Here is a 144,179-nt window from a genome sequence, read left to right on the forward strand (position 1 = left end):
TTGGTACCCCAATGCTGTGAAGGCGCTGGAAGAGTCTCGCATGGGACTGTGTCAAAGGCCTTGCGGAAGTCCACAAAGCAGCAGTAAAGCCTCTTCTTCCGCGCCTTTGCCCCATCAATGAGGCAGCGCAGAACGAAGATGTGGTCAATGGTGGAGAAAGCTCGTCTGAAACCTGCTTGGCCTGGAGCTCGTAAACCCTCGATCTCTGCGTAGCAGCTGAGCTGTGCCTCAAGTACTGCTCCATATAGCTTGGCCATCGTGTGGCCAATCATGATAGTCCTGTAGTTCCCTGGGTCCAGGGTGTCGCCAGATTTGTGGATAGGCACTATGGTGTGCTGTGTCCACTCCTCTGGGAAGCCCTCCCCTATAGCCCGGTTGAAGACATGTGCAATCAATGGGGCTATAGTGGAGGCCGCATAAATGATGTGCTCACTCTGTAATCCAGTATGGTCAGCTGATCGTCTGTGCTGCATGCGGCGTATGGCCCTCTCTACCATCTCTGCTGTAAAGAAGGAGGAGCACGTGGGGCGAGGCTCGTGTGGTTGTGGAATAGGAGGCTGCCCTGGCACTTCATAAAGTCGCTCTGCATAATCATGCCATATCTGTGGATCCTCAATAGCTGTAGTCGGACGTGGCTCGCGCAGGGTGCGCCATGCCGTCGCGCTATCCATGCTCATGAATAGGCGGTATAGCTCAAGCTCCTGTGCCTCTTCGAATGCTCGCCGCTTTTGGCGTGTCAGCGTCTTCATATGCCGTCTGGCCTCTCTCTCTGTGATCTCTCCTAAGGCTCGCCGTGCATGGAGGCGTCGGTATAGCTCTCTGCATTCATCATCATACCAGCGGTTCTGAGGCATAGCCCCGGGGGGGGGAGTGCGTCCTGTGTGAGTGGTGTGTGGAAAAGAGCTAATAGCTGAAGTGTGGAGAACGGAAGAGATATGTGATGTGAGAACTGAGAGTGGTGTGGATGGGTGGAGGAGACATAGGCCATGTTCGACCTTGGCCGAGTAAATAGAGGCTAACTCATGTGTGAAATGGATGGTGGTGTGTGGAGTGCGTGTTGTGGAGCTGTGTGTGATGGTATCTCCGGTGATGGAGAAAGAGAGGTATGTGTGGTCGGCTCCGATGGGTATGGGTGGAATGGTGAAGGATGTGATAAGGTGTGTAGCCTCCCTGGGTCCCAGAATATAGTCGACTGTACTCCCCCCTCCTTCTGCAACTCCATGTGGCATACAAGTCAGGCCCCCTGAGGTGGGCCACTGGACCATCCCGTTATAAATAACGAGACGGTGCTGGGCGCCAAGTCGAAGTAGATGTCGTCCGTAAGCTGTGACTGGAGCTCTGTCTGCTGTGTCTCTCATAGTAGCCTCCTCATCTAGAGTGTGTAGTGTCTCTGGGTCCTCATGGTCATATGTCTCACACTGCTCACTGCGTGTACGAGCATTGAAGTCTCCCATAAGGAAGACTTCACCCAGTGTGGAGTACTCCATAATCTCCTCCGTGAGGCATGCGTACGGTGACTCCTGCTCAATAGGGGCGAATCTGGAGCCTGTGGGAGCAAAATAGCAAAGGGCAATGTAGACGATCCTGTCTCGTGAGAGCTCGAGGCGAATCCACATGTAGCGGGCCTGTGGGTCCCGGGCAACAATCTGTAGTCTGCTGTGAAGCCCCTGTCTAAAGAGTATGGCCACTCCTCCTGAGCCGCGAGTGGTGTGCTGGCGCATACATCCTCGATGTAGAGACTCCCACTGGAATCCATGTATCCGTGGTAACCCTCTCTCCGGGCTCTCGTGTGTCTCTGTAAGTAGAATGATGTCTTGACCTCTCATCACCTCCTCAAGTCTCTCTGGGTGTGTCCATAGGTCTCCATTGCAATTCCAAACCGTGACATGAATCTCCTCGTGTGTCCCACAGGCCGCGAGTCCCTATGCGATGGTCTTGCCATCAATGATAACCCTACCATCCCGATATACTGCCTTCTTCCCTTCTTTGCGGGCTTGGTGGACTCGAGGCATGCACGCGCGACGGTGATCTTGTTGCATCTTTGTGAGGTCATCATCAAGATAAATCGGGGGGCCGTCTATCCCTCTCAAGATGACCCTCTTTCGGAGGAAGGAAGTTCGAGACTCCTCGGAGGCGAATTGGAGGATGAGAGCTCTTTTCTTTGGGTCTTTGCCGGCTCTCCAAACTTTGGAGAAAGGGATCTCTTCTTCCTTGTATCCCACTTTCTTGCATAAAGCTTTCCCATCGCTTTCGGGTGTAGACCCTTCTTCTTCTTTGATGCCGGTCACTCGCACATTGAGACGGCGAGCTTGTCGCATCTTCTCCTCTTCGATGGTTGTGTGTACGATGAGTACCTCATCTTTTTGGGCTTCCTCTCTTGCTACCTTCTTGATGTTCTTTTTGACCACTTCGACCCATCCTTCTTTGGTGGCCTCTAATTTGTCCTCAATGCTTGCGGTGAGGGCTTTGGTGATCTCCTCCTTGAGGGCTTCCTTAGCCTCCCCTTTAATCTCTCCTTCCTCGGGGGTGAGGGATGTGAGGGAAGCATGAAGGAGATCGATTTGTGCCTTCATCTCTTCTTGCTCTTTCCTCCATCTCTCCCTCTCCTTCTCGTTCTCCCGTTCCCTTCTCTCCTTCTCCTCTTTGAGATTTTGGATTTCCGCTCTCATGTCCTCCTTCTCTTCGTTCCATAGCTTGATGAAGTTGGCTTTCTCCTCCTTCCATATTTCTCTCTCCATCCGCCATTCCTTCATGTCCTTCTCCAATTGTGCAAGCCTCTTATTCGTGAGCATGAAGGACGTTGTCTTCTTTGTCGGTGTCGGCGTCTTGATGATGGGGGAAGACATGGTTGGCTTCGTAGCTACCCTCTCTTCATACTGTGAAGAAGAGGGGAGAAGGGGAAGAGAACACTCAGCTTGTGTGTATGCAGGGGGCAGCGGGCAGGGGATGGGGATGGGGTGTGTGTTTTCAGTGGATGGGCTGGTCGTCTTGACGTGCAGGGAGCAGCGCAGCGCGCAGGAGGGAGCAGCACACAGGGGTGGGGCAGCGCGCAGTGGGGCAGCGCGCAGGGAGCAGCGCGCAGGGGAGGCAGCGCGCAGGAGGGAGCCACGCAGGGGAGGCAGCGCGCAGGGGGAGAGAGAGAGAGAGAGAGAGTAGACACAAATCGCACCAATAGGGGACGAGGGGGCGATCAGTCCCCCCTGACTACAAGAGCATGAAAGACCAATACAATGTCAATCTGTATGTAGTGGGTACCCCCATGGCCTCATATATATGAATGTCCAAGGGAGGTCGAGCATGCATGGATGATGCCCCACAACCCAACAAAATGAGTGAGTAGTACCTATGTAGGGCGCCCGGACAAAAGAGAAGACGGTCGGCCCAGAAGTTGGCGGCCGGACAATGCAGCCTATATGCATATGCTATGGGTGGCCAGCCCAGAGGCACACTAGCCGTACATGCATGTCCTACACTTGAGTGAAGCAACAGAGTAGTGTACGTGATTTCTAGCACCCCCTCTCAGCACCGGATGCTGAACGAACCGCATGAAGCCGAAGATGTGAGGCAAATGATGAGGATGTTTGTTGCAATGTCCACTGAAGGATACTTCATGAGTGTAGCAATAGTCTGGGGTGTCCCGATTGCCAAGATATCTCCATGGTAAAGTGCCGTCACGAGCAGTGTAGCAAACTACTGTACTTCGCCGATACAGGGGTGAAGATAATGCGTGAAGGTCCCGAACTGAGTGTAAAAACAACTCCTTGTCATAAAAGAAGTGCCAATAGATTCTCAAGGAGATGAAACCCCTTATCCTTTACCCAAAGATAATCCTCAATATCCCTGCTTTTGCATTCGTTCTACAAAAAAACTGCTTGAAAACTACAATTGCACACGTGGATGTGCAACAATCCACAGCAAGCTAATTAATCTTCAAAGGCTGAATCTCTAAACCATGTACTCGCAACGTACCATTTAGGCATCATACCTAGCATAAAGGGAGAATGTATAGACTTGAAACATTTGACTGGGTGTTTAGCCCTTTGTATCGAACTTTTCACTCATATAATTTCTGTTTTCTTGTTCGTTTGGTTTGTGCTATATGTGCAAGCATATTTCCTTTACAGCATCAATCAAAGCCACTCAGCAAACTCCAGTGGCTTCACCAAGTAAATGGGTGAAGAAAACTTGCAAAAGGCAGAGAAATGATTATCACGTTCCCAAGACATGACTAATGAAATTACAAGAATAGAAGAATCAAGAGTCAAAAGAGCAAGTCAAGCATACCATAACCTCATCAATTATAGTGTACTTAAACATATATACCTGAGCTAAAACCAGGTCCACTTGTTATATCAAGCAAGAAAAACTTACTTGAAGGGGTGTAAGATCCAAAGTTAGCATTTTCTCCGCATGTGCTTTCTCATGAGCACACCCACAAAGTAGCATGTTGCACAACCAGAAAGCAGATCGTCTGACAAAGTTACCTGCAAACAAAGTGGCTGCACATTGGCATCTCACTTCACATAGCAGACTTAGAAAAAGACAGACAGTTGGCTTACCAAACCATTTCACCCATTTGACGAGAAAATGGCAGAAAAGTGATGGCCACCCAGGTTTTCGCACGATGAGATCCTCACACTCAGTAGCAGCATTCTGGACCAAGGAATAGCAAATTTTACATGTATGAACAAACTAGAAACAGGACAAGATTAATAGATACACCTTAAGGAAAACCCTTTGCACCTTAGTGTGGCATTCACTAATTATATCAAATGGAATTGCACTTAGGCATCAAGCGAACAGGCAAGCAATGCAAAATATAGTTCCTGCAATTAGCCAACTGCCATAAAGGAACAGATGGTTGCCATAACTATTGATCCGTGTGAAGCACATTTGTCACAATGGTGCATACACCATGTTTGGCAGGATCTAGCTTGCAGCTAAAGTATAACAGTAAAGACCCAAAGGCACTTACTGTAAATCTGAGAAGGGGCTCGATCAGTGAATCATCCATGCAAGGTTCTCCATTCTGCCTCTTTCTGAGGCCGTCTGGGGACATGGCTCATGTCGGAAACCTGTTGAAAACCAGTATGTACGAGGAGATCTGCAAAATATTGTCTTCCATCTTACTACAACAACCAGAAAATTGGAAGAAATTCTGCGAGTTAGAAGAAGTACCTTGAGAACACGGGAACTCAACTGAAGGTGCTGAAGGAGGAAGGTGTTAGAGGAGATGGCGGCTGTGGAAAAGACGAAGACGAGCCATTTTCCTGTGACGGAAGCGTAGAGCGCTTTTTTTTGTCTTTTAAAAACGTCCATACTTTACTTTCGAAAGGGGCGCCGAATGGTCTCTCCAGAGAAGGGAGAGGGATAAGGGGGGGGTCATTTTGGCCTTCGAGGCTAGGCCTGCCCTGGGGACTATCTAACACGGGAATTGAGGGGGTGGGATCTACGGTGGGATGAAGGAGAGCTGTAGATCGTGGCAAAGTAATTTTCGACGCGGCAAAGTAATCTTGGGTATCCGAGATTACTTCGCGACCGACCCTCGAATCCGAGACCTCACCTTTACGACTCCCATGTCTTATCCACGAGCACCCGCGTGTTTATTGTGATGGTATGGGCCCGAGATTATTCTTATACCAAATGTGACCAAAAGTAATCTCGAGTACAAAAAGTAATCCGAGATTACTTTTTGCGATGCCGACAAGATCTACGACACTCGATGCTCTCACCATAGATCCCATGCCCCCATGCCCATGTCATATAGTCCTGAGGCTTGCCTTGCCCAAAGGTCCAAGACTATAGTAACGAGTCGCACATAGGCATTGCCCTCTAGAAAAAGAGGATATTCTCCAAAGAAAGAGAAGAATGTGCAAGCAATCAAACCACGCATGCTATAGAAGCTTTTGTTTTCTCCATCTCCAATCAGCACTCAAGTGTCCAAAACGAGGAACAAAACAATGCACTTGCCTGTTGGTTGGCCTTGTTGTAATAGTTATCTGCTTGGCAACTAGCTCTAGAAAATTAAAGAGAATATTTAACGAGATCCAATTGATAAGCAATGGCATCATATTTGCTCATCTTAATCTTCCAATAATTTCTTGGTCTTATGATGAATCGTATGGGTGTCAAAGTGTTTCACATTATTGGTTACTTTTTCTTTTGCCACATTTTTTTTCTTTTCTTTTTCTTTTTTTCTTATCCAATTTTATATGCTAGATGTCCTTATTCTAGGAACCTTCAAAGTTTAACAATAACATATATTTGTCATAAATTTTTGGCCTGCTAAAGGCCTTATAGTATCCATATGGATAAAGGTTGTCCAAATTTGTTTGCTTGACATCTGTCTCTTCAATTTAAAGAAACATTTACTTTCAAATGCTATTTTTCAAAGATGCTTTCATTTTCTTTTGGCATGTTGAAAGAGACTTTAGAGAGCAAAGGAGTAAAGAGTATTCATGAGAGTTTGCTCCACATAGGTCTTGCCAATTTTCGGTTTGGGGCTTATTAAGAGGAATCTTAAGAGATCCTCCCATTGTTTGAGAGCAAAAAGGGACAACAGGGCACGCGGGGGACGAGAGAGAGAGGCCATGTGTTTAAGCGAAGGAGAGAGAAGGAAATAGATGATCGTTTTTACGCAACTAAGTAGGGCTTTGTTTGTGCGCGAACTTTGAGCATTGGCAGAGCAAGGGTGAACGAGTTTCTCTTCATCTCGAACAGTGCACCCTGGGTTACAGAGCAAGGCAATCATTTGAGCTCGTAGGTGTGTGCATCTTGCGCATTGTAGCCGGCAAGGTGAGCTTGCAAAGGTAGGGGCCTTGGAGCTGTGGGTTGGTCCCCTTTGCTCTCTCTCTCTCTCTCTCTCTCTCTCTCTCTCTCTCTCTCTCTTTGCACACTCGCGGTGCTGCAGATGGAAATAGCGTACAGAGTGCCCTGGGGGGATGCTTGGAGACAGTAGGTCTGATCAATTTTGGACTCATTAGTTTCAATATGAATCCATAAAGATGTTGTGAGGGCTTTGAGGAAAAAATGGGAGCAAATTGCACGAGAGGGGCTTGCATTGCCGTATGTTAATACGAAGGCGACCAGAGACAGAGGATTTTTTTCATGTAGTGGTGGTCTCAATGCTGTCATCATTGAAGGGGGTTGTGACGATGCTACTTTGTGGATGGGGACACAAAGAGCCATGGTCGCTCTGAGAGCGTGATGAAAGAGAGGGATTAATAGCAAACGTCCTTCTGTGGAGAGAGAGCAAGAGAGAGATGGTTTGGCCCCACGGGTCCTTTGGAAGATGAAGTTCGAAAGGTGATAAGGGAGGAGAGAGAGAGAGAGAGAGAGAGAGAGAGAGAGAGAGAGAGAGAGAGAGAAGCCAGTTGTGGGTGAAGGCATAGAAATGGATAGACATGGCTACATAGGGGTGGAAAAAACATCCGAGCTTAGAGAGAGAGAGAGAGAGGGGGGGGGGGGGACTCCATGTATGTTATATTCTGGGAGCAACACATCTGGACGAGGTAGGAGAGCTACATAGACGATCTAGGCTGCAAGGTACAAGTGAACGCAGAGGGAGTGATGCATAGAGAGACAGGGAGACACCATGACAGGTGTGAAGGGAACTCTCCGCATAGGCAGCATGGCAAGGGCTGTGAGGGATGATGGCAACAATTTTTCTTTTTCTTTGGCGTTGGAAGATTCCCAAGAATCCCATACGCAAGCCCAAAAATGTGCATGCACCTACAAGCACATCCCTCCCCCCCCCCCCCCCCCCCCCCCCCCCCCCCCCCCCCGCGGGTGCGTCCTACTAACCTCCTTCCCTCCTCACCATCACGTGCAAAATCCCCTTCTCACCATCACTTGTGCCGAAGTGCACTCTCGGATCATAAGCATGCTGCACTATAGAGACAAACAAGAGTTGCACCCTCATGACCACATTCACACACACACAGAACCAATAAAGTGGAAAGAGAACGAATGACCTCCACCTGGCCTCATATTCTTAGCCTTCCACTAACGCTCTTCCCTTTTTCTTCTAAAATTAATGAGCCTATTTTTTTTTATTTAAACCAGCTAGTACCCCCTACTTGGATGACTTAATGAAACGCACTTGTGACAAGTGTGACATTAAATTTATGTTCCTAAGTGTTTTGTAATATTTATTGGTGACCAAGCTACATAAGTGCCATACAGAAGTTTGGTTGAGAGTTGACACAATTTCTATCCACGAAGATTGTAAGAAATGAAAGCCATGCGCACTCCCGTAGTTAATTGCACAATTCATCCTACTATCAATACACAAAAATTAAGACCAGAAGTGATGAGCTTAAAGTCCGTCTTGTGAGTTAAAGATTTGCATACTTTGTTTCCTTCGAGTGTAATACATCACTAATTCCTCCACCAAAGTTTTCCTCATTGCTAGTGGAGCCAAGACCTGCTTGGGTGTTGGGGGGGGGGGGGGGGGGGGGGGGATGCATGCCCTAGGAATGAAATGTAAGCAGTGAGCACAATATAGAACGCACCACATACCACAAAGGGATGCATGCCATTTAGATCTTCGCTCAGGCCATGGTAAGACTCTCTCTCTCTCTCTCTCTCTCTCTCTCTCTCTCTCTCTCTCTCTCTCTCTCTCACACACACACACACACACACACACACACAGCGAGAGAGAGCGAGCATGCCTAGCTGCTTGCAACTTAGGATGATCATGCTTCGCCATTGCTACTCTCTTGTGCTTGTATGCTATTGTCATGTGCCTCTTCTCTCTCTAGAGAGGAGGTCGTCGCCATAGATACATCGCGCAGCTTCAGGTTCCACGTGACTGTCTCTCTGGAGATCATGGCGGGAGATCATGCACGGGGAGTAGGTTGCGCAGGCTCTCTCTCCACCTTGAAACCCTAGGGTTCGCAGGTGCCTCCATAGCTTTGAACCGCTCTACAAGCTCCTCTACACGTAGAAAGTCCTGTCCTACGCACGCCCCGGCACCCCCTTGCATTTATCTACGCGTAGAAAGTCCTCATACCTCCTACGTTAAAGTTTAAAGACTTTTAAGTTTTAAGTTCAACTTTTAAGTTTTGCCTTATTCTCAGTCCCTCACCCTAGTACCCTACCCTCTTTCTCTCTCTCCATAGGTAGCAGGGGTCGCCACATTTGTGGCTCGGGTTCGATGGATCCGCCTACCGAAGGGGAAGGGCCGGGTGTAGATTGCTACACCACCCCAAAAAAAAAACAGCTACATTTAAATGGAGAAACAGAGATACTGTACTATCACCAGGATCCTTACGAGTTGGGCAAACCTCCAGGATACATGATGAGCTAATGATGGAGAAGGTCCAGGTGATGCTCAAATCAGAGCTAAACTATATGAGGGATGACATCATGAAGGAAATGCATGCGAGCGCTGAGAGCTACACGAACTCCATGTATGGAGACATGATGAGAGAACTAAGGAGAGAGATCCGGGGAATACAGAATGAGGAAATTCAGATCTTGAAAACAGAATTACGAAACCTAATCAAGGCCGAAGTAAATGTAACAGAATGCGTTATGCAAAAGAAACTCGATGAGGCAGTAGCAAGTTTTGAAGCATGGAGAACAAATATGGAAAAGCACATGGGGGAAAAAGATGCAATAATCGAGGAGCTAAAAGGAGAACTTGCGGCTTGCAAATCTGCAACTAAGGAGAGGGAGACGACCAACCTTTGGTGCTGAAGGAGCTCGAGGACATGAAGGATCAGATGAAAGCTCTACGGGAAGGAGATGAACAAAAATTGAAAACAGCATCTTCATGGGCGGAACGTCTTTCTAAGACACAAGAAAAGGTTGATGAAGCAGAGAAATGGATTGAGGATGTGAAGAAAGGGAAGGCCCAGATGCCCGAGACCACACCTACCTCCACCATTATTAATATGACCATTGAGGAAGAGCAGAAAAGGAAGAATCGGGCTCTGCATGTGCGGGTCATAGGAGTCAAAGACAAAGAGAATGTAGATGAAGAAGTGAAGGAACTGCTACAACGCATGGGCATCACAGAGCCTTCTCACACAAGTGCGTGGAGAGTGGGCAAGAAAGGAATCGATGAGAAGGGAAACGTAAAGGATAGGGCACTTATTCTCCGCTTCCCGAATATAGAAATAAGGAAAGAATTTCTAAAGAAGAGGCCAACTCTTAAGAAAACCGGTATTTTCCTGGGAGATGACCTTACATTGGCACAAGTGGCACACATGCAAGAGTTGATGCCAGAGGTCAGGGCAGCAAGAGAAAAGGGGAAAATCACCTTTTATAGAGGAGGGAAAGTAGTGGTTCTGGAAAAGCGAACATCATGACGGTGCAAGACCTATGGGGCGACGCTCCGGATAGCGGCGTGGAATTGTAATGGATCATATAGGCTAGATGTAGGTGCCTTTGAAGACAGCTTTAGGGACAGAGACATAGTTTTCTACTCAGAGACACACAAGATACCGGGACAGCTTATGCCACATGCGAAGGGTTATTTATGGGAAACAGTTGGTCGACTAGACAAGAGATCTCTACGGGGTAGCCGGGGTTCAGGAGGAGTAGCAGTCTTATTTAAAGAGGAGCTGAAACCACTACTATAGATTATCAGGAAAGATGAGCAAGCAAGGTATATGTGGGTGAGAATGAGAGCCAAGACAGATATATTTCTATATATCGCTATATGCTACTTCCCTCCACGTACATCGGTCTACTCCTCACCTAAAGGATAGTCCCCTTTCTCCATATTGAATAATGACATATGGGAGTTCTCTAGAGATGGAGACATCATTCTTAACTTTAATGCCAGAACGGCCAACTCTCAAGCAGTATTCTATGATACTTCTGAGGAAATGCTCAGAGAAGTGGATTTATCACGAAGGGTGCTTACTAGAACCTCAAAGGATAAAGAACACACTGAATATGGGAGACATCTCATGGAGATGGCAACTATACATGGTTTGGCCATACTTAATGGTCTAGAGAATTTCCCTTTATATGGGGAATTCACATGCTTCCCGCACAGGCATGGGGCTAGTACTGTGGATTATGTCATGACTTCACCAAGATTTATTTCTAGTATCGAGGACTTTAAGCTGGGACCCAGACCGGTTGGGATTGCAGTGGATCATGCTCTCTTGACCTTATCAATCTCCTTCCAATACAATGCCTCTCAAGTACAAAGGAAGAAGACACACACAAGATATACTTTCACGCTAGAGACTGATTCAGTCTATGTGGAAAAGATCTATGATAGGATGTGGGCAGCCGAGCCAGTATATATTGTAGAGGAGATTCCTTCTCAGTTAACAGAGATACTACATGGAGCAACACAAGAGGCATACCCACATACTCAACCTGATCAGAAGAGAGGATCTGGGAACATGCCTCAAAACAGTTGGTATGACAAGGAATGTAGAGAGACGAGAACCCAGGTCTAGAAAGAGCTTGCACTTGGGATCATCACATATAAGCAGTCTCGGCATGCTCTTCCGCGTATAGTACGTTGCAAGAAAAGGGCATTTTTAGCCAAACTGGAGAAAGATTTATATTAGCTCTTCTTGAGTCAGGACTCACATGAGGCCTGGCGTTTATTTCACGAGCACTCACCGCCTTCGACGATTACTTCTCCTGAGATTTGGGGTCAATATGTAACATCATTATATATGGTATCTGGACAGCCTCCATTACCAGATCCGCTAGAGCCATGCCCTGCTACTAGTACTTTCTTTACTACGGAAATGGTGAAAAAAGCCACTGATAAGATGAAGACAAGAAGAGCATATGATCATGATGGTTTAGTAGTAGAACATCTGATCCATGCCAGGGATCTACTTTCAGAAGTCCTTGCTCGTCTGTTTAATCGGGTAATGTGTGAAGGATTACCTGAATCTTGGAAATGATCTACTATCGTACCTATTTTCAAGTCAGGGGATCCTATGATACCCGGGAACTACCGTACCATTATGGTAGGTCACACATTGACCTGACTGTACGCATCCATTCTTGAACAAAAATTGAGCAGATGGGCAGAGAATGAGGGCATAAGGGCAACAGGACAAGCTGGATTCAAGAGGGGTTATTCCACTTTAGATCATATTCTTACGCTCAGAGCCATATTGAGGAAGGAAGAGCAAGCGGGAGAAGGATGTATTGTTGCTTTGTGGATTTTCGAAAAGCTTTTGATACAGTACCAAGGGCCAGATTGATGCGCATGATGCAAGAGCTAGGGGTCCCCAAAGAGATTATTTGGGGGATCATGGCCTTATACGGGTCAGTAACTGGTTATGTACGTACTCCAGAAGGGGATTCCGACATTGTTCATTCCACCGCTGGAGTAAAGCAGGGATGCCCACTGTCCCCTACTTTATTTGGTATGTACATAGATGAGGTATCAGATTACATTGATAGAGAGGGTGACAGAGGTTCTCAACTTGCAGGGCCATGGATCCCTTTGTTGTTGTATGCAGATGATATTGTATTGATAGCAGAATCACCAGATGGAATGCAGAGGCAGCTAGATGCATTACATAAATTCACGGAGGACAGTGGACTGTCGGTAAACTTGGGTAAAACCAAAGTTATGGTGTTTAACACCACACCGCAGTGGGTTAGGAGATCGGCACCTACATTTGTATATGGCCAGGATACAGTAGAGTACACAGATGCATACACATACCTTGGTGTGGTATTTGCAGGACCGAAGTTTACTCTTAAGAAAGTAGCAGATGCTAGATTGTCCAAAGCCTCTGCGGCCTTGGGAGGGTTGGAGAGGATGTGTTCACAAGTGTAGTTTCAAGAACCACGAACAAAACTTTGGCTCTTTGATAGTGTGGTGGCTTCGGCTATGCTTTCTGGGATCCAGATTTGGGGACCATCTGTGTATCAAGATAATTGGAAGTCAATGGAGGTATCTATGATTTCCCGAATGATTAGATCCAAGGCCTCCGTACCACACCCGATTACCCGAGCGGAATATACTAGACTAGCCTCGAATCCTCTTGACAATTAGCAATGAAAGGGGATACATCATGCTGGTATGCGCAATTGTCCTCGTGGTTTCAGAGACACGGGTTCAGTATGGAAAAATTACCCCCCTTCCAATACTCTCTTGTGGCTCCATCACTGGCAATTACACGAACGGAGATTAATAAAATCATCCGTCAGGATCTTATATAGTCGGATACTAAGAGGACATGGGTAGACCCTACACAAGAATTGGGCACGAAGATGGCCGACTACAAAGAAAACTTCCTACAGCTATCTGAAGATGGATTTGTGATTCGCCCGAGCTACATGGATACCCACCTGTCTCATGGTTTGAAATGTGCTATTGGTCAGATTCGTACATCCTCACATCAACTGGAAATTGAATTTGGCAGATTTAGGGGAATCCTATGCGGAATGGAGCCGGAGACAGAATTACACTACATATGCCATTGCACCGTATACTATGAGATACGTGGGCGTTTCCATTGCCTATTTAAAGAAGGCTTTGGACCTCTAGATAGAGTCATGCAATACCAAGATCAAACATGCGTAGGCTTGTACCTACTGGAACTACATCGGCACAGGGATAATCTAATGAGAAGACAAAGAGCACTACAGCCTCAGAGGCAGATCACAAATTTCTTCGGATCGAGAGAAGCAAGAGTGGAAGGAGAAGCAAGAGGCTAGTAGCCATCACAAAGGAGTACCCACATTCATACCAAAGGCACCCTCATGGCAATTGAGCTTAGGAAATCAAGACGACCACGACCGAGATGCAGAAGCACACTTCACCGGAGGAGACTACAACAAAGGATTAGAAGCATTCTAGCCAGACACCCAAAATGCTCCTAAGAAATTTATTTAATACTTTGTATTTAGTTTTTCACATTTATTTTCACACTTTTCACACTTAGTACTTTAGTACTAAGGTACCCAGACATTGTAACAGATTCACCACTTTTGTATCAGTTTGGTCTCATAGGTCATTCTGGCCTTTTGAAGACGTTAATATAACATTCATTTCATTTCATTTCTCTCTCTCTCTCTCTCTCTCTCTCTCACACACACACACACACACACACACACAAGCACATAGGCAAGAGAGCACATCATTCTTTTTCACTACTCAAAACAATAAGATGGTGTACAGAATACAAAATGATAGAATGAGCATGTCCAATGGTGAATGTGAAATCGCTAGTGAGTGAGGTTGCTAGATAAGGGGCCATTACCCTCAATAGATACACCATGTTGGTGATGCCCAAATGTAGCAATAATCCTCATGTCCCCTACATCATGCCAATGATTAATGTAGGCAAGAAATCATCTAGACAAACTGTGTGTCAAGATTGATATCCAAGCACTCTTTCTCAAGCTCAATGCCATGTTTCGTAGTCCAAGCATTGCTTGAAATTACCTCGTCTAGAAGGCGTTCGTAAAAATGTTTTCAATATGTTCATATGTCCTCATGTACCTAAGATCGATGGCGCCACTCAAGACTTTGCCTCTAACAAAGTGAAAATGCAACTCATTGTGCTTTTATCCTCTCATGGAGCACTCAGTTCCTACCAATTGCATGTTGTAAGGTTGTCACGGTAAATGAAAATTGGCCCTTGTACTAGTATATTCAACTTTCCAAGTAGCATCTACAACCAAGCCACCCCATAAGCTTCTACTATATCACCCCTTATAATCTACTTCTATATTCAACCAAGCAATTATGGGTTGCTTCTTGTTGCTACAGGTGATAGCAACACTCCCAAGTGAACATATTTACGTGCTCGTAGATTGCCGATTAAACAGACTACACTAGCCTAATCTTCATCTATCTCCTAGAAGAGTGCATGATCCAATGTTGCATTCTCACAGTGTAATGTGTGTTCTTTGCATTCAAATGTGGCTTCATACAAAGCTACATAAACTGGATTTCCAAACCAATCGTGTGTAACTCAATACCGCTCATTTTCAAAGTGAGCAGTGAAGAAGCAACACACACGAGAAGGGGGGGGGGGGGGGGGGGGAGAGAGAGAGAGAGAGAGAGAGAGAGAGAGAGAGAGAGAGAGAGAGAGAGAGAGAGAGAGAGAGAGAGAGAGAGATTTGGAAACTCAATAACTCCAAATGCAAAATGATACAAGATGAGTAGAGTGGACGAGGGTTGCACTCATAGATGAGCCAACTTTGAGTCATGCAAACCCTATAAAAATACCAACACTAAAAATCCACAAAATTGGAAAGAAATATAAAATTGGCATACTCCTCATGCAACCCTTGTATGTACTTAGGATCCCTACCAAGAGGGTGACAAGGTGGCCAACCCACAACCAAGTCAATATGGCATGTGTCCATAGTGGAGGTTGCACTAATCAAGTCAATATGGAAGCTGAATATATTGGTAAAAAAAGGGATGAAACGTAAGTGCCAAAGATGAGCATATCATAGCCCATCAACTAATGGTGAATCAAGTGGAGAGAGGTAGAGAAGTCGTACCCCCCTAAAGCAAAAGACTCTGACCAACGGAGAAAGGGTGTCGAGGTCGAGAAGAAACTAACAACACTCCAAGTCCAAAGGAGATGACGAAGTAGACAAAAGGGGAAAAATGAAGTGGCTAAAGGGCAATGACGACAACCAGTACCTTGGTCGAGACATTAGGAGCAACAAGGGTAAAAGCTATCCTAGTCTCATTATCATCTGCACCTCTAGGATGATCACCTCATCTCCAATAACATCTAGTTGGTGTATGTCCATGTCTCCCAACAATAGGTATAGGTAACATTAGGTCGATTTTGCTGGGTCTAGCAACACTAAGTTGTCCATATGAGTACTAGCTACACCTTTGGTGTTAAGAAATTTTTGATCCAAAATATGCAAATAAATCTATTGCAAAGCAAGTATAAGATTATTCCAAGTGACAGCATGAGCACAAGAAACAAGGGACGGGTAAGAGAGTCATACTCTAAAGAAAGCTTGGCCAAGCGTTGAGGTTTGGAGTGAGCTTTTTGAGCGAGATTTGGAGTTATCTTTTTCCATATATTGCTCAATTGACCATATTAAGAAATTAAAGTTTTCTCTGAAAGCTTGTTCCAAAAAGAATTTTTAGAGGGACCTTCTGGAGCGAGCTTTTTTTTTCTCTCCCTCTCTCTCTCTCTCCATGTCCCCTCCCTCTATCTCCTCTCTCTCTCTCCCTCCCCTTCTGTCTTCCTCTACCTCTCCTTATCTCTATTTCTCTCTATCTCTCACTCCTTCAATCTCTCTCTCTCTCTCTCTCTCTCTCTCTCTCTCTCTACCACACACTACTTGAGTGCTCAGCTTTTGACCACATTAGGTCTCTTTCCCCATATATTTTGCCATGAGCTCTCCTACATACCTTCCTCTCCCAACCACAATGTGGACTGTCTTTTGTGACGCTCATTTCAGCGATTTTTGAGCATCAAGAGTCACTTATGACCTCCACTCACACCGCCTGACATGTTCATTTGGTCCCATAGGTCATATTTGACCTCCGAGGAACTCTCACTCTCTCTCTCTCTCTCTCTCTCTCTCTCTCTCTCTCTCTCTCTCTCCCCCCCCCCCCCCCCCCCCCCATAGAGTGGAGGAGGCTACTGCTAAGAGCTCGAGCACCAATAGCCAGGGCAACCATTACTGCTCTCACGACTATGGCCCATTTGGTCCCAACCAAAACACCTACCACTACAACGCCAACGGATGCTACTACTACTCCAACCAATGGATCCACCTACTACAATTGTGGCACTGGCAAAGCCTCCTACACTCCACCCTCCAACAATGACAACAAATGACGGGTGGGAGTCCCCAGGTAACTTTCTCATCATCACCTTATGTTTCTCATCATTGCCGCCTCCCTCCACACATACATACACATATATGTATATATACACTTATTTGTTGCATATGTTCTTATTGGGTGATGTCTCCTTGTGCTCTATCATGCCTATTGGTTTCCCCTAAAACCGTAGATTCTAACCCTAACCCCTAAACCTCATTTGCAAACTCTTGTTTCCATCCTTTGATGTGGTGTTGATGGTGGTAGGTTTGCTTATTTCTTTTGTCAAAATGGTTTTGGAAATATTCTAAGCAGTGGCTATTTGCTGCAAGTGTGGAGACACTTTAGGGCCACCAAAACTTTTCGATTGGATGTAGTAGCTTTTGGCGATGTTGTAGCTTTTGGACATTTAAATGTCCGGTTCGGGAGCAACACCTTGTTTTTGCAATATTGGATGTTGTCCATCATCACATTGGGCTTTGCTCTCTATACTTTGTCCTTCACTGGTTTTGATTTTATGGACTTAAGGTTTTGATTATCGTCACCAACCTATGAAACTTTTGGTGCTACTTCTATTCAAATCTTTGCCTTGATGTGTTTTGTGATCTTTGTATGGTGGCACAATTGGTCTTGATGAACGTGTTGTTGAGGCCTAAAATGTTGAAAAGTGTTCATGACTATATTAGTTCATGTAACATTTGCACAAGCAAAGCACCTATAGAACATGTGACATTATTCAAAGTCATTGTAGCACCCCAAATGGAGCTTATACATTGTGGATTACCTAACGACGCGAACCTTGCCAAAAGGGTTGAGCATTCAAAGTGAAGCAGAGAATTATGTATTTATTGACGATCACCTCTACGAGAGAAAAGGATGATCAACTTCGTATGTGTGCCACAGAGAGTGAATACACTCCTATTCTAAAGCTAGCTCATGCTGAACAAGGAAGTGGACATTTTTTGCCGACAAATGCAAAAGCAATTCTTGTTGTAGGAATTTGGTGGCCTACCTTGTTCATGGATGTTGAAGCTTACGTGAAAAGATGTGACGAATGCCAGAGAACAAAGGTACCTATGCAAAGAGATGAGCTCAAGATGAGCGCCCACCTCACCTTGAGAGAGAGAGAGAGAGAGAGAGAGAGAGAGAGCAGAGAGAGAGAGAGAGAGAGAGAGAGAGAGAGATAGATTTTATTATCGTCCTCGGAGGTCAAATATGACCTATGGGACCAAAGTTACATGTGATGTAGTATGTGTATGGCTGATAAGTGACTCTCGATGCTCCAAAATTGTGGTGATGAGAGTCGCAATGGAAAGCCCACATTGTGGCTGGGAGAGGAAAGTGTGTAGGTCTAAAACATGACTGAAAATGTGAGAGAAACAAGTTCGGATGTGACCAAAAGCTGAGCACTCTAGTAATGTGTGGTACTCAGACTCTCGAACTTGCAGTAAGCATAATATGCATAGTCAATTTGACTCTTCTCCATTGGCCCAATGCCCTCTCTGGCATCCAAGAGAATGAGAGCTAACCCAAATGGTTGCGATAGTGCGTATCACCGACAAGGGGATAGGCTCAATCATGTAAGTATGAGTACGGTTTCCTCTTTCAGTGAAGAACATGCTTTTGTAGTTGGGGGCAATATAGGTGGTGTAATGTGAGAAGCGTGACCCACCATATTTTTCCCAATCCGCAATACATTGGCGTTATAGAAAAGCTTTATTCACTTGAGAGTCAATTGAAGCATCATGTAGCAAGTGTAATGCATCCCATTTTTCAAACAACTTCTTTATGTCTTGCATCCATCCTGTGCTCAAGATCTTGCTTTTATGCGTATTTTGAACATTTTTTCTTGCTTCCCATGCAATTGTAGGAAGTCGATGTGAGGGGTTTTGACGCATCTTTATCATGTACTCCACAACCCTTTCCATGCCCATAACCTCAATTGGAAGAGATCCCGACTCAAGACGTAGGAGCATATATGGTGTGTGTATGTCTTAACTTGGAGAAAGTTTGTAAGAAAACGCTTTTAGACATTCTCAAACTCTTTCCAAGTAGACTTTGAGATGCTCCCGCCCCACACTTCAACTCCATAAGAAGATTCGATGTCACCACTGCATCAAAAAGGTACTTCTTGAGAACTCAATACTTGATGTTTCGCGCATTACACATCTTCTCAAATGCATAATATGCTCTCTTTCCCGCTGCCAAACGACGCATAGCACATTTATGCCACTTGTGATTGGACGAAACCTCAAGGCCAAGGTACTTAAAGCTCTCAACAACTTCAAGTGTCTCATTGTTGTACACAATGCATGGCTTCTCCTTATGGTTGGTTTTCACAAGCATAACCTTTATTTTGGATTCATTCACAATCAGCCCACTATGCAAGCAAAACTTCTCAAGGACAACCATAAGCTTTTGTGCATCTTCTAAAGTGTGTGCTAGAAGCACTACATTATCCACATACAACAAAATCATGATTATCGCGTTGCAAACAGTGACCTCTTCATTGCCTACTTCTTGCATAAAGTCAAGTACCATTTGTTCCAATTGATCGATGCATAGACCAAAAAGAGTTGGTGACAACGGACATCCTTGTTTAACCCTAATAGTGCATACAAAAATTTCTAAAATTCTTCTTCACATGCGCAATTGACACATCATCTTCTCATAGATTCGAGAAACCACAAGCATAAACCCACTTGGCACTTGGAGTTCTTCCATCCTTTTCCACAAATTGTTACGTGGAATCATATCAAAGGATTTTTTACAGTCCACAAAACAACAATACAATCGCTTGCCTTTCGACCGACTTTCCTCCATGAAAACAGGAAGAGTGGCAATATAATCAATGGTGCTATGGAATCAACAAAAACCCACTTGTTCTTTTGCACGCTTGTCTTTAACTTTAGCCCAATCACTGAATTTCATCTCCATTATGCACCCAAACAACTTTTTCATAAGAGACCCAATCATTCTTTACATCCCTTCCTTTATGCAAAGGCTTAACCCAATTAGTACTCCAATCATAAGGCATACCATGTCGAAGTGCAAGGTTGCACATATCACACATCCACTCATGCGTAAAATCTCCCATCCATTTGATCATCTCCGGCTTGATATCTTGAAGATCTCTCGCTTTCTGAGTGGCCAACTTTTCAAGCCCACCTTATACATCCTCAATAGTAAAAAAAAAGGGCATACATGGGAGTGAAACATAAAATGACATTTTTTCAGCATTTGTTGCTCATATAATTGCCTACAATGTGTGTACATATCCACAAGACTCAAGTTATCAAAATTCTCAACCCGCTTGCCCCTCAAGTTTCTTCAAAATCTTCCACATGCACGTGCCTTTTCTTGGGCTTCAAAAGGTTGCTGCTTTACTTCCCATCTTCTTCTCTTCTTTTGAATCAATGCCTTGTATGTATACAAATGACTTTGATAGTTTTCTTTGTCCATAGTTGCATCAAGCTTTATCAAGGACTTTCGAGCATCTTGACATTCTTTATCAAACCACCTTTTACGTTATTTATCTTTGTTGATACCATGGAGATGATTTATGGAAAAGCATTCTTCGGCACAAGAACAAACAACTTTCTTGAAAGATTCTCATTTAGTTTCCAAAGGTGCGTCATATTGAAGCTCTGTGATCTATAACTTTTGCTCAACCATTTCAATGTTCATTAGCGTCCGTTTGAAATCCATACATAGTGAGAACTTCTTTTCCCTTTGGCTGAGATCATGCTTAGCTGCTTCTCCACATGGAAGGTCATATACATAAGGTCCAATGGTTTGATTCCGGGGTCCATTGGCCAAACATAAAACTCTTTATGCGATACATGATGGCTTCGGAGAGTAGCATATAGTCAATCACACTATCCCCATTATGTTTTCTACATGTAAATCCATTGGTTCAACTCCACATAATCACCATTGGCAATGAGCATACCCTTGCTATTACACATGTGTAAAAGTAACTTTGCATAGTGATCCGACTCTTTCTCATCCATTGAAGTACGATCATATAAGTGTACTTCCTTCAACTCCTTTGAAATGTATGGCATATCAAATTGTTGAGTGTCATGTTGCAATGTTTTTGTTTGAGCATTCATATCCCCAAATTCAATAACATCACCTTTGCCTTTGAAATAAGCAATGTCCTCTTCTAAATCAAAAAATGGATGATCTCTATCCATACAAGCATAAAAGGGAGAATCATGATGAGAAATGTAGCAACCGGCTACAAAAATAGGTGCTCTTCAGCCATACATAACGTTTGTACTTGTCATCTTTCACAATTGATACAAAATATTTCAATCCTTTATTAACCACACATGCTACCCCTCCTTGCCCTCTTCGCTGCTTAAGATTCTTTGACCACATCAATGAATGTACATTGTAATCCTCCAAGCCGTTAATCCCAAGTTTCAACAAGAAGTACAACATCGAGTTTGCTTGTTAGTTCATCAATGCCAACCCCCGCATTCCATGGGTATCCATTGCAATTCCAAAAGTATATTTTCAATTGTAACTTGGCCTCATAGGTTGCACATCCCTATTTGCTCAAGGCACTTGCCTCCTCCTTGGGCACTTTTTCTTAATCTCCTTGTTTTTCTTATTCTTTTCCTCATATGCCTTGCAATGCATATTTTGTTGCTTGATTGTGCGATATTCTCATTCAAAAAAATTTGTATCCCTTAAATAGATTCAACTATTATCGAGGATAATCTTTCGCTTGGTCTCATCCGGTATGGTGCATACAATTGACCGTTCTCTCCAGCGAGGAGCTCCTTGCTTACCCACTCTATGTGCTCCATAGACCATAACTTTGGACATACCAAAGTGGATTTTGAAGAAATCTTCGATAGCAATGGCAAGAGAAGGAGGTGTCTCTAACTTCTTTTCAAGAATTCCACGAATAACAATATTCTTGGAACGTCGCTCCCATTCCTTCACCTCCTCCACATCCACATTCTCAACATTCTTTGTTTGAGCCATAGCTTGAATAAGTGAGGAATTAGGAACCACATTGTTACCACATACATCAGTCCAATACTTGTTTGTGCATACATTTTTCATGTCACATACATCTTGGCTCATAGTGTCAAATTTCTCCTCTTTCAATACATGGTCATGCTCTACTTTGCTCATGCGCTCCTTCAAAGTATTCAAGTCCACAAGAGAGCGTTTACATTCCTTGACTTCCTCTTCAAGTTGCATCAAACGTGTTGTTTGCATCTCAAGTGTCCTCTTGAGATTCTCATTCTCAACCACAAGTACCCTTAGTGTGCCATTCTCCATTGCAAGTGCCCGTAAGTCTTCACCTTGTTTGTTTACGGTCTCTTGCAACGATATCAAGTATGGCATGATCATGCTTTTTGATGTTGTTGGTTGAGTGGTTGTGTTGCTATCTCCACACTTAGGAGATTTTGGATCATTTTCCACAATGATTGTGGACCTTGTTGAAGCAGAAGAACCCTTGCGAGTGCTTGCTGGAAGACATTGTATGTAAAATAAGAGATGAGAGAAACTTTCCTGAACCTGTTCAATTAAAAAATGTTGCTACATAAATACCTTTCATAACTTTGAAAATTTATGTCTTTACATCGATGCGTAGAGGGCATCGTGCTCTTTGATTGAGGGTATAGATCATCCAAATCGGAGTTCGAATGAAGAAGTTATGATCAAAAGAGTGAAATGTTGTCTTTAGAGAGAGAGAGAGAGAGAGAGAGAGAGAGAGAGAGAGAGAGAGAGAGAGAGAGAGAATGTCAACCTTTGCATAATTTGGATGCTTTTGAACGATTCCTTGCAAAATCTTTCTTGCCTCTTGAGAACTTTGAAGCTGGAAAATAATCAATGCCTCCTTGAACGGATAGCGAGCAACAAGGACACCCTCCCATTTGTAGTCAACGCTTCTATATGTTTGAAGAGAGAGAGAGAGAGAGAGAGAGAGAGAGAGAGAGAGAGAAGAAGAGATATTGAGCTCTACCTCCCCTGTCTCAACTCGAGGCAGGGTTTGCGACTGAATCAACAACCTACCTGCTGCCTGCTTGCTCAACCGTCTTTAACTAACGTACACATCCATACCTCGTTTTTAAAGCTCCTTGAAACATAGTCTTCTGAAAAGCCTTTGACGTAGTGCAATGGGACTTTATCTCTGCAATCTTGGGGGAAAAGCCCATCAGCCCTCTATAGTAGCCTCTCATCCCTTCCTCTCTTATCAGACAAACTGGTTGAATCAAGTAGTATGCAGGGATAAATTCTGATAGAGACTGGGCCTCCTTTGTTTGGGTTTGAATAGACACTTCTATTGTGTACTTTCATGGTACTTGACAAATGAACCCTTGGGATAAATTGTTTTTAGTTGTAAAACACAACTTCCACATGCTTGATAAAAGCTTGAAAATAGGTCTGCTCTAAACTAATCTATATGGGAGGATTAGGTACACATGGAATTCCCTTGGGTTGGAACATGTATTCTGGAGTCATGTTTTTAAAAAACCACTAGCTTTGTCGCTTCACAACATTGTCCCTTCTATGCATAAGAAAGACAATTGCTACATTAATCAATTATTATGCATACCAAATGTACCAAAGTATGGTCTATGAGGAAATCACAAGCGTGGTGGTCCAAAGTATGTTTTGGGAGTGCTTCTTCCAAAAAGTCTTCAACTCTAGGATGCTTTTGAGAGGGTAACCTATTGCTCAGATCATCCAGAAGAAAGAAAAGGGGATGGCAAATGTTCTAGATGTGTCATGTTGAATCAGTCAAGCATGCTCTTTGGAGCTGTAAAATAGTCCAAGAATGGTGGAGATTGAGCACAATATGGTGGAATGATGCATGGAGTATTAAGAGCACCAAATACAATGTATGCTTTGGATTTTTGTCTTCTAAGGATGATGCTCTTCAGTTTTGCTTATCCTTTTTAGCTTGGTTTAAATGGTTCTTGCGGTCGGCTAGAAACATTGGTATGTATGAAAGGCGTAGCATTTTTTCAATATCATTTCCTCTTCAAAAATTGAAGGATTGGATGCTGGAAGATGGTATTACCATCTCTTGTAAACTCTTCAAGAGCAGAGTGCTCAATGTACTTTCTAAGCTATAAATAGAGATCACAATTTTGAGAGAGAGAGAGAGAGAGAGAGAGAGAGAGAGAGAGAGATTTTCTTATCGTCCTTGGAGAGGTCATATATGACATATGAGACCAAAGTTACATGTGATGTAGTATGTGTGTGGCTGATAAGTAATCCTTGATGCTCCAAAGTTGTGGTGATGAGAATCGCAATGGAGAGTCCACATTGTGTCTGGGAGAGGAGTGTAGGTCTAAGTCATGACAAAAAATGTGAGGAAAGCAAGTTTAGATGTGACCAAAAGCTGAGCACTCTAGTAGTGTGTGATGCTCACACTTTTGAACTTGCACTGAACATAATGTGCACCATATCGATTTGACTCTTCTCCATTGCCCCAACGCCATGTCTCGCATCGAAGGGAGGGGAAGCTAAGCCGAATGGCTACGATAGTGCGTATCATTGACAAGTGGATATGCTCGAGCATGTAAGGGTGAGTAAAGTTTCCTCTTTCAACAAAGAACATGGTTTTGTAGTTGAGGGCAATATGGGTGGTGTAATATATGAAGCGTGACCCACCAGATTTCTCCCAAGCCGTAATACATTGGCGTTGTAGAAAAGCTTCGTTTACTTGGGAGTGAGGCATCATGTAGCAAGTGTAATGCATCCCATCTCCCAAACTACTTCTTTATGTCGTGCATCCATCCCGTGCTCTAGATCTTGCTTTTCTGTGACTTTTGAACTTTTTTGTTTTCTTCCCATGCAATTGTGGAAAGTCAATGTAAGGGGTTTCAAGGCATCTTTATCATGTACTCTAAATCCCTTTCCATGCCCATAACCTCAGTTGGAAGAGATCACGACTCAAGAAGTAGGATCATATATGGTGTTTGCGTCTTAACTTGGAGAAACTTTGTAAGAAAACGATTTTGGACATTCTTAAACTCTTTCCAAGTAGACTTTGAGATGCTCACACCCCCAACTTGAACTCCATAAAGAAGAATCTGTGTCACCAATGTGACAAAAGGTACTTCTTGAGAACTCAACATTTGATATTTCCTACATTACACATGTTCTCAAATGCATAGTACGCTCTCTTCTTGGCTTCCAAACGATGCATGGCACATTATGCCACTGGTGATTGGTGAGAACCTCAAGGCCAAGGTACTTAAAAGCTCTCAACAATTTCAAGTGTCTCATTGTTGTACACAATGCATGGCTTCTCCTTATGGTTGGTTTTCACAAGCATAACCTTTCTTTTGGATTCATTCACAATCAGCCCACTATGCAAGCAAAAGTTCTCAGGGACAACCATAATCTTTTGTGCATCTTCTAAAGTGTGTGCTAGAAGCACTACATCATCCGCATACAACAAAAGCATGATTACCGCATTGCAAATAGTGACCTCTTCAATGCCTACTTCTTGCATAAAATCAAGTACCATTTGTTCCAATTGATTGATGCATAGACCAAAGAGAGTTGATGACGATAAACATCCTTCTTTAACCCCAACAGTGCTTGCAAAAATCTGTGAAATTCCTCTTTCCATGTACAATTGACACATCACCTTCTCATAGATTCGAGAAACCACAAGCATAAACTCATTTAACACTTGTTGTTTCATCCTTGTCCACAAATTGATAGATGCTCCTAAGAACATGCAATGTAGAGATCAGATAGATCATGTGAGAAGTATACAATGGTATGTGGGGTATATATGGGTATGGTGAGGGTGCATTGTCACATGAAAGTAAGAGTTAAGGGTGATCAACACCATTGGGTATAAAGGATTAGTGAGTGATGTGATCAAAGGTGCCACCTCCCTAGATCTCCCAAATCTACCCATTAGAATATCCTGTTATAGATAACGAGACGATGATGTGATTCCAACCTAAGTATGTGCAATCTGTAGGCCTATCCCCTCTACTACTTCTCCCATTGTCGCAAACTTTGACCGAGAGGGGGCAAAGTAGCATAGAGCAACTTAGATAAATTGTCCCACATTTAGTTGTACTCAAACCCATATAAAGACGGTCTTTGGGTCTTGCGCCGTAGTCTATATCCTGCTTTGGAACTCTCATATGTAGAGGATAGCACCCCTGATTCTCTAATACAAGAGTATTGTATACACTTCTTATGTAAAGACTCCCACATACCCATGCTCTGATTAGTCCACACTCCGAGCTCTTAGGTCTCTCGATGAGTAGTACAACATCCCCACCCTATATCACCTCCTCAAGTCCCCCTAGGTGTGTCAATTAGTGAATCATTGCTGGTGCATACCGTCGTGCGTGTCTTATGTGCAAGGTGCGTCTCATAGGCCACAAGTCCCTATTCAACGGGGACACACACACACACACACACACACACACACACAGAGAGAGAGAGAGAGAGAGAGAGAGAGAGCATTCACAATTCTACCATGCATGTCAACATGTTTCTATTGTTTGAAATTAGACAATGTGCCTGTAGTCCCTCGCCTTTACCTTCCAACGTACATGCTTTTCTTAAAGTTTTGTCTCAAACGTGAAACGTCCAATCATTGACCAAAACTCTCTCAATGTGATCGACATTCATATATTTTCATGCATCAATATGCACTGTAATAATCACTAAGGCACAAAATAACTTACAATCACTATTACAACCTAAGTATTGCTCAAGACAAAGTTACATAACATCCTAATGAATATCTATATTTTCATGCATCAATATGCACCATAAGTAAAGCTCGCTCAGGCACAAAATAAATTACAATCACCATTACATTATAAGTATTGCTCTCACAAAATTTAGAAAAATGTTACATAACATTCTATTGGATATCACCACCTTGAAAATCCCAAAACTTGATTTGTAGATTGCCTGGTATATGGCATTACAAAATATATTTTGATGCTTCAATGTGAACTTTTCCATCCTCAAATCTTGACTAGCAACACTCTTGTAACATCTTCTCTAGGTAGACCATCAGAATTTTAAAATTTTCATAAACTCTGAAAACGTTCGCATTTATTGCCACTATTTTTCTTTCCCTTCTTTCTTTTTGCTTATCTCATCCCTCTCAAAAATTTTCGGACATTTGTGCCCCATTTTATAACTTCATTTCAACATGTTCAAATTTCAATGAAAGAAACATGTCAGTGCTGTGGAAAGGGGTCAACATAGCACAACGCCCGATCAAATTGCTGACAATGGAGGAGATTGATGAGATCCACCAATGACCGATCTTGTGACTTGTGATTTAGCTATCCCAGCTAGCTGCTTAGTTTACACCTACCACTTTAAGATTCCATAGTATTTTTATTGTCATTTTGTTACTCTGACTTTGAATCAGATCCACCACATTGTAACGCTCTAGTCTCATAGGTCATTACGGCCTTTTGAAGACGTTAATATAACATTTCATTTCATTTCATCTCTCTCTCTCTCTCTCTCTCTCTCTCCCATGGTTGTACTACCTGAGCATATAGACATGCACATATCCCTAGTACTAGAGCTCCATTCCTCCCCATAGATCCCATCACAAACCAAGGTTTTTTATCCTTATCCTTATTATGTGCCAGTTTAGATTGTTTCACACGTGTATACTTGATTTGTCTCATAGGCCGACTTTGGCCTCACATAGACATTAAGGATCTTTCCTATCTTTCTTTTTTCTCTCTCTCTCTCTCCTATTGGACATTATGGAAAAAGAGAATGCCAAAAAATGAGAGAGAAAGAACAAGACAAAGGCTTCCCCATGGACATGACCAAGGTCTGGATGTTGAAAAGTGCATGTCGGGCCCAAGCTGGTGATAACATCAGCAAACTCGAGCACGCTTGTGATGTAGTCATGCATATAGACCAAACTATAGAATTTACTTCCTAAAACAGCCAGTACCCAGGTTTGGTATTAAACCTGGGTAAAAAATTTGTAAGTCAAAGTGTTGGACTTCTCTACCTGTGAGTTTGCAAACCATTAGAGCACGCACAAACAGCTCCAGGAAAACCTTCACTCTTGCAAACAGGCTACTGGCAAATAATAAAGCTCAGCAATACGCAGGAAAGATCAGAACAAACTCCTAGATATAATGCTCCATTTCTTTTTTTACAAAAAAAAATAAGTTCACTCAATTTGAGATTTATTTTCGGTATGTAAGAATCAAATTGCAGACCCTTTGGGTCCCAGCTTCTAATTATCCTTTTAATCCTGCACAAACGGAGAAGCTATATACAGAGGTAATTATCATCATCCTTTTGAAGTAAAGTCCTTGTTGCATTGATTAGTGAAGCGTCTTAAGCTTTTTTGGTAAACCACCGGGGTAGAGTTTACTGTTGATTCAAATGCAAACTAATTTGCAACCATAACATCTTTTACTGCAGATATACAAATAAAAGAAATAATAGTCATAATTCGAAATCAACAAAAACGAGTACTAGATTTCAATAGAATCTTCACCTGTAGGAATCATATCCTGCATTCCTATGAGAGTACGGGCGAACAGGCAAAATCAGGTATAACGCCCATCAGCAGTCTGTTAAAAGAAAGAACGTCCATGTCAATATACCGGTTTTTCAGCAATTTGTGTGAACCTCTCAAATGATATGACTCTTACCTTCAACAAATGGGAACATAGCACCTTCCCAACCATCCTCAGTATGGTCTTCTTCAAACCCATCTTCTCCTTGCTCTCCTGCAAAGTCTTCACTCTTGCTGTTCCCATCAGTGCTTTCAACATCTTCTGCAGCTGCATCATAACCCTGTAAGTCAATGTTCTGTAAATGACTCTGTATGGCAGTCGTAAGATTCTCCGAGTTCTCATCGATAGCAGCCATCTGCGATGGGCATGCCTCTTCAGCTATACATGCAACCCATCTACTTTCAGCTCTAGTGACTGCAGGGTCTGTACACTCCAAACTTTCATGGTTACCAAGGCCACCATTGAAAAGACAGCCTACATCAGCATGTCGTGCTTCACACGTAAAAGGCATGTCATTGATTGCTGCTACATTTTTTGCATGTGAAGACACTAAGTCTCTTTCCCTCTTCTGTGGAACATTTGCAAAATCAATACCATTTTGGGAGCCCATCACAAAAGAAGGTTGATGGCCTAGATGGGGGATATCCATGGGTGGAGATCCAGCCATCAATAACACGTCGTCTTTCTTCGCATTTGATGACCTAACAGTAGGATATCGAGTGCCTTGTACTCCTCTCTCCTCAGCACAGAATACAGTGCCAGGATCACGAAGAGACGAGGTACTCGTACGCTGAGATTGCAGGCACAGAGCACGATCTGCAAAATAAAACATAAATATGAACAGAAGATGTACCATTTTGGGATGGGCAGACCTAAGCTGTCCAAAAAACATATCTTGCATCATGCTAACAAACACAGCAGCTTTCATGTTACAAACTTCCAGACCTTCAATTGAATCATTACCATTATTCGATCCTGCATCAAACAAACTTCCTCCTGAACCATTACTGCTACCACTGCCAAAATGTTGCGCTTGAAAACCCTTGACATCTGCCTTAGCCCCAAAGAGAATGGCTGACTGAAGGCCCGACAAATTCAACCCATCTTTTAATGGAAAATGGGATTTCCTGAAATCGAGGAAAATGTGAGAAACAAATAAAATGTCTTCCTCGAATGGTCTACAGTAATTCCTCATTTTATACCTCACATCCTCTCCAAACTGGTAGTCCTTGAACATGTCAAAGACGGGCACTAAATCCCTCTTTCTTACTTCCACAGCAAGGCTGACAACTTTCTCGATTTCAATCTCACCGCCCGAATCCTCTTTTTGGATGCCTTCATTATATACACCAGAAAGAACATGAAAGGAAAACTGGCAAAAAAAAAGAGAAATCATAAGGCCATTTCTATACCCGCACCTTTATCTTCAAGTGTCTACTTGTGCCAAGCCCTACCTGAGAATTGGCCCATATTGGTGGCCTCAAATGATGCATCTGTACTTCAGCGTTGGATAAAAACCATTGACGCATCTCTTTTGAGGTCATATCTTTTGTGAATGTTTCTCCTCCTTCAAATACTCCTTCATTCTGAGAAGACCCCATCAAAATCCTTGGATTTCTTGCCTCCTCATGTGTAAGCTCAACATGTGACAAACCTTTAATAGATTCTTCACGTTCCATCCAATTTGGTCTACGGCATAAATCCCACTTCTGTAAAGGTTCCAGTGTCACCTTCAAGTCCAGAGCTTCCTTTTGGCTATCAGATGCCATTTTATTATCTGAGTAACCCTCTGTTCCAGCTGACAAATGAAGTGCATGTCTGATGAGGTGGCCAGAAGGAGAAAGGACCCACAGCTGTTCCTTCAAACGACCTTGTCCTACTTCATTGTCAAGATCATGACCAGCCCCGTTATGGAAAACTACTGCAACTGCTCCAAACGAGCTGCAATTCCAACCAGCAGCAGCAGCACCACCACCACCACTCACTGTTCCACGCCAGCCACCACTTCCATTTTTTATTCTACTTACCACTGATAAACCCATCATGGGAGGAGGTGGCCCCAAAGCATGCTGATTGGACCTTAATGGTCCCAGGTTTGACCACCACGGTTTTGATTGTACTGGTCCAACATGGGGGTCAACAAGACTTGCTCCATGAGTAGATTTTCCAACAGCGCCACCAAATGGTGAAATGGCAAACAAATGATTTGTTCCCCTTGATGAGCTAACAACAATCCAATGACTATCTTCACTAAAAGCAATATCTTGTATGACCTGCCATATACTCTCTCTCTCTCTCTCTCTCTCTCTCTCTCTCTCTCTCTCTCTCTCTCTCTCTCTATTGACAGTGCTGGATGGAGTAATATGGAGAGACCCCTGATATCTATGATTTCTAGGCTGATTAGAGCCAAGGCCTCAGTCCCACATGACATCATACGAGCGGAGCTGGCTGCCCCACCTATGGAGGTTGAGGCACTCACCAGATCAGTATCATTTGTACACAGCTTATGGGACACCACCAGGGACAGATATGCCAGGCTTGCTCTTGAGTCATCCAGACAGCTGGCATTACAGGGAGATACATCATGTTGGTATGCACAGATGAGCTCATGGTTTCAGAGGCATGGTTTCAGCATGGACAGGCTGCCCCCTTTCCAGTATTCTCTTGATGCACCATCCTTGGCTCTTACATGGATGGAGACTACTAGACTCATTCGGCAGGATCTTATCCAGCTTGATAGCAAGAGGACATGGATAGAGCCATCACGGGAGTTGGGTACGAAGAGGGTTTTCTATAGAGAGCATCTTCTTCAACTCACGACAGACGGATTTGTCACACGGCCCAGTTACATGGACACACATCTATCTCATGGGTTACGATGTGCTATAGGCCAGATTCGCACATCTTCACACCAGCTTGGGATTGAGACAGTAGATTCAGAGGCATACCAGCAGACAGTAGGATATGTCAGTTATGCCATGCACAGCCAGAGACAGAGTTTCACTACATATGTTGCTGCACAGTCTACTATGAGATACGGGGACGCTTTCATTGTCTATTCAGAGATGGTTTTGACTCGTTAGATAGAGTCATGAGTTATCAGGATCAAAGATGTCTCGGATTATTCCTACTTGAGATTCACAGACATAGAGACGCTCTATTGAATGGGCAAAGACAAAGACAGTCCCAGAGACGCATCTCAGATTTCTTCAGTCTGAGTACCACAGAGGCAGAGGGGACACCACCACCACAGAGCTCGGTTCCCACCCATACACACACCAGCGGTACTCTCATTGATCGAGCTATAGAGTTAGGGAGATCGAGACGACCGCGACTGAGGAGGGGAGCCACGCAGCACAGGCGGAGATTGCGGTAGAGGATCCACAGGATTCTAGCACGACACCCAGAGTGTCGATCAAGATAGGCTTCATGCTACTACTATATTGTATCATGGTGACACTTATCCCCACTTTGTACCTTTATGGCATGATACCATTGCTCAGCCTACCAGCCACCCATAGGAGTCGGTAGCACTCCTATCAGTTCTTTGTTTGTAGTTTTCTTTGTTTGTACCCAGACTTGGTACTAGACTCATCATTGTACTCAGTTGGTCTCATAGGTCATTTTGGCCTTTTGTAGACGTTAATATATCATTTCATTTCATCTCTCTCTCTCTCTCTCTCTCTCTCTCTCTCTCTCTCTCTCTCTCTCTCTCTCTCTCTAGCGCGTAACCTGCTGCTGCTGCTGCCGCGTAACCTGCTGTCTGTTCTGTCCTCTCTCTCTAGCGCGAGGATGAGCACGTGAAGGTAGAAGGCTTGCGCAGGTGCAGAAACGCGCAGGCAGGCAGGCAGAGGGCTCACGCCACTGGGCCGAGGTTTTCTTTGGGGAGAGCAGCAAAGACTAGACTGACCAGAGCTTATGCGGCCTTGGGAGGCTTGGAGAGGATGTGTTCGCAGGTTCAGTTCCAGGAACCTCGGACAAAGTTATGGCTCTTTGATACTTTAGTAGCCTCAGCTATGATGTATGGGGTACAGGTATGGGGACCTTCTGTAGGCCAGGATGGTTGGAGAGGTATGGAGAGGCCCTTGGTATCTATGATCTCCCGATTGATTAGAGCCAAGGCCTCCGTACCTCACGCGATCATTCGAGCAGAGCTAGCTGCCCCCCCCATGGAGATTGAGGCGCTTACCAGATCAGTGTCCTTTGTGCACAGCCTATGGGATACTACTAGAGACAGATATGCTAGATTGGCCCTTGAGTCTTCCAGACAGTTAGCTCTACAGGGGGACACTTCATGCTGGTATGCACAGATGACTTCATGGTTTCAGACGCATGGCTTCACCATGGACAGGTTGCCCCCTTTCCAGTATTCTCTTCAGGCACCCTCGCTGTCTCTTACACGGGTGGAGATCACTAGACTCATTCGTCAGGACCTGATCCAGCTCGACACTAGGAGGACATGGATAGAGCCGCCTCAGGAGTTGAGCACAAAGATGGCTTTCTATAGAGAGCATCTTCTCCACCTCACAGGAGATGGGTTTGTGATTCGACCCAGCTACATGGACACACATATGTCTCATGGTTTGCGTTGTGCCATTGGTCAGATACGCACATCCTCACATCAGCTCGAGATTGAGACCGGTAGATTCAGAGGGATACCAGCAGACAGCAGGATATGCCGATTATGCCAGAGAGAGCCAGAGACAGAGTTGCACTACATATGTCATTGCACAGTGTTCTATGAGATACGGGGGCGTTTCCACTGCTTATTCAGAGAGGGTTTTGGTCCTCTATCTAGGGTCATGAGTTATGAGGATCAGAGATGTCTTGGACTATATCTACTTGAGTTACACAGGTATAGAGACACTTTACTGGGGAGAGCTAGAGAGAGGCAGTCCCAGAGACACATTACAGATTTCTTTTCACTAGATATGGGACAGCCAGAGGAGCAGCCACCACTGCAGAGCTCGTCCCACACTCATTCGACCACTACTGGCACTCTCATCGACCGAGCATTGGAGCTACAGAGATACAAACGACCGCGACTGAGGAGAGGAGCTACACAGCATCGACGGAGACTACAACAGAAGATTCGAGCCATACTCTCTCGACATCCAGAGTGCAGATGAGGATGGATCCTCACCATTTCTTCCATCTTTGTTTCTCACACTGTTACATCCAGTTTACCGGGTACCTATTGTATCAGCTGCTACACCCACGTAGTTTTAGATTGTAGTAGTAGTAGTAGTATTTTGTTCCACTTCTAGTTCTTTTGTACCCAGACATGGTATTAGATTCACTATTTTGTAACTGATTGGTCTCATAGGTCATTTTGGCCTTTTGAAGACGTTAATATAACATTTCATTTCATTTTCTCTCTCTGTAGATGACGCAACAGGTGAGTGGAATTTTCTTTATCTCTCTCGCTTAAGGTTCTGTCTCGCAGCAGGTGCAAGGTGCAGGGCAGCAAGAGGTAGCACGCAGGGCAATTCATTTCTGCCTGTGTGTTAGTGTTTCGGGCATCAAGAGGCACCGCGCAGGGAGATTCTCTCTCTCTGCAGATGAGGCAACAGATGCAAGGCAGCAAGAGGTGACGCACGCAGGGCAGCAAGAGGTGACGCAGCAAGTACAAGGCGCGGAGAGACTGCAGCAGGTTCAACGCGCAGGCTGAAGAGGGCGCAGGTGCAGGACACGTAGAGGCTGCAGCAGGCGAGCTTCTCCCACAGAGGGGGTTGCGCGTGGATTGAGCCAGCGCCCAACAGGGGCCTGTCTGAGCCATGAGTTGACTTTGCTTTGGGGGGGGGGGGGGGGCACGTGCATTTTTCTTTTGTCTGCCACTGCGCAGGACAGCGAGTGCAAGGTCTTCATTTGAGTTGCCTCGGTGGCTTACGCCCGTAGTGGGCTGAATTGATGTAAACACCCGCATCGGAGGGTTTGCCGAGCTGAGGAGGATACACCCTCGCTCGCCTATCCTTGTTTTTGGATAGGTTTCTAGTGTGCCCTGCCAGCATGGACTCAACCGAGCCAGAGCATCGAGCTATATCCGCATCGCCAATGGAGGCCATGAGCGCTTCGCCAGTGGAGGCCATGAGCACTTCGCCAATGGAGGCCATGATCATTTCGCCGATATGTAAGCCCCATACGAAGGCAACCTTTGCGCTTACAAACAAGCGGATAACACAAATGGAAAGGCAGATGAAAGAATGGAAAGCAGAGACGGAGGGATGGTGGAAAGAGAAGGCCAACCTTCTTCAAATGTTTCTTAATGAAAGCGCGCAGTGGAAGGAGGAGAAAGAGGACTTGCACGTAGAGCTACAAGCATTTAAGGCGGATTCACAGGCACTTAGAGAAGAGGTCACAGCCCTCAAGCGAGAACTTGCGGATAGAGTAAGCAGTGGACTGGAAGAAGGGGAATTTCAGCCCTCGGTGATAGACGAGATCAAGGTCATCAAGGAGCAGGTATGGATGATCACAGAGGAGGAGAAACAGAAGGTGGTATAGACATCTTCGTGGATGGATGTGATCACGAAGACACAGAAGAAGGCGGATGAGGCTGAGAAATGGATAGAAGTCGCTAAGAAAGGGAAAGGGAAAGAAACCACATCCGTCCCCACTCCTACAATCATCAACATGACTCTAGAAGAAGAATAGCAAAGGAAAACTAGAGCATTGCATATAAGAGTAACCGGTCTAAAAGACCGAGATGATGTGGAAGGGGAAGTTGAAGAACTTCTCCGCATGATGGGTAGTGAGGCTACTCATACAAAGGCGTGGAGGGTAGGGAAGAAGACACAAGGCAATGGGGAGACGTCAAAGGGGAGAGCTTTAATCATCCGTTTTCCATCCATGGAGGCAAAGAAGGACTTCTTGAAGAAGCGCCCTACACTAAAGAAAACGGGCATATTCCTTGGAGATGACCTCACTCTCACATAGCTAGCGCATATGAGAGAGGTAATGCCAGAGATTCAAGCGGCAAGGGAGAAGGGAAAGATGGCCTTCTACAGAGATGGCAAAGGGTGATTATAGAGCGGCGCTCCACATGACGGTGCGAGACCTATGGGACCACACTCAAAGTTGCCACCTGGAATTGCAATGGATCTATGCGCCTTGATGTGGGTGCCTTTGAGGATAGTTTTACGGGAGGAGACATCGTCTTCTACTCTGAGACACATCAGGCACCTGGGCAATCTATGCCTCATATTAGTGGATATAGATGGGAGACAGCCTGTAGTAGACAGGAGACACGATCAGAGCACAGAGGGCGGGGCTTAGAAGGAGTGGCAGTGTTATTCAGGGAGGAGTTGCAGCCATTGATACATATAGCCCGCAGGGATGAGCAAGCTAGGTACATGTGGGTGAGATTGAGAGCGGAGACGGGCATATATCTTTACATTGCTATTTGCTACTTTCCCCCGAGTACGTCAATGTATGCACCACCCAGAGGACAGTCCCCCTTCTCTATTCTGGATGATGACATATGGGAGTTCTCTAGAGATGGTGACATCATCATTCTAGGGGATTTCAATGCTAGGACTGCCCATCATCAAACATTATTTTATGATACTTCAGAGGAGATGCTGAGAGAGTTGGATGTTGCAGAGACGTTGCAGAGACGGGCCTATCCAGACTATCACAGGATGGAGAACACACTGAGTATGGACGACACTTGATAGACATGGGAACTGCACATGGATTGGTCATCTTGAATGGCCTACAGAGATTTCCCGCTACGGGGGGTTTTACGTGCTTTCCACACAGACATGGAGCCAGCACAGTGGATTATGTCATGGCACAGCCGAGCCTCATCTCTAGTATCCAGGACCTTACGGTTGGACCCAGACCTGTTGGTGTGGCAGTGGATCATGCTCTTGTGTCGCTGACCATTTCTTTTCAGTTTAGTGTAGCACACAAGCGACGGGCAGCAGCCCCTACTCGCTACACCTTTACAGGGGAGACGGACTCTGTATAAATAGATGGGATCTACAAACGCCTTTGCACAGAGGATCCAAGCGACCTCTGGAGGAGCTTACTACTATACTGACACAGACACTACATGATGCAGCAACAGAGGCATACCCACATACCCAGCCTGAGCAGAGAAGCCGTTCGGGAAGCATGCCCCAGAACAGCTGGTATGATGAGGAATGCCGGGACACTAGAGCTAGACTTCAGAAGGAGGTGCTTTTGGGGGACATCACTCACAGGCAGTCACAGATTGACTTACGACGCCTAGTGCGGCGGAAGAAGAGGGCTTTTTTGGCTCGCCTAGAGCAAGATCTATACCAGCTATTCTTGAGTCAGGACTCACGTGAGGCATGGAGGCTCTTTCATGAGCACTCCCCCCCCCCTGCCATCACTTCTACAGAGGCGTGGGGCTAGTATGCATCATCTTTGTACACAGTTCCTGAGCAGCCCCCCCTTCCTGACCCCCCCGATCCATGCCCACACACATGTGCTTTTTTCACCGCTGAGATGGCGAGGAAGGCCATTGACAGGATGAGGACTGGGAGAGCATATGATCATGATGGCCTAGTGGCTGAGCATTTCACGCATGCCAGAGATTTACTAGCAGAGCTTCTAGCGGTTATGTTTAACCGTGCCATGTGTGAGGGCTTGCCTGATACTTGGAGCCTATCTACTATTGTACCCATCTTCAAGTCGGGAGATCCCATGGAGCCTGGGAACTATCGCACTATCATGATTGGACACACATTGGCACCGTTGTACGCATCTATTCTTGAGCAGCAGCTGAGTAGATGGGCAGAGAGGGAGGGGATACGCGCAGCCGGGCAGGCAGGTTTCAGGAGGGGTTTTTCTACTCTGGACCATATCTTGACGCTCAGAGCCATCATTGAGGAGGGCAGAGCGCATGGGAGATGGATCTATTGTAGCTTTGTGGATTTCCGCAAAGCATTTGACACAGTGCCCAGAGCTAGATTGATGCGCAAATTACAGCAGATCGGAGTACCCAAAGAGCTCATTTGGGGGGTCATGGCATTATACAGGTCAGTAGTGGGGCATGTACACACCCCAGAGGGTCTATCCACACCGGTTTACTCCACTATTGGGGTGAAGCAGGGCTGCCCGCTCTCTCCTACTCTATTTGGTATGTATGTAGATGAGGCTTCTGACTACATTGAGAGAGATGGTGATAGAGGTGCACAGCTGGCAGGGACATGGATTCCACTATTGTTATCGGCTGATGATATTGTGTTGATCTCCGACTCTCCGGAGGGGATGCAACGTCACTTGGATGCTTTGCATAGGTTTGCCCAAGAAAGTGGTCTGTCCGTAAACCTTGGTAAAACCAAGGTCATGGTATTTAATACCACCCCACAGTGGATTAGGAGATCAGCACCTGCCTTCACATACGGCCAGGAGAAGGTGGAGCATACAGATGCTTACACTTACCTTGGAGTGGTTTTTAGTGGACCAGCATTTTCATTAAGGAGGGCAGCAGAGACTAGATTGACCAGAGCCCATGCAACATTGGGTAGATTGGAAAGGATGTGTTCACAGGTTCAGTTTCAGGAGCCTCGGACAAAGCTCTGGCTCTTTGACACTCTGGTGGCTTCTGCATTGCTTTATGGAGCTGAGATTTGGGGACCTTCACTGGATCATCATGGGAGGACGGGCCGCAGGGATGGATGGGGGGACATGGAGAAGCCTCTGGTCTCTATGATCTCGCGGCTCATTAGAGCCAAGGCTTCAGTACCACGTGCTATTGTACGAGCAGAGCTAGTTGCCCCCCCACTGGTGGTTGAGGCGCTCACCAGATCTGTCTCCTTCATGCACCGCATATGGGAACTTCCCGAAGACAGATATGCACGCCTTGCACTTGAGTCCTCTCGACAGTTAGATGCAAGGAGATACAGCATGCTGGTACGGGGAGATGACATCATGGTTTCAGATGCATGGGTTCAGCATAGACAGATTGCCCCCCTTCCAGTACTCACTGGATGCGCCCTCTCTGACTCTTACACAGTCCGAGGTAACCAGGCTCATTCGCCAAGATTTGACTCAGCTAGACACCAAGAGGACATGGATACAACCAGCACAAGAGCTAGGCACGAAGATGGCTTTCTACAGAGAGCATCTCCTCCAGCTTACGTAGGATGGTTTTGTGACGAGGCCCAGCTACATGGACACCCACTTGTCTCATGGAATATGATGTGTTATTGGCCAGATTCGCACATCTTCACACCAGCTGCGGATCGAGACCGAGAGATACAACGGAATACCAGCAGAGGCCAGGACATGCCCCCTGTGTGACATCGAGCCTGAGACAGAGTTGCACTACACATGCCACTGCCCCGTCTACTACAAGATACGAGACCGCTTCCATTGCTTGTTCGGAGAGGGCTTTGGACCTTTCGCTAGAGTCATGCGGTACGAGGATCCGAGATGCCTGGGTTTGTTTTTGCTCGAGCTGCGCAGACACAGAGAGAGCCTGATGAGAGGAGAGGCTAGCCAGTCTCAGAGACAAATCACAGACTTCTTTAGAGCTGCCACTAGACACCCAGAGGAGTTACTACCACAGCAGAGCCCGTCGCTTTACACCAGAGGCATACTAATCGACCGAGCGACTGAGCTAGGGAGATCCAGACGCCCACGACTGCGGAGGACTACACAGCATCGACGGAGGCTGCATCAGAGGATTCGGATCACTTTGGCTCGACATGCACAACGCCCGGTCAGACTACTGACCATGGAGGAGATTGATGAGATCCGCTAGGGACCGATGCTGGATCTCTGTGATTTACCCATCCCAGCTAGTTGTTTAGCTGCTTAGTCTACACCTAGCAGTTTAGGATTCCATAGTATTTTATTTTGTCATTTTGTCATTCTGTCATTTTGTCATCTTGTTACTCTGACTTTGTATCAGATCCACCACATTATAACTTTCTGGTCTCATAGGTCACTTTGGCCTTTTGAAGACGTTAATATAACATTTCATTTCTCTCTCTCTCTCTCTCTCTTGATGAGCTAACAACAATCCAATGACTATCTTCACTAAAAGCAATATCTTGTATGACCTGCCATATACTTTCTCTCTCTCTCTCTCTCTCTCTCTCTCTCTCTCTCTCTCTCTCTCTCTCTCTCTCTCTCTCTCTCTCTCTCTCTACTAGAGATAGAGCTCCATCCCCTTAGTATATTGGCACATGTATTACCCCACCTCTTATCTGATTACTGCAGCACTGTACCACCTCACCTCTAGTCTTATATCACTTGAGTTCAGTTTTTTTTCAGCACTTTTTTGGATACCTAGAGGATACACACATGTACATGGTTTTGTCTCATAGGCCGAGTTTGGCCTCTAGAAGACGTTAATAAAGCTCTCTCTCTCTCTCTCTCTCTCTCTCTCTCTCTCTCTCTCTCTCTCTCTCTCTCTCTCTCTCTCTCCGCATCGGCGGTTTGCCCTCTACTTGGTGGGGAGAAAGCGACAAGTACACCTCGACACTAGTCAAGCTCAACCAAGCCATTCAACCGACGGAGTTCGACCCCGACACAATTCAGAAGGTTCACCATGACAACCGCACCAACCAAGGCACCTTGGTCTTCAAGACTAAAGAGGCTTGCATAGCACTTCTACTACAAGCACGACTTCTCAAGGGCACCAAAGTATGGATCAGCGAGGCTTTGGCCCCGCCCAACTCAAAGTCAAGAAACAAGAACTCCAAAAGGTTTGAGAAGCATGAGCAGCCGGCAAATGGGCAGTCTACCGAGGCGACAAGGCCATCATCGAGGAATTCCGAGCTCCAAAAACTCCCAAGCCACCTTCCCCTTCCCCTTCTTCCCAAGTGACATAGGTCACAATTTTGTTGTATCCACATTAATCATGATTCCCCATGTACTCCTCTAGCAAGAGGTCCCAATATGTATGTTTTGTTGGTCCCATAGGTCATATTTCACCTTCGAGGACGATAATGAAATCTCTCTCTCTCTCTCTCTCTCTCTCTCTCTCTCTCGGAAAAAGTCAGGGCTGTATATTACTGAGTACAATATAATCCCCAGCGGATGCCAAAATAGCCTATCACGTGGGGTGTACAAGCTGAATGTAAGGATGAGAGCCACTATAGTGACAACTCGACTAGAACAATCTCATGGTGGTCGGTGTGATGAGTGGAGGAGAAACCACCGAGGAGGGGCATAATGCCACGTAATCTGGCCACCTGTAAGTGAGAAGAAGAGTGGGGATCGGACCCAACGCCGAAGGAAGGCAAATCGGCGAGCCTCGGCTGCTCGAGATGTACCTAAGGAAGAATCCCACTGCCAAATCAGGGTCTGAATGATGTCCAGCCAAATGGCAGTGAGGGTATCCTGAAGGAGTTGTGGAGCCGCACTTAGAATGTGAAGACAATGAGCTCTCCAAACATTCCATAGTGTAATGCTAGTGATGACTGAAAAAACTTCATCACGTGTCCGAGGATCCCCTTGCCAAGCAATTTGTGGTAACATAGCTAAAGTCCCTCGCCAGTAACCAGTCATGGTAAGCATAAGAGCTGGATCTGTGTCTGAGCCCTCGTAGAAAAGATGCGGTCCGGGCATCGGCATCAACCAGGAGACAGATCCCCAAGTGAGAAATCCATGTTGAACACCAGCTCTGCTAAGTAAAAAGCAAACTGCTAGCCATACTGCATGAGAAGACGAGCATGACCAAAGGCAGTGTGCAGGTGACTCTGGTAGGCGCAAAGAACAGCGAGTACATAACGGATCATGACCCATAGAAGCTAACCAAGTCTCAACTGGAAGTCCGGCATGTGCCGTCATCCACAGGAAAAAGGAAATACGACGAGCCGCATGTAAATCCCAGATGGTTGACCAAAACTGCTGTAGATAGGCATGGGAGAGACCTGAATGTAACCAGAAACGCATACGAGTGGGCTGCTCTGGGTGCTGTCTCATCAATGCGAATCTTCCAATTTTGACTGTGTACTCAAAGAATGATACATGTGCACCGGTGGGGTTAGAGTGAGGCCAATGCCACTTTCCTGGGTCCCAATAAAGCTGAGATAGGGCACGACCCTCCCACACCCAGAGCCTCCAAAGTGCGGCATCAGCGGAAGCGAAACGGGGGTCAACACAACGACGCTTCCCGCGGGAGCCAACTACTCGTATGGCCTCCGATCGAGCGCCGGGGTAGACAAGGTGCGGAGAGGTGGTATCATATGTCAATCTAGCATGAATCCCCTGAGAGTAGTCAGCATCAACTGTGAACAGCATGGTGTCTAAACGAACTAATAAGAGAGTGCTCTGAGCAAAGAGACCTTCCCAGCCACTATGTGGAGGCATCTGAACCGTGCCGCGCATGACTACGTCCCACTGTGAAGGAACGGCGGAGTCAATCTCAAGCATCTGTCTGTCACCCCGCGACCAATGTCATAATGTTCTGCCACAAAATCTGCATCCAGCATACGTGTCTCATGAAACAACCGCATAGAGGCAGTAGGGCCAGTGTCCCAAGCAGCCCAATCAATGTGAGTCCTCTCTCCAAGCTGACGGGGTGGATTAACCGAAGAATCAAGAACTGCATCATTCCAAATGAGAGGCTAGCGCTCAATCTCCTCACCACATGAGGGAGGTGAGCGTATGATAGCCCGTCGCATGGAAACCCAAATCTGAAGGAGCGATTCGATGAAGGGTGAGAGAGTGCTGGTGAACAAGGGGGCATCCGTAAAGAGAAAACGATACCCTGTATGCCAAGTATGACCATCTCTAGTGCCGAGGCGTGGAGTCGTTGTGCAAAGAGCGGCCTGAAGAAGCATCTTCCAAGGTTCTTGGCCAGGAAAAAGACCCCGAACAATAAGCTTGGTAAGAAGGGCGCGGCTCTGTAATTCTGGATCAATAATGCCAAGGCCTCCTTCTAACCTAGGACAAATAATCGTGGACCAGCGAACTCGAGCACGAGTATCAGTAGTCCCATCTGTGCCACTCCATAAAAAGTTCTGCACGAGTCTGCGGAGCTGAGCTATCACTCCAGAATGTAGCATCCAACAGGAGGCCGTATACCATACTGTAGCCAGAATGACCTGGTTGGCGACCAATGCACGGCCAGCCAACGACAAATGACGTGAAGACCAATGACAAAGCTTCCTGCGAATAGACTGCAGTACGGGTGCAAACTGCTACTGTGAGGAAACGTCAAATCCAACCTGAAAGCCCAAATATCTGCATGTCTGACCTGGTTGTAGCCATGTGAAACCATCAGTTACCCCCCAAGTAGGTATGTCATCACTGCCAACCAATAACCCATAGGATTTATGCCAGTTAATGCGTGCACCACTGGCAATGCAAAAAACCTCCAGGGCTCCCCGCATGGCATCAAGAGCTGCTAGCAAATAGCGCAACATCAGCATAGTGTCATCAGCAAACTCCTGATCGATAAGGTCCGGAGCTGAAGGTATTGGCATGGTCAAGCCACGAAATGTATGACTCTGAGCACGAACAAAGTCGGACATAGTCTCTCCCATAAACAGATACAGATATGCTGCTAAAGGGCATCCCTGACGGACAGATCGAGAGAGCTCAAAACTGCGACTGACACGACCACCAATAGTAATAGCACTGCTGGCAGTCCTGAAGAGAGCGGAAATGCCTGAGATCCATCTCGAAGGGAAACCCATCCTGGCTAATGATCCTTCTAGAAACTCCCACTCAACACGATCGTATGCTTTCTCGAAGTCAAGGATGAAGAAAGCGAGAGGATCAGAAGATGATCTGGCCCACTCTACTGCCTCATAAAAAGTGAAGATATTATCCAGTATGCATCGATCCATGACAAAGCCCGTTTGAGAAGTGTGAATAATATCTAGTAAGGACGGTCGCAAGCGATGGCTGATCAATAACGCTAATATCTTATAGACCGAAGGGAGTAGGGTAATAGGTCTCCACTGGCGAAGCTGAGTGGTGTCACCCCCTTTCGGAATAAGAGATATGAGACCTGAACAAAGATCCGGATGCATATAGCCTGATGCAAAGATATCCTGACAACCACGAAGCAGTGGTATATGCAATACATCCCAATAGGTCAAAAAGAAAGCTCTAGTGAGGCCATCCTCGCCTGGACAGGAAGATGGATCTAGACTCTCGATAGCAGCATGAAGCTTTGCAAGTGTGAATGGGGCCAACAAGATCTCTGCCATAGTGTCTGTACAACGACGTCGGGTGTGATGCCAGATCTGCTCACGGCCAAGTAAAACCTCAGTAGTGCATACATCAGCAGTGAACAATGCCTCAAAATAATCTGCAGACATATCAAGAATAACATCAGGATGCATATGAAGTGTTCCTTGAACATCGCACAAAGTCCTGAGGGTGGTGCCAGGAGGGCGCTCTTTATGCGCAGTGAAGAAGTCCTTACTCATTCGATCAGCTTTAGCTGTCCAATGAGATACTGAAGCATGATGAGTGAACTCAGATCTAGCCTCCTGTACGCAACGAATTTCCTGTGTGAGCTCTGTTTGTCTAGCAGCGAGATAAGCATCTTGAGGCCACTCCTCAAGCAAGAGCTGTGTGGAACCAAGAGGAATGTGAAGGTCAGACTCGCGTACTCTCAACTGACGATGAATACTAGCAGTCTGATCGCGGCAGTAAATACTAGACTGAGTAATGCAATGGGCAAGGAACTCTCCAGGGGGACCACAATAAGAATCACCCGTGGACCACAAGTCACGAATCTGCTGCTGCAAAACTTCAGTGGTGAGAACACTGTCAGGGATGCGGCAGCCTCGTCTCTGTGCAACGGATCTAGTGAAAGAGATAAACAATGAGATGGGAAAATGATCTGAGAGGCTGGTCCCTCGCCAAATAGTAGTAAATCCACCTAGAGCTGTTGCCCAAGGGCCAATGTAAAAACGATCAAGTCGCTCTAATAGTCTTCCCTGCTGTCTCTGAAACCCCCACGAGTAATGAAGTGTAGCAGGGTGGTGACCAAAAGCGGGTATGTGCCAGGCGTCAACACCTTGAATAGCTAGAAGAAATCGATCCCAAGCTGGCTCTCTCTCTCTCTCTCTCTCTCTCTCACACACACACACACACACACAATGGGGCTTTGATCCTTTGCATTACATAAAATCAACCATAGAACAATATACAAGAAATATAAGAAAAACCTTGAAAGATATACAATGAGATCATGGGAAAATTCCCAAAACAAACCACATGATACATCTAGGGATAAAGATAACCTAATTGGATTGTGATCAAGTCTACACAAATCTGCCCAAAGATCTGTCCACCTGAAGCGATGTGGCGAAAACCACAAAGTCTAGTGTTGTGTATCTCTGGCAAAACGGAAAATTGCAGCATGCTGAAATTGATCTGCAGCTCACTGGAAAGCTTCCATACCGCAAGGGAAAGGGTCCTTGACGTGTACTTTTGACCTAAAGGGATATTTGCGCCGTTATGTTGGCGAAATTGGGTCAAAAACCTGTAATTACAGCCATGGACAGGTTTGGACAGCTTGGTGAGGGTTAGGTGGAAGCGTTCGGATCGTTTATTTGTCAAGGAGCCTCAGGAAAGCATTGGGTGCTTGTACAGGACAATTTAGAGAGATTTCCCACGAGGAATCTCGTCTAAATTAAGGGGCAAGAGACCCTACAGGTGCGAGAGCTTGAGGGCTACCCAGAAAAGTGATCGACACGCGGATCGGAGCGCAAAACAGAGAATTCAGCGAGCTGCAATTTCTCGCCAGGTTTTGCAAAGAGCTATAAAGTGCGTGGATGTCCATGGAGACTTCTACTGTGGTTCTGTTGCCGAAATCGGGTTGGAGTATAGGAATTTCAGCCCGATAAACGTGGGACAGCTTGCAGAAGTTTACAGGTTTTTCTCAAGTATAATAAGAATAAAGAAATACCGAAAGGGGCGCCAGTCTTTGGGGCCAACAAGGTGTCGTTGTCTGCTTGGTAGCGCTCTAGCTGCCACACCGTGGTTTGTCTTGAAGTGTTGAATTCCAATCACAGGCTTATTCGTGAAGTTCCTTTGTGTCCTAAAGTCTAAAGTAAAGAATTTCGGGTGAAAGCCAAAGTCCACCGCCCTACGGACCGATTTCACTCTACGCGAGCAGCAGAAGCAGCTCTCTCTCTCTCTCTCTCTCTCTCTCTCTCTCTCTCTCTCTCTCTCTCTCTCTCTCCATTACATATGTCATTGCACAGTGTACTATGAGATACGGGGCCGTTTCCACTGCTTATTCAGAGAAGGTTTCGGTCCTTTCTCTAGGGTCATGAGTTATGAGGATCAGAGATGTCTTGGGCTATATCTACTTGTGTTACACAGATATAGATAGATAGAAGGTTTCGGTCCTTTCTCTAGGGTCATGAGTTATGAGGATCAGAGATGTCTTGGGCTATATCTACTTGTGTTACACTTTATTTTGGAAGAGATAGAGAGAGACACTCCCAGAGACAGATTACAAATCTCTTTTCACTAGATATGGGACAGCCAGAGGAGCAGTCATCACTGTAGAGCTCGGCCCACACTCATTCACCCACTACCGGCACTTGTATCGACCGAGCACTAGAGATCCAGACGGCCATGATTGAGGAGAGGGGCTACACAGTATCGATGGAGACTACAGAAGAGGATTCGAGCCATACTCTCTCGACATCCTGAGTGCAGATGAGGATGGATTCTAGTAGTAGTATCTTTGTTCTAGTTCTTTCTTTTGTACCTAGACATGGTATTAGATTCACTATTTTGTAACAGATTGGTCTCATAGGTCATTTTGGCCTTTTGAAGACGTTAATAACATTTCATTTCATTTGTACACACAGGTGACTTGCTTCCTCGCGCATTGACTGCAGAGCTTCTCGCGCAGGGCCTCTCTCTCTCTCACGTTGTAGCCTTCCAAGGGACAGGTAGCAGGAGCTTCACGCTCTCTCTCTCTCTCTCTCTCTCTCTCTCTCTCTCTCTCTCTCTCTCTCTCTCTCTCTCGGAAAAAGTCAGGGCTGTATATTACTGAGTACAATATAATCCCCAGCGGATGCCAAAATAGCCTATCACGTGGGGTGTACAAGCTGAATGTAAGGATGAGAGCCACTATAGTGACAACTCGACTAGAACAATCTCATGGTGGTCGGTGTGATGAGTGGAGGAGAAACCACCGAGGAGGGGCATAATGCCACGTAATCTGGCCACCTGTAAGTGAGAAGAAGAGTGGGGATCGGACCCAACGCCGAAGGAAGGCAAATCGGCGAGCCTCGGCTGCTCGAGATGTACCTAAGGAAGAATCCCATTGCCAAATCAGGGTCTGAATGATGTCCAGCCAAATGGCAGTGAGGGTATCCTGAAGGAGTTGTGGAGCCGCACTTAGAATGTGAAGACAATGAGCTCTCCAAACATTCCATAGTGTAATGCTAGTGATGAATGAAAAAACTTCATCACGTGTCTGAGAATCCCCCTGCCAAGCAATCTGTGGTAGCATAGCCAAAGTCCCTCGCCGATAACCAGTCGAGGTAAGCATAAAGGCTGGATCTGTGTCTGAGCCCTCGTAGAAAAGATGCGGGCCGGGCATTGGCATCAACCATGAGACAGATCCCAAAGTGAGAAATCCATGCTGAACACCCGCTCTACTAAGTAAAAAGCAAACTGCAAGCCACACTACATGAGAAGTTGAGCATGACCAAAGACAATGTGGAGGTGACTTAAGTAGTCACAAAGGACAGCAAGTACATAACGGATCATGACCCATAGTAGCTAGCCAAGTCCCAACTAGAAGTCCTGCATGTGCAATCATCCACATGAAAAAAGAAATACGACGAGCCGCATGTAAATCCCAGATGGTTGACCAAAACTGCTGTAGATAGGCATGGGAGAGACCTGAATGTAACCAGAAACGCATACGAGTGGGCTGCTCTGGTTGCTGTCTCATCAATGCTAACCTTCCAATCCTGACAGTGTACTCAAAGAATGATATAGGTGCACCGGTGGGGTCAGAGTGAGGCCAATGCCACTCTCCTGGGTCCCAATAAAGCTGAGATAGGGCACGACCCTCCCACACCCAAAGCCTCCAAAGTGCGGCATCAGCGGAAGCGAAACGGGGGTCAACACAACGACGCTTCCCGCGGGAGCCAACTACTCGTATGGCCTCCCATCGAGCGCCGGGGTAGACAAGGTGCGGAGAGGTGGTATCATATGTCAATCTAGCATGAATCCCCTGAGAGTAGTCATCAACTGTGAACAGCATGGTGTCTAAACGAACTAATAAGAGAGTGCTCTGAGCAAAGAGACCTTCCCAGCCACTATGTGGAGGCATCTGAACCGTGCCGCGCATGACTGCGTCCCATTGTGAAGGAACGGCGGAGTCAATCTCAAGCAGTCTGTCTGTCACCCCGCGACCAATGTCATAATGTTCTGCCACAAAGTCTGCATCCAGCATACGTGTCTCATGAAACAACCGCATAGAGGCAGTAGGGCCAGTGTCCCAAGCAGCCCAATCAATGTGAGTCCTCTCTCCAAGCTGACGGGGTGGATTAACCGAAGAATCAAGAACTGCATCATTCCAAATGAGAGGCTGGCGCTCAATCTCCTCACCACATGAGGGAGGTGAGCGTATGATAGCCCGTCGCATGGAAACCCAAATCTGAAGGAGCGATCGGATGAAGGGTGAGAGAGTGCTGGTGAACAAGGGGGCATCCGTAAACGATACCCTGTATGCCAAGTATGACCATCTCTAGTGCCGAGGCGTGGAGTCGCTGTGCAAAGAGCGGCCTGAAGAAGCATCTTCCAAGGTTCTTGGCCGGGAAAAAGACCCCGAACAATAAGCTTGGTAAGAACGGCGCGGCTCTGTAATTCTGGATCAATAATGCCAAGGCCTCCCTCTAACCTCGGACGAATAATCATGGACCAGCGAACTCGAGCACGAGTATCAGTAGTCCCATCTGTGCCACTCCATAAAAAGTTCCGCACTAGTCGGCGGAGCTCTCTCTCTCTCTCTCTCTCTCTCTCTCTCTCTCTCTCTCTCTCTCTCTCTCCGCGCAAGAGATTGCAGGTCGAGCTGCTAGGGTTCCAATCAACAACAACGAGCAGGGCGCGCAGGAGGCTGTTGTGCTAAGTGTGCAACAGGCAGTAGATTGCAAAAATTGCAAGCATACACACACAAAGGTCCAAGTTGCTGCCCAAACAGCGTTGCAGCAGATTGTAGAAATTCTAGAAATCGACCTGCAAGAAATTCAAGAAATTGCAGAGGGGGGGGGGGGGGGGGGGGGAGAGATTTTCAAAATTTTTTAGAAGGACAGGCAGACTGTACGCAGAATGTATGTTTGACATGTATGCTTGATGTGGGAACATGTATACATAATGTGGAAACACGTCTACGTATAGTGTGGTCTTCTTTCTGCCGGAAGAACTTGTGTCCTCTCGTTTTCGGTGGCTATCAAGAATGAGGAAGCATAATGACAAGACTGACCCTTTAGAGGATGCCATTCAAAAGTGCAAAGAAGAAATGACTGAAACCATTAACAAGATCAACCGCAACCTCTTGGGCACAAAAAAGATGCTCGAAGAATGTGTATCGGTCCAGGAAAGCAAGATAACTACACTCGAAGATCGTGTGACGGCCCAAGATGAAGAGATTGCGTCACTCAAGAAGGATCTCGCCGAGGTACAATCAAAAAACACACTTGAAGAGGGAGAATTGCAACCCTTAGTAATAGAAGAGCTCAACACGATTAAGGAGCAAGTGCGGGCCATCAAAGAGGGGGAAGAGCAACACAAAGAAATGACGACTTCTTGGGTAGATGTTATTACAAAGACTCAACAGAAGGCGGATGAGGCCGAGAAATGGATCAAGGTTGCCAAGAAAGGAAAAGGCAACGAAACAACGTCCACACTCGCCATTATTAACCTATCAGTAGAAGAGGAGCAAAGAAGGCGTGTGCGCGCTTTACATGTGAGAATTTGCGGCCTTAAAGACAAAGACAATGTGGACGAAGAGGTAAAAGAACTCATGGCTTTGATGAGGGTCAATGAGCCGATGCACACAAAATCTTGGAGAGTGGGCAATAAAAAGAAAAATAGAAGCAATGGGGAAACCTCGAAAGACACACATCCTTCGTTTTCCCTCCATGGAAGTGAAGGATTTTTCGAAGAAGAGACCAACTCCTAGGAAGACACGCATCTTTCTCGGGGATGACCTTACCCTCTCGCAGATCGCTCATATACAGGAGGTAATGCCGGAGATTAGAGCGGCAAGGAAAAAAGGTAAGATTGCCTTTTATCGAGATGGAAGAGTGGTGATATTGGAGTGATGCTCCACATGACGGTGCGAGACCTATTGGACCACACTCAAAGTTGCTACCTGGAATTGTAATGGATCAATGCGCCCTTGATGTGGGTTCTTTTGAGGATAGTTTTACTGGGAGAGACATCGTCTTCTACTCTGAGACACATCAGTCTATGCCTCACATCAGTGGATACAGATAGGAGACAACCTGTAGTCAGGAGACACGATCATAGCCCAGAGGACGGGGCTCAGGGGGAGTGGCAATGTTATTTAGGGAGCAGTTGCAGTTTAGACTGCCTCACATCAGTGGATACAGATGGGAGACAACCTGCAGTCAGGAGACACGATCAGACCACAGAGGACGAGGCTCATGGGTGATGAGCGCGCGGCGGTGTGCGCAAGTGATAGAGCACGCGAAGATGTGCAGGCCTTGAGGCTTGAAGCGGAGGCACTGTGCTGCAGAAGGGAAGCGCTAGCAGAACGAAGAGGGAGAGAGAGAGAGCTCACGTTTTTGGGGAAAACTCAATAATTTAGTTTTGGGTTTTCCCACTTTTATTATAAGTGACCTTTAAAAAATGTGTCCAGGTTCATATTGAACCTGGACAAAGTATAAAAATGTACAAAAAGGGGTTATTTAGGCCTTTAACCCAACAACCTCCCACTTAAAGGCATAAATGACGCCTTTAAGTTAACCAACTCTCACCAGCTGTATGCAATGCAGCTGTATGCAATGCTCATGTTGAGCCTTAGCAAGACTCTTGGTGAGAACATCTGCAGGGTTATCGTGTGTATGGATCTTAATCAAGCTGACTAGACCATCCTCCAATACCTGTCGTATGAAGTGGTACCGCACATCTATGTGTTTGGTACGCGCATGAAACATGGCATTTTTGGCTAAATAGACAGGAATCTGGCTATCACAACCCAACAATGGGGAGTGTCAGTGTTATTCAGGGAACAGTTGCAGTCGTTGATACATATAGGCTGCAGGGATGAGCAGGCTAGGTACATGTGGGTGAGATTGAGAACAGAGACAGGAAGGTATCTTTACATTGCTATTTGCGACTTCCCCCCGAGTACGTCAGTATATGCACCACCCAAAGGACAGTCCCCCTTTTCTATTTTGGATGATGACATATGGGAGTTCTCTAGAGATGGTGACATTATCATCCTAGGGGACTTCAACGCTAGGACTGCACATCACCAGATAGTATTTTATGATACTTCAGAGGAGATGCTGAGCAAGGTGGTACAGAACGTACTATACGTGGCGTATATGTACAAACTATATGTTGTCCCGTACAAGAAAAAAATTTATGTACGTAAAAATACGTACTCTTGTAAAAGAGCCGCAATTTACCTGCGCACTTGCCTCTGCAACCTGCAATATCTCTTCAGTGAAGAGTTTTTGCACCTGGTGTTCAAACATCTACAAATTGAGGCCTAAAAACTGCTCGCCCAGCTGCCACGCCAGAAATCGGACATTTTTTAAATAAAAAAACAGCATCGTACGAATCGTTTCATACGAAACGGATACACACAGAACGTCCGTACGGTACGAATACATTTCGTACGTACGTTTTGATCCTACCTTGATGCTGAGAGAGCTGGATGTTGCAGAGACGGGCCTGTCTAGACTATCACAAGATGTGCAACATACTGAGTATGAACGACACTCGATAGACATGGAGACTGCACATGGATTGGCCATCTTGAAAGGCCTACAGAGATTTCCGGAAGTTTGACATGCTTTCCACACAGACATTGTAACAGACTTGGACACTCCAAGTCAAGATTCTACCGCGACACGAAAAGAATTCACTTCAAAACAGTTCACAATTCACAATTGATTTGACACGGCCCGGCGGAGTTCCGTGCCTAGAGATATTTGGCCCCAAAGACTGGCGTCCCTTTCGGTATTTCCTTTTGTATTAATCTGCAACTCAAAGTACAAGGGAGTGGGAGGCTCTCACTATCAGACTCTGCATCTAGATGCTCTAAGAAGTGGGAGGCTCTCACTATCAGACTCTGCATCTAGATGCTCTAAGAAGTGGGAGGCCTGCCCACACTTATAAAGGTTTTAGAAGGGATGCCAAAAGCAGAGCCCTAAAAGCTAGCCATTACAAGCCTTCTCAAAATAAAGCTCTCTCTCCCTCTCTTGTAATTTGCATGGAGAAAAGCAAGTCAAAAAGCTACGCCAGCTGCCGCAAAACGCGGACTTCCGTACACTGCTGCCACATCATTAGCCCGCAAAGTGCGCCGCATTTTTCGGGAGATGCCTGCAAAGGGAGGGTGTGTGTGTGTGTATTGGGCAGCCACGTCACCAGTTTGTGACATACCCCCCTCTTGAAAGCATTGTAATCGCCCTCGATTACGCCTCCACAACAGACAGAGGCCATAAATTGTCTTAGCAGACACTGACTGTTAGTACCGACACACTAGGAACACACATCTAGCACATGTACCAATCGACAGTCACATCACAGGACATCACTTGACATCACAAAACATCACATGACAAATCACATTCAACATTCATTCGGATCTCAGACCATGATTTATTAGCGACGTATTTAGCAATCGCATCTAGATCCATTCGGGACCTCATCGATGCCCGATTGACTAATCCTTATTGCAACCATGTCTATCGAGATCTTTCAGACCAAAAATGCTGCAGTCATTTCGTCTATGAGTTCCTGCACTTAAACAAGTCAAGAACAAATCAGTATCATATTATCGGGAATTCCAGTTCATAAATTCATACAGCGGAATACTGTCAGCTCACAATATCCTTGAAACTCAAAGAGACATCAGTGACTTTAATATCAAAAATCGAGGCAATCTGTTGACAAAGGAGCGGAGCAACTCTCCTCTTGTGCATACCCACTGCACCAGATTCCGCCCAAGCTAAGTTCGCGGTTCCATTTAGAATAGACTATGCTAATCCAAATGCTTCAAGGTAAAGATTCACAATCTGAAGAGTATCTGCTACGTCCTCCTCCTCCATCCACTTCGCATCCAATGCAGGATAATTCATGAATTTAACCAAGAACCGCCTTATCACTTTACTCTTAATCTTTCCGTCTTTATGTGCCAATATCTATTCTAGAACAAAGATCTCCTCGTTTTCTTCCACTTCGGGTTGCTCATCAGGCTCCCCATCTTCGGGCACATCGCCTTTAAAAGGCTTCAAGAGACTCACATAAGAGCATTGTGAATTCTCCAAATTTCGGGCAGCTTCAGTCTAAAGGAGACATCATTTATCTTTTCGGAGATCTGGAAAGGTCCGTAGTATCGCATACTAAGCATCATCTGCAGGTGGAAAGATGACGAGAACTACAACCGCGTACCAATGTTCTCCCAAATAGCCTTCCAAAACAAACTCGTGAATCTGGGGTCCTTGTCGGAGACAATCGTCTTGGGCATGCCATGTAATCTAAAAATCTAGGCCACAAACAGTCTCGCTAAGTGATCCGGCTTGACTATTTTCTTCACTAGAATGAAATGAGCTTGCTTGCTAAATCTGTCAATATAACAATCCAGATACCATTGTGACCACTCTGAGTTCTCGGGAGATCAAAAATGAAATACATTGCAATACTTTCCCAGGGGCAGGTGGGTATGGGTAACGGCTGTAACAATCCCTGTGCTTTATACCTGTCAAAACTTGACCTTCTGGCATACTAAGCAACTGTGCACAAAATCGTCCACATCCTTCTTGAGTCTCGACCAGAAGAAGTATCTCTCTACCCCTTTCAAGGTGGTAGCAATGCCGCAGTGACCCGTAAAAGATGGACAGTGGCATTCGGTCATAACCTTTTTCCTCATCAAGTAGCCATCCCAAATGGAATATCCCGCTACTATCTCCCCATTCCGTATCCGAGTGAAAATATCTGCAAAATCTGTATCTGTGGCATACTGATCGACCATATCCTCGAAGCTCCTATGATGTGTCGCGGAAAACCAACAGCTTCCGGGACAAAGCATCTGCACATGTACAATCTGGAAGTGAAACTGTGACAAGATGTTTGCCCACCGCATCTGCTTTTCCGATAGCTGCTTCTGTGACGAGAAGTAGCGTAAACTCTGAGTCTGTGAAGACAATAAATCCGCTCCGAGTAGGTAATGTCGCCACTGAGTAAGAGCATGGATAACTGCCAAAAGCTCTTTCTCATAAATCTGTGCTGTCAATTCCAGCCTTGAGAACAATCGGCTCTTTTAGGCAATGACATGAACTTCTTGCATTAAGACAGCACCCAGACTACGACCACAAGCATCACAATATACTTCAAAGGGCTTCTGCAAGTCCGCGGCAAAGTCAAAACTAGTCTTGTAGTCAATTTCTCTTTCAATGTCTGAAAGGCAGTCACCTTCATGGGTCTTCACGAGAAAGGGACTCCTTTTTGTGTCAAGATATGCATAGGGGAAGCAACCTCTGCAAACTTTCTAATGAATCGCCTGTAGCAAGAACACAATCCCAAGAAGCTTCTAACTTCATGGACATTCTTCAAATGGGGCCAATCACGAATAGTCTCTATCTTGGCCGGGTCCATCTGCACTCCTGCTGATGAGACAATGTGTCCCAAAAAGTGTATCTCGGGTAGGAAAAATTCACTTTTCTTCGCTTTGATCACCAACTTGTGATCTCAAAATGCCTAAAAGACCTATAGTAGATGTTCTCTATGTTCCGCCTCATCCTTGGAGAAAACAATGATGTCGTCAAAGAAAGTGTCAACAAATAGTCTGTACTCTCGAAAAATCATGTCCATCATCTGGGTAAATGTCGCAGGAGCATTGGTTAGGCCAAAAGGCATCACCAAAAACTCAAATAATCCAAAAGTCGTCCGAAAAGCTGTCTTGTAGACATCTCCCGGTGCAATTCGGATCTGATGATATCCGCTCTTTAAGTCGATCCTACTAAAACACGAGGATCCCTGTAGTCGGTCAAGAATATCATCGATCCTAGGGTCTTGATGGTGATTTTGTTGAGAGCTCTATAATCGATGCACATTCTCCAAGATCCGTCTTTCTTCAAAACCAACAACACTGGAAAGCAATACGGTGAAGTACTAGGCTGGACAAGACCCTTTTCCAAGAGGTCTTTCACTTCGTTCATAATTTCTTCGTTCTGGGCTCGGCTCACACGGTAAGGTTGCCGGTTCGGTGGTGTGCTTCCAGGTATTAGATCAATGGTATGGACCCAAAAAGAGATTTCAGCTTTTAGTCTCTTATAGGAAAAGTTGACTTCGGATCCAATAATTGTTTTGCCAGATCTCAGAAAGTCATTTGTGGTCTAGTGTGACGCGTGTGGGAGTAACATCGGAGCAATGCTAATGCAAGATGGACGGGTAGTAGCTTATGAAAGCCGAATTTTGCAAGGGAGAGAAGGCCGTGCAAGTCTATGAGAAAGAGCTCTTGGCCGTGATTCATGCGCTTTCTAGATGGAAGCACTACCTCTTAGGTGCTAATTTTGTTGTCCAAACGGACCATCAGACCTTGCTATACTTCTTGACACAGTCAAAGCTATCCGAAAAGCATATGCGATAAGCAAACATTCTTTCTATGTTCCACTTCCAGATTATGCATGTGGAAGGCAAGAAGAATGTTGTGGCTGATGCGTTATCAAGGAAGCCACAATTAAGCTGTGTCAATTCCTTATCAGGAGCTAGATGACATGAAGGAACAGTATGCTATTGATGAAGATTTTGCAAGGATCTTTGAAAAGTTACATGATGGGCAACATCATCATCAGCATTACCTCCTCAAAGATGATTTTATGATGATGCATGGCAGACTTTGTGTCACTAGGCCATTGCGACATAAGGCCATGGAAGAGAGTCATGTCCCACCGTATGCAGGGCATCGTGGTATTGATGCGACAGTTAAAGCAGTAGAGACATTCTTCTATTGGCCTACCTTGAGGAGAGATGTGGATGCCTTTGTGCGAGCATGCCTGATTTGCCAAAAGGTCAAGTTTGACAGGCAAAAGGCACCAGGGTTGTTACAACCACTGCCAATTCCGGATAAGCCATGGGAAAGCATTGCTATGGACTTTATCTTTGATCTTGCAAGAACGCCAACATGGAATGATGGTATATGGACCATTATCTGTAGGTTCAGCAAGCAGGCCCATTTTATCCCTGTCAGGAAGAAGATAAAATCTAATCAGATGGCACGCTTGTTCATGTACAATGTGTTTAAGTATCATGGTATGCCACAATTAATTATCAGTGATCATGATCCTCGCATGACAAGTTTGTTTTGGAGAGGATTGTTTGAGAACATGGGCACTACGCTCAAATTCTCTTCTTCGTTTCATCCCCAAACTGATGGACAGTCAGAAGAGGCTAATTCTACTGTCTTGGATCTGCTAAAATGCTATGTGTCAGACAATAAGGGCAAGTGGGAACAGTATTTGCCTATGCTTGAGTATGCGTACAACAATACGGTGCATTCGTCGACTGGCAAGGCACCTTTTGAGATTGTTGAAGACGGCAAAAAAGTTCCTCCCATTTTGCATACAAAGGACAAGATTTTTGAGGCAGATCGATATGTTGAGAACATGGATGAAATGTATAAGAAAATTGAAATTGCCTTGGAGAAGACTCGGGCAAAGCAAAAAAAGGCTGTTGATCGTCACCGTCGTGAATTGTTGTTATCACCTGGTGATTGGGTTCTTTTAAGGTTCGAAAAGGCAAGGTTAAAGAATATGAAGGGCAAGAAACAGATGTTTCCTAAGCTCAGCATACGTTACTATAGGCAACGATGTGGCTTACAGGCTGAAATTGCATGATGCGTGGAACATTCATAATGCGTTTGACGTGAGTCTTCTAAGACCCTTCGTGGGTGATGTGCCAGAAGATATGCCAGAAGTTGAGGAACTTGATGAGATCCTGGCACCTAAGCAAGTTTTGGCACATAAGGACAGAAAAGTTGAAGGACAAGTTGCAAGATGTTACTTGGTGAAGTTCAAGAACTATCCGCCTATGGATGCACGTGGATGGAAGAGCATGAATTGTCAGAGTCACCAAATGTATTGCAGCTTTACCTTGAAGCCTTTGGGTTACAACCTACTTATGCCCCAACCCAATGTGTGCAAAGGAGGGGTAATGATAGGGCTAGCACATCAAATGTACATATGAATTCAGTTTAATAGATGGAAATGACAAAAGTATGAAGGTCTCATTAAGTCATTTGTATCTATGTGTTACGACCTTTCTTGCGGATACATGTGATGATAAAAGAGTGCTAACAACACAAGTTCATCAGTGGCGTCTATTTATGGTATGCAATCGAGGACGTTTGCGATTTCAAGAGGGGGGTATGTCACGAGGACGTGGCAACTGCTAACCTTAGTTGTTGGTTTCTTTCCAATGATTTTTGTTTTGTTTTTGAGACCCTCTTTTTGAAGTTGCAAATGGTCGAACATTGTATGGCCAATGTGAACGGTAGTTTCACCCGCAGACGGGAAGTTCGTCTGCACTGGAATTCGTATAGTAAGAGGATGTCTAGGCTCAATTCAAGATCATGTAGGTCCCCCCGTCGAACTTCGCAAGTTGGTGGATACTAGGAAGTGAACTCAATAAAGGCATAAAGTCAAGGTGGGATCACCAAAAGAAAATACCCGACAGTTGGGCCACATTGCATTTTTGGATGCGGTCCCAATGGGGATAGATGGTCAGAAGGCCAGTGGGAGCCCAACGGAAGCATCTCCTAAAAAATAGGGAACTGCTATTTTGGGCCATGAAATGTGTTCGCGTCATTCCGAAGTTACCTTCGGAATGACAAGGGGAACATTTTAGAACTCTGCCGCAAAGTCAACTGGACAAACAGTCGGGAGATTTTTAGGTAGCAACCCCGAAACGGAAAATGGCCTGTAAACGTGCCAAGTGGCACATTTCTGTGCACTTTCCTCATGCAAGAAGAAGTGGCACTGAATTTATAGATGGGAGGCTCATTTGCAAGTTCCCTGTCACAGGTTAAGAGCTACGGAGTGCATGCTTTCCACTCTATGTACAATGTGGTGCTAGGAGTGATGACCTGCACACTACACACTGCTCTCTCTCTCTCCCCTACGTGCAGTTATGTGATGCCCCACAAGAGGGCTCTTCATTTGACTGATGTACAGTTGTGTGGTTTCATGCTTTTGTGCTGAGGCAAGAGCCTCCTTGAGCAGGAACAGAAGTAGCTAACTGCTACTCCAAAAGCAGGCACCGGTGAGGGTGATAACCTCACCGTACAGGTGCGATTTCAACGCTGATTATGCGCTGTATTTTGACTGTTTTTCAGCCATACGGACGCTAGAACCCTTGGAAATGGTGCCCCACTGCTAGAGGGCAGTTCGGGGACTGTTTAGAGCTGAAAACAGGGCAAAAACCAGTAAATACAGCGAGCTCAATTTACTGTTTTTGGGCAGGAATCAGAGGGCTTATGCCAGTGGAGGTGAGTTCCAGCAGGGGAATTGGTTTCGGGCAAGTTTTGGGGTTGTTATGCTGCCAAAATTTTGCCAAAACAGGCGGTATCTAGCTGGATACAGGTAAAGAATTCCCAGAACTACTTTGTAATCTACCCTCTTAAGCATAGTTGACACGTACGGTCACGTACGACGGGTACACGTACGAAGACGTGCGGTACTAATCGAACTAAAAAAAATTAGACGTACGGTGACGTAACGTACGATGCAAAAAAAAATCATGCGTCTTACACATGATAGATCATATGAGTCATGACATCGACCTTAGTACTTAGTACCAGAGCTAGAAACAAACATTTTTCCTAACCGATCAAAATAAGGGAAAACTTGAGTTTTCAGGTCAAAATTTGAAGCTTTTGCCGGTAATTACACTAAAACTTGTGTAAATTTGCCGGTTTTCTTAGAGGCAAGCTCAAAATCTAACCGGGATTTTATAATTTCAACCGGTTAAAATACACTAGACCCCGGCTTTTTTCTAACACTACTTAGTACTAAATACTTGTAACTTAAGTCTTACAAGTTAGAACATGAAAGATCTGTCCATGGACATTGGAAACGGCAATGTCCAAAGAAAGAAGAATCATGATCTCCAAAGTGGTGGCGGCCATAGTAGATCCGCTACCCAAGCCTCGTCGCACATAGGTCATGGTGGTTTGAGCCAATGCAGCCATTGGGCTCTTGTTCAAATGTAGTCGAGATGCAAAACATTCCCACACCAAAAATCGCCCCGCCGAAAAAAAAAAAAAAAAAAAGAAGAAGAAGAAGAGCGGACGACTCATGTACGGAACGTACGAGTCGTACGGAACGTACGGAACGTCCGTACGTCGAACGTGGACAACCCTGCTCTTAAGGAATAAAGAAATACCAAAAGGGGCGCCAATTTTGGATCCTACAAGTTGCCGGCGTGTGCTCCGAGCATTCTAGCTTCCGAGCCGTGTGTGTACTTAAGTGTTAATTGCCGTCACAGGTTCCTTTTGCAAAGTACTCTCTCTCTCTCTCTCTCTTTGTGTCAGAAGTAAAGAATTTCGGGTGAAAGCCAAAGCCTACCACCCCACGGGCCGGTTCACCCGATCAGACTACTGACCATGGAGGAGATTGATGAGATCCGCTGGCGACTGATGATGGATCTCCTATGATTTAGCTCTTTTGAGGATTGTACACCCTACTCATCGTGTACCAACCTTTGTATCAGCCTTTGTATCAACTCTCACACTGTGTTGTATTAGCCCTCATTCACTACTTTCACCCCCCTACTCATATCCTACATAGTTCCAGCTAGATGCTTAGTTCACATCTAGCAGTTTAGGATTCTATAGTACCCCTTACCTTTTTTAATTCTGGTACTCAAGACTATCAGATTCACCACGTTGTAACTTTTTGGTCCCATAGGTCATTTTGGCCTTTTGAAGACGTTAATATAACATTTCATTTCATCTCTCTCATTTGTGTGTGTGTGTGTGTGTGTGTGTGTTCCTATACTCACGCCTCTGCATGCAAACAGCTTTGGGGGCTATCACACACACACACACACACACACACACACACACACACACAGAGCTTTGCAAGTGCTCTAGCTAACTCTAGGGAAAGAACAGACAAATGAGTCTGGCCATATGCATGCTAGTCAGGCTTGTCCAACAAAAATTAAAAGCCTACAATGTATAATCATGCACAACAACTACAAAAAAATTAATCCTACACAATTGTCAGGCTGGTTGGACAAAAAATAAGAGCCCACTATATATAAAAATGCACAACAAAGAAACGTGACCCAGAGCTGTAATATCAGGGGCCCGCTCTAAGTCCGCGATTCCCTGGCTGATAATGATGGGTAGCTAACCTACGACCACAGGCCTGTGCAACAATGAGTGCAAACGCATAAAATTAATGGTGGAAAGGCATCTAGAAGCTAACCCCTGGTAAACTACAAGATTCAAGGAAAATGAACCCTCTTGCTGGAGGTCTAGCAAGCGATTTCTATGGCAGGCCATAAACATAGCACAAGTATGATTCATAATACAATTAATTTAAATGCCTAAACATCAACAATCTTGTAAGTAGCAATGGACATGCTGGGGCCTTCCTGAAAATCGAACGAGTTTGGGCTTTAAATAATAAACATTCAAGTAACTGTCACCATAAATTATTATCTGTTTTGCACAGAAATTTCTTTTTGTTTGCTTAAATTACACCTACATGTTTTCGACTCGGTTTCTAGATTTACTGTTTGATAAGTTTCAACTTTTAGTTATACTATGAACTCCTTCAAAATGTTACTACAGCTCCATCTACGATATACCCGACACAGAGCTGTCTGTGTAGAAGCATGTCTATGTAACAGGAATTCGTCTAAATAAGTCTGAGGAACTCCACACTTCATACATAGCACTTCCAGACAGAGTCATTACCGCATTGGTCATTCCTCGAGATAGTTTGTAAAGATGTACATGCGAGGAATTTGTGTCAAATGAGCAACTGTTGAGGTTTGAAACCGGCATTATTCGAAAGACATTGATACTATGTCCATGAATGGAGGCAGTGACTAAGAGCGTTCCTGTTGGATCAAAGCTTAATGCAGAAAGAGGACTCTCATGCGCTCGAAACTGTGACACCACCGCCTTGGTGACAAAATCACGCACAATTACCTGATCAGCAAAAAACCGTCATAAGTAGAAACAATTTTTGTTTTTGTTTTTAAAGCAAAATAACCCTTTAAACGCTCACTCACAGTTCCTGAGAACTCAGGATGCCCATTGGAGCTGCTCTTGAGGAAAGGGCTCCCAGATATTGGTGAGCCAGCGCCCTCTGAGTAATACCTTGACAAAGCTTTATACCCAAGATCTCCTAAAGTGACAATTCCAGCAGCAAGTTGCTTGCTTGACTCTTTTGCATAATGTGCCACCAGACTACCATTTGCAGGAGAAGTTGATGGGCTAACACCAGGAGAAGGACTAAGATGCTGGGGAGAAACCCTTCCAGTAATGGAAAGAAGAGGCTGATTTGCTGCATAAGCCAACCATCTTGGACCAACGGCAACTGCACCATAGCCATAATAAAAACCGCTTGGTCCTGGTTGAGGCGAAGGATATGTAAGCACACTAAATGTGCTTTGAAGCGTTGCTGCATCAAAGCAGTAAACCTGCAAAACAAGATAACAACGTATCAGCTGTTCCAGGAACTCCTCCGCATATCAAGCATTCAAAGTACAAATTTAAAAAAAAACTTACTTGGGTGGCAAGAGAAACTGCAACCACTCTTGAGCTACAGCGAATTGCAAAAATTGCGGTCCGAAATCTCAATGTATGTACATAAGAATGAGTTTGTAAAGAGTAAAACTTAACAAGAGTGGGAACAATGATATTCTCCCCTGAAGGAGGGGGGCTACCAATAACCGCATTATAGCCATTTGGAAAACCACCATTGCGGAAATTTTGGAAATCCGAAGTGACAACTAGCAGTAAGGGTCGAGCTGACTTGAAGTCATCGTCTGATGCTTCTACTGGATGAGGTTGTATGCGTAAAAAAGCGGCTGGACCATCGCGTTTGGACACAACCTCTGAAATGTCATCTGCATTGTCCACGTCCCAAACTTGAAATCCATTCGCATAAGTCAACAGCAGCACTCGTCGGTTACCAGCTGGTGGTAGCTCTATCTTGTCGAAGCATGCCCATTGCAACTGCAGTTAGAAACAAAAAGGCAATGAGCTTTGTCAACTCACACAAGGTCATTGAACTTGATAAAATCAGGTTTAGGTAAATTCTGATGCTTTTCCAAAAGACCTGATACACATCAGTAAGCCCATGACTTCCAAAATTTTACAAAAACATTATTTGCAAGCAGCCAATAAGTTTGTGAACAAGCTGTGTGAGATTTAAGTCTTTTTTCTTGTGCCCCTGTGAGTTGGATTCTTTTTCTTTCTTTGGCCTTGTGATTCAAGAGTATCAGAGTAGTGTGATACAATTAAAGCCGTATACCATGTTCAAGGGAAGTACTCGTCTATCACTGGCCAGAAAATGCCCACTTGTAGTTAACATCCTTATAAGGTAGAGGAGCCAGTTCAGAGGGGCCAATGTCATAAGGACGTGGCAATTGCTAACTTGGGTTGTTGGTTTCTTTCCGATAATTTTTGTTTAATTTTTGGGACCCTCTTTTTGAAGTTGCAAATGGCCGGACATTGTATGGCCAGTGTGAAATAGTAGTTTCACCCGAAGACGGGAAGTTGGTCAACACTGGAATTTGCGCAGTAAAAGGGTGTCGAGGCTCAGTTCAAAGTCATTTAGGCCCCTCGCGACACTTATAAGTTGGTGGGTAGTAGGAAATTAACTCAAAAGAGGCATAAGGGACACATGGCGGCTCCAAATGCATCTGCCACAAGCATCAGCAAGAGGGGGCGCCCATTTCAAGAGAGGGGGCTGATTTGACTTGAAAAATTGTGCTACAGTGTGTGTGAATAGTGGGTGCAAGTGGTCACAGCTTTAATGGAAAGCTTGGCTTCTCCCTTGCTCTATGTAGCGCGACGATTTGCTCTCGCACATCTCTCTCCCCCCTTTGCACATATGGTAATGCCCCACTAGTTGGGCTTCTCAGATGACCATGTGGCATGTACAATTCTAGGAGTTTTATGCGCGTTTGCCAAGGCAAGAGCCTTCTGTTCAGGAACTGGATTAGCTAATTGCTAATCATCTTCAGGTACGCACAGTTCCATCACGAAGGAATGCGAAAACAGAGAGTTTTCTCGCATGAAAACTCGTCCAATGTGCAGGGGAACTGTCCCATTGTGTACGGGGCATCTAAGACGCGCGTAGGCGTGCTCGCTCCACTCGAAACGGTCCAAAACAGAGAATTACAGCCTGCTGTGTTTTTTCTGCAGGTTTAGGCTTTCACACCTAAACTGCAGGGAATCGCCAAGGGAGCCTCGAAAAGACCCTGGGATACATGTACAGGGCAGTAGGCACCAAATAGTGGCAAAACAGAAAATTACAGCATGCTGAAATTGACCTACAGCTCACTAGAAAGCTTCCATATCGCAAGGGAAAGTGTCCTTGACATGTACTTTGACCTACAGGGAAATTTGCGCCGTTATGCTGGCAAAATTGGGTCAAAAACCTGCAATTACAGCCATGAACAGGTTTGGACAGGGTTAGGTGGAAGCGTTCGGATCATTTATTTTCCAGGGGAGCCTCGAGAAAGCATTGGGTGGTACAAGACAATTTAGAGAGATTTCCCACGAGGAATCTCGTCTAATTCAAGGGGCAAGTGACCCTACAGGTGCGAGAGCTCGAGGGCTATCCACAAAAGTGATCGGCACGAGAATCGGAGCGCAAAACAGAGAATTCAACGTGTTGCAATTTCTCACATGGTTTCGCAAAGTGCTCTAAAGTGCGTGGAAAGTCAATGTTTACTTGGGATTTTGTCCGTGGAGACTTCTAATGTGGTTATGCTGCCAAAATCGGGTTAGAGTAGAGGAATTTCAGCCCGATAAGAGTGGGACAGCTTGTAGAAGTTAACAGGTTTTTCTCAAGTATAATAAGAATAACAAAATACCGTAAGGGGCGCCAATCTTTGGGGCCAACAGGGTGTCGTTGTCTGCTTGGTAGCGCTCTAGCTGCTAGGCTGTGATTTGTCTTGAAGTGTTGAATTCCAGTTCACAGGCTTATTCGTGAAGTTCCTTTGTGTCGTAGAGTTAAAGTAAAGTTTCGGGTGAAAGCCTCTACCACCCTACGGGCCGGTTTTGGCCAAAACTGGGCAGGGAATTGCGAGCCCTCTACTGCACCATTTCAAGCGTGGAGGTGCAAATGGAAGAGCTGCGTAGCAGGAGTCTACGACAAAGACAACAACACGAACAGAGCTCTGCAGGTGAAGATCGATGTAGACTCTTTATTCGTGTGTAACAAAAAAGGGTTCCGCGATTTACGCTGATTGCTGATGTGGCAATACGGACCAGCCCGAGGGGTTGTCGATGGCCAACAAGGGGTAGATCTGGAGCTGATTTGTGCTCCCGATGTGAGAGGAAACAAGGGCTGAAAGCTGGCTGCAAAAACACAACCAATCCGTTGCATAAAGCAAGGCTGAAGACGCAAATGAAGATGGAGCCGATAATGGACAGCAATGGGAGCACTCGATGCGGCAGAGGAATGGCCGAGAAGAGGCTCAATGGGCTGCCGAAGTAGCGGCCTGCAACGGAGAGGCTAGCGTTAGTAGATCCGGGTCGTTTCCGGCGAGAGGAAGGGCTGAACACTGAAAAACGTTGGGCTGATTTTGCTATTGTAGGAAAAACGTTGGGCTGATTTTGCTATTGTAGGAAAAACGCTGAGCCGATCTACGATGTGAAGCACAAAACGCCAGGGCTTGCTGTTGCGGAACGCTGAGCTAAATTCTAGCGCTCCCAAAACTTATAAGGAAAAGCTAGGCAATGGGCTCTCTTTTTAGGACTTTTTAAGCCAAGTCAATAATTTTAGGGCAGGTCGGGAAGAATGTGCAAATGCGCACATGGGAGTTTTTTGACGAAAACTCACTAGTCTGTGACCCGTTTGACGAAACGACTCGACCGACACATTCCTCTAACGTAGACCTACATACTCGTCATGTTAGATGCCCACCAAAGTGTAATAACATCTATCAAAATGCTTGTACAAACCATTTATGCAAGAGGGTTCCACAACTGAAAAACCTAATCTAATGGACTCGTCCAGACATGCAGGTACTACGAACAGGCTCACAAAATTGCTGACAATAATCCTCCTAGGACTCTAGACACCCCTATCTAGGGATAGATGCAAAATTGGCTCTAGAAGTCGATGAAGCATGTCCACGTGGCACACAAAGCCATGTGCACGTGACATCCCTCCTGCTTAAGGTGAAGTAAGGGTACCGAACTCCATGTAGGCCCCGGGTGATGTGGGAATGTCCAAAAGACAAGGATGGTGATGATACATCTACTCGCAACCAATGGACTCCCTCCTGGATCAATGATTCCCTTGTTGGTCACTGGCCAGCCCAAGGTTGCATCCGTACGTACGTACGGAACCTTTCCATACGGTGGGTCCAGTTAATTTTGCCGAATTCATAGCAATAGGGTGCGGAGCTGGAACGCAAGCCAATTTGGGGCTTTTGGGTGATCTCGAAGGCTAATAGCCAAAGGTTGCATGCTTTATACTCACTGCACGTAATGATTTCAATTTCCAAAGAGCAACAGAGTCATAGACTTCAAAGAAGTTCATAGACAGGAGTACATAGACTTGTACCTGAGCGTTTCTCGCATAGAAAGGTAATCTCCGCTCTCTTTCTTGCCCCTTCCACTCTTCCTTCTTATGTTGCGCGTACTCTTCGCGACACCCCTCCCTCTATTCCTCATGTGTTTGCACTCTTCGCAGAAATTCATCATGCCACGCAAGACCAACCCCAACTAGCAGCTCCGCACTAATGTGTGGAGCGTAGTCACGACCGCTTCCCAGCAAGGTTCCGGCACGTGCTTATGGCAATGCAAGTATTACGGGATCCAACACACCAGTACCATAACGCGAGTCAAGAGGCACTTGACCAGCATTGGGTGCACTGATCAGATTGGTGCATGTGAAAAAAATACCAAAGCCCTTGAGGGAGCAACTCATTGAGGAGTATTTTCCGGGAGATGCACCTACAGTGCAAGGTACTCCCAGCATGCAGGATGCTTTACACGATGCTTTTGTTGGAGACTTGGAGAGTCTGGGTACGCAGACACAGGTCGGGGAAGGTTCGGCTTCCATGCAACCCCTTGCTAGCAGGAAGAGGGCACGTGTTGGCAACGATGATGACGATCTCTTGCCACGTGATACAGGTACATTTGACAAACCAAAGCAGACCACTTGGCCTACATCTCTTCGCAGGCTTGGACTAAAGAGAGTCAGAGGGTGGCAGAGATGGAGATATGTCGCACTCTTATTGAGTGCAACATATCTTTCAATGTTTTGCGCACAAATCAATGGAAACGAATGTTAAAAGCAATTGCACAGGTCGGGCCTACTGACACATGGACCGGTCTTGATTACACACACCAAGATGCGGACCACCATGTTAGATGAGCAAAAGACCTTAATTGAAAAGGCACTTACTCCAGTGAAAGCAGGATGGAAGGAGTTTGGATGCACCATTATCTAAGATGGTTGGGCAGACATCCGCAGACGCCACATAATAAATATTCTTGTGTCCTCTTGTTTGGGCACCTATTTCTTGCGTGCCGTGGATGTAGGAAAAGCAAGGGAGAAGATCACAGCTGAGTTTTTATATGATCACATCAAAGCAGCAATAGAGGAGGTTGGCAAGGAGAATGTTGTGCAGGTGGTGACAGATAATGCGGCAAATTGCAAGGCAATGGGAATGATGGTCGAGGAAAAGTTTCCCGGCATAGTGCGGACTCCATGTGCTACACATTGTTTAGATTTGCTTATGGAGGATATTGGGAAACTTTCATGGGTGCAGCCCATTGTTGCAGATGCTACAAAGGTCACCACGTTCTTCTGCAAAAAGCATCAGGCTGGCTCTTGCTATTGTTCGCAGCCATAGCAGTTTGGATATGGTGCGCCCTTCCAAAACCAGGTTTGCGTACATTTACTTGGTTTTGCAGAGGCTCGAGCGGTACCACTTTCTAAGTTTGCCTCGTGGCTAGCTCAGCTTCAATTTCTCCACCCTCTGCATCATAATCAAAGTGCGTCTGCTTCAAGAATTCTAGATGGATGAAGTTCTCCATAGCTCCGGGGTCAAAGAAAATAAGGGCTTTCAAGCCATTGACTTTTCCATAAGCTCTACATAATTCATTAAAACTCTCGAGGTGTATACCATAAATATCGGGTACTAGTCCAATAGCAGGTCTAGCCTTCTTGGCCGGAGGTGGCCCCAGGGATCTGTCTGTCGAGGGAGCAGAAGGTTGCACTGAGGACGTCGAGGCTCGCTCAGGACATGTATTGAACGTATGCCCTATTTGGAAACATTCGAAGCATCCGCCTTCTTGCAACAAGGCGTCTCGTTGACGTTGTGTCAGACAAGGCCGTTGAGGTTGGTTTTCACGGGATTCCCGAGAATTTGTTCGTTGTTGCCAGGAGTTTTGGTTAGTGGCCGGAGGTTCTTCTGTGGTAAACTCCAACTTTCCTTTCATGAGCTTGTAGCCGACCGTGGCATGGTCCATAAGCTCTTGCATGGTAGAGACTTGCTTGGAGAGAGAATATTCCTGCAATGGTGATGGTAGTCCAATGGTGTAGCGCTTGCACTCGTCCTCCAAGGGAATGAACTTAAAGAAGGACACCGGAAGGTACACGTCGAGAAACCTTTGGTTATAGTCGTCCATGGTTTCGGTGGCAAGCATTTTCAAGTTGCCCCACTCTGCCAAAATCCGGACTTCAAACATCGAAGTCATGTAACTACGTGCAAAAACTGTCTTGAAAGCTTGCCAGGTCCTTGGAGCATGCGGTTGTGTCGCGATTGAACTCCACCATTGCATAGCATTATCTTTAAGAAATCCCGCTGCTCCAAAAATCTTGGATTCTTTTGTATAGTTCACCAAAGTATAGATGTTGTCGAATTGCTGTAGGAACTGCAATGCTGCCTTGCGATCTTTCACCCCAGAAAAAGTGAAAAATTTGACTGTCGTGCCACCATCTTTGAAATCTTTGGGTTGGTTAGGCGCATGTCCTGGGTATGGATAATAAGGGTATCCATATAGGCTCCAAACATTGTAGCCTGGTGGCAGTGGTGGTGGAGGTGGGGGCAATGGCGGTGGCAAAGGCGATTGCACTGGATCAGAGTCAGATGGCTGCACCATATTCGTGAAGACTCCCCCAATCGGAACAGATGGCTGAGAAGGTTGCCGGTTGGAAGCTCTCATACTTTCTGGTGCCGGAGGAGGAGGTACCACCTGGGGCATCAGAGGGGGTAACATGTAGCTCAAAAATTGTTGAAAATTTTGTAGCATTGGAAGATTCTGTTGAGTATGTCGCAAAAGAATGTCGTGAAGCTAGTTGAGCAGAAACTGCAAATATTCTGTTGAATCCATGAATTCCAAGTCTTGGGTTCTTTATGGCTTATGCCCTGTAAGACACAGCGATGAAGACGGGAGCGCGCCCGATGCGCGATGAAGTAAGGGTGGGAGTGGCTAATAAGTCTGGGTAGGAGGGCGAAGATACCTCGAATAAAATCTGTCTGCTCTTTTGTAGGACCGGTATGCTTTCAGAAAAGCACACACCTGATGCTTTGATACCACTGTCACAAGACGGCCACAACGTGCCAATAGAAAAGAACAGACTGAATAGACTTTTAGCACTTCAATAACAACTGAACTGAGAGAGAGTGAGAGAGAGAGACGACACGGAGTGGCGGAATTCCACCCCCGAGAGTATTGGCCCCAAACCTTGGCGCCCCTTTCGGTATTTCTTTATATTGCATCAACACAGTACAAGCCGATACTCTAGACTCTGCACCTTCTCCAGAAAGCATGCCAGAGAATGAGCCCTAGCCTCATATTTAAAGGCCCTTGGCCTGAAAAGCAGTTACAGTAAAAAGCCTTTAAAACTCAAAAGCTTCTAGTCCAAAAGGAAAGCCAAAAAGCTGCCAGCGCAATTTACGGAAATCCGTACAGCCTGCCATGTCATCATGTCAACGCAATTTTCAGAAATCTGCCACGTCATCAATTTTTGCCTGTGCGGGTCCTACTTTATTTTAATCCTTTATGTCACTTGGGGCCCCATCGGACGGGGTCCCCATAAGATTGGGAGGACTTCTTCTGTTACTTGTACTTCTTAGGGTTTAGGCCCCTCGGCCACACCTGTAAGTTGGCTCCATTCTTTAGGCTTTGACACGTCAGCAGTTTGTTACACTCGCACACGAGCAAATGAAGCTATCCAGCTCACTCACACCGAGATTGCTGATTTCTCTGAGGAGGCTAGCGGTGCAAAGGTGCTTGTTCCAGATGCCACTATTGCTGAGTAAGAGTTTGATGAAGAGGGCAATGTCCTTGATAATGGGGACATGCTCTCTACCGACGATTCATCTTCGGTATCTGACACAAACTTTTGAGGCTACAGGCATGCCACCTAATAGCCTATGTGCATGCTTTGGAGAGCAGCAGACTTTTATTGTGTTTCATAATTTTGTTTCAGTTTGTATGGCATATACAGTGCCGGCTTGTGGTTGATGCCATAGACATTATGCTTGTAGTTGAGTTGGGACGTTTGTACCTATGTTTCATTGTTTTGTTTTAGTTTGTATGGGATTTACAGTGCCGACTTTTGGCTGATGCCAGAGACAATATGCTTGTAGTTGAACTTGGTTTTATGATTTGTCATTGAGGCTTGAGGCATTTGAGTTTTATGTCCAATTGTCAATATGTTCATTTTCAGCATTGTAATTTGTAATGTAGAGTCTATGGGATTTCCACTAAAACATGAGTTTTTTACAAATGGCACGTACCTATTACGTACCTGAAAGGTAGTTCAGTAAGGTAGTACGTTCCATACGTACCTAAAAAATGTCGTACACTACATACCTTTCCACCTTGGGCCAGCCTTTGCTGCCCCAACTCGGATGGTGTGAACCAAATTGCAAACCAGATGGATGCTCGTAGAGTGAATGGCTGGATACGAAGGTTACCGGCCAACCTATGCTGCCCCTACAGGGGAAGATTGGCGTAAGGTGCAGCGGAAGTGAATGTTGAACTTTGCTCAAGATGAGTGCTCCGAACTGTGCTCAAGGGTTCCTTTTACGTACGAAAGGGAGAGCCTTCCGTTCCTTTAATGAGAGAGTGCAAGTAATCACAAACAGAGTGGTGAACACTGTAAATGAGGTGCATGAGACTGAGAGATAGAGAGAGAAGAATACGACACCAGAATGTTGTCAAACCCTCCTCCGAAGGCCCCACTCTCTATGGCGAGAGCGGTCTACTATTGATTGCACAAATCTCTACAATGCTTTGGACTTGCCGACGATGTCGACGACGATGAGGACGACGACAAGACGGGCTGAAATCTGAAAACGCTAAGGGCTGAAATCTGCAAATCTTTATCTGCTAAATTCTGACTCTATGTTGGTGACGATGTCAATGACGACGATGTGACGACGACGCGCTGAAAACGCAGATGCTGCTGGGTAGAAAACGCTAGGCCTTGCAAAGCAAAAACGCTAGGTCTTCTGTTTGGGGGGGGGGGGGGTGTTCTTGTTGAGAAGTTGTAAGGTGCAGCGGAATGAATGATGAACTTTGCTCAAAATGAGTGCTCCGAACTGTGCTCAAGGTTCCTTTTATTTAGGGAAGGGAGAGCCTTCTGTTCTTTAATGAGAGAGTGTAATGGGCACAAACAAAGTGAATGGACACTGTGCGTGAAGGTGTATGAGACTGAGTGTTATGTCCCGTTCACAGGAGAGGGGATCTAGCCCAGATGCCGTCGGGATGGGCGTCCAGTGTCCGGGCGGACGTAGTGTGAACACGGCCAGTGTGGCCGGCCATTATTATAAAAGGGAGGCCAAGGCCTCATTTACAATTATCGACCACCACTAGCAGAGTGCCAGTGGTTAGCCCTCGAGGCTAGGAGTGCGCGAGGTCACCTCGAGGAGGTGAGGCCGGGTGGTATGGGACGCTCGGTCTTACAGGTGCACGCCTACGTCCTCGGACGCTGGCCCAGCACGGGGGAGCTGCCGGATGGTGGTTATGATCGGGTGGTTCGTCCGAAGCGTATCTATAGGCGGTCTGTGTAGCTGGGAGATCCTATCTCCTCGTTCGTTTCATGGTATCAGAGCCGGCTTGGCTGCACGAGGAACTGTGCACACCTACGGATCGGTTCGAGTCGGGGAACCTCGAGTTCGCGTAATTTTTTAGTGATTAAATTGCTGAAATTACTTACTTTTCTTCTCAAAAGCATGTTTGCAGGTAAACAATAAAGTTCGACTGCTGATTTCTGTTAAAAATCAGCAAATTACCAGATGGGGGTGCTGGAAATTGAAAGATTTCCGATGAATTTACTGGTTTTCGATGAAAATCAATGTATTTACCCTTAATTTGCTGGTTTTGTATTAAAATTCAGCATCTGGTGACTCTTTCAATCTCTCTGTAACCTCATTCTCTGTGTGAAACGCAGAGAGAGAGAGAGAGAGAGACCTCTCTCTTGTAGTGTGGGTTTCTCTGCAGGCTGCTGATGATTCTTGCAGCGTTGCCTCTATTGCTCTCCAGCGTGGACTTTTTTCTTTCAACGCTGGCTCCTAGCTGGAGGCTTCTTCGCATGTTGTTGGAGGCCTTGTGCGTGCTGGCCACGGGCAACCACGCGCCTCTCTTTTCCTTCGCTCTCTCCACGCGGCACTATCAGCGACGCTACAGAGTTGCGTTGAATTTTTTTTAAAGAGGGGGTGCCCATTAGGTAATGTGGCCAAGGACATTTGAGTTTTCGTTTTTAGTATGGGCAGGACACTTTACTTTCTTAAAAGATGAGTGTGAAACCTGCACATTAATAAAAAAACTCACAGAGTTGAAAAGTTTACAAAACCTCACTTTTTGAGCTCCCTGCTCCTCTCCTGCCACTCATCCCTCTCACCTGCTCACGCTCCCGCGCTCCCGCCATCACCTGCTCGCCTTCCGACACTCACGCCGACGCGTGGAGCTCCTCGAACTTCACTTTTTTGCGATCGAAAAGTGCAGAAAAGGCTCGGTTCCGCGTGAATTTTCCAGTTTTTCACGCACTTCGCCATGGATTACTCCAGCTCAGATGTGCAACGTGACGATGCACCAGGTAACATCCAAATTCCATTCACGCATGCTCTCTACACATGAATTACAAGCACTTTCCAGAGTTTCGACCAGCGTGTTACCGCTCTGGAAAACGCGAATGTTCAGACGAACCTTCGCTTGGCCTCTCTCGAAGGGTCGTACAGGGGCTCAGTTCCCGACTTTCTACTCTCGAAAATATGGCTCAGTCGACGACTGCACGTATTTCCGAGGGGGAAACCCGTCTCCAGCAATTGCGAATGCAGATTGCTGCTTTTGGACGCTCACAGGGTGGTCCGACTGCCACAATTCCGTACAAAACTACAAATTTCTTAGGTGAAGAGAAGGAGTGTACGGAACTGGCTGCACCAGTGGACCACATACTTTGATCTCCATGGGGAGCATGATGAACGGAGAATTAAGACGATTCCTCTCTATCTGCACAGTAAGGTGCTTACCTGGTGGCGTGACATGACAGAGAAGCCTATGATGTGGGCTGATTTTTGTGTGAAATTCAAGAGGGATTTCGCCAAAATGGACCCTTTGAAAGCCTATGCCAAATTGCAGAGTCTTTCGATAAAAACTCTGTCTTTTGATAAATATACGACAGCTTTCAAAGAGGCGCTCACCTTCTGCAAGGTGGATTCTACGCACGCCGTGCACATGTACTTGCTGGGGTTACATGAAGATTACCGTTGAGCCTTGATCAAGGACAAAGCCCCGACTGATGTCGAGGATGCAATGGCAAAGGCCAGAACGTTCCATTTGATAAATGGAGCGAATTATGAGAAGAAAAGAACTGTAGATCATCAATCCGATGAGGGTGCTTCGAGGAAGCGACCCCGATTCGAGCACAAGTCCAAATCACCGCCGAGATCTTCTCAGGAAAACAAGAAAGCCAGAAATGCTTCAGTTGCTGATGCAGTGAAGAAAGGGGCTTGCTTCGGATGTGACCAGACGGGTCACCAAATCAAGAATTGCCCCAAGAAGAAAAAGACACACAAACCGCAAGGCCGTCCTTCGGTTCAAATTCACGAGATCTCAGGTAACTCTGATGTTGTTCAAGTTGAAATTCATCACTTAGCGCACAATTCATGCACTAACTGTACTTTTAGCACCAAAGTGTTTGATAAGCACGATCTTCTCCGTTTCCCCGGGAAGATCAATGGTCACGACGTGACCGTCCTTGATAATGGAAGCTCACACAATTTTGTGGATGCAAAATTGGTGCATGCAAAATTGGTGCAGAAACTGGAATCGGATGGTTCCAGACTTGTCGCTCGAGTTGGCTGATTACAAAGAGAACCTAGATTTCCACGTCATGCGCCTGGACAGAGCAATGTTATTTTAGGAATTCCATGGTTTTATGATAAACAAGACTCATTGTATATAGACTGTGTACATCACTCTCTTGTTTTTGTTAAGCAAAAACATGCCTCATGTATCTGTGTCGCTTTGTAATCAGAAGTCTGTAAATAATGGTTTTGCAAGACCAGTTGTTACTGCTTTGGAAATGTATAAAGAAATAAAGTCTTTTGATGTTGACTTTTATCAATGTGTACCATCTGCTTGGTTTGATTCATTAGTGCTTGGTACTCCTGTCACTGAATTTCGTAAAAATGTTTCATGTTCTTCTTTTGAACTTGGGGATTCCGAAGAATCCAACCTTATCCGAGAAATCATGACTGATTTCAAGGATGTTTTTCCTGATGATCTACCTCCTGGCTTGCCGCCTTCGAGAGGAATAGATCATGGCATTGAGTTGGTGGCTGGTAGTCAGCCCTTCTCAAAGCAACCCTATCGGTTTAATAAAACCGAGGAGGACGAGATTCAACAATAGCTGAAAAGATTATCTCGACAGGGGTTTTGTTAGGCCTAACAATTCCCCGTGGGGAGCGCCAATGCTACTTTCTCGAAAGAAGGATAACACTATGCGCTTCTACGTGGATTACAAGGGGTTGAATAAACTCACTGTCAAGAACAAGTATCCGCTCCCGCGCATGGACGATTTGATAGATCGGCTCCATGGAGCGTTGTATTTTACGAAGATAGACCTGCGATCAGGCTATCATCAAATACGGATCAAACTGGAAGATATTCCTAAGACAGGCTTCCATACGCGTTATGGTCACTACGAGTTTTTGGTCTTGCCTTTTGGTTTGAACAATGCTCCAGCTACGTTTCAGCAGATGATGGATGATCTGCTGAGACCATTTTTAGGCAGCTTCGTTGTTGTATTTCTCGATGATATCTTGATCTACAGCCGAAGTTCGTCTGAGCACCTAGTGCATATACGCACTATTCTCGAAGTACTGCGAACTGAGAAGCTTTATGCTAAGGCTTCTAAGTGTGAATTCTTTAAGAAAGAGCTTCTGTACTTGGGTCACATCATTACTCGCAATGGAATTCGCGTCGACCCTGAAAAATTGGATAAAGTGCGAAATTGGCCCATTCTGAAGAATGTACGCCAAGTAAAGTCCTTTTTAGGCTTTACTGGATTCTTTCGCAAGTTTATCAAGGATTACTCTAAAGTTGTTGCTCCGCTTACGCAACTTTTAAAAGGAGGGGTGAAAGGGCCGAAGACTTCGAGTCCTCATTGTAAAAGTAATCCCCCTGTTGTCTGGAATGAGCACTTGGTGACTACTGCGCAAATATTGCACATTGTGGATCCTAGCAAACCGTTTGTGGTTGAAACGGATGCTAGCGATTATGCTATTGGTGCGGCGTTATACCAGGACAGACGTCCTGTTGCGTTTGAAAGTAAGAAGCTTTCTGACACTGAGATGCGTTATCCAACGTACGAGAAGGAGCTTTACGCCGTAGTGCACGCCCTGAGGAAATGGCGGCACTACTTGTATGACTCTACGTTTGTTGCATGGACAGATCATCATTCCTTGCGTTATATCTGTGATCAGGGTGATCTTAGAGGCCGAAAGGCTAGATGGGTTGAGCTTATGCAAGAGTTTGACTTTGAGATCCGTTATAGAAAAGGATCCAACAATCGAGTTGCCGATGCGCTCAGCAGGATTCCTGAGGTCAATGCCTTGTCTATGGGTGAAATCTCGACGGATTTCTCTCTCTCTCCGAGGGCTATGTCGTTCCGATGGCCATTTTGGCAAGATATGGAACGAGGTCGAAGCGGGGCATGACTCGCATACAGGCTTGGGTGGTCCGGAGACCCAAGTGAGTCGTGTTGGAGAGACGAGACAGCGACAATATTCCATTAGAGGGGGACTATTGTTCAGAAATGGTAAAGTCTACGTGCCGGAAATCGATGAGATTCGACAAAGGATTTTGTGCGAATGCCACGATGTTCCTAGCGTTGGGCACCCAGGCATCCAGAGAACTTTGGCTTTGGTCAAACGATATTTCTATAGGCCAAGAATGTGCTCTTACATAGAGAGCTATGTGAAGAGATGTGCTCAGTGTCAGGTCAATAAGGCAGAGCGCCTTAGGAAAGCTGGCCTGCTACATCCATTGGAAATCCCAGATGCCAAGTGGCAGAGTATTTCCATGGACTTCATCGTTGGTTTGCCAAATACTAGTTGGGACAATGACGCTATTTGGGTTGTAGTCGATAGACTCACAAAAATGGCGAAGTTTATACCAACGAAGTCGACAGTAAAAAGCCATGAGTTGGCGGTTCTATTTGTCGATCAGCTTTATAAGCTATATGGTCTCCCAGAAGATATCGCCAGTAATCGTGATACTATGTTCACTCGCCGATTTTGGCGAGATGTCTTTGCTCACCTTCAGACGAAGTTGAGTATGTCGTCTTCTGACCATCCTGAGTCCAACGCACAAATTGAGAGGATGAATCAGACGTTAGAGGACATCTTGAGAGACTATGTCTCTCATAGACAGTCTGACTATAAAAGGTATCTTCCACAGTTAGAGTTTGCCTATAATAGTAGCAAGCATTCTGCTACTGGATTTAGCCCGTTCATGCTGATGTATGGATTTGAGCATAAATCCCCAATTGCTATTGGCTTAGAGAAAGTCAAGGAACGCCAAGCTCGTGATTTCCTGTATGACATGCAGGAAATGCTCGAATTGGCTAAGGATAGTATAAGAACGGCTCGCGACCGAGTCACTACTTATGCTAATCAAAAGAGGTCTCCAAGGACTCTAGATGTGGGACAATGGGTCTATCTGAAGATACCCAAGGATTCCAAGACTATGAGAACAAGAACAAATTACAAGCTTTCAGCTAGATATTGTGGTCCGTTCTTGATCACAAAGAAAATTGGCCAAGTTACCTACAAATTGGCTCTTCCTTCGGATGTTAGTGTACATCCGGTGTTTCATGTCAGCCGCCTTAAAGTGAAATTGGGCGAAGCCGACGTTGTTGTATCTATCGAGGAAAATGTATGGCAAGATATGCAAACTGAGTATATTCCTTGAGAACCATAAGCAGTTTTGGATCATCGTACCCGTCATTCGTGCCAAAAGGCTTATGACGAGTACTTAATTAAATGGAAGGGTCAATCTGAAAGGTTTGCTACTTGGGAACCTGTTAGAGCTTTGAAGGCTCAGTATCCCCACTTCATTGATGAGGACATCAATGGTTCTTAAGGGGGGAAGTATGTTATGTCCCGCTCACAGGAGAGGGGATCTAGCCCAGATGCCGTCGGGATGGGCGTCCAGTGTTCGGGCGGACGTAGTGTGAACACGGCCAGTGTGGCCGGCCATTATTATAAAAGGGAGGCCAAGGCCTCATTTACAGTTATCGACCACCACTGGCAGAGTGCCAGTGGTTAGCCCTCGAGGCTAGGAGTGCACGAGGTCACCTCGAGGAGGTGAGGTCGGGTGGTATGGGACGCTCGGTCTTACAGGTGCACGCCTACGTCCTCGGACGCTAGCCCCAGCACGGGGGAGCTGCCGGATGGTGGTTATGGTCGGGTGGTTCGTCCAACGCGTATCTGTAGGCGGTCTGTGTAGCTGGGAGCTCCTAACTCCTCGTTCGTTTCACTGAGAGATAGAGAGAGAAGAGAATACGACACCACGAAGTTGTAAAACCCTCCGCCGAAGGCCCCACTCGATGGCGAGAGTGGTCTACTATTGATTGCACAAACTCGTACAAACTTTGATGCCGCTTGATGACTATGATGCAATGGCAACTAGGACGATGTCGACGGCTACGACTTGACTCTGTCTTCGGCTGAAAATGGTGATGGAGTAGACGCTGATTTGGCTGAATGCTATTGCTACAAAAAACGCTATCTGCTGGTCCCTTAAGGCTGCTGAAAATCTGATGTGTTGCTACTGTCCAAAAACGCTATAAGGGCTGCAATCTACTGGTTCTAAAAGGCTGAAAACTGCAGCTCAAAAACGCTGGTTTTGGTGACTCAAACACACTGAATAGCTGGTTGGAAAACGCTAGGCAGCAGGGGGGTCCAAGTGCTAACTGCTAAAGTCTTTTGTTGCTGCAATCCCTGGCTGAAAACGCTGATGGGGAAATCGCCAAGGCAAGCTGAAAAACACTGATGGAGTGTTGGCGTTTTTGGTTGAAGAAAACATTAAGGGTTCTTGTTGAGGAGCCACCTTGAGGGCCTGCTGCAAGATTGCCTTGTGCTCTCTTGGTTTCTTCTGCCAAATAGTGTTAGCTTAGGTTTGCTTATATATTATCTTACCCAAATTGCCCTACTCAGTTCCCAACAAAAGTCACTTCAAATAATAAGTGAAAAATGTCAAAACTAGAGAAAATAGGTTTAATGCACTAGAAAATGCTCCTGATGGATTCTGTTGGTAATGCTGATGATCATGCTGTGTGCAACCAGAGGATATGCATCTACTCTAAGTGCCTGGGCATGCACGGTCTGCGAACAGACTCACAAAAGCGCCAGAACACTTCCTAAGCTAGACTGACTGGACTGACTAAACCCTTGTCATGCTGTAGCTTGTCCACGGACACATAGGGTTGGATGTGTCACGTGACATCCCCTCCTTTCTAAAGTGATGTACTGGTACCGAGCTGCATGGCTTCCTTGTAGTCTGCCAACAACTCTGGATAATCCTTGAAAAACTCTTCATCGACCCACACCGCTTCGTGGGTCCCGCGATCCTTGAACTTCAAAAAGTATTGTCTCACTTGCTTCTTCGAACCATGTCGAAACTGATGCAACAACACTTGCTTCAGCTCCATGACTTCAGCTTCATCCATGATCACTGGTTCTTCTTCTTCCGAAATGTCCTTTGGAGGTGTTCCTGAAACACTTTCAACCAAGAAACATGGAAAACGTTGTGCATCGACCATGAGTTAGGCAACTGCAATTTCATTGAAACCTCATTTATCTTTTTAATGACTGGAAATGGACCATACATTCGAAAAGACAACTTGGGACACTTCTTTCCAACTTGCTTAAGACGTTGCTTCATGATTCTTAATTACACCCAATCCCCTTCCTTGATCGAAACATCCTGACGATGCTTATTAGCCTACCGTGAAAAAGATTCCTGAACCTTGCTTAGCCGAAGCTTCACACTCTCAGAAATCTCATCCAATGACTAGTCGACTTTCAACATTGGCATCAGGCATTTGACTGACCGAGCGAGTCAAAAGTGACTGGAACGGACGGCCAAAAGCTGCCTCATACGGATTTATTTATTTTTTCCGAGAAAAAGATCCTTCTATTAGTTACTGAAACTGCCCGTAGGGCTACAACCACCTCTTCAAGAGAGGGCTACAACAACCATGATGGGAGACTCTCCCAATGAAAAAACAAGCATATGTACAATGGGGCTAAATCAAGAAATGGGGGGAGGGAAAGCCACACAGGTGGTCGGTAGTGCCATCGGAGTACACCCTGGACCATGGTGTAAAAAGGCCCAGGACGCCAGAGTCGAAGGAAAGCCTCTCTACGCTCCCGCATGCGGTCGGAGCTGCCCTGTAGTCCCTCAAGCTGTCCTTTGAAAGTATGGATCAGCTCTAGCCAAAAATCGCGAGCACTCTTTGCTGGTGGCACAGGGCGAGCCTCAAAGATGCGGAAGCAACGAGCCCGCCAGATGAACCAGAGTGTCAGGCCACTGATGAGCTCCCAACACTCCTCTCTCTCACTGCACCACTCCTATGGAGTAAGCCTGGAGTGTAGGTCGCCCCTCCTGCATCACTATCATCCTGCTGGTGGAAGATAGCTCAAACTGAAGTGCCGGGCCCGTGAGGGTGGACCAAGCCGCTGCTCCCCAAGTGTATTGTTGAGTCGTGGAGAGAGCAGGCATCAGCCGAAGAACTCGAAGCCACACCTGCTGGGCCAAGGGACAATCCCAAAGACAGTGATGCTGACTCTCCACAAGATGGTCACAAGCTGTACTTGCGGCCGAGAGACCACTATGCATTAGCCAACTCCCAACTGTTGTAGCTCTGTGTGCGGCCAGCCATTGAAACAAGGTGACTCGCCTCGGCTGTCTAGAGTCCCACAACCTCTCCCAGAAGGCTGCCAGGAACTCAGCTGTGAGACCCTCCTCCTGCCAATGAGGTGCTGCAGCGGGGGGGCCTCTCTCTGTGCTGCTAGTATATGACGTCCCAGTCGAACGGTGTACTGAAAGAACGGGACACCTAGGTGGTCTGCAGAAGAGAAAGGGTCCCTCCAGAGCCACTCACCAGGATCCCACTGTACTCGTGCCAGTGGACAGCACTCCCAAGCCCACAGCCTCCAGTGTCCAGTCTCAAGAGCTGCTGGGTCAGGATCTATGACACAAGTCCTCCCACAGATGCCCACTACTCGGATCCTCTAAAAACAGCACTCTGCCACCTGTGGGGCCTCTACTGCAACTCGTTGTAAGCGTCCCCCACCCTGAAGCTCGAAGAAAAGGGATGGAACAGTCTCTGAGCACGCCCTGACTGAGATGAGAACCTCCAGTCGTGTGAAGGCTCCCATCAACCTGGGTGCTACTGGCTCGAGAGGCGTGAGCCACTCAGCTGGAGCTGCCTCTGAGATGTCCTAGCACATGCTCTGCACCCCTCTCATGCCCTGTAGCTGGAAACCCTGCACCTCCTCTAACAAGCCTGTGAACTCTAACCAGTCACCTAAAGAGCGCGCTGAACCCGCTGCCATGGGACCCCAGGAAACATGAGGCCGACTACCAACCAAGTGGCCTCTCTGAGTGCTAACCATGGGGTCCAGACAAGGGGCTGCCGTAGGCGCTCCTCCGTGCAAGTAGGTTGTCTCTGCTCCAGGCCTCGCCGCAAGAGCTCCCAAGATCGAAGCAAACTCACAGCGAAGCGGTCCTCCAGTCTCCTGCTCAAACCAACTCTGCGCATCTCTGTGAAGATCCATCTGGTCGAAGGTTGCCATGGGACCCCAGGAAACATGAGGCCGACTACCAACCAAGTGGCCTCTCTGAGTGCTAACCATGGGGTCCAGACAAGGGGCTGCCGTAGGCGCTCCTCCGTGCAAGTAGGCTGTCTCTGCTCCAGGCCTCGCCGCAAGAGCTCCCAAGATCGAAGCAAACTCACAGCGAAGAGGTCCTCCAGTCTCCTGCTCAAACCAACTCTGCGCATCTCTGTGAAGATCCATCTGGTTGAAGGTTGCCATGGGACCCCAGGAAACATGAGGCCGACTACCAACCAAGTGGCCTCTCTGAGTGCTAACCATGGGGTCCAGACAAGGGGCTGCCGTAGGCGCTCCTCCGTGCAAGTAGGCTGTCTCTGCTCCAGGCCTCGCCGCAAGAGCTCCCAAGATCGAAGCAAACTCACAGCGAAGCGGTCCTCCAGTCTCCTGCTCAAACCAACTCTGCGCATCTCTGTGAAGATCCATTTGGTCGAAGGTTGCCAGGGGCCTTTTGCCTGAGGCACCCTAGCACGAAGCCGTTGTAGCAAGAATTCCTTCCAGGGCTCCTCACCTATAAGAAGTCCTCAGACGATGAACTTCCCAAGAAGGACTCTGCTCTGCTGTGCTCGGTCAATGATCCCAAGCCCTCCCTGTGAACAAGGAAGAGTGATAACCTGCCAAGCCACTTTGGCTCGGGCTATCTGAGTGTCACTTCCTGACCAAAGGAAGTTCCTAATCAGCCCCTCTACCTGGCTGATACAAGAACTCGAGAAGATCCAGCAAGAAGTGATGTACCACATAGTCGCCGACAACACCTGGTTGGCCACTACTACTCTGCCAGCCAAAAAAAGTCGTGTTGAGCTCCAATGTAACAACTTCCTCCTGATAGACAGGAGAAGGGGAGCAATCTGCTACCAGGAGACAAGTCCAAACCAACCTGACAGCCCAAGTACCGAACTGCAGTCCCTGGGGGAATCCACCTAAAACCCTCTCCTAGCATCCAATCGGGCCCAGGAGCACTACCAACCGAGAAAGCCACTGTCTTTCTCCAATTGATCAATGCGCCCGATACACAACAGAAGGTCTCCAGAGCCTGCTCACACCTGTGAAGGTTGGCCTCCTGGCCATCTAAGTACAAGGTTGAGTCGTCGGCAAACTCAACGCCCAGTAGCTCATCTCCCCGAATAGGGAGTGCTAAGCCCCACAAACCAACCTGCTGCGACACCAAAAACCTGCTCATCGCCTCCGCATAGAACAGAAAGAGGAAGGGGGCAAGAGGACAGCCCTGTCTAACCGAACGTATGAGCATGAAGCGATCACCTCTACCAAAAGTACCTGACTGTGAGCCTGTCTGTACAAAGCTGACACCCCTCTGATCCAAGCATCTGAGAAGCCCATCCTGCGTAGAGTGCCCTCTAGAAAGTCCCAGTCAAGTTTGTCGTATGCCTTCTCAAAATCGAGAAGAAGAATCACTAGGTCCTCACCACGGAGCCATGCTAGGACAGAAGCCTCTCATAAAGTAAAGATGTTGTCAAGGATACTGCATTCCTTGACAAAACCTGTCCGAGTCCCATGTATAAGGCTCTCTAGAAGTGGTTGAATCCTCAAACTCAGAGCCTTGGCAAGAATTTTGTAGGCTGAGTTGAGGATGGTGATAGGGCACCACTGTCGAATCTCATCCAAGGAGCCACCCTCCTTGGGAATGAGGTAGATCAGGCCCTCACTCATGCTGTCAGGTATCACTCCTGTGTGCAAAATGTACTGAAAAGCACTACAGAGATCTGGGCTAAGCAGGTCCCAGTACTCCAAGAAAAAACTTGGAGTCAGCCCATCCTCACCTGGACAGCTACCACGGGGGAGGGCCCTAAGAGAGTGTGCATCAAGCTGAAGTGGCAGCTCAAGCCTCTGACGCATCTCCTCAGTCACAAGACAAGGCATCTGTGTCCAAACCTGCTCCCTGCATGCATCCCGACGCTCTGATTGGGACTCTGCAGACAGTAACTCACGGTAAAAGTCAGTAGCAACTGCACGCATATCCTCGGGCTCAGAAGCAACTGACCCGTCGGGCCTCCTGAACTGACTGACCTTGGCATGCGAATGCCGAGGTCCCACATGCCGAGGTCCCACTGCCTCAAAGAAAGCACCAGTCACTCTGTCGCCCACCTGGGTCCACTGAGATGCCTGTCGGTGGAAAGCAAACTCATGTCGCCTGTCCTCTGTGCTAACAAGCTCCTGTCGAGCCTGCTGTAGCTGCTCCTCCAACCAAGGACTGTCAGGATGCTGCTCTTGCATCCTCTGTAACGAAGCAATGCCCCGTCTGAGACGCTGCTCCTCCTCTCTCGCTGCAGCCCAGCGAGCCTGAGACTCCTGGAGAAAGAAACGGCTAATCTGAGCTAGGCCTGAGGCCACTCTGTCAGCAGGAGAATCCTGCCTATCCAAGCTCTCTGTCCAGAGAGCCTCTACCCGCTCTCTGAGTGCTGAGTCCAACAAGACCCTCTCTGGGATGCGAAGCATCGTGCTTCCAATCCTCTGTCTGTCTACCACTGTGAGGATCATGGTGCATGGTCCGAGAAGGAAGTCCCTGCCAGAATGCCCACTGTCCCTCCCAAGTCACTGAAATGGTCACTAGTGTAGAAGCGATCTATCCGCGATAGATTCACTTCTCCCACTCTACGGTCCGAACGAGAGAAGGCAAGGCTGTCTGGGGGCCTCACAAAACCAGAGTGCTGCCAAACATCTGAGACCCTCAGAGTCATACAAAACCTCTCCCAATCTACCAGCTCAACTCCATGCACAGTAGCATGGCTACCACCAATCCTATCAGAAGGGTCCTCCAGCATGTTGAAGTCCCCTCCTATGCAACAGTGTTCTGCCTGCGGCAGAGACTCAACTATCTGAGACCAAAACTCTGCTCGAGCACTCGCCACATTGGGCGCATAGATGTTCAGGAAGCCCACTAGGCAACCCTGAACCTGCATAGTAATCCATTGAGCCCTGCCTGGCACAATAATCCCTCTGCCCACAATGGCCTGCTGCAAAGAGTCCGCAATAGTCATACATATCCCACCCTGGATGCCTCCAGGTCCAAAAGCAGCTGACCAAAAAGTATCATATCGTCCACGCAAGAGCTGACCACAACGTCTAATGCGGCTCACACAGATGGTGCTCCTGAAGCATAAGGAGATCAATCTCTCCTCCCACAAGGCAGCGCTGAAGCTCCTGACGCAGTCGGCTCCGCTGACGCTGAAACTGGGGCCCACCTAGTCCCTGCACATTCCATGAGACGATCCTCATGGGGAGCAAGAGAGAACAGATGCTGCCGCAGCAGCTAGACGGGCTTGGCAGCCAAGAGATCTCCTAGCAACCGGAGAAGGCCCTGCCCCTTGGGTCGACTGTGGAACTGAAGCGGGAGGGGGGGAAGGAGGAGCAGGGGGGAGCGGTGGAGAAGAGGAGCGGAGAGGAGCGGCAGAGGTAGAGGGGCGGGGGGAAGAGGCGGCGAGAGCAGGAGGCGGAGGGAGGATGATGAGGAGGGGAGGAACTCTGGGGAGGGAGGGGCTGTCGAGGGTGAAGCTGGGATGGGAGCTCAAGCAGGAACCTCATCCTGCTCAAGAGGACCAAAGCAATTCCCCGTGGGGACCCACTGCTGCTGAGTAGGCGCCTGAGGACCACTCTGAGTGCCAGGCTGTCGCTGTGGCCCCTGTTGTCGTCGACCACGGACCTGCTGCCATTCCTCCTCCGCTGGAGCCCCAGGCTCAGAGGATGGCTCTGCATGTATACGCTGTGTCTATGTCTGTGTCTGCAGGCCAGCCCTTGCAGGCTGGGACTGAGGCTGTGGTGTAGGTCGAGGCCTCCTCCGTGGATAGGCCTTCGCTAGATGGCCCATCTGGAAAGACACACCCTGAAGAGACAATGTGGACCTTGACTCAAGAGCCAAAATCTGTCCTTGGCGACTCAACGCATCTGCAACAGGGTTAGCTTTTCCAGGCACATACTCGATCAAACCTCCAAATTGCTTAAAAAATTGTGACCACCGTGCTTGGCGATCACTCCAATGTGCACTAGGCATAGACTTGAGCCACTTGAGGGCTTGATGATCTGTGCGAACTGTAAACTCTCTACCATAAAGAAAATGCTTCCAATGCTTAAGAGAGTGAATGACAGACAAAAGTTCTTTATCATAAACTGAATAATTCTTTTCTGCGCTTTCGGCTAAGAAAAGCTATCGGACGACCATGCTGCTGAAGCACAGCGCCTATGGCAACATTGCTCGCATCCGTTCCATACCTCAAAGGGATCATCCCAAGAGGCAAGGATAAGACACGGTGCTTCTGTCACCCCAACCTTGAGAGCTACAAAAGCCTCAATGGCTGCTTCAGGCAAGTCTACGCGCTAACAGCGAGTCTTTACCCCTTTCAAAACATCAGTCATAGGTGCGGCAATACGTGCAAAATTCTCTATGTGCGAACTATATGCTTGACATAACCCAAGAAAAGAATGCACATCATATGCAGTTTTGGGCAAATCCCAATTACGAACATGTTCCACCTTCGCGGGATCTAGCTTGACGCCTTCTGCAAAAATAATATAACCCAAATAAGTGACTTCTGTAAGAAAAAATTGAGACTTCTAGCTGCAATGTACAACTGACACTCATCTAAACAGGTTAGTACCCTTTTGACATCCCTTTCATGTTGTTCCCACGATGCAGAAAAAATGAGACTATCATCAAGAAAGATAAACACACATACACCAACCATATCGCCGAAACGGCCTACCATGAGACAATTAAATGTACCCACGGCACCTGTCAATCCAAAAGGCAAAATAATATACTCCCATTGCCCTCGCTCGGTGCGAAAAGCGGTCTTGAAGATGTCGCCTTTGAATACCCGTACCTGATGGTATCCACTCTTAAGATCGACCTTGCTGAAAACCTTTGCCCCATTGAGCCTATCAAGGATATACTCAATGCGAGGCATCGAAAACTTGTTCGTTACGGTCATCTTGTTCAAAGCCCTGTAATCAACACACAAACGAGACGAACCATCCTTCTTGCCAACAAACAAAATAGGAGCAGCAAAAGGACTTACACTAGGACGTATGAATCCTCTAGCCACCAACCCGTGAGTTGTCGCTCTAACTCTTCCTCCTACGTCTTGTTCAAACAATAGGGAATCTTACTGACAGGCTGTGCCCCCTCCATAAGCTCAATGCGATGGTCCTCCGCCTACTCGGGTGGGAGACGGGATGGAAGATCATCCTGCAAAAAGAGATGTTTAAACTTGGTAAACAAGTCTGAATACTTAGCTGGAGCCTGAATGCTCTGGGAAACTGGAGCAGCATAGATGAATGCCGCTTGTGCTCCTCGTCGTAATTCGCGCTTTACCTGCACATGAGAGATGAGAGGCAAAGAATGCAAACCCTCCTCAACACGAATGATGAGGGGTAAGTCAATCTTTGCATTTAAGGTGAGAGTGTTAGCCTCCCAATCAATGAGAGGGTTATGCTCACAAAACCATCTAATGCCCAAAAGCATATCACATCCTGAAAGAGGAGACACGAGAAATTTCCTACGGAAAGCAGCTTGTTGAATTGTAAACAACACATCAAGGCACTCTTTCGTGATGAGAGAGTCCATACCAGGAGCGAAGCCAGAAACCTCGAGAGGAGATTTCTAACTAACCTCTAGGCGGGCTCTCTCAACAAGAGAGGCACTAATCACATCATGCATCCTGCCTGGATCAAACAATATGATAAAACGTTGACCCTTTACATGACCATAACACTTCATGAGAGACTCATCAATGTGTGTTTCAGAGACATGAGAAGAATCAGCTTGGTTCATTAAAGTGCTTGTGGTTGCTGTGGGTGCCTTTGGTTCTTTAGGTGGGGCTGTCTTAGGACAAGCCTTCTTAATGTGACCCTTGACTTGACATTGATAACATCTACCTTCCTTAGCTTAAATCACTTGTTCTTCAGCCGTGATGTATCCTCCTATAATTCCTTGTGCAGCTTTTTCATCCGAGGTTAGCTTAGGTTTTGCATGTGCTTTAGCTTTACCCTTAGATTCATTGTTAGAGTTCTTTTCCGAAAAATTAGAGGAAGATGGGCTAGAAGAGTTACCATTTTTACCGTTCTTACCATTCTGCGGGTTCTAAGAAGTCTGAGAGGTTCCTTGAGAAGTTTTGTTCTCCTTAGGCTTTCCCTTGTTGTGCTTCATCTCCTGTGCGAGAGTAATCGCTACCGCCTTGTTGAGATCGATTGGATCGAGCACCTCGACATCATACTGATATACTCGTCCAATCCATATGGGAATGTCTCCTTGCGCTCCACATCCGATTTGCGTAATTGAGTGCCGAGCTGCAAAACACAATTAGAGAAAGACATAACTGGCATACCATTTTGCTTGAGAGCGCGCCAATCGTCCTTCAATCGTGCAAGGTACTGAGGTGGCATAAACCGCGCCTTGAGCTTGTCTTGGAAATCAGTCCAACTGAAGGAAAGAGGCGTGAACTCGTCGGCTTCCTCTAGGTGCGCGGCTAATTGTGCCTCTTGCCATGCGTGGTACCAATTGATGGCATCACCGGCAAGGTACATAGCTACCGTCAAAACCTTGCTATTTCCTATCTTCTTAGTTGTCACAAAATAAGCATTAAATTGATGCAACCAGAATGAATAACCGTAGCATCCATCTTACCATCATACTTACTGAAAGTCAACTTCTCTGTAATGGGTTGTTGGAGTCAGAATCTCGGCTTGCGCCACTTGAGGAACTACCAACATCTTTGGCTGGCTCGGACTTCGAGGTGAGAACATGTCGGACCAACTCTTGCAGGCGTCGTTCACTCTGTGCCGCACGCTCTGCCTGTCTTTCCTCGGCTGCCAAACGATTCGCTTCTTGTTGTGCCATCATGTCCAACATTGTCTTGACCAAAGCCTCCATAGGATTTGGTACAATCCGTGGTGTAGATGGGGAAGGGGGAGGGTCGGGAAAACCTCCTGGTGGGGAAAACTCTTCTTCGCCACTCCCATGCTCACCACCTCCATGCGAAGTATCCATTTCGCTTCGGGTGATGACCATACACTGTGATCTTGGTTCTTAAGTTCTCGAGGAATTTGGGTTCTTGTGGGTCTTGGGTTCTGGGGTTCTTGGGGGTCTTGAGTTCTTGAGGGTCTTGAGGTTCTTGAGGTTCTTCTTTCGCTTGCAATCTATGTTAGAGAAGGATCTTCTCTTCACCCAAGTTCTGCTCTTTTTCGCGGGCATGTCCCTTGGCGGCCTTGCGCTCACACCAAGGTTGCTTTTTCCCACCTCATGTAGATTGGTCAGCCGCTAAGTGCACGGTCCACTCTCAATAAGTGAAAAGAGGCACAAGGGGAGGCTGTACAAGCCCTTCTTTCTTGGGTTTGATATCACTCTTCAAAACACGATTAGGAATCGACACGCCCAAGAGGACTTGGGTTACGTGCAACCGCAAAATAAGTGAAAAATGTCAAAAATAGGAAGAATAGGTTTAACGCACTGGAAAATGCTCCTAATGGATTCTGTTGGATTCTGATGGTAATGCTGATGATCATAATGTGTGCAACTAGAGGATATGCATCTACTCTAAGTGCCTGGGCATGCACGGTCTACGAACAGACTCACAAAAGTGCCAGAACACTTCCTAAGCTAGACTGACTGAACCCTTGTCGTGTTGTAGCTTGTCCATGGACACATAGGGTTGGATGTGTCACGTGACAAAAGTTGCCTAATGAACACCGGGTTCCTACTGCCTCTTCTGCTCATAAGTGCTAGCACTAGGTTTCTTATATACATCCTTGTCAAAATTGCCCTACCTAGTTCCCTACAAAAGTCACTTAAAAATAATAAGTGAAAAATGTCAAAAATAGGGAAAATAGGTCTACGCATTGTAAAAATGCTCCTGATGGGTTCTGACTGTAATCTGATGATCATGCTGTGTGCAACCAGAGGATATGCATCTACTCTAAGTGTCTGGACATGCACGATCTGCGAACAGACTCACAAAGGTGCCAGATCACTTCCTGTTCTAGACTGACTGGACTGAACCCAACCCATGTCATAAAGTAGCTTGTCCACGTACACATAGGGTTACATGTGCACGTGACAATTGGCAAGAGCAACTCCAAATGGGAGATGAAGATGGATATGTCCTTTGGAATGCACGCGAACCACGGCAAGCCCTCTGTATGATGTCTCATGAAACCGCCAAATAACTCCTAAAAGATAAGAGGCTCCTCTTGGGGCTTCAACTAGCTCTAGATGAATCCTATGCAACGGATGTGGCTACGAATGTAGACTCACAATGCTTGCGAACTCCCGCGGTAGTTGCATCGGATTGGAACCCTTTGGCTCCAGATTGATGGCTACTAATTTCTAAGAAGATGCAGATGGTGTGGACCCGATGTGCTCTCAAAGATGGGTAGTCAAAGATGGGTACAAATCAATGACGATGCAATGCCTCTTTTGGAATGATGGAATTCTCCAAACACACGGGAGAGATGGTTCTTCAAACAATGCAAAGACTCCAAAACTAGTAGGCTGATCTGGATGGTGTCTTCCTTTGTTGTCATAGGCCGCTAAGAAATTTTGATACTCGCAATCAACATCTTCATGTTTCCAATGTATGTCTTCAATGATGTGATTTGTCATGCAATACAGATGAGGATCTCTCGATATGCTTCAATCAGCACCAATCTCCCTGGTTGAGGCATGGTCACGACAACAACTCTCCCATGCTTTTCAATTGCAGTTTTGATCTTGCATTTAGAACCTCAAGGTCAGCATACAGATACCTTGGTACTTCTTTCATGCGGATGATTACCCATGCGGGGCTACCTATTGGCACTTAAACTGCACTTGCTCGGCCCAACATGTCACCGTTAAGATACACAGCAGGAGCAGTCACTATGCCAAAAAAATTTGGATGTGCCACATGCCCAGCCGGTTTGGCGAGCAGTGTGTTGTTTGCTTATCAAAGTTGGGTTTTTCACGTGAAGGGTGGTTGCCTGGCTATTACGATTTTCAGGGTAACATTTGAGGGCTCTTCTACAAACCTGGTCTTCATGCTTACGGACGGCTTTAGACTACAGAGGGAGATCTTTTCATATCCATTGTGCACAAGTTTGATCTCCATTCACAAGATACAAGTCTTCGCTACTACGTTATGCATTATGTGGAATGCTTGTTGTGCTCATATACTGGGCTCACAGCCTTCCCCTACATCTATTACCTTCATTCCTATCTGGTGAAAGTTGTTGCAGACTCTTCGCAGCTAGTGGGATACATCAGCAAGCTCCTTCAGGGCAGTGGAGCGGCAAAGACACTCCTTTCTCACAATATGAGAACATTCCTCGGTATTTCTTATCATGAATTGGGCACACATTGCATAGCAGTATGCACCTCCATGGTGGTTCATATTGCACTCATTCTGTATGCCACCTTGATGTCCACACACCGCACTCCTCCAGTTTGTACTTCCTCTGGGAGATCAGCTTCTTTGAGCGTTCCCTAAAGGTCTCTTGTACACAGTATACAGCTCCTCTATGCTCTCAGAGAGAGAGAGAGAGAGAGAGAGAGAGAGAGAGAGAGAGAGAGGAATGATATTTCACAAAATAACTAGCGGCCAAAATTATTGAAGTTACCTGCCCCACAGTTATGCCTTCATGAGTTCTATAACAGTCTTTTACAAGTTGCCCATGTGCTTCACAAACTGTTTATGCAGGCCCTCATGCCACAATGGATCCAAGCCTGAAAATTTGTAAGCATAGGAAGCCCCTACATAGTTTTGATGCCGGCCTTCGGTATGCACAGCTAATAAAAAAAGCACTTTCGAAGTTGAAACACACGTATTGAACCATTGGTAGAAAATCACTTTCACCAGTTAAGTGCTTGACAGAAAGCACTTAGATCACTCGGATGAGCAGCATTATTAAAAAGACCACATGAAGAATCGAGAGTGGGATGATGGATGAGGGTGCTGTCTGCTGCCACCTGGTAGCCACAGGGTTCAGCGGTGTTAGATAATCTATCATAAACATGGGAATGCCTTGCCACTTAGAGATAAGGCAGGCCAGAACCACGAAGACTTTCTCAAAAGTTAAAACCTGCAGTCTCGAACAGACAATCTTACTTCCAGAGACACAATGACACTATTCTAGCTTCTTGTAGGCATATCCAACTGTGCAATGCAGTTTGCTATGATTTGTAGAAATTTGGCTTAAAGAAATTCAGTACACTGGCTTCTGCTATTGAACATTGTGCAAGCTTGAGTTGCATGCAACTTCTAGCTATGAACGTCATACTCTTTTATGGCATCCAACCGACCTTCCTGAATTATTAAGAATGTAGAGGGCAATATATATACTTTCAGAATGTAGTTACACAGCTTGAAACTTTTGAGACTTCCAAAAGGTGACAGCTACCTGTTCCCGTTGACGATCTTCTTCCACAGAGTTGATCGTTGATGCAACTGAAGAACTTACTGAACGCACACTAGAGGCTAAACTGCTGGCGCTGCGAAACATGGCTCGGAATGAACCTGGAATAAAGCCATTACTGCGGCCTGCTCTTGGTGAACAGGCTTGCAGATTGGCATCATTCATTATCCGCCACCCGTGTCCCAGTCCTTATATACCTCAGAGACACCCCAAAGTGGTTTTCTAGCCAAATTAATCACAACACTGCGCATACCCAAGCAGTTTCTCTGTCAATGCTGTCAAAAAGTCTCTGGTCAAGTAGCTAAAAAGCCTGGATGCCCATTGATCGCCCCACTTTTCAAGCTTCTGATTCTGATTCTGGCTTCAGGCCAGTACGTTAGTGCAATCAACAACTGCTTTTGCGCTCTCTGCTGATGTGGGTGGAATTTTGACAAGGATGCTTTAGAAAAGTATTTTTCTGGAATCACAGTAAACACGTATTGACGATCGAATCCGGTTACAAATATGCGCTCTGCTGTACCTCTTTCTGTACATGTAGAAAAGGAACTGTACATAAGAGGGCCAAAAGCAAGAGCAGCTCCACTGCTAATTAGGGTTTGCAACCAAAGACGCTAAGAAAGGAACGCGAAACTGTACAGGGAGGACGATTGCGACCGCTGTATATGAGGGTTGTGGCGAATCGAGAAGGAGACGCAGAGACGACGATGGTGATGAAGGAAACGTACTTCTGCGGGGCACCACCCGGTTTTCCGCTTCTTCCAAATTATACACAAGGCAATGTCAACTTTCCCGGTTCGATTTCTCGACCCGTCTGTCTCATCGAGTGGCGCCGGCCAAAGACAGCTAGCCTTCCGAGTGTTCGGGAAATTCATTTTCCTACACTATTTTTCTCAAATTTTGAGCACAAATTTTCCTTTTCCTATTGCTTTTAATCGGAGTTAGTGAATTTCTACGCAGCTCGATTGTAAGCGGACACACACTTTCCTCGAATAGTGCTTTCACAAAGATGGCATTGGACATCCCCCCGCCTGAGCTCTTGAAAGTAGATGCCATATTTTGGGCACCCACTTTTTTGCTTATAGCAGTGTGTAAACACGTTAAGAGTCCTTAACATCGTTCATGGTGCATACTATGCACTAGTTGTTACTTGGATTATGTGGTTGGGTCTCTTTTATTAAAGGGTTCTTATAATTTGGACGGGCCATATGAGAAAATATCACTTTTGGATGGCCTATGTTGCCACATTGCAAATAGCACTAAGAGCATCCTTTGGCTGTTAGAGTTATGTTCACCTTCCAAATGCTATTCCTCATGCTTAGATTTACAAGCTTCTCATCACACATGCATTGGCCCTTGGTTGTGGGTTGGCCACCCATACACCTATCGGACAGGGATCTCAAGCACATTTAGGGTTTGCATAGACACTTTGCCTGTCACTTACATGCTTCTCATCACACATGTATGGCCCTTGGTTGTGGGTTGGCCTAAATTTGTTAGACATGGATCTCAGACACATTTAGGGTTTGCACAGCACTTCGTCCATCTCAAGCTTGTTTTGGGAATTTTCATATCTTTAGAATGAGGGTTTTATTTTTTGTTGTGGTATTTGACAACAATATTTGCGCAATCTTGCCCTACCTCGCGGTATATATGGCCTCGGGGGCTCTCTATTTGTTGTCTTGTATCATTATAAGAGTTTTCCATATGGAGTTATTGGCCTCCCGAAGCATTTATCCATATTTCTCTCTTCTTTCTCATGCCATTGTCTCTTTCCTTTTCGTTTCCGTTGCACACTTCAACATGACATCAAAGCATCAGGTGCTCATGTGTTCGATCTGCCATCACCATCTCAAGAGGAGCTTGCTCTAGCGAGTGTTCATTCACGAGAAGATTGTTGCCCAGATTTACATTTTTGGGATGGTTGCCCTTGCCCCTTGTTGATCCTCTCAATATCAGCAATCTCCCTTGTCCCTACTCTGGCACTCGCTCCCCCACTTGATCACGTTCTATTCTAGCATTTTATGTTAGCATTTACTTCTACCCATTGTTAGCTTTTTTAACACAGCTTAGTCCAACATTATTTTTATGCCAAGTGATTATTATGACCTTGTGCTACATCTATTGGACAAGGATTTTTTTCCCCTAGCTGAATGCAAATTTTATGTTATTGCCTTCGCTCCAGGTTTGGGATTGGAGACTCCCCTCCTTGCAGCCTTTACCCACTTGGGTTTCATATATGCTCCTTTCCCAACTTCTTGCATCATGCGACCTTGCCATCCTCTCTTGATGGTTCATGTGTTTGTAGATGTAATTTGGTATTGCTCTCTACTTTTTTGTTTCATCACTTGTCTACTGTTGGAATTAGGGTTGCAGAGAAATGCACACAGCTTGGAGAAGACGAAGGAAGCTCAAGGCACACAATAGAGGGTGTGTTACTTAGTATGCAATGGAAGATAGATAGCCCTAGAGTGATGGGCGTATATACAATGCTCGGGGGGAAAAACCTCCTAAAGAGGGAAAAAATGCCCCAGCGGTCCTAGTGTGCTCACACACATCACTACCACATGTATATGGTAACAAATCCCCCCTGGATTGATGCGGTGAACGAGAGTTGGCACATGCGTAAAGGGAAGTGCCATGCCCTGAGGACATGATCAGTCCACAAAGGGGAGTCAGCCCAAAGCTTTGCGGAAAGCTTCAAGCTTCTCACGAGACAATGCCTTTGTGAAAAGATCTGCAAGGTTGTCCTGTGTTGGCACATAAGCCAAGCTGATCTCTCCTGCTGAGAGCCTCTCCCTGACATAGTGGTAATGCACCTCAATGTGCTTTGTGCGAGCATGAAAAACTGGGTTCCTCGCAACTGCCAATGTGCTCTGACTGTTAGTGTAGATAAAGTTGGCAGTGTCCTGTCCAACACCCAAATCAGCCATAAGGCATCTGAGCCATACACACTCAACCGTAGCTGTGAAGACTGCGTTGTACTCAGCCTCACAACTCGAAGTGGCCACAATAGGTTGCTCTTGCTCAACCACTTGTGGACACTCGCGTGTCAAAACAACTAGCCCAATCTCAGTCTGAAAAAGCGTGTAAGTCTGGTGGCAATGATCCCCCCTTGGGATAAAACAAGCCAAGATGTAAAGTGCCATTAAGGTAGCGGAAAATCCTCTTGACAGCCTGCCAATGCTTAGACCCTGGGCTATGCATAAATATGCTGACCTGTGAGACTGCAAACTGAATATCTGGCCTCATGTTGCATACATAAATGAGGCAGCCAACATCAGTTTGGTAAAGAGTGACATCAGCAGGATCTCCAGCATCATGTAGACTCGACTTCAAACCTGTTTCCATGGGAGTGGCAATAGGTTTGCAATCCTCAAGTCCAAACTTACATAGCAATGTCTCTATGTAACTTTTCTGACACAAGGCAATACCACCATCACACTACTTAAACTGTATACCAAAGTAATGATGCAGGAGCCCCAAATCTTTCATCTTGAAAGTGGCATTCAAATCAGCCTTAAATTCAGTAATATGTCTCTCATTTGGTCCAGTGATCAACAAATCATCGACATAAAGAACCACAATGAGAAGTACATCACCCTCACGCTTTACATACAATGTGCTTTCTATTGGACTATAACGAAAGCCTCGTTTGACCAAATGAGTGTCAGCTTTCTCATACCAAGCACGAGGAGATTGCTTCAACCCATACAAAGCCTTCTTACATCTGCACACTTTGTCCTCTTGTCCTTTTATGACAAAATCGCGAGGCTGCGTTATATAAACTTCCTCAAATATGTCACCATTCAAGAAAGCAGTAACAATGTCTGATTGATGTACATCCCAACCAAAATGAGCTGCCAATGCACATAGAAAACGCACAGTAGTCATACGACAGGTGGAAGCAAAAGTCTCTTCATAATCTATGCCTTTTTGATGTGCATAACCCTTTGCAACAAGTCAAGCCTTATGGCGATCGATCTCACCATCCTGCTTGCGTTTCAACTTGTAAACCCACTTCGTATCAATGGCCTTTTTTCCAGGAGGCAAATCACATAAAGTCCATGTGTCATTTTCTATAAGTGCATCATATTCTAATTGCATGGCAGCCATCCAATTTTCTGAATTCTGTGCTTCATCAAAAGACAGAGGCTCCTCAACATCATGTAAGCTAGACACAGCCAAAGCATAACAATCTGATGCATAAGATGCATGGCGAGAGCCTGAACAAGTACGACTAGACAAAGGTGCATCCAATTTACTATCACGTAAAGTGTGGACCAGCCATTTTGGCATACCTCTAGCCTGCTCATTTTCAGCCCTTTCCTCATCAAGTACATCAGGTACATCTGCATCAGTAATAGGCTGATCTAAAACATTTTCAGAAACCCCCATAGGTTGTATATTTGCCTCATTGGAACTTACATTCGTATTTCCACCACTGAAAAGAGGCAACAAAGTGTCATAAATGTCCTGTTACATTACTGTCTCTAGCACATGACAGCAAGGGCTGAACAGAATCTTCCACAAACACTACATCCCATGAAACCAAAATACTTTTTGTTTGCGGATGACACAACCTGTAACCTTTGCTTTCAGACTATAACCAACAAAAATACATTTGACAACCTTATCATCCAATTTTATGCGTTGTGTTTGTGGCACCAAAGCATATGCCAAACAGCCAAAAACACGCATGTGCTCAATAGAAGGCTTTCTATCATGCCATGCTTCATATGGAGTAATAGACTACAAAGCTTTCGTAGGACACCTGTTTAGTACATAAGTGGCATACATGATGGCCTCAAGCCAAAAAGAATGCGGAAAAGCTTGACTTTTGACCATACATCGTGCCATTTCCATAAGTGACCTGTTTTTTCTCTCAGCAACACCATTTTGCTGAGGTGTATAAGGCACTGTACATTGGTGTTTTATCCCACGACTAGCCAGAAATGCATTAAATTCATGAGACGTATACTCCCCCCCTTGATCGGAACGGAGGGTGCCCATAGTACATTTGGAGACATTTTTAGTCATAGCCAGAAATTGTTTGAAGCACATAAAAACTTCGGACTTTGCTTTAAGCGGAAATACCCATGCATGCCTGGAGTAATCATCAATGAAAGTCACGAAGTAAAGGTAATTGCCTAAGGATGGAGTTTTCATGGGCCCACAAACATCACTATGCACAAGCCGCAACCTGCATGTGGCCCGAACTGAACCATCCTTTGGAAACTTAGAATGCTGCATCTTACCCAAAATACAGCCTTCACAAACATGTTTGACAGGTGCTTTAAGAGGCGGCAAAGAAGCAACCATATCAGATTTCTGCAAACGCAGCAAACTGGCAAAATTCAGATGACCAAAACGTGCATGCCAAAGTTTTACAACAGCATTTGCAAAATTTTGTCCACACTTATCATACAAAATGACCTTATACAGCCCACGATACAAAAGGTCAGATGCAACAATTTCATCACCAAAACTGAGATCATGAATTGTACATCTGTCATCCACAAATTTGACTATAAGTCCAAGTCTAGCAAGTGTGGATACAAACAAAAGATTCTTCTTGATCCCAGGTACATAAAGTGCATGAACAAGTGTGAAGGAACTGCCATTTGGAGCAGTAAGCACGATCTTTCCAACTCCCTGAACCGGATAAGAGGCATTGTTGGCACAAGTGACTAAATTCCCATGAGGGACACACTTAAGAGAGGTAAACAATTCACGATGTGAAGTAATGTGCTTTGTAGCACCACTGTCAAAATACCACACATGTGAATCTGCAGCAACTTACAAGCATGCATCATGGACAATAGGATTGTAAGTGCACTCTGCGCTAAAAGCCCATTCTGCATCGACATCAGCATCACAGTCTCCTTTCACAGAAGACTCAACAATGGCTGCATTTGTAGTGGAACCAGCATTTGTAGTGGAGCCACCCTCTTTCTTCTTAGCCTCTTTGGCCTTCAACTTAGGACACTGCTTGATCAAGTGATCATTAGCTTTACAATAATGGCAACGCATCTTCTTTTTGCCCTTATCACCAGAATTTTCAGACGAAGTGCTGCGAGTAGAAGCATTAGGGACAGAAGTTTTGCCACTCGCAGCAGAACCATAAGAAGTGGCTGCATTGTTGTTACCACCCTTTCTTTGAGAAGCAATGAAAGCCTGTTCAACTGCACGCTGTCTAGTCCTATTTTTTTTGGAAAGTGACTCTTGCAACATCAATGTGCATAATGCATCAAATTTGACAACTTCTCGATTTCCTTGGGTCATGAGTCTCCAAGTACTAGCAAACGTCTAGTAAGAATCTGGTAAGGCATCAAGAACAGTCTGCACAAGGGAACTGTCTAAAATAACTTCGCCTGCATAAATAAGTTGCTCATTGATATCCTTGACACTAGCAAGGAAAGTGTCCATATCATCTTCGTCATGCATAATCTTCGACTCCAGCTCTTTACGTAGCAAAGCAATTTTAGCCTCATTGCGACTTGCATAAAGACCAGCCAATATATCCCAAGCTTGTTTTGCAGATTTTGCTGAACAGATGTGAGGAACAATGGTGCGCTTCACAGACAACGCAATTAATGCATGAGCCTATGCATCCTTTACATCCCAACGAGCTTGTTCTACCATAGGCAAAATAACTCTAATTATAGCAGCAATCCTTGCAACAAGACCTGCAACATCCTCAACATCGCCTACATCCTCAGAACCAGGACGTACATCAATGCCCTGCACAATATTCCAGACTCCCTTTGACACAAGAACATGTTGCATCATATAAGCCCACATAGGGTAGTTGTTCCCATCCAACCTGTCCTCAACAACAAACATCTTGAACACATCTGTGTTGTTGTAAGCCATGGTAAATGCTGCACCTGATGTAAAACTGCCCAAAAATAGGAGAAACGGAGCGGGAACAACACGTGCTATATAGCACAAACCGTAGAAGACTATGAGGTACCTGTTATGCAGAAAACGGCACTGACAAAAATTCTGCACAAAATGACGAAATAGCATGTGCAGTACTGCCTGTAGTGGAAACGGAGGCCGAAATGAGCCCGAATCAAAAATCTGAGCATACTGAGATCTACGAGATTTCCCAAAATTTATGTCGACCTGCGAACACTTGCCAAAGCTCACTGAAATCGGAGAAAGTAAGCAGGCGTGTGCTGGAGCAGCAACTAAGCCCGGGAGGATGCAACCTACTCTGATACCAATTGTTGGAATTAGGGTTGCAGAGAAACGCACACAGCTTGGAGAAGACGAAGGAAGCTCAAGGCGCAAAATAGAGAGTGTGTTACTTAGTATGCAATGGAAAGATAGATAGCCCTAGAGTGATGGGCGTATATACAATGCTCGGGGGAAAAAACCTCCTAAAGAGGGGAAAAATGCCCCGGCGGTCCTAGTGTGTTCACACACATCACTACCATATGTATATGGTAACATCTACAACATTTGGTCCTGGATTGCTGCTACCATACATGTTGTGCTACCAATCCCCTCATATTGGTGTGTTTTGGTGGGATAGCCAAGACCTTTTTCCTTGTGTACAACGTCTCAACTTTTTTTTTTGTTAGACCTCCAATTTGGCATTGGTTTTGGTTTTTCGATGCGATTTTCAGATTTTCATCAACCCTTGGTTTTTTGACAACTAGAGACATGAGATTTTTGGACTTTGATTGTAGCATAGTGGGTAGATCATTTTCCTCAATATTGTAGATATTCTCTCCAAATATGGTGTTGTTACACGCACTCATTTTTTGGATGTGGCTCGGTGTGACTACCACCTCTACTTTTCCATTAGTGATTTTTCTCCCTCTTCCTCAATTGCTATCTCTTCACTTGGGGTTGTCTCATCTAGCTCCTTAATCGGTTTTCTGTATTATAGACATGTGCTTACTCTTGGCACGTCAAACACTTATTTTAGACATGCTCCTCTTGACAACAATATCCTTTAGCATGTGAATGATTGCTCATTATTCTTCTACATATTGATTCCTCGTGGTTCTCTAGCCTTGCCTCTCTTTGGTGGAGCTTCTACCTTGCTTCTTCATGGGTTTATGGCTCCTACTGTACAATTTGGATGTACCTATGCAATCTTGTTTCGGTGAAGACCTCATGGATGATTCTAGGTTTGATGATGGATTCCCTTCCCATCTTGGTGCTAGCCTCTCCCATTGCGCTTGGTAAGGGGTCTACTCCAAGGCTATGCCTTCAACTGTAATTCTTCTTAATGCATGCCTTAGACCATTCCTTACCTTGCGTCATTGTAGTATTGTTCCAATGGGCTAGGTCTCCTATGTAGTGTGTATCTTTGGCGTGCATTGGCAGGATCTCTCATGGATATTTTGTCTTGTACCCGATGGTGGATGTGCCCATACAAATAGACATAGATAGGATCTCCTTTGGCTATTGTATCCAATTTTATTATCTCTTGGAAGTGGAGATCATTTTGCAGCTTATACTTCTTCAAGACAATTTTCATCCTCTTATTCTAGATATTTCTTGACTTGTGTGGAGAGCACGGTGCGTGCGAAGTGCGAGGAAGAAGAATAGCAAGCACAGAGCATTGGTGGAGCTCTTAGTGAGGATTAGAGTGCCTCACTACTCTTTATTGTTCTATGTGACCAAAAGAATAGATACAGTTAGTATGATCAATAAGATGGGTGGTTGACTAGTTGGCATGAACCCTAACAATCTCCCACTTGAGGGCCAACGTGTCCCAAGTGGCTATAGGTGTAATTATATACATTTGTAAAACCGTGAAGCAATCATGTGGCTTCACCCTACACACATAATCTCCGTACAATGTGCAAACCACTATGAGGGTAGGCTCTTGGTGAGAGCATTTGCACGGTTGTCATTCTCAACTTTCAAGTATACAAGAAGTGATCTTCTTGGCTCCTTTCATACCCTTGGGATTGCATGTACTGGTCAAACTTCACGTATCACTACCTTGATCCTTGTTTTATGCCATAAAATGCCTTACACAATCTACACACCAGTTCTACCCTCATAGGCTTCTCAGTTTTGACTTCAAAACCCTTTGGTTGTTTCATATAGATATCATCAGCAAGATCCCCATGAAGGAAAGTCATCTTCATGTCCATTTAGACAAGTTCCATGTCCTTAGTGGTTATTAGTCCAAGCACAAGATGCAATGTACTCATCTTGACCACTAGAGAAAAAATCTCATCAAAATCCACGCCTTTCTTTTGCTTAAAACCCTTAGCAACCAAACTAGCCTTGTACTTAGGCTCGGGATCCTCTCTCGTATACTTCTTCTTGTACACCCATTTGCAAGGCAAGACTTGTTTGCCCTCTGGAAGCTCTATCAATTCCCAAGTTTCATTTGCCATAATTGAGTTATACTCATTGCATACTCCCACTTCATGCTATCTTCCATCTCAATAGCCTCTTGGTAGCAGGTAGGCTCTCCGCAGCCAGTGACCAACAAATAGTCTAACCCTGGTAGAAAATGCTCAAGGGCACAAGAGACACGTGTAGATCTCCTCGCTACCTAAATGTTTTCTCTTTATGGAGAACTACTAGCAGTAGGTACATCGCTAGTAGACTAAGCTATTTGCATAAATGGACTTGAGACTATATCCTCAAATCTAACTTTGCAATACTCAATCTCTTTCACGGGTTGTTTGTGCATCTTTGATTTATTAAAATCACTTGTGAGTTGCGAATAACTCTCCAAGATTTTAGGTGCTAGAGGTGATAATCCATCTCTCCATTTGCACCATAGCCAATGCATTTGTGTGACTTGGGATCCAGCTTCTTTCTAAGCTCTCTTGGCACAAGTGAGAATGCCTCACACCCGAAAACACATAAGCTGTCATAATTAGGGTTCTTGCATATCCACATCTGGTAGAATCTTGTAGTTCAATGGTGTACTAGGCAGCCTATTGATTATATGCATTGTTGTCTCATAGCAGCCTCTCCCCAAAACTCTTGAGGTAAATTTGCCACAAATAGCATGGAAGTGACCCTTTCTTGAATAGTCATATTCTTACGCTCAACAACTCCATTTTTTAGCACGTGTGTACAGTGTAGTAAACTGCCTCCTAATGCCTTGTTTACTACAATAGTCCTTAACTCAGTGGAGACACATTCTCCCCCATTGTTAGTCTGCAAAGCCTTCAACTTCTTGCCTGATTGGTTCTCGACCATAGCTAGGAAATTCTGGAAGACATTAAAGACTTCGTCTTTCCTCTTCAAGAGGTAGACCCACACCTTTCGCGAGTAGAGTCAACTATGAAAGTCAAGAAATATAATTCCCCCCATAGAGACTTATATGACATAGGCCCACATAGATCATGATGAGCCAAATCTAGAGGATTTCCTAACTTTTGATCTAATGGTGAAGTGGTAATCCTAGTCTATTTTCCCTATATGCAATCTCACACAAACTAAAATGAAAATAGTTTAGCACAGGGATATATCAAGAACAATATAATCGCTTCATTCCCTTTTGACTCATACGACCAAGCTGGCTATGCCATAACTTAGTAGAAGGCAACTCGACTACATAGATTAGAGGTATCTTTCACAAAAGAGACATACAAGGAATATAAAGAGCCAGACTTTTGGCCTTATAGCATGACCAAGTTACCCTTTTAGATCATCCAGGAAGGTAGCTTGGCTACATAGATAGAGCTCTCTTTTATAGAAGAGACATACAAGGAATATACTGAGCTAGACTTTTGGCCTTTGACCAAGTTACCTTTTTTTATAATCTAGGAACCATTGACAAACACCATAGTGTATCCAAAGTAATCAAGTTGTCTTGTTGAAACCAAGCTTTTAGTTAGCTTTGGCACATGTCTAACACCTTGCAACACGAACTTAGTACCATTGTGCATACACAACTTCATATCTCCAATGCCACATATCTCAAGCTGATGACCCAGCTTAATTGAACCACGTGTAGAAGCAACTAGAGAACCACTGCTTCTGAGGAGTAATGTGAAAATTGGCACTTGATTTGATAACCAATTCTGCACATAGCATTTGTCAAGATCTAACAATGCGTCTGGACTCAAATCAAAAGTGAAGACTAGTACATTTGATGGGTGTGGCATGTCAAGAACAACAACAACAACACGTGGAGACTCAATGATATTGACCTCCTGTATCTTCACATTACTCTTAGGAGTTGCAGAACTTACAAAAAATTTCTTTACCCTTCTCTCTTTGCAACGAATGGAAATCCTTTTTCATGTGTCCTTTATTTTGACAATGGTAGCATTCAATGTGGTAGCTCTGATACCACTCGTGGAGTGCACGGTGTGTGAAGAGTGAGAGGAAGAAGAAGAGTAGAACTAGATTGTTGGTGGACCTCTAAGTGAGGATTAGAATACCTCATTACTCCTTATTGTTATATATGAACAAAAGAGTAGATAAGGTCAGTATGGTCAATAAGATGGATGTCCAACTAGTTGGCCTAAACTCTAACAACTTGAACTTGTTGTAGTTTTCTCGCCCTTTGTTCCAAGCGTTCCTCTTCAAGGGGGTCCCCATCTTGCCTTTTCTCCTAGGACTATAGTGGGTTTGTCTATCTTGGTGGTGATCATCACCAATGAGCTATTCGACACTTGTTTTTGGTCTCTTCCTCTTTAATTTTTTTTGAGTGACTTGTTTCATAGGTGGCCACTCCATCAACTTCCTTATGTGACTTGATCGGTGTCCTCTTAGCCTTGGTCATCATCACATTGGTGTTGTGCGGGTCATTTTTTTGTGGATTTGGTGCTCATTCCTTTGAGATATTCTTCTTCTCCAAGTTCGTCAGTATTCTGACATTTTCCTTTGTAGCTTCTCAATATTTGTTGTTGAGTGGGTGCTAGAGTTATGTTCACCTTCTAGATGCTTTTCCTCATGCCTATAGGCTTCTATTCATATGTGCATTGGCCCTTGGTTGTGGGTTGGCCACTTCTACACATGTTGGACATGGATCTCAGGCACATTTAGGGTTTGCACCAACACTCTACGTATCCCATGCCTTTTTTGGGCATTTAGGATGTGGATTTTATTTTTGGTTGTGGTATTTGATAGAGATATTTTCTCGACCTTGTGTTGGCACCAGATATGTGGTAAGCGTCTCCCTATCCTTTGTCTTGTATCATTATTAGAGTTTTCCATTTGGAGATATCGGGCTTGCCACCTTTAGTTCATATGTCGCTCTTCTCTCTCTTTCCTCTTGCCTTCCACTTCTCTCTCTATCTTGAGGGCATACATTTGAAATGTCATTATCTTCTGCTTGTAAGTTAAAAGAGTTGGATCATCGAGCTTTGCACTATGTGATGCCCCTCTCCATTTGAGAGGATGGTTGACCACCCTCCTAGGAAAAAAAGCGTTGATTTTGTAAATGATGCCCTATGTATCTATATTGTAAAATCATAGAAAGGATGTTATCAAGGGAGTGGGGGAATCTAAGGCCCTTGAGAGGGGAGAAACCTTCGCTCCAAGTTGAAGTACCCCAATCAAGCAAGGAATCACAACTCAACCATATCACATCTGAATCATGTACATTGCTCAGGTTGTTGAGTTGGCTCTAAAGCTCAAACCCACTATAGTGCTCATTTGTATTAAGCTCCTCAGCCCCTCCCCCCAAGACTTTCTAGACCAAAGTTGATTGGTTTGGAGGAGGTAAGGCATGAGCACAACCATGTCCCTGGTGGACATTGATGCACACCTCATTTGTGGGTGCTACTAACATGTAATAGCACCCTAAGAATTTTGAGATTACGGTGTTGTCCACCTCAAGCCTCAATTTTACTTCAAGTGATTTCATAAGGCAATTATAGAGTATGGCACTTAGATCCTTAAAATAGGTTTTATTGAGATGGGAATCGTGTCAAAACATAGACGATGGTGGTGGCGCCTTTTGGGGTTGTTCTACATTCATTGCTTCGTTTGGTGCAAACACTAAGACTTTCCCAGTTGGCTTTGGCACTTCTTACACAAGGTCTGCTTCCTTGGTATCCTTAGCTTGTTGGGCTTCTACAAGTATAGATTCCTTAGTCGTGTTTCCCTTGCCCCATAAAACTTTAGTTTCAACGTTTTTTAATCTTTAAGGGACTCTTGGGGGGTGGTTATTCAGGATCCCAAAGGAGAGAGAAGATATTTCATTCAAGCCATGATTACATGTTGAGCAAGCAGCCATGACGCTGAAAGCTATACTCTCTTGTGGTATGCTACTATGAGCAAGCAAAAAACAAGAGAGAGAGAGAGAGAGAGAGAGAGAGAGAGAGAGAGAGAGAGAGAGAGAGAGAGAGAGAAGGAGAGATGTCATCATAGTGTTTAATTGACCCTACATCAATTACACCACACACCCACGTGTGTATGTGTGTGATATAATATATATATATATATATATATATATATATATATATATATATATATATATATATATATATAGAGAGAGAGAGAGAGAGAGAGAGAGAGAGAGAGAGAGAGAGAGAATACACAATATTATATTTACTCCACATCCGCTACATTTGTTTGTATCTCCTTTCACATGACACAGGAAAGATTTCCAATCATAGAAAGAGCACAACACAAGAAATCCCGAGAAAATTCCTTGATTTTGAATTAGACAGGCATATGGCCCAAAGCATATAACCACTCCCTTTTGCAGCATTGAAGTCCTCAACCCTTTGAATACTTTCAACAACAATGTGCTCTTAGCACATCTCAATAAAATGTCGAGTGAAAAAAATGCAGCATTCACAAGCATGAGAATGTAATAACATGATAGACGGAAAGGGGATAATCCAAATTAAGTGGCCGAACAAAACTCTACCATACTTGAATAGCAAATAGTTTAAGCATATGTTAGAAATGTGCTCATCTCTCTTAAACACAACAACATGTCTATCCATAAAGCGGGTTGCTAGTCCAAGAGTATATGTGCTAGCAAAAAGATCAACAACAACATATTGAGGACAAGTAACTAATGCAATCGTGTAATTCACAAGTCCTTTCCCTCTTTGATAACCACCCCTTTATGGTTTTCCTTTCTTCCCAACTAGATCTTCTTCTGGAACCACCCTAAAGTAGGGATTGCAATCTTTTATGGCTAAAAATACATAGAAAATTTAACAAGAAACAATTGAGGTCCACCCACATGTCAACAGTGAGGTCATGTCCAACCTAAAGGTCCTCACCAAGGTTCAACTATGATAGTTGATCACAATGTAGCCAAAAGGAGCTACATGATATTGAGCATACAAAAGCAACATAACTAAGCATGCAAACTATTCAAGATTAAGCCTCTTGCTAAGTACTTTTGCTTCCCTATTCTGAAACAATACATTAGGTGATTTTACCTATGTGACAATTGGTCCCAATTTCTTACCTATAGATGGCGTGCATCAAACCATCTCCCTGTGGTGAACGCTATGTCATCTATAGGAGTGGGGACATGGAGCACAAATGGAAAGCATAGATAGGGTGTGTAGAGCACACCATAGGTGCCTATTGAACCTATGCTAGAGAGCTCCAAGTCCTTGGAGAGCTCTTCATGAGAAGCCTTAAGAGAGGCTAGGATGACTTCATTTTAGTGAATAAAAAAACCTTTCTACTTTGCAGCATGCTCGACCTCACCCCCTCACACATTGTGTTCAAACATACAAAGAACCCCATGTCACTCAAGCACAAGTATGCAAACTCAAATGTTTCATCGTACATGTTGTCCCCAATCTTGTTCCAAATGGGTACCCTATTGGAATAACACCCTTCTATTGTTAGGTTTGAGGGGAAGTATGCAAACTGAGGCCCATGCACAAGTTTGAATGTTGCCCTTTGTTATTCCCTCGGCTGCAAACAACATCGAGGACCTCTAGCACCTCTAGCTCCATAGCCTCTACATCCTTGGGTTTTCAAACAGCCATAGCCAACTCATTTGCATGCATTTCCTGTGCAAAACAATTATGCATCTTGTACAACCACTATAGTACAGTGTTTACTTCTAACCATCTAAAGTTTCAATCGAATGAATGTGGAAGTTGACCTAGCTATAGATGGTAGATATTGTAGACCTTAATAGGCCTTAGGATAAGTGGATGTGAAAAGGCAACGTGAGTTTCAAATTCTATATAAGGAGTCATTCTCCTAAATTGCGTATGTAACTAAATCTCTAGAATATGACGTGAGTGTCTTGTGCCACAATTGCTGTGTGTTTCTTTGTGATATGAGAGCATGTATTGTTCGTAATGAGAGAGAGGTAAGTATTCAAGATGTGTGTGTATTTTGATGGCTTAAAGGTTAGTTGTTGTCTTTATTGTGCATGTATCTAGCACTTGTGCCAAGATACACATTGGCAATCCTGCGGGTTCGAACCTTGAAGTTAGGTAATTATCATTGTGATATGTGTGTGATGTATTGGTGTATGTACGTTTGACAAGGATGAAATGAGAAGAACATCAAGGGTATACTTCACTAGACAAAAGACCACTTTGCAAGGGGAGCAAGTGTTAGTGGAGGGTCCAATTCTCCAAAAGTGGGGAATTTACAAGAAAGTGTTAGTGGAGGGTCCAATTTTTCAAAAGTGGGGAATTTACAAGTAATTGTTAGTGGAGGGTCCAATTATCTAGAAGAGGTGAATTTACAAGCCGACACATTTCACTATGATGAGGTTGAAGGAATGTCAAGATCAAATTCAAATTATGAAGAAACATTTACAAAAGGAGACAGTAGAATAGATCCATCAACACTGAATAAACAAAGCCGAGGACCTAGTTCCACCAGTTCAAGAGGAGGAACATGCTACAACATCCAATCAAGAGAAGAATGTGGTAAGTTGTTAACCCTCACGCACATTCCTATCACCTAAGACGGACGCCGTATTATTTATTTGGTAGAGTCAGGTACCGCGCTTGTCGGTCCAATAGGAAAGGGGTAAGAGAGATCGCCGATCAGAGGCGCACTCTAACTGGAACATTCGAGGGATTAGTTGGCTAAGCATGGGCGCCCAAGTGTCAATGGGGTGAGCTCATATAAAAGTCAACTAAACCTAAAATTCACTCATTCTCTCATTTGTGCAATTGAAGAGTGCTCTTGCTCCATCTCCATCTCCATCTCCTTCTTCTTCATCTCCTTGTGTGTGTGTGTATGCGTGTGTGTGTGTGTGTGTGTGTGTGTGTGTGTGTGTGTGTGAGAGAGAGAGAGAGAGAGAGAGAGAGAGAGAGAGAGAGAGAGAGAGAGAGAGAGAGAGAACGATCAAGCATTGCGGCGGCACGACGGCGACGAAGCGGTTGAGCGCGGCGCAACGACGGCTCCTTCTTCTTTGCGGCGAGGAATCCTCCATGATAGCAAGCGTAAAGCGGTGAGTGACACACCATCGCCATCTTTGAGCTTACTAGTTTAATCTTGTTGTGTGCTTGGAGCCATTTGTGGCTTGCACACAGTGTATCGGCAAGTTCCTTGCATTGACACGTGCGACATACGCACACTTTTTTGGCACCGTTGCCGGGGAATGCCATACACTAAGCTTGAATGGCACTCTGTAATTCTTTTGTGGTGCAATTTTAATTGTAGAAAAGGTAGGGAAGGAAGGTGTGTGTGTTGAGAAGAAGGATTTTGTTTTTGCTACTGTGTATTTCTTTGTTAATGAAGTTTTCAAAGGTACTGTGTTTTCTCTCTGTGAAAAGGTGTTAGTATTAAGGTTGTAAGTTATGTGTAATGTAAAGTACAATAAGTAGGAAGTAGATCTGTTAGAGCTAATGAAGTGTGTTAGTGTGTAACAGTAGGTGTATTAGTTGTAAGTAGGTAGGTAGAGTGTGTGTGCTTGCGCGCAGGCCGCGACGACCTTATCCCCAAATTAAAAAAATAAAAAATAAAAAAATTTAAAGGTAGGACCGGGATCGAGAATATCTCCCAGACCCAAGTCCATACCCAAGCCCAAGCTCACGCTCAGGATCAGGCCTCAGTCGCCCTTTAAAATTACGTATTTTAGCTTCACATGTAGCTAAAAATCGACTTTTTTGAGGACCAACGGAGCTTCAGGTGACTGAACGTTGTGCTATAAGGCATACCGCGACCCTCTGAGTGATATGCTCATTTTAAGCTATCACACACTTTAATAAAAAAACCGATCATTAAAAAACATAAAAAAAGAGTGAAAACGGACGCGTAAAAAAGTAAACGGTTAACCTTTGAGGTTATTCGCCGACGCTTGTAGGGTGCCAAAGGCACATGCATCTGCGCGCTGGTCGTGTGCTAGAGACGGAGCAACTAGAGAGAATTTTGACTTGCGCGAGTTCTCAATATCCACCTACCTTAGAAATTCTCTAACCCTAAAACACTAACCCTAAACCAAGACCCGAACATAGCGGCTAGTGACTCTTCCTTTGACTACGATGTCATGGAGGGTTTTCCAATGCCTAATCTCGATATCTCAAGCCAAGACATGCATGCCATGGGCCCACGGTCTGGGCCGAGCGTGCTTAGCCTCTTGTAGGAAACCTTTGATAGAGCCACTCGCTCCGAGCATGAAGCTAATGATGTAAATGAGGGGGGTGGGGAAGTAAATTCTCCATTCATGACCAACATAGACCCTATGCCCTTAGAGAATGTGCACGTGAATACTTCATTTACTGCACCTCCTGACTCTTCAGAGCTATTCCCCTCCGAGGTTATATTACTCGATGGTAGAAGCCTTGCCGAAGTGCAAGAGGTTGAGCGATATATCATTGCGGCTAGGGAAAAGGAAGTCGAGAGCTTACGCAAGGCGGAGCAACGAAGAGAGTTAAAAGAGAAAGCTCCTATGTCAATATCTTTGCTAGGAGAGCAATTGAGTGCTCCTGACTTAGCAACCGCTAAGGGCCAACCCCTAGAAAGCAACATTGCATCTAGCTCAAAGGACACCCCCAACACCTCAATTCTAGATGGAGCGTTCTTAAATGAGAACTGGGACTACGAGCTACAAACAAAAACTCTAACCGACCTATACACAGGTCACACCTAGCACGTGGGTTGGTTAGATGTCCTACAATCCACAATGGGTGCTACTTGTGTGGAGGATCAACAACAAAGAGTTTGTGAGATCATCCATAGGGTCATTGAATTAGAGAGATAGAACAAGGGGATCAACATGCCTTCAACGGGCCTCATGAGATTCTTGGATACAGGAAAGGCTAAACAACCGACCTTATCGCAAATGGAGACTCCCTCCGTAAGTCCGATGGATCCCCCATATGTTGTTTCGCCAGGGGTCTCAGTGCAATCTGAGCCTACAAGTGATAGCTTTACTTTTCCAAGTCTGGCTCATCTTTCTCTTCATGACACCACGGCTACCATGCCTACTCTAATAATGGGCATGCCAAGAAACACGCCATGGACCTCATTTGTTAGTAAAGCACCACTACATGGTAGTTCAATGCCTGCAACAATACCTACAAGTGTACCAATCGTATGCACCTATGGGTCATCGCACTCATGTAGTTCCTACCCCTCCCATTGTTTCAACTACCTATGCTCCACAACCACAACACCCAAGCTCTTACTTCCATGGGACTATACCGGTTAGCATTAGCATGTCACATACGACGTCTGCTATGCCTAGGGCCACACATATGAACTTTGGGCCACCACATGGCACAACATCGTATCCAACGTGGAACCCAAGGGCTTCCTATGCGCCAAGCCCAATGCCAATACTTACTCCACATGTAGTCTCTGGAGCGCCTTCACCCACGGTGCCTGCTCACTTAGGTGACTTGGCAACATTTGCTCAAGCTATTGGTCGATCTATTGCTGAGAATATGCATAAGACGCCTGATAGAAAGCCTAGAAGTAAGGCAATACAAATAGCCAAGCTCACACAAAAATTTAGTGGAGACGGGGATGTGAGAAAGCATATCGAAGTGTTTGAACAAATATGCGATTGTCTAGGAGAACACAATGACCTGCATAAGAGTAATGCTTTAAGCCTAACCTTAAGTGGGAAGGTAGGGGATTGGTATAGAACCCTAAGGGTGGAAGAAAAAACAATTTACCCTACTCTCAGGAGACAATTCTTAAAAGAATACATACGAGAGGGAGTGCTTTGGGGTGTAGCCTCTCAGCTCCAGAAAGCCCAGCGAGAGGAAGGAGAGTTGGTGAGAGACTTTATTAGTCCCTTGAAGCATTTGAATTCTCGTTGTAATCCGAATGAGCGCTTCAATAATAATCAATTGCTTGATAGATTCATTAGGGGATTACGACAGGAGGATATCTACAATGGCCTAGTCATTAGAGGTATCACCACTTGGGAAGCAGTCACCGCCAATGCCATCCAATTGGAGGATAATTTAATGATTCAAGGAGAAAGAGTGTCTGTTGAGCCTAAATCTATTAGCTCGCAAGCATCAGGGCATCAGCCAATGACCCTAAAGCCTATTGCTAAGGAGCCAAAGATATCTGAGATGACTTTAGCAGATCTCGCCAAGGCTATTCAAGAGAGTCTTAGAGACAATCGTGCTCCGCAAAACAATCATATGTATCCAAGAAGGGAGCAACAATGGTGCTCAATATGCTATGGACCGCATAGTACCAGTGAATGCCCTACTTTTAGAGTAAAATTCAATGGGAACTCTAATGCCTGTGGGAGGTATGGTCATCAAGCTAAGAATTGCATAATATTTAAGCGCGCGATGGCCAATAGATCAACCTTAGCATGGACAGACACACCTCGAGTGTCTGCATTAATGCCGGCCCCACCTCTTGAACAAACAGCACAACACATGGTCCCTAGGGCCCAAAATGTTGTTCAAACAACTTCCTTGCCACCTCCAATGCTAGGACCGCAACAACCACATCTGAGAATCACTTCTGTGAATCAAGTGGGTTGTGAGTCATCTATTGCTTGTTTGGAAGGCTGTGAGGAAGATATAGATCCTAATATTGCCTATGGGATGGATGTGCTTGAAGAAAGTCCACAATACTACATGGAGGACTATTGGGGACAACTCAAACTTGTATATCAAGTAGCTGCTCTTGTTGCAAGAGGCCAAAATATCAATTACATTGCTAAGAGACCACCTCTTCAATGCTATGAGTGTGAAGGTCCACATCGTGTAGCCGAGTGTCCTTATAGGCTACAAAAGAACGCCACACTAATGCAAACCAATCAAGCGAGCACGCCTACAATGCCGACACTCATGTGTAATCGATGTGGCATAGATCATTTGATTGCCCATTTGACTGGAGCAATTGGTTTCAAAGGGTGACAAGCACATTTCAAACGATATGATCTACCCAAGGAAGGGGGGAGTGTTTGTTGACAGTCATCATTCACTCACTCCCCTCTCAACCTTCCTCCCTAACCTCTCAATCTCCCAATCTTAGGGAATGTATATATAAAGCCTTATACTCACAAAAAAAACAAAAATAATAAAGAGCAAGAGCAATTAGCAAACGAGTATGCACAATAAAAGTCAAAACATTGACCCACAGCTACACACTCACATCCGGTACACTGAAACAGAAACCTATGTCATAAAACACCTTTGATCCTCATCACTCAAGTGATTGAGGGTAGGTAGGATTCGTACAATAGTAGTGTTTCTGTTTTAGAGTTTAGTGATTAGTAAAGTTCTTTCTTCCCACTGATGTGCCTCTTAGAGGTATTCTTTGTCTTTCCTAGTGTGTACATGAACGTGTTGCTATGGTTAGGATTTGGACCTTCATGGAATCTTTATCTCGAGTCACTCTTCAAATCAAGCGTGATCATCAACACAAACATGTGTTTCTTGTCCATTAGCATGGCCCCTTAAATTTTTTGCATCTATGTTTGTCTGCTTTAATTGTGATTGGTAGCATAATATCCAGCACATTTGCTTAGTATAGAACATTAAATTCAATGTAATTTTTTTGTCATAATCACTTGTCTAGGTTTAAAAATCAAGCAATCCGATTAAGCTAGTTTGACCAAGCTAGGCGTTAGCGATCTTCTCTTAATACCATGGGAAATACCTTCCTAATTATCAATGGTTACTTAGGTTCTTAATCCGATTTAGGCAGCATTGTGTGAAATGTACTAGGGCTTTCTAGTGGGCTTAGTCCCTATTGACCTTTAGCTTAAGTATTATAAAGGGAGTTTACTAGTGTGATGAGCTTGGGGAGGGTAACAGTGTTATATGACCCCCCAAAGTTACAAAATTAAAATGCTGAAAACGAACAAACAATGTAAAATCTTAAGCTGGAAGAGAAATCTCAGCTTGATTGGGTACTTCACTCACATGTATCGCCTATGGTACTAGAGCCCTAGAGGTTCCCAGTGTGGGCGCTTTTCCTTGAAAAGCAAAAAACGCAAGGCATCCAAAATAAGCACACACATCAAAATTGAATCAATGTGAAAAGACTTTGGGGGGTCAAAGAAAAGGAAATAAGTTAGGCGATGATTTCATGAGCAATTTCTTTTATCGTATCTTAACTACAAGGTCTTCTAGGTATAGCCTCTAGTCAGCCCTCGGACATGAAATACTTGGCTCTCGCGATTAAACAATTTAATTGACCAGAGAAAATTGAGAAGCTTGCCCAATGGTATTAATAGTCGATCTTTAGTGTCTTTTGATCGTTAAATTAGTGACCGCAGACTTGTTTAATTTTTTACCTTTACAACTGTTTAGTTTAATTATATTGCAATTTAATGTTTATTGCTGACAAATGGTTTAAAATTCTATTATCAATCGAATTATCTGCCTACAACTGCATATGCTTTTTAATTGTATATGAGAATGCAATTACTGTGCCAATGTTGTTTGATTTTGCAGTGACTGAAGAAGGCTAAGGACATTCATCTCAAGTTGCTTGCATTGACACGTGCAACATACGTGCACATAAGTCCCTTGTCATCTCAAGCAATTTTGGGAACATTATTACTATTAAGGGCAAGAAGGAGGTTGCAATTTAATCCTCTAAGTGTAAGGCATAAAAGACCAGTAGAGATGCAAGGAAAGCCAACACCCATCAACCAACCCTATGGTTAAGGCAACAAAATTCAAAGGGAAACCCAAAGAGGGTCCTGACTACCATGTGGCTCAGTTCCAAACTTTTACAAACGGAGGTGCAGAGAGCCCTGCAAAATATACCGATAGCACACAGTCACGACGATAAAATCAGCATACCTGCACAATTGCGTATGCATAGAATCCATAGAAAGTCTGACATGAGAGAGCCACTGAAAGCGCGCACGCGCACGAGAGAGAGAGAGAGAGAGAGAGAGAGAGAGAGAGAGAGAGAGAGAGAGAGAGAGAGAGAGAGAGAGAGAGAGAGAGAGAGAACATGTGTGGATGCACCTCTTGGAGTGGAGTGCTACAATGGCACGTCGAGAGATAAGAGAGGAGGGAAGAGAAGAATAGACACAGACACTGGGTGCAATCTCCCCCTATCCAAGAGTGAGTATTTTCCTCTTGCATGCATTTATTTATAGATTTCTTGAATGCTCAAAGTGAATACATGCTGGCCGGCCAGACATAAATGGCCATAGCCCATAAGAGCACTTAAATAATGAAATGTCCATAAATATGATATCCTTTCGCATAACCCTTAGCTTTTTCCACCTGTCACCTACAATAAATGCATCATTTTCCATTTTCATTACATACCTCTTTGTTAGAAAGCAACTGTCTTCAGTTGCGAAGATAGGAATCTGCTAACCATAATTTTCAAAAACAATGGTTAGTATTTTGTGTCAAAAATATCACATATTGAAAGAAAAAATCATAAACTTAAGTAGCATTGCTTATGCCTTTCCTCATCCACATACTGCCTATTCTAGTGTCCCATACCACGAGAATAAGTAGCATATGTCATACCCTAATGAATCAAGATATCATTGGCAACACTCTTTATCCATCTCATAAATGTCAAGTCCAATTCCATAAATTGTGTTGATACGGGAAATCATCATATACCAATTCCACATTAATTCCAATTCTAAAATATAAGTCCAAATCTAAAATCACTTTCATTATATACCCGGGTAACAAAATCATACTAAGGACAGTGGTGGCTAGCCATTACAGCATGATTTTGTAATCGATGTTGCCTCCACCGTGACGAATCTACACCAATGAGACGTGTTGCCTAAATCGGAGAATCTGTACTAATGATGCGTGAACTAACCGATTTGCATTTAGTTTTGTGCTGCCTAAATTTGGGATCTGCACTTAATATTGTTTAAAGTAGTGAATCTGCAGTTTGTTGGTGTATTGCCTAAAATCGGCAAATATGCACTCGTGCTGCCTAAATCGGCGGCTCTACACATATAAATAATGTTGCCTAGATTGGCGTATCTACATCAAGATGAGCATTTACACACTGCCTAAATCAACAAATCTATGTGTAAGTGACCAACGGACTAGGCAAGGCATAAAAAAAACACAAAACATTCACATCGTGTGTGACACCAAATTGGAGTATGTTTGAGTAGTAAAGTACAAACGGATGTTGTTCATTATCTAGAGCATCTTAGCTCAATAAATGAGTAGCTTCATAACTTAATGGCAAATCATCTCAACAGAAATTCCATTGAGTGCAAGTAGGAGCCATGACGGTAGAAGTGTTTGATTGCAGAGCTTATAAGACAATGGAGGTAAATAAAAAGACGAGAGACATATTTGCCTAGAGGATATTCTAAATATGAAAATGTATGTACCTATGTATGCGTGTTGAGAGAGTCGTGTTGTCTCTTTGAATGGTATTAGTAGACACATCTACGAGTGGCTACTTCACATTATGGTTTGCATAGGTGTTTGTGAATCCTTAGACAAGTAAAAAAATTTGAAGATTGTCATCAAAATCATTTGGTTATATTCAATCAAGACAGATACTTATATTGCCTTAAAATTGTGGTAAGCCTAATAAAGGTGATGGTGTTGACTAGTGCTAATGTAATTAACAACTAGTAAAATATAACAATGAGCCATTTGAAGAGGACAAAATCAACCAAATCTTCACAATTTTATATGCGCATTAAATTTTAAGCCCTACAGATGAGTTCATGAAATTTGACAACCTCGGTAGATGAAAGGAATCACAAAAAGATCATGTAGTGTATCATAGTAGTAATTACATGAATTTGCACAAAGTGGTTATCACAAACCAAGCTTACGATAGGACTTACAAAATTTTGTACTTGTCCTAATTGAAAGTATTAACCAACTCCAAATATAATGCTGATGAGATTGCTAAAATGGGTGCAGGATTTGGGAAGATCATGCTGCATACTCATTGAAAAAGGATTATAAAAATCGTGCCATAAGAAGTCACAAATCATAAGTAAAATGACTATGCCAAAAAGAACAATAAGATCCTGCTAGAATTGCTACATAGGTTATTGAAGAGAGTGGTTAAATTAATTTTCTTTATCAGTACACATTAATACTGTCTAATTTGGAAGTCTTGGTCAAGGTTTGTAGGTCTCTAATTGACTTCTACTTAGAGTTTAACTGCTGCGGACTGCAACCCGCTTTTGGCAACAATAATTCACTTTATAGGCCATACGTCCGTAAAAAAATAAAAATGGACCCACTAATTCAAGAGTTTTGAAATATCATTTTAGGATTGATTTTTGACCGGTGCCCTCACCCTTCAAATTGTAGAGATTTTACATATTTAGGAAGTTAAGTCGATTTTTTTTGTTTTTTTGCAAGGTTGATTACACTTGACGTATAAAGGAAACGTGCAAGAGACATAAAATTGACCTATTAGTAATGTACAAGGAAGGTTTGAATCATCTTGGCATAAAGTTATTTGAAATTTAGATTTACAAAAAGGAAAACCAGTAAATACAACAGTCACAAGAGCAAGGAATTTCCCCACAATCAGATCTTCTGGAGCAACTCGGGTAACATAGAAATTGACAACGATTAGAAATGGTGTGGTAGGGAGAAAACTTACATAATACCAAACCTCTTAGAGGTGTCACGATTAGTAGCTTAAGTGCAAGCGAGTTCAATCTTGATCATGCCAAGCTTGAGAACTCTTACAGGATCATAGATTTTAGGACAATAATCATAAGGGTACTTGGGCGGCTTAGATGCCAATTCAACATTACAACAAAGAGTGCGAGCGGAATAGAATGGTTTGATTCATTGTAGTATTGCACTATGTGGTTGAGGCCAATCCTCAAGAGGTTTATGAATGAGTAGCTCCATGGAGACCTTGAGATTGGGAAATATTCAAGGTCATGAGAAGATGAGGAGTTGCAAAGCCATGTGACACGTTGTCCAATCATAGAGGACCTTCTGCACCGTGACAACTTGATAATTGAAATATACATGGGATCATTGGTGCTAACAAGATTAGATCATATCCATGGTGTTTATTTTGACAGTTATTATGCCTTTGATCACCGTCCTTGTTCGATGATCTGTTCCTCTGTTGAGTGGGTCTCAGCATGTTTTCATACCTTCTCTGATATTTTCAAGGAAAAATCCCTTGAAGAGAGGGAAACCACTCAAATTATAGTATGAGGAGAAGTAATTCTCAAGTATTTGGCATGAGTTTGGGAAATCTTGAGGAAAAGCGGATTTTTTTTGCGTACAAGAGTTGCCAATGTGTTGTGTAAAGTTTGGGCTTTACACACGATCAACATAGAATGAGAATAGTTGGAAAAGCTAAACGCCTTGAGTTCTTAGGTGGCAAAATCGGAGTCAAATCTGTCTATAGAGACTATACCACGTTTAGCAGCCCTTAGCACCATGGCACAAATTAGTCAGAAGGATATAGAGAAGGAGCTAGAGGTTCATGTGATTGAAGACATATCTGCAAGCAAGGGAGTTGAGGCTATTGAAAGCCATTATGAATTCAAACATTGTCTTGACCTTTCACATGAAGAAAATTAGGCATGGATGAAACTTATTGAGTTATGGAGATTTGTAAATTTGCCATGGGAAGAGTGGCATTACACTGTGAATGCAAACGCCCAATTGGAATATTTTAGAACTACAAGGAGAAAGAACATTAATGATCATTAGATTCTTATGCATTGGTGGCAGCTGCTTTTAAGTTGAAGCTCAATAGTTATTGATTTGAAGTAATCTTTGATAAGAAATGAGAAGGAAGCTTGGAGCAAAAAAAAAAGGTACTATTACAATTGAAGGGAACAAATGTGTTCAGAAGAGCTCAACTAAGATGGTACATGGAAAGAATGTGTTTGGTTTTAAAGTTTAATTACCTTTCCAAGGAGGCATCTGGACCTCTTAGAGCAGCTCAGAAGGGTTTTCTTGTAAATTGGGCAAGATCCATGTATGAAAAGCTGATGGTCGATATTGAGTTAAAAAGATAAAAGAAAACCAATAAACACATGCATAATTGGTCCATATCTCCAAGCTTTTTTTTCTCCTTCTTTGGTCACATCACCGGTGCAGATTAATGAAGCAGGATTCAAAGAAACAAGGATCCAGGTTATCATTTTCTAAAATGATACAAGGAGGATGTGACGGTACTGAGGCACAAAGAGGTAAGATGCAATAGGTGGAAGTCAATGAAGATGATGTGTTTGATACATCATTGACAAAGGGATCAAAGGTTATAGCAAAATTGGGAGTGATATTCTCAACCAGGAAAAAATAGCTTTTTTATGAAGACAAGCAGATAGTTAGAAGTGTGTGGAAAAAGTCCATGAAGTACAAAATAGAAAAGTGGAGGAAAGGAAGAAGCCAATAGAGTATGTGTCAGAGTCTCTAATTACTTCAAGTATGGCTATGGACTACGTAATGAAGCTGGGTGCACATGTAGTAGATCGAGTTGCCTTGTTTCAAAATTAGTCGATGGAGTTATTAGCATTTCAAAAGTCAGTTGAACTAGAATAGAGAGTACAACAACTGGAGGTGGAACATCAGTCAAAGATGGAGGTAGATCAAATGAAACTAAAAGAAGAAAAAAGGAAAGCCTTGAAGATCAAAAAAATCTGAGAATAGAGCCCTTACTGATGATGGAAAAGCAAGTATTAGAGAATGAGGAGATAGATTTGCAAGGGATATTGCTTATCAATGTTGAAGTAGAGGTAATGAAGGAGCACTTGGTAAAGCCTAGGAAGAATGTATGAAAGATTCTAAAGGACAAGATGGAGCTTATAGTTTCTAAACCGTATGCAAACCTATCACAGGGATTTGTGCTAAAAGAAGAATTGCAGCTTTTGAAGGAAAGCAAAGAACTTGGTGACATGTTGGGAATGTTGAAGAAAGAGTACATGGATTTGAAGTTGCAGCTAGATTAGACGAAAGAGAAGATGTTTCATGTACCTACAATCAACTTCTCATAACCACAAATTCAGTAGATTACTATATATAAGGAGATTGAAGCAGGCCGTCAGAGATTCATAAAATAGGAGTAGTGGAGAATATTAGAAAAGAGAATGGTGCTGAAGTTTCAACAATGCACAATGTACGGGCTCTCAGGTGTGTTGAGGAATCCTTGCCATATGAGCCTCTCTTCACATTTCATCACAAGTGTGTTGGTGATGTGAAAGGTAGTAGGTAGGTTCTCCCCTTTTTCTGTTGTAGAGTTGTAATATAATTTACAAAATTCTAGGAATGTCCTAAACCAATCCATCTTCCACTTGGGTCAGCATTTCTTGTGGGTCATTAGGCAAGTCATTACCCCTGACTTGGACTGGCATGCTGCATTTCCCACTTTTCCCATTCCTCACTAATCTTCATATGAAAAATGGCTATGGTAAGATAAATGACATCATCATCCAATTGTTAGGGTTCAGGCTAACTGGGCAGACACCCATCACATTAAAACCTTATCTAATTTTTTTATCATATGAAACAATAAGGAGAAGTGAGGTATTTTAATCTTCACTAAGAGCTCCACCAATGCACTGTATTTGCTCTTATTCTCCCTCTCATTTTGCATGCACCATGCAGTCCCCACATGGTATCAAAGCCAAAGGTTGTGGTGCTACCCTTCTCTTGGTGTTTCCCTCGTCCCGACGAGCTTCACATTGGCCACATTGGAAACAAATCAAAGTTTGGACCTTCCATAGCTATGGAGGCATTGTGAGCTTGACACATAGAGTTCATGTATCAAGGTGGCAAGGGGCTAAACACCACAAGCCACAAGGGGGGAGTGCTTGATCTTTTTGTGGGCTCAAAGAGAGAGAGAAGTAGATTGCTTTGTTTAGGGCACATTGTTAGCAGGTCACTATTTTTCTCATATCTTGAGCTAGAAATCTCGGATTCAAATTTTTTTAAAACTCCAAACAAAGATCTCTTTGAGCTATACTACTTTGTAGAAGAGCTCGTTATTTGATTGGAATGTAGGTATGTCTTAAATCGAAAACACACAGGATATTTTTCTCAGGACAAATTGTACATTTGAGTTGAGTAAGAGAGGAAAGAGAGTGTAGAGAGAAAAAGACATAGGGACCTTTTCCCACGAGAAAAATCGTTAAGCTACGATGCAATGCAAAGGTGCATCCCCTATCAAACCGACAAGGCTATTCGTGCCAACCCCACAAGTGGATCCAATGGATCTCCTTCAAGCAGAAATTCGAGAGCTCAAGGGCAAAAACGCAGAACTCAAGGTGCCTTGCCGCCCTAGAGACGCGTCTTTCCTCCTTGGAGTCTCAGAAGCCAATCGATGCCAAAGCAACAAAAATTGAGCAAGCACTCACTGCGAGTGTGGCCACTCTTGCCACCCAAGTCCACAAAGTGGTGGCCGCCATCTCCTCCAAAGTAGAAGAATGCATACAAGAACGCCCTCGACGGGAAGGATTAGCACTCTCCTTTTGTATCAGCGGCTTGCCTACTACTTGGTGGGGGGAGGATGACGACTACACTTTGACTCTAGTCAAGCTCAACCAAGCCATTCATCCAATCAAATTCAACTTCAAAACCATCAAGAAGGTTCACCACGATAGTCGCACCAACCAAGGTACTCTTGTCTTCAAAACTAAAGAGGCACGCATGTGCTGCTACAACAAGCACGACTCCTCAAGGACACCAAAGTTTGGATTAGGGAGGCCTCGACCCCCGCCCAACTCAAAGTCAAAAAGCAAGAACATTAAAAGGTACGAGAAGCATGAGCTGCAAGAAAATGGGTCGTCTATCGAGGCGGCAAGGCTATCATCGAGGAGTTTCGGACTCCAAAAACTCCCAAACCACCACCTCTACCCACCTCTTCCCCCCCCCCACACGTGACATATGTCACAATTTGGTTGTATCCACATCTAGTTATGATCATGCACTCTTTTAAAAAGTCTCACCATGTAAGTTCTCTTGGTCCCATAGGTCATATTTGACCTCCGAGGAAGATAATGAAATCTATCTATCTCTCTCTCTCTCTCAGCAAGTTCTCTCCTCGGCATCCGTGAGTTCTCCTCTTGGTATCACACACACACACACACACACACACACACACACACACACACACACACACACACACACACACACACACACACACACCTACCTATTTTTGGCTTAGGTGACTCGGGCATCTTCGAGCAGGTGAGACACTTCCGTCCAATGAAGATGGAAGCCGACATTGACACCCAATTTTCTTGACATCGACAATCCATTTTCTCAGCTTGCAGCATCAACTTCTCCTCCGACATCAACGTGCACGGGTGAGGTGCCTCTTCCGTAGAGGAGTGACACTCAGCATCATCATCGACTTTGGTGACATTGAATAGAGATTTCACATGCAATTTGGACACAATAGGTCCCAAGCATTCGAGAGAGAGTGTGTGTGATCAAGCATTGCGGTGGCAAGGCAGTTGAGCGCGGTGGCGGCGGCTCCCTCTTCTTCGCGGCATGGAATCCTTCACGATGGCAAATCATTAAGCGGTGAGTGAACACCATTCCCCCTTTGAGCTTACTAGGAGAGTCTAGTTCTGTGCTTGCAGCCATTCGTGGCTCGCACATAGTGTTTTTGGCAAGCTCCCAGCCTCCAACACGTGTGATAGAAGCGCACATTTTTGGCGGCGTTTTCGGGGATTGCCTTGCACTAAGCTTGAGGAGCACTCTGTGCTGCCTCCTGAAGCCATTCTTTTCATCTGTTTTTAGTTTTTTCTAAGTTTGGGTTAGATCTGTTAGTGGATGCAATGTGCAGGTGTTAGCAGGTTTTGTTAGATCTGTTAAACTCTATAATGTTTTGGTTTTAGCAGGTTTTATTAGATTTATTAGTGGCTGCAATGTGCAGGTGTTAGCAGGTTTTGTTAATGTTAGTAGCTCTATAATGTGCAGGTTGTTTGCAGTGGATAGTGTTGTGCAGTGTTAGTTAGTGTGCAATGTTATTGTTGTTAGTGTGTTGTAGTAGCTGCAAGGTGTAGCAATGCACGCTAGACATGCTCTATGCACGTGAGCACCATCCAGCACAACCTTATCCATAGAAAGTTTTTTTTTTTATAAAAAGTTTTCCCCAAAAAAAAAGCTCGAAAAATTTGACATCAAAAATAAATTTCAAAAACAAAAAGAAAAAGTGGATCATTCCCTGAGCCCAAGCCCAGGCCTAGACCTCAGTCCTCAGTCTTAAAATATAGTACACACACACACACACACACACATGTGGATACTCATAGATAGCACACATAAGCTTAGTGTCGTCGTGAAAATGCTAGTTTACGTGCCACCACGTGTCACTTAACCAGCAATATGGGAGACCCGCAATCTTTGCTCTTGCTGCTTCCATGAATACCTGTTAGCTGGTTGTTCATCAAGGCAGGTGGCGAACTTGGCAGCACCGGATCAGCTACACTCTCCCACCTCATCAAAAGCTTGACATCACATGGTTGGGCCTCGACCTACCATGGAGGATCAACTCTTGAGAGACACCAATAAGGAGGGCCTAGTGGTAGAGGATTAGAAGGCAAGGGTGAAGCGCCCGTCGTGCTACCAGGGGGACTGAGTTGCCACAAAAAGGTGGGTCGCATAGGCTTTCGTTGCCGATGCGGGAGTGTCTTTTGCTCCGTCCATTGCTTCCCGGACTAGCACGCCTGCCCCTTTGACTTCAAGGCCCGGGATCATGCTTCCCTTGCCAATGCCAACCCCGTGGTCTAATCGTATGAACAAACGATCCTAGGCCCCTATGTTAAATTGCAAGGGACAGTCAGAGTGCCATTTTTGGACACAATAGGTCCCAAAATCTTGCCTTGTCTTACATGAAAACACATTTTTCAAGATTCAAGCAAATAAGATACGTTTTGTAGTTTTCAAAGATCTTTTTTTAATGTTCTACATGTTTGTATCTTTGGAGAGAATGTGCACACATGTCATCTATATAAATCTCCAAGAATTGTTTTAGATATTCCTTGAATGCATGACTCATCAGTCTTTGGACTGTGGCAGGTGCATTGGTCCAGCCAAATGGCATTACCCAATAAGCAAATATGCCCCATTCTGTTGCAAAAGTAATTTTGTGCTGATCCTCTAGCTTGATAGCAAGTTGGCTATAGCCCAAAAAGCCATCAAGAAAGCTATAAAAGGATTCCTTGCCTGCGACTCTCAATCACATGATCTATGATGGGTTAGGGATAGTTCTCTCTGATTGTGGAAGCATTTACCTGTTTAAGATTTATGCACACTCATAATTTTTTGTTTCTTTTGGGCACTACCACAATTGGCAAATACTTAGTCCGTGTACTCTATCTCATAGATAAACTCCACCTCTCATAGATAAACTCCACTTCCCATAGATAAACTCTGTGTGCTCTAGCTCATAGATAAACTCCTCTTCCCATTTTTAGTCCCATCATACAAAGTTCCCAATTCTTTAGGTTCTTTCATTGGTTGCTCAACCACAATACATCGGTCTTGAATTGTGTACCTTTGTAATGAGAGGGTGTATCAAACTTTTTAGTGTTAAAATCTTCCTCATCCTCCATTTCCATTGTCCAAACCTCTCTCAATGTTCGTTTCAACTTTTGATATTCGGCTTTTCGTTGAGTTTTGGACATCTTTGTTAGAGTTTTGGACTCGTTCCTCTTTTTCTTTTGCTAGGCTTCTTTTGAGTTGCGTAAAAAGTTTCCTATGTGTGCGCGTATGTCACACGTGTCAATGCAAGGAACTTGCCGATACACCGCGTGCGAGCCACAAATGGCTCCAAGCACACAACAAGCCTAAACTAGTAAGCTCAAAGATGACAATGGTGTGTCACTCACCACTCTACGCTTGCTTCGTGGAGGATTCCTCGCGGCAAAGAAGAGGGAGATGCCGCTACGCCGCGCTCAACTGCCTCGCCACCGTCGTGCCGCCGCAATGCTCGATCGCACACACACTCTCTCTCTTTCTCTCACGCATACACACACACGCACAAGGAGATGAAGAAGAAGAAGATGGAGATGGAGCAAGAGCACTCTTCAATTGCACAAATGAGAGAATGAGTGAATTTTAGGTTTAGTTGACTTTTATACGAGCACCCCATTCACACTTGGGCACCCATGCTTAGCCAACTAATCCCTTGAATGTTCCAGTTAGAGTGTTGATGGTCATGTTTGATTTGAAGTGGGCCGTGTCAATAGGGTCAAGCCCACTAGAAAGCCGTGTCAATAGGGTCAAGCCCACTAGAAAGCCCTAGTACATTTCACACAATGCTGCCCAAATCGGATTAAGAACCTAAGTAACCATTAATTATTAGGAAGGCATTCCCCATGGTATTAAGAGAAGATCTCTAACGCCTAGCTTGGTCAAACTAGCTTAGTCGGACTGCTTGATTTTTAAGCCTAGACAAGTGATTATGACAAAAATTACATTGAATTAAATGTTTGATACTAAGCAAATGTGTTGAATATTATGCTACCAATCACAATTAAAGCAGACAAACATAGATGCAAAAAGATAAGGGGCAATGCTAATGGACAAGAAACACCTGTTTGTGTTGATGGTCATGTTTGATTTGAAGTGTGAATGAGAGAAAGATTCCATGAAGGTCCAAATCCTAACAACAACAACAGGTTCCTGTACACACAAGGAAACACAAAGAATACCTCTAGGAGGCACATCAGTGGGAAAAAGGAACTTTGCTAATCACTCAACTCTAAAGCAGAAACACTCTTATTGTACTAATTCTACCTACCCTCCATCACTCGAGTGATGAGGATCAAAGGTGTTTTATGGCATAGGTTTCTGTTTGAGTGTACCGGATGCGAATGTGTAGGTCTGAGTCAATGTTTTGACTTTTATTGTGCATACTCGTTTGCTAATTGATTTTGCTCTTTATTTTTTTTATTTTTTGTGAGTATAAGGCTATATATATACATTCCCTAAGATTGGGAGATTGAGAGGTCAGGGAGGAAGGTTAAGAGGGGAGTGAGTGAATGATGACTGTCAGCAAACACTCCCCCCTTCCTTGGGTAGATCATACCGTTTGAAATGTGCTCGTCACCCTTTGAAACCAATTGTTCTGGTTGGTAATAGGTGAGGATTTGTGCCAATAGTTTTTTATTACCTTAGGTGCCTCGTCGAGTTGTAAGGGTGGTAAGGTACTCTCCCAAGATCAAACTTGAAGTGGTTCATCAGGTGATTCTTGAACACTGGGAGGTGTGGATTCCTTTGTAGCTTCATGGAGGTCCACTATTGTAGGTGGAGGCTATGGAGAAGCTTTTACCTCTATGGATGCATTACATGAGGAGCTAGAAGCTTCATGGGACTCCCCTCTTCCTGAGCTAGGTGGAACAAATCGTTCTTTCTTTGGCATTTTGTGATTTTTTCTTTCCGCGATTGTCGATTTTTTTTGGAGCTATGGGATTGAGTTCACATGGGTCAGGTGATAGCTAAGTACACAATCTACATTTTGGCACCCAGATTTGATCATTTTCTTGATAGTAGCCTTGGGCTTCCAATAGTCGTTTAGGAATCCAACGCAACCTTTCTTTACATTTCTTCGAGCGAGTGGCACGTTTCTTACAAGGCTTTTGTTTTTTAGCACTAGCTATGCTTGCTAAAGAAGATTTAGGGACCCACTTGTATGTTTTCTTCGTTATATTAGGATGAGTCTTGTCACAAGTTATATGCATTGCTTCTAGCATATTTAAGGGTATAGGCATTTCATCCCCCTCAGGTGTTACCCACGTCGTCCCCCTATTTCCCCAAGTGTCTATGGTTGCTACTAGGTGGACCCAATCCACATTGTCTGACTCAATCATTCCAGGTAGTACATCCATATAAGGAGAATCTTCCCCAATATTAGTGTCCTCTTTACATGTGTAACAATACTGCAATGGGGCCGAGTGAACTGTGGTGTCATATCTATGATCAATTATAAACCTATTTCCTAGAGGATGTGCTCGACCAGTCAGAAGATCTGTTGGAATTAGGGTTGCAGAGAAACACACACAGCTGGGAGAAGACGAAGGAAGCTCAAGGCACACAATAGAGAGTGTATTACTTAGTGTGCAATGGAAAGATAGATAGCCCTAGAGTGATGGGCGTATATACAATGCTCGGGGGAAAAACCTCCTAAAGAGGGAAAAAATGCCCCGGCGGTCCTAGTGTGTTCACACACATCACTACCACATGTATATGGTAACAAATCCCCCCTGGAGTGATGCGGTGAATGAGAGCTGGCACATGAGTAAAGGGAAGTGCCATGCCCTGAGGACATGATCAGTCCACAAAGGGGAGTAAGCCCAAAGCTTTGCGGAAAGCTTCAAGCTTCTCACGAGACAATGCCTTTGTGAAAAGATCTGCAAGGTTGTCCTGTGTTGGCACATAAGCCAAGCTGATCTCTCCTACTGAGAGCCTCTCCCTGACATAATGGTAATGCACCTCAATGTGCTTTGTGCGAGCATGAAAAACTGGGTTCCTTGCAACTGCCAATGCGCTCTGACTGTCACTGTAGATAGTGTTGGCAGTGTCCTGTCCAACACCCAAATCGGCCATAAGGCGTCTGAGCCATACACACTCAACCGTAGCTTTGAAGACTGCCCTGTACTCAGCCTCACAACTCGAAGTGGCCACAGTAGGTTGCTTCTTGCTCAACCATGATATACATGAACTGCCAAGCATGAAACAAAAACCACTTGTGGACACTCGCGTGTCAAAACAACCAGCCCAATCTGCGTCCGAAAAAGCATGTAAGTCTGGCGGCAATGATTCCCCCTTGGGATAAAACAAACTAAGATGTAAAGTGCCACTAAGATAGCGGAAAATCCTCTTGACAGCTTGCCAATGTTAGACCCTGGGCTATGCATAAATTTGCTGACCTGTGAGACTGCAAACTGAATAACCGGCCTCGTGTTGCATACATAAATGAGGCAGCCAACATCAGTTTGGTAGAAATTGACATCAACAGGATCGCCAGCATCATGTAGACTCAACTTCAAACCTGTTTCCATGGGAGTGGCAATAGGTTTGCAATCCTCAAGTCCAAACTTACATAGCAATGTCTCTATGTAACTTTTCTGACACAAGGAAATACCACCATCACACTGCTTAAACTGTATACCCAAGTAATGATGCAACAACCCCAAATCTTTCATCTTGAAAGTAGCATTCAAATCAGCTTTAAATTCAGCAATATGTCTCTCACTTGGTCCAGTGATCAGCAAATCATCAACATAAAGAACCACAATGAGAAGTACATCATCCTCGCGCTTTACATACAATGTGCTTTCTGTTGGACTGTTACGAAAGCCTCGTTTAACCAAATGAGTTTCAGCTTTCTCATACCAAGCACGAGGAGATTGCTTCAACCCATACAAAGCCTTCTTACATCTGCACACTTTGTCCTCTTGTCCTTTTATGAAAAAACCACGAGGCTGCGTTACATAAACTTCCTCAAATATGTCACCATTCAAGAAAGCAGTAACAATGTCTGATTGATGTACATCCCAACCAAAATGAGCTGCCAATGCACATAGAAAACGCACAGTAGTCATACGACAAGTGGGAGCAAAAGTCTCTTCATAATCAATGCCTTTTTGCTGTGCATAACCCTTTGCAACAAGTCGAGCCTTATGGCGATCGATCTCACTATCCGGCTTGTGTTTTACCTTGTACACCCACCTCGTACCAATGGCCTTTTTTCCAGGAGGCAAATCACATAAAGTCCATGTGTCATTTTCTATAAGTGCATCATATTCTGATTGCATGGCAGCCATCCAATTTTTTGAATTCTGTGCTTCATCAAAAGACAGAGGTTCCTCAACATCATGCAAGCTAGACACAGCCAAAGCATAACAATCTGATGCATAAGATGCATGGCGAGAGCATGAACAAGTACGACTAGACAAAGGTGCATCCAATTTACTGTCACACAAAGTGTGCACCAGCCATTTTGGCATACCTCTAGCCTGCTCATTTTCAGCCCTTTCGTCATCAAGTACATCATGTACATCTGCATCAGTAATAGGCTGATCTAAAACATTTTCAGAAACCCCCATAGGCTGTACATTTGCCTCATTGGAATTTACATTCGTATTTCCACCACTGAAAAGAGGCAACAAAGTGTCATAAATGTCCTGTGAGCTTACATTACTGTCTCTAGTACATGACAGCAAGGGCTGAACAGAATCTTCCACAAACACTACATCCCTAGAAACCAGAATACGTTTTGTTTGCGGATGATACAACCTGTAACCTTTGCTTTCAGCACTATAACCAACAAAAATACATTTGACAGCCTTATAATCCAATTTTCTGTGTTGCATTTTTGGCACCAAAGCATATGCCAAACAACCAAAAACACGCATGTGCTCAATAGAAGGCTTTCTATCATGCCATGCACCATATGGAGTAATAGACTGCAAAGCTTTCACAGGACACCTGTTTAGTACATAAGTGGCACACATGATGGCCTCAAGCCAAAAAGAATGCGGTAAAGCTTGACTTTTGACCATACATCGTGCCATTTCCGTCAGTGACCTGTTTTTCCTCTCAGCAACACCATTTTGCTGAGGTGTATAAGGCAATGTACATTGGTGTTTTATCACGACTAGCCAAAAATGCATTAAATTAATGAGACATATACTCCCCCCCTCGATCGGAACGGAGGGTGCCCATAGTACATTTCGAGACATTTTCAGCCATAGCCAGAAATTGTTTGAAGCACATAAAAACTTTGGACTTCGCTTTAAGCGGAAATACCCATGCATGCCTTGAGTAATCATCAATGAAAGTCACGAAGTACAGGTAATTGCCCAAGGATGGAGTTTGCATGGCCCCACAAACATCACTATGCACAAGCTGCAACCTGCATGTGGCCCGGACTGAACCATCCTTTGGAAACGTAGAACGCTGCATCTTACCCAAAATACGGCCTTCACAAACATGTTTGACAGGTGCTTCAAGAGGCAGCAAAGAAGCAACCATATCAGATTTCTGCAAACGCAGCAAACTAGCAAAATTCAGATGACCAAAACGTGCATGCCAAAGTTTTGCATATGAAATAGCCCTTGAATCTGCAACTGCATTTGCAAAATTTTATCCACACTTGTCATACAAAGTGAGCTTATACAGCCCACGACACAAAAGGCCAGATCCAACAATTTCATCACCAAAACTGAGATCATGAACTGTACATCTGTCATCCACAAATTTGACTTAAAGTCCAAGTCTAGCAAGTGCGGATACAGATAAGAGATTCTTCTTGATCCCAGGTACATAAAGTGCATCAACAAGTGTGAAGGAACTGCCATTAGCAGCAGTGAGCACAATCTTTCCAACTCCCTGAACTGGATAAGAGGCTTTGTTGGCACAAGTGACTGAATTCCCAGGAGGGACAGACTCAAGAGAGTTAAACTATTCACGATGTGAGGTAATGTGCTTTGTAGCACCACTGTCAAAATACCACACATGTGAATCTACAGCAACTGACAAGCATGCATCATGGATATCAGGATTGTAAGTGCACTCTGCGCTAAAAGCCCATTCTGCATCAACATCAGCATTAGAGTCTCCTTTCACAGAAGACTCAACAATGGCTGCATTTGTAGTGGAACCAGCATTTGCAGTGGAACCACCCTCTTTCTTCTTAGCCTTTTTGGCCTTCAACTTAGGACATGACTTGATCAAGTGATCATTGGCTTTACAATAATGGCAACGTATCTTTTTTTTGCCCTTATCACCAGAATTTCTAGATGAACTGCTGCCAGCAGAAGCATTAGGAACAGAATTTTTGCCACTCGCAGCAGAACCATAAGAAGTGGCTGCATTGCTGTTACCACCCTTTCTTTGAGAAGTAATAAAAGCCTGTTCAAGTGCATGCTGCCTAGTCCTGTTTTTTCTGGAAAGTGACTCTTGCAACAGCAATGTGGATAATGCATCAAACTTGACAACTTCTGGATTTCCTTGGGTCATAAGTCTCCAAGTACTAGCAAAAGTCTGGTAAGAATCTGGTAAGGCATCAAGAACAGTCTGCACAAGGGAACTGTCAGAAATGACTTCACCTGCAGAAATAAGCTGCTCATTGATATCCTTGACACTAGCAAGGAAAGTTTCCATATCATCTTCCTCATGCATAATCTTCGACTCCAACTCTTTACGCAGCAAAGCAATTTTAGCCTCATTGCGACTTGCATAAAGACCAGCCAAAATATCCCAAGCCTGTTTTACAAATTTTGCTGAACGGATGTGAGGAACAATGGTGCACTTCACAGATAACGCAATCAATGCATGAGCCTGCGCATCCTTAACATCCCAACGAGCTTGTTGTGACGTAGGCAAAACAACTCTAACAACAGCAATCCTTGCAGCAAGATCTGCAACATCCTCAACATCGCCTACATCCTCAGAACCAGGACGTACATCAATGCCGTGCACAATGTTCGAGACGCCCTTTGACACAAGAACATGTTGCATCATATAAGCCCACATAGGGTAGTTGTCCCCATCCAACCTGTCCTCAGTAGTAAACATCTTGAACACATCTGTGTTGTTGTTGTCAGCCATGGTAAATGCTGCACCTGATGTGAAAACTGCCCGAAAATAGGAGAAACGGAGCGAGAACAACACGTGCTATATAGCACAAACCGCAGAAGACTATAGGGCACATGTTATGCAAAAAATGATATTGATAAAAATTTTGCACAAAATGAAGAAATTGCCTGTGCAGACCTACCTGTAGTGGAAACGGAGGCCAAAATGAGCCCAAATCAAAATTTTGTCGACCTGCGAACGCTCGCCAAAGCTCACTGAAATCGAAGAAAGTGAGCAGGCGTGTGCTAGAGCAGCTGGCGACTAAGCCCGGGAGGACGCAACCTGCTCTGATACCAATTGTTGGAATTAGGGTTGCAGAGAAACACACACAGCTGGGAGAAGACGAAGGAAGCTCAAGGCACACAATAGAGAGTGTATTACTTAGTGTGCAATGGAAAGATAGATAGCCCTAGAGTGATGGGCGTATATACAATGCTCGGGGGGAAAAACCTCCTAAAGAGGGAAAAAATGCCCTGGCGGTCCTAGTGTGTTCACACACATCACTACCACATGTATATGGTAACAAGATCCACTCAAATGACAGAATCTTGGAACTGCAAGTAGACATGGTTTTTAGACCAGTCATGCACCATTTTTGTTTCCCTCATGAAAGGACGTCCTAAGATCATCTCCGATGCCATAGTGTGTTTGGAGAAATCCATAACAATGAAGGTAATCTTTATTTTATGTCCAAAGACCTTGATCTTGAGATCTTCTAGCATAACAATAGACCCATTGGCCATCTTCACTACTATGGTTGTGGTCGCAAGGTGAGGTCTTCCCATAGCTTCCCAACAATTTTTAGTCACAATGCTAACCCCAGTGCCACAATCAAGGATTCCCTTCACAGTTAATCCCTTAGTAGTGATTGGTATGGTCACATTGGATTCATCACCCTCAAAGTATTGTCCCAACTTGTTAACAGGTATTTCTATAACAAGGTTCTCATCTAGGTTGGGTTGTGGATCTAAGTGTTCCTCCTCTATTGGCATCTCCCCAGCTCCATCCATCTGGGAAAATTGTGGTAGCCCAAACTTTAGTTCTCCATTGAGGAAGGCTCGAAGAGCTTAGACTAGCTCAGGATCTTTATATAGTTTGGACATGATGGTGGTTCTAACTTCTGAAGACATGAATCCATCAATTTGGCAATGTTTAATGGCACCTTTTGGACTTCAGTCCCTTGACGTGGGGAAGATGGGATCTCCATTTCTTTGATAGGATCAAGTAGTCCCTCTGTAAACATTCTTTCCATCAAGAAGTGAGTACGCCCACTTTCCCATGACTTTAAGTCACTTTCTTCTTGGATGACACTAGGTATGGCTAAGGGTCTATGGACTTGGTGAGGTTGTTGTTGCGTAGGGAACACGGTGTCTGTAATCTGGATCTGCCTAGGTGCTGGTTCTAGATCCCTTTGGGTATCTTCTTCCAAAATCCTTAATTGCTTCACTCGCTCAATCTCCTCTGTAGAGTTTGGGTAAGTTCCTATCTTCTTTTTGGATCCTGGCCATTGTGGCTCATGAAGATCTTCCTTGTTGGTTTCTATCTTAGTGGTCATTTTGGTCTCCATGGTTTCACCTGAATCAGAATCCTCTTCAGCGTCATTCATATATACGGGGTCGTCACCAGTCCCTGTGTTGGTCTTTGAAATGGGGTCTGACTTCGCTGCTTTTTGCTATCTCTTCCTTCGTGTTTTCTTCTTTTTCTGAGATTGGGCAATTGATGCCGTGTCGCTTTCCTCAAGAATATAATTTTGTTTTTGGAGCATCGATCGTGTGAGTACGTTTATTGGTACCACAGGTGTACTTTGTGATGGCTCCTCGGTAACTTCAATCAAGTTTAATGGCATGATCTTCCGTGCATTTGGATTATTTTGACATTGGGCAATCAAATGATCTATGCCACATCGATTACACATGAGTAACGGCATTGTAGACGTGCTTGCTTGATTGGTTTGCATTAGTGTGGCGTTCTTTTGTAGCCTAATAGGACACTCGGCTACACGATGTGGACCTCCACACTCATAGCATTGAAGAGGTGGTCTCTTAGCAGTGTAAATGATATTTTGGCCTCTTGCAGCAAGAGTAGCTACTTGATATACAGGTTTGACTTGTCCCCAATAGTCTTCCATGTAGTATTGTGGACTTTCTTCAAGCACATCCATCCCATAGGCAATATTAGGATCTATATCTTCCTCACAGCCTTCCAAACAAGCAATAGATGACTCACAACCCACTTGATTCACAGAAGTGATTCTCGGATGTGGTGGTTGCGTTCCTAGCACTGGAGGTGGTAAGGGTGTTGTTTGGACAACATTTTGGGCCCTAGGGACCATGTGTTGTGCTCTTTGTTCAAGAGGTGGGACCGACATCAATGCAGGCACTCGAGGTGTGTTTGTCCATGCTAAGGTTGGTCTATTGGCCATCGCGCACTTAAATACTATGAAATCCTTAGCTTGATGACCATACCTCCCACAAGCATTGCAGTTTCCAATGAATTTTACTCTAAAAGTAGGGCATTCGCTGGTACTATGCGGTCCATAGCATACTGAGCACCATTGTTGCTCCCTTCTTGGATACATATGATTGTTTTGCGGAGCACGATTATCTCTAAGACTTTCTTGAATAGCCTTGGTGAGATCTGCTAAAGTCATCTCAGATGTCTTTGGCTCCTTAGCAATAGGCTTTAGGGTCATTGGCTGATGCCCCGATGCTTGTGAGCTAATAGATTTAGACTCAACAGACACTCTTTCTCCTTGAATCATTAAATTATCCTCCAATTGGATCGCATTGGTGGTGACTACTTCCCAAGTGGTGATACCTCTAATGACTAAGCCATTGTAGATATCCTCATGTCGTAATCTCCTAATGAATCTATCAAGCATTGGTTATTGTTGAAGCGCTAATTTGGATTACATCAAGAATTCAAATGCTTCAAGCGACTAATAAAGTCTCTCACCAACTCTCCTTGCTCTCGTTGGGGTTTCTGGAGCTGAGAGGCTACACCCCAAAGTACTCCCTCTCGTATGTATTCTTTTAAGAACAGTCTCCTAAGAGTAGGGTAAATCGTTTTTTCTTCCACCCTTAGGGTTCTATACAAATCCCCAGCCTTTCCACTTAAGGTTAGGCTTAAAGAATTACTCTTATGCAGGTCATTGTGTTCTCCTACAGAATCGCATATTTTTTCAAACACTTCGATATGCTTTCTCACATCCACGTCTCCACTAAATTTTTGTGCGAGCTTGGCTATTTGTACTACCTTACTTGTAGGATCTCTATCAGGCGTGTTACGCATATTCTCAGCAATAGATCGACCGATAGCTTGAGCAAATGTTGCCAAGTCACCTAAGTGAGCAGGCACCGTGGGTGGAGGTGCTCCAAAGACTACATGTGAAGTAGGTATTCGCATCAGTCTTGGCGCATAGGAAGCCCTTGGGTTCCACTTTGGGTATGATGTTGTGCCGTGTGGTGGTCCAAAGTTCATATGTGTGGCCCTAGGCATAGCAGACGTCGGATGTGACATGCTAATGCTAGCGGGTATAGTCCCATGGAAATAAGAACTTGGGTGTTGTGGTTGTGGAGCATAGGTAGTTGAAACAATGGGAGGGGTAGGGACTACATGAGTACGAGGACCCATGGGTGTATACAATTGGTACACACTTGTAGGTACTGTTGCAGGCATTGAGCTACCATGTAGCGGTGCTTTACTAACAAATGAGGTTCATGGCGTGTTTCTCGGCATTCCCATCATTGGGGTAGGCATGGTAGCCGTGGTGTCATCAAGGGAAAGATGAGCTAGACTTGGAAAGGTGAAGCTATCACTTGTGGGCTCAGATTGCACTGAGACCCCTGGCGAAACAACATATGGAGGATTCATCGGACTTACCGAGAGAGTCTTCATTTGCGATAAGGTCGGTTGTTTAGACTTTCCTGTATCTAAGAATCTCATGAGACCCGTTGAAGGCATGTTGATCCCCTTGTTCTGCCTCTCTAACTCAATGACCCTATGGAGACCTCACAAACTCTTTGTTGTTGATCCTCCACACTAGTAGCACCCACTGTGGATTGTAGGACATCTAACCAACCCACGTGATAGGTGTGACCTGTGTATAGGTCGGTCAGAGTCTCTGTTTGTAGTTCGTACTCCCAGTTCTCATTTAAGAACACTCCATCTATGATTGAGGTGCTAGGGGTGCCCTTTGAGCTAGATGCAATTTTGCTTTCTAGGGGTTGGCCCTTAGCGGTTGCTAAGTCAGGAGCACTTGATTGCTCTCATAGCAAGGATATTGACATAAGGGCTTTCGCTTTTAACTCTCTTCGTTGCTCCACCTTGCGTAAGCTCTCAATTTCCTTCTCCCTCGCTGCAAGGATATATCACTCAACCTCTTGCACTTTGGCAAGGCTTCTACCATCGGGTAATATGACCTCAGAGGGAAATAACTCTGAAGAGTCAGGAGGTGCAGTGAATGAAGTATTCACGTGCACATTCTCTAAGGGTATAGGGTCTACGTTGGTCACGAATGGAGAATTTACTGCCCGACCCCCCTCATTTACATCTTTAGCTCCATGTTCGGAGCGAGTGGCTCTACTAAAGGTTTCCTTCAGGTGGCTAAGCACACTCGGCATAGACCGTGGGCCCATGGCATGCATGTTTTTGCTTGAGCTTCGGGATTAGGCATTGGGAAATCCTCCATGACGTCGTAGTCAGAGGAAGAGTCACTGGCCGCTATGTTCGGGTCTTGGTTTGTACTACCTTGGGTCCATGTCGAGGGCCCGGAACCTAAAGTAGGTGGATATTGAGAACTCGCGTAAGTCGAAATTCTCTCTAGTTTCTCCGTCTCTAGCACACGACCAAAGCACAAATGCATGTGCCTTTGGCACCCTACAAGCGTCGGCGAATAACCTCGAAGGTTAACTGCTTACCTTTTTTAAGCGTCCGTTTCACTCGTGTTTTTTACGTCTTTAATGTTTTTTTTAACGTTTTTTAATGTTTCATTTTTTTGATTAAAGTGTGTGATAGCTCAAAATGAGCGTATCACTTAGAGGGGTCACTGTGTGCTTTACAGCACAATTTTTGGGCATCTAAAGTTTCGTTGGTCCTCAAAAAATCGATTTTTAGCTACGTGTGAAGCAAAATTCGTAATTTAAAAGGCAACTGAGGCCTAGGCCTGAGCGTGAGCTTGGGCTTGGGTCTGGGAGATATTCCCGATCCCGGTCCTACCTTTAAATTTTTTTAATTTTTTAAATAAATAAATAAATAAATATTTTAAGGATAAGGTCGCCGCGGCTTGCACAAGAGCACACACACACACTCTATCTACCTACTTCTAACTAATACACCTACTGTTACACACTAACACACTCTATTAGCTCTCACAGATCTACTTCCTACTTACTGTACATAGAAAACTAACAACGTTAATACACAGAGAATAGACACAATACCTTTGAAAACTCCATTAACAAAGAAAACTGACAACCTTAATACACAGAGAATAAACACAGTACCTTTGGAAACTCCATTAACAAAAAAAATACACAGTATAACACAAAATCCTTTTTCTCAACACACACACCCTCCTTCCTTACCTTTCCTACAATTGAAATTGCACCACAAAAGAAGCACAGAGTGCCATTCAAGCTTAGTGTATGGCAGTCCCGGCAGCGGCGCCAAAAATGTGCGCGTATGTCGCACGTGTCAATGCGAGGAACTTGCCGATACACCGCGTGCAAGCCACAAATGGCTCCAAGCACAGACCAAGCCTAAACTAATAAGCTCAAAGATGACGATGGTGTGTCACTCACCGCTCTACGCTTGCTTCGTGGAGGATTCCTCGTCGCGAAGAAGAGGGAGACGCCGCTATGCCGCGCTCAACCGCCTCGCCGTCATTGTGCCGCCGCAATGCTTAATCGCACACTCTCTCTCTCTCTCTCTCTCTCTCTCTCTCTCTCTCTCTCTCTCTCTTTCTCTCACGCATACACACACACACACACACACAAGGAGATGAAGAAGAAGAAGATGGAGATGGAGCAAGAGCACTCTTCAATTGCACAAATGAGAGAATGAGTGAATTTTAGGTTTAGTTGAGTTTAATATGAGCTCACCCCATTCACACTTGGGCGCCCATGCTGAGCCAACTAATCCCTTGAATGTTCCAGTTAGAGTGCGCCTCTCATCGGCGATCACTCTTTCTCTATTGGACCGACAATCCCGGTACTTGACTCTACCAAGTAAATAATACAACGTTTGTCGTAGGTGATATGGTGTCCGTGAGCCGTGAGGGTTAACACTGTGTCAAGGGCTTTCTGGTTATTTTTTCTTGAACACAGTCATATGCTCCCATGAGCATAAGATACTGCATTTTGATAGTCAACATTTGCATTGATTTCTTGAATTGGTTTTTTTGTTTTCTTGCATGTCTCATGTGATATCTCTTTGTCTCCTTATTTTTGGTTAGGAAACTCATAAAAGATTGGCGTATCCGGTTTTGGTGCATTTTTATTTTTAGAGCTACTCGAAAGGTCGTCCTCAGCTTCCTTCCCAAAATCATTGCTTCTTGAATCATGAAATTCGTCCTCATCATCATTACTTATATCTCAAACAGAAACTTTGTCCACTATTCATTTACAATCGACTAATTCATTGGTTTGTGTTGTTTTTGTTTCCAATTTTGGTGTTAAAATAACATTTATGATCTGGAAAGGCACTATGTCGTAACCATCCTTGTTGCAAAAGGTCGTGGTGGTTACCTCGTTTACACAAACATCTAGTGTTGCCAGCACTTTCTCCCATCCAAAGGATTCAAACAACTCCTCTAGAAATGCTCTTTCATGTAATAGTTATCTTCTTCAAAGTGCTTTAGGATGTAAACCTCCTTTCTCAAGCTTCCGCATTTTGATGCTCCAAACATCCAGATATGTACATTCTTTATTAACCAAGTAGGTAGTTGTGTTCTTGAGTCAGTAGCTACACCATAGTCTTCTACCGGGGTGCAATTTACATCCCTATAACTATGGTCCTTCATACTGACCTTGGTTGTGATACCCTTATGTCGCAAATAGAGATGGTCGTAGCCCCAATCTTGAACCATTTTGAGTTGACGCATAAGTGGTCGACCCAAAATAATTTCAAAGTTGTTTCCTTTTCCAAAATTGACCACAACAAAGGTATGTTCATACTCTATTCCACAAGAGGATACAATGACTTGTTCCAACATCCCTAAGGGTCTCTCCACATACGCGTATGCTAGCTACAACTTCATGCGTTTTTTCAGAGAGCTGGTCTGTCCCATTTCTCCTAGATTCCCTTCGTAGCAATGCTACTTCGGTAGCACTAGCAAGTATCACTATCGTCTTTACCCCCTTGTACTCTAGCGATAAGGTGGTGTTCCCTTCCTCACCTTTGTAATAATCACCCACCTTATTCATTGGTACAGACTTTGCTTTGGGTTTCTCTGGTTGGTTTGTTTTCATGGTTTTGTCTACAAGCTTATCTTTTGGATGGATTTTCAGCCCCATTTTTTCTAGGTTTCTACTCATTTGTCTCCATAAATGTGGTCTAATATTTAGAAGTTCCGCAAGAGTGATGGTGCATCTTATAGGATAAAACATCAAATCATGTAAGCTCTTTGTATCCATTGTTCGTGGGATCGAATTCCATTGAGATGGTACGACTCTCACTTTTGATTTTGTCTTGTGTTCCCCTATAAAGGACGGTAGAGTCCTTATGGTTGCAGGTTTACTCTCCACAGATACTTCTACCCCTGCATCCCTATACAACGATTGAATATCCCTCGGATGAATTTTGTCATCTGTGTTGACCTCAGGGATTGGTGCTGATAACATTGTGGCACTTCCATCTTTTTGGTTTTTGATTGTCTCCCATAGTGAATGTATCCAATGGTCCTTCCTTTTCTGCTATTGTTGGTTTGATCATGTTTTCTGGATTCTTAGCACAAAACCCAAAGATTTTGATTTGTTCGTCCATTTTGTTTTCCTCGAGCAAGACTATTTTTATCTTTTCTGGCAAAAAAATTACTTGCTTTGAGTTTTCAAGGCTTTTGGCTGTATTAGAGCTTGAGCAGTCTCTATGAGCTTCTTGCACATCTCCATTCGTTTCGTCTCAAACTCAAGATGCAGATAGGTCAGAAATCTTTGCTCCAAAATTTGGTTTTTTTCAGTCTCGCCTCGTAGGCTTGCAACATAACAGCTCATTTACCTTTTCTACTAAGATTGATCCGCCTGGTACAATCTTGGACTCTTCTGACTTCTTTGAGTAGTCTTTGCTCTTCTGTTCATGTTAGAGCTCTTCCTTTGTTAATTCCTTTTTCAAGGCTATATTTTCCCTTAGCCTCTTTGCTTTCACTTTGTCTCGTTTGGCTTTCTATGATTTTTGTTGATTCTAATGGACCCATTTCAAATTTAGTTTGTTCTGGAAGTTTCAATTTATCCGCCAATGGCTGGCTACTTCCCGAGCTTGAGCTCTAGTCACCACTTTGACTGGAACTATAGGCTCTGACTCGGATCTGCTTGAGCATGGTTAAATTCCAAGGACATTGACAATTGCTTTCTCCAAGTTGTAAGGATGCTTAGCATAGTGTTGAAGTAAGTGATCCTTCCCACACCCCTCACAGAATCCAAAGATTTTTGTTCGTTGACCTTTGTGTGGAGAACCTCACGTCCAATGGTTACCTCCACATTGGCAAAGTATGGGCCTTCCGGATGGGTAACTGGCGGTGCCCCCATTGGTTGTCCTATCCTAGGTGGCGATATCCTCTAGGCTCATTGTCCTAGTTGTCTATAAACATAAGCGTATTTTCATCCACCTTGAATTGATTTCTGGCAGTTCGAACCACATATAAAGGATCAATGGCTTTGTCCGCACTAGCCCAAAATGGACTATCCGTAGTAGCATAAGCTATACCTGAGAGGTCCCCAACCTGCTGACAGGTCAAGAAGGGGTACTTGACAGGTCAGTAGGCCTAATAAAAGCCAGAGTTTCTAAGCAAGAAAATTTGAGGGAATAGACCTTTACCATTGGCAATGGCTTGGGAATATAGCCCTAGAGAAAGACCTAGTCCTGTCTTGCAAGCAAAAACGTGAAAAAAACTTAAAAGTTCAAAAAATTGTTTGACCCTATCACTTCTGCAAATGGGCTAAGGTATCCTCAACCAACACTTTTTTTACTCTATGTGAGTGTGGGCACAACCAATTTTGGTCTCCTCTTCCAAATGAAGAATTCTTCTAACACAAGAATTGATAGTTACTTGACTAATCAGGTCCACATGTCCTTGATTGACAACCTTAGTCGATCCCCACTTACCACCCCATACTCACACATGCTTTTTGTTATTTAATTACTACCACCTTCTTTCAACATTTAGAATAATAGCTCATTTTATCTTCAACACAGTGATTCTTTAAGACAAGTACTGAAATCAGTATCAGAAAACACTCTTTAGCAAACAAGCATCTTCAGATTTAAGACATATAATATTCCTTGGAAAGCCTGACCCGTACTCAACTTGTCCATACGGAGTGAAAACTCTTATGGATGCCCTAAACTACTATAATATACATGTACATGGTAAACATTTATAGTACATGGGGGTAACCGACTCATTCGTGGGGTTCAAAAGCCATCATTACTCATCAACCGAAGTGAAAATATTTCAAGGAATTAGAGGTGTCTTGAGACAAGATGGCTTAAGAATGATCAACCATTTCTTTCTTAGATCAATCAGGCTAACCCAACCAATCCTTTCCTAAATTATAAATAATTTGCACGTTGGTTTCTTAAAAGAATCCTTTCTAATTTTCAATCAATTTTATCTTTTTCTAAGTCCTTATCCACTCTTTAACGAATGCAGTGTTATCACTTAAAAGAATTTGAATTGCTTATAACTTAAATTATAATGAAGACCCACCAGGGACTGGTCAGGTATGTGCTACAGCTGTGGGGCCGGAACACTCTCATTCGTAGGCCTACTACTTGGTCTGGCCTCATGACCGTGTGAGGCGCCACCCCTCTTTGTAATACTATCCTCTTCTTCAGTGGGTTGGTTTGACAAGGTCCTCTTGGGAGCCATGACTTCTATCCTTATAAAAAGAACGTCTAATTGTTAGGTAAATTATCAAAACCCGATTTTGACCATACTATAGCGTAGTTCCAAGACTTAATCTAATTTCTAGACCCTGGGGTATTTTAATTGATTATAAAAGATTCTTGTGGTTTAATATCATTTCTGTAACTGTTTAGACCTTAGTTTAGCCATAAGAATTTCATGATTAATTTTTGGAAACTGATTTGCTAGCTTTTTCTTTAAATTGTAGTCTGAAATAGTAACTTCTTAACATAGTAATTTCCTAATTATTTATATTTGTAAGATATTTTTATCCTAGCTTCCTTATAGGGTTTTTAAGCTCTACTAATTATCTTTTAATTTTTTGAGTCTGTTTTCTAAAATTTCTCTTTTAATTAAGTCTAAAAATGACTTTATTATAGCTATTATATCATGAAGATATATCTATCTTAACTTTCTACTAACAGTGTGTTATACCTCTAGTAGTTATCTTAAAAACTTTTGAATGGATTTACTATTTATCCCCATCAATTTTAGCCAAAAACAACGTTTCTAAGCTAAGATAATTACTAAAACTAATTAAATAAATATAAGCTACTTATGATGGGTTATTTACAATTAATCTTTTTGTCATAAATATCTCATTAACGTTTAAATATGTTTGCCAATTATGTCCATTAATTTTTAGCCAAGAGAATTAATAAAATTAATCAACTAATTATAACATATTATTTATAGTTAGATTTTTCTCAAATAAACATCTCATTAACTTTTAAATATTGTTACTAATTATCTACATTAATCTAATATTCTCTAATTAATAAGGTAATTTAAAAATTAAATATAAATTAATATCATTTACTAATTAATAAGGTAATTAAAAAATTAAATATAAATTAATATCATTTACTAATTAATTATGACTAGCACTAATTACACCGCTTAATCACTAGAGGTTTTGCTCTCTTAGTGATTTTTGTGAAGTATCTCACTAGCACTAGAGATTTTTAGCCTAGACTCCGAGTCAAAGTGAAATTGTGAAGCTTAAGGGCATATTTATAGCTTTTCCTGGCACATAAGGGCAGCTTTTGGTAGTTACTTGCTTCCAAGCATGCCTCCGGCTTCAGACGTTGCCAAATTCTGCTAAATTTGTGCGTGACAAGTCAGGATGACCTTTCCTAGCACTTGCCAACTTTAAATTTCAACGCTGCTAATTTTCAAGCCTATTTTCTACTTTATTAGTAAATATCTGGAAAAATATCGAGGAGGTTATGATAAAAGTCTTCTGCTTTAATGATTACTAAAACCTTTCAATTATTCTAGTAAATTAAGTAGTTGTGAAAACTTCTAGAGGGAATAGCGAGGTCGGTTTTTTCCCGAGTTCAGTTCTGAAAATTCCTAACTATAGTATTGTTGTGCTTAAGATTCCAGAAATACCAACCTTTGCTAAAATTGGGCGAGTTATCATTGTTTTTCCCCAAAATTAAGCCTCTTTGAATAGGCTTAGTACAATTTTTCTTTATTATAGCAGCTAAAAATCTTATAGCACCCTCCGTTTCTATGACATGGGTTTCTGCAGCTTCCTCATAGTGAATAGTGGGTGGCATCTTTGACTGACTTATGAGTGACTCGGCCGGATGTGCGTACTGCATGTTGGCCCTATTGTCATGAGGTAAAGGGGGCTATTGTCCCAACATGGTTTGTGGCTTGTCTCCACCTTGCGCTACGTTATCAAGTCTAATTTGGTACCTCGGAGGTGGTGGCAATTGTTGCATCGCTGTAGTTCCCTCGCGTAATTCTGGTTATAAAAGCACTCATTAGTATCATGATTGGTGTATTTTTGCTCAATGACACACCACTTTAACACTCTTGGAGCATTTAATGCTTATGATTGCTGCAGTCTCAAATTGAGATTTTGTCGTACGTTTGATCCATGTTTTGTGTGATTGAAGTAGGAGCACTACATTTTGTAGTTTACTCGTTGACTATAGAAGAGGTAGTGCTGGTGTTTGTTTCTACATCCTCCATTACCTCCTCGTTGGTCTTAGAGTTACCGACTAGATACAACGCTTTCTTAGTGACTTGTTCACATGTGGTGCATGCTTTCAGTTGTAAGTCCTTTTTGAGAGTTTCATTTCTCAAGGCATTGTATAAAGAGAACTGATAAGCGATCGTCCTGTGATAACTCTCGCACTGGACATCTTCCCATGTATTGCTTCAAGCGAAGCAAAGTTTCTCTCACCTTTTCATTCTCTTTTTGTTTACAAGTAAAGATTGGAGAAATCGTGTTGTGCTTGATATCCCTCTTAGAGAATTACTCAACAAACTCTCGCAATAATTGATCAATGTTCAAGAAATCTCTGCTGCTTAGTGGCTAGAACCAAGTCAACGCTTTCCCTTCCAATGTCAACCCAAATCCTTTGTATTGCATATGAAAATTCACGACTTGTTTGGCTCTTAAGACTTGCTTAAATATAAAAACATGTGCATATGGATTCCCCGATCTACTGTACTTCTTTGGCACACATTTAGCCACTTGAGAAGGTCGCATTATTTGATTTTTTTCTACCATTCTCATCATTCTAGGCTCTCCAACCATTATATCTCCTATTTCATACCCATTGATAGGTGCTCGGGAGGGAATGCAGTGAGTTGTCCTCTCCCCCGGTCTTGCATCTCTACCCTTGGTTCTAATATTACGAACCCTTGTGCTGAAAATCATATATGGAATATCATTACCTCGATGTGTGGAAATAGGAACCTTGGAACTCAAGGGTCCCATCGGTCTCAGCTCATAGAGATGTAGTTGACTGAAAGAATCATCCACATGAGTTTTTAGAGGACTCACTCTCGTAGTTTCAGGTCTTGTTGTTTTAGAGACAATAGGTCTATGCGTGCTAGGGGTGACATAGTACTGATGGAGTGGTCCTCCAAAATACGTATATCCCTCAAGCTCGTTGCGGCTCCCCATCGAATATCCCTGACCATACTTGTCTCATAGAATTATTTGCGTATCCCTTCCCACTTCGTATGTGAATACATATAAACATTTTTGCTCTGTTAACTCCCTGACATTGGGTTCATCACACCTATAATAGAGCATTTTCTCTCAGTTATCATGCCTATATAAACCTACATGTGTATTGCATGTGTTGACGTGAGTAGCCACATTTACTCGCCTAAGCTTAGCATTAGGAATGTCTAGCTTTGGCAGCTTCTCCTCAGGCTCGACAACAACCTTCTCCTTTGTGCCTGTTAATCCCCACTTGGGCACAATAAGGGGATTATGCACAACTAAATACATGTTTCCTTCCTCATTAAGGTATTGATTGCCACTATAATCTACCAACATTATGAGCTTGAGCTCACTAGGTCTCTCTTCTATTTTAACATAATAATGATCCATACCGTCTTTGTAGATTTTGACACCCTGTTCATTTTCAACCTCATATTGCAAGTGAAAAAGTTTCATGGTTGGTGTTTGATGTGATGGTCTAGCTCCCATCTTGGTTTCCCCTTAAAACTCACACTTTTGGATCCCTCGGTCATATAGGTATAAGATCTCTCCGAAGAAGCATTGGAAAGGCTTTCCTTTAAAATTGGCTCTAAGGTTGGTAAATTTTCTTGGTTCACACTTCCCTTTGTAGATATGTGACTTGACCGGTCTCTAGCACTAGGGTTTCTATTTTGATAAAACTTACCTAATCGCGAATACTTACCTTTATGTGCATCTAGCCCTCCAATTAATAGCACATTGTGATTCACTATGATTCCCACACCATGTACAAAATTCACTTGGTGGCTATAACTTTACAGCAGTTGGGTTAGTCAAAATTTTCTCGGATAAAAAATTCATCGCACTTTTGACACAAAATCCAATTTTGCTTGTAATATGCACAAATCAAATCCAAATTGAATTTTGAGAATACCATTATGCTCCTAAGGACTAGTGCTAGCCCATGTATCTTTCTCAGTTCACTTTGTGATGACAGGGGGTCATGCATCACTCACAACTCCCAATACATGTCAAGAATAGACTTAGAAAGTCCCCGACTCTAGCCTCTACCAAGCACTAAACCGAGTGTCTAGCTGTTTGAATGTCAAAGTGTAATGTGCTTTGTGAGTGCATGAAAAACTGGGTTCCTCGCAACTGCCAACGTGCTCTGACTGTCAGTGTAGATAGTGTTGGCAGTATCCTGTCCAACACCCAAATCAGCCCATAAGGCGTCTGAGTCATACATACTCAACTGTAGCTGTGAAGACTGCCTTGTACTCAGTCTCACAACTAGAAGTGTCCACATTAGGTTTCTTCTTGCTCAACCATGATATACACGAACTCCCAAGCATGAAACAAAAACCACTTGTGGACACTAGCGCGTCAAAACAACCAGCCAAATTTGAGTCCAAAAAAGCATGTAAGTCTGGCGGCAATGATCCCCCTTGGGATAAAACAAGCCAAGATGTAAAGTGCCACTCAAGTAGCAAAAAATCCTCTTGATAGCCTGCCAATCCTTAGACCTTGGGGTATGCATTAATCTGCTAACTTGTGAGACCGCAAACTAAATATCTGGCCTCGTGTTGCATACACAAATGCGACATTTGTAGGATCACCGGCATCATGAAGACTCAATTTCAAACCTATTTCCATGGGAGTGGCAATAGGTTTGCAATCCTCAAGTCCAAAGCTACATAGCAATGTCTCTATGTAACTTTTCTGACACAAGGCAATACCACCATCACACTACTTAAACTGTATACCCAAGGTAATGATGCAACATCCCCAAAAATTTCATCTTGAAAGTAGCCAACAA

The 144,179-nt window shown here is 44.4% G+C and overlaps 2 protein-coding genes across 5 annotated transcripts in view; both read right to left on the reverse strand.

Moving 5' to 3' along the window:
• The window catches only part of LOC147440102 (uncharacterized), a 26,349-nt gene extending 21,035 nt beyond the window's left edge, over nucleotides 1–5,314 (reverse strand). For 2 of the 3 annotated variants that reach the window (XM_086483863.1, XM_086483860.1), the window contains exons 1-4: nucleotides 5,179–5,314; nucleotides 4,976–5,104; nucleotides 4,560–4,653; nucleotides 4,372–4,484 (exon numbers count right to left, since the gene is read on the reverse strand). In XM_086483863.1, the coding sequence (XP_086339989.1) occupies nucleotides 4,372–4,484; nucleotides 4,560–4,653; nucleotides 4,976–5,059 (291 nt within the window). In that variant the 5' untranslated portion in view covers nucleotides 5,060–5,104; nucleotides 5,179–5,314. The remainder of the gene's footprint in view (nucleotides 1–4,371; nucleotides 4,485–4,559; nucleotides 4,654–4,975; nucleotides 5,105–5,178) is intronic. The other variant, XM_086483862.1, reaches the window with a different exon arrangement.
• Nucleotides 5,315–27,872: 22,558 nt separating this feature from the next.
• LOC147440103 (autophagy-related protein 18h-like) lies at nucleotides 27,873–91,226 on the reverse strand. 2 transcript variants are annotated; one of them, XM_086483864.1, is made up of 10 exons: nucleotides 90,409–91,226; nucleotides 61,208–61,657; nucleotides 60,709–61,119; nucleotides 60,389–60,625; nucleotides 29,742–30,560; nucleotides 29,490–29,659; nucleotides 29,233–29,414; nucleotides 28,423–29,103; nucleotides 28,266–28,341; nucleotides 27,873–28,183 (listed from the first exon to the last, which is right to left on the reverse strand). In XM_086483864.1, exons 1-9 carry the CDS (start codon nucleotides 90,586–90,588, stop codon nucleotides 28,334–28,336), a joined length of 3,138 nt encoding a protein of 1,045 aa, XP_086339990.1. In that variant the 5' UTR covers nucleotides 90,589–91,226; the 3' UTR covers nucleotides 27,873–28,183; nucleotides 28,266–28,333. The 2 variants fall into 2 exon arrangements, with proteins under 2 accessions (XP_086339990.1, XP_086339991.1); XM_086483865.1 differs by having other exon boundaries at nucleotides 29,251–29,414; nucleotides 90,409–91,223.
• Between the last annotated feature and the right edge of the window lie 52,953 nt (nucleotides 91,227–144,179).

Source organism: Adiantum capillus-veneris, chromosome 16 (assembly GCF_014529385.1).
Source record: "Adiantum capillus-veneris isolate H3 chromosome 16, ASM1452938v2, whole genome shotgun sequence".
In the NCBI taxonomy this organism is placed as follows: domain Eukaryota; kingdom Viridiplantae; phylum Streptophyta; class Polypodiopsida; order Polypodiales; family Pteridaceae; genus Adiantum; species Adiantum capillus-veneris.

What these genes read in the sequence shown, in the direction of transcription:
- LOC147440103 (XM_086483864.1), bottom strand. Translation starts at nt 90,588, where the DNA reads ATGAATGATGCCAATCTGCAAGCCTGTTCACCAAGAGCAGGCCGCAGT. An exon ending in CAGTTTGGAGAGGATGTGAG is followed by an intron (nt 29,415 to 29,489) that starts GTATAAAATGAG and finishes CCTCGATTTCAG; the next exon opens with GAAATCCCATTTTCCATTAA. An exon ending in TGGTAATGATTCAATTGAAG is followed by an intron (nt 29,104 to 29,232) that starts GTCTGGAAGTTT and finishes TTTATTTTGCAG; the next exon opens with ATCGTGCTCTGTGCCTGCAA.